This window comes from Vitis vinifera, chromosome 10 (assembly GCF_030704535.1).
Source record: "Vitis vinifera cultivar Pinot Noir 40024 chromosome 10, ASM3070453v1".
In the NCBI taxonomy this organism is placed as follows: domain Eukaryota; kingdom Viridiplantae; phylum Streptophyta; class Magnoliopsida; order Vitales; family Vitaceae; genus Vitis; species Vitis vinifera.
The window spans coordinates 2,424,788-2,566,398 of NC_081814.1; the positions used below are offsets into that span (position 1 = coordinate 2,424,788).

The 141,611-nt window shown below is 34.7% G+C and overlaps 18 protein-coding genes and 2 long non-coding RNA genes across 34 annotated transcripts in view; 10 read left to right on the plus strand and 10 right to left on the minus strand.

Annotated features, from left to right (window-relative positions):
- The window catches only part of LOC100243036 (phosphoglycolate phosphatase 2), a 4,479-nt gene extending 3,350 nt beyond the window's left edge, over window positions 1-1,129 (plus strand). Inside the window, exons 9-11 of the mRNA XM_002270220.5 lie at window positions 73-172; window positions 526-629; window positions 762-1,129. Of these exons, the coding sequence (XP_002270256.3) occupies window positions 73-172; window positions 526-629; window positions 762-856 (299 nt within the window). The 3' untranslated portion in view covers window positions 857-1,129. The remainder of the gene's footprint in view (window positions 1-72; window positions 173-525; window positions 630-761) is intronic.
- Window positions 1,130-1,656: 527 nt separating this feature from the next.
- Window positions 1,657-2,998, minus strand: LOC100260128 (serine acetyltransferase 1, chloroplastic). Its single transcript, XM_002270508.5, has one exon. The coding sequence runs from the start codon at window positions 2,763-2,765 to the stop codon at window positions 1,845-1,847; it is 921 nt and encodes a 306-aa protein (XP_002270544.2). The 5' UTR covers window positions 2,766-2,998; the 3' UTR covers window positions 1,657-1,844.
- Window positions 2,999-7,676: 4,678 nt separating this feature from the next.
- Window positions 7,677-13,014, plus strand: LOC100266159 (transcriptional adapter ADA2b). 4 transcript variants are annotated; one of them, XM_010647951.3, is made up of 14 exons: window positions 7,696-7,854; window positions 7,981-8,135; window positions 8,918-8,973; window positions 9,066-9,244; window positions 9,781-9,846; window positions 9,965-10,090; window positions 10,174-10,249; window positions 10,731-10,794; window positions 10,884-10,942; window positions 11,051-11,164; window positions 11,416-11,635; window positions 11,750-11,960; window positions 12,173-12,439; window positions 12,552-13,014. In XM_010647951.3, the coding sequence occupies exons 2-14, from the start codon at window positions 8,083-8,085 to the stop codon at window positions 12,741-12,743; spliced, it is 1,683 nt and encodes a 560-aa protein (XP_010646253.1). In that variant the 5' UTR covers window positions 7,696-7,854; window positions 7,981-8,082; the 3' UTR covers window positions 12,744-13,014. The 4 variants fall into 4 exon arrangements, with proteins under 4 accessions (XP_059596094.1, XP_059596093.1, XP_010646253.1 ...); XM_010647950.3 differs by having other exon boundaries at window positions 8,037-8,135; XM_059740111.1 differs by having other exon boundaries at window positions 7,677-8,135.
- Window positions 13,015-13,670: 656 nt separating this feature from the next.
- Window positions 13,671-30,076, minus strand: LOC104878146 (uncharacterized). Of its 3 annotated transcripts, none has more exons than XM_059740124.1 (7): window positions 29,783-30,076; window positions 28,911-29,229; window positions 16,403-16,497; window positions 16,197-16,319; window positions 15,262-16,080; window positions 14,790-15,006; window positions 13,671-14,545 (listed from the first exon to the last, which is right to left on the minus strand). In XM_059740124.1, exons 2-7 carry the CDS (start codon window positions 29,194-29,196, stop codon window positions 14,139-14,141), a joined length of 1,947 nt encoding a protein of 648 aa, XP_059596107.1. In that variant the 5' UTR covers window positions 29,197-29,229; window positions 29,783-30,076; the 3' UTR covers window positions 13,671-14,138. The 3 variants fall into 3 exon arrangements, with proteins under 3 accessions (XP_059596107.1, XP_059596106.1, XP_059596108.1); XM_059740123.1 differs by lacking the exons at window positions 28,911-29,229; window positions 29,783-30,076 and adding exons at window positions 18,627-18,698; window positions 18,815-22,877; XM_059740125.1 differs by lacking the exons at window positions 28,911-29,229; window positions 29,783-30,076 and adding an exon at window positions 18,815-22,876.
- Window positions 30,077-31,257: 1,181 nt separating this feature from the next.
- On the plus strand, window positions 31,258-32,051 carry LOC100854249 (uncharacterized). Its single transcript, XM_003635541.4, has one exon. The coding sequence runs from the start codon at window positions 31,273-31,275 to the stop codon at window positions 32,026-32,028; it is 756 nt and encodes a 251-aa protein (XP_003635589.3). The 5' UTR covers window positions 31,258-31,272; the 3' UTR covers window positions 32,029-32,051.
- Window positions 32,052-35,093: 3,042 nt separating this feature from the next.
- On the minus strand, window positions 35,094-38,191 carry LOC100852626 (TPD1 protein homolog 1). The gene is made up of 3 exons (XM_059740168.1): window positions 38,071-38,191; window positions 35,637-35,747; window positions 35,094-35,431 (listed from the first exon to the last, which is right to left on the minus strand). Exons 1-3 carry the CDS (start codon window positions 38,189-38,191, stop codon window positions 35,094-35,096), a joined length of 570 nt encoding a protein of 189 aa, XP_059596151.1.
- A 2,337-nt stretch (window positions 38,192-40,528) lies between these two features.
- On the plus strand, window positions 40,529-41,189 carry LOC132254446 (uncharacterized). Its single transcript, XM_059740103.1, has one exon. It carries the CDS (start codon window positions 40,529-40,531, stop codon window positions 40,856-40,858), a length of 330 nt encoding a protein of 109 aa, XP_059596086.1. The 3' UTR covers window positions 40,859-41,189.
- On the plus strand, window positions 41,131-42,542 carry LOC104878147 (uncharacterized). Its single transcript, XM_010647959.3, has one exon. The coding sequence runs from the start codon at window positions 41,661-41,663 to the stop codon at window positions 42,360-42,362; it is 702 nt and encodes a 233-aa protein (XP_010646261.2). The 5' UTR covers window positions 41,131-41,660; the 3' UTR covers window positions 42,363-42,542.
- A 4,405-nt stretch (window positions 42,543-46,947) lies between these two features.
- Window positions 46,948-50,243, minus strand: LOC100242494 (putative protein FAR1-RELATED SEQUENCE 10). The gene is made up of 4 exons (XM_010647960.3): window positions 50,149-50,243; window positions 48,687-49,735; window positions 48,144-48,587; window positions 46,948-48,058 (listed from the first exon to the last, which is right to left on the minus strand). Exons 2-4 carry the CDS (start codon window positions 49,704-49,706, stop codon window positions 47,450-47,452), a joined length of 2,073 nt encoding a protein of 690 aa, XP_010646262.1. The 5' UTR covers window positions 49,707-49,735; window positions 50,149-50,243; the 3' UTR covers window positions 46,948-47,449.
- A 7,701-nt stretch (window positions 50,244-57,944) lies between these two features.
- Window positions 57,945-59,326, minus strand: LOC104878510 (uncharacterized). The gene is made up of 3 exons (XR_009466749.1): window positions 59,214-59,326; window positions 58,632-58,694; window positions 57,945-58,034 (listed from the first exon to the last, which is right to left on the minus strand). It is a non-coding gene; the product is annotated as an uncharacterized LOC104878510 (long non-coding RNA).
- Window positions 59,327-70,003: 10,677 nt separating this feature from the next.
- Window positions 70,004-75,216, plus strand: LOC109123896 (protein FAR1-RELATED SEQUENCE 5-like). Its single transcript, XM_059740170.1, has 3 exons — window positions 70,004-70,075; window positions 72,631-74,850; window positions 75,133-75,216. Exons 1-3 carry the CDS (start codon window positions 70,004-70,006, stop codon window positions 75,214-75,216), a joined length of 2,376 nt encoding a protein of 791 aa, XP_059596153.1.
- A 1,863-nt stretch (window positions 75,217-77,079) lies between these two features.
- LOC104878148 (uncharacterized) lies at window positions 77,080-80,649 on the minus strand. The gene is made up of 12 exons (XM_059740380.1): window positions 80,452-80,649; window positions 79,748-80,353; window positions 79,514-79,660; window positions 79,295-79,420; window positions 78,783-79,202; window positions 78,551-78,688; window positions 78,176-78,260; window positions 78,005-78,097; window positions 77,834-77,926; window positions 77,571-77,711; window positions 77,391-77,491; window positions 77,080-77,292 (listed from the first exon to the last, which is right to left on the minus strand). Exons 1-7 carry the CDS (start codon window positions 80,509-80,511, stop codon window positions 78,258-78,260), a joined length of 1,500 nt encoding a protein of 499 aa, XP_059596363.1. The 5' UTR covers window positions 80,512-80,649; the 3' UTR covers window positions 77,080-77,292; window positions 77,391-77,491; window positions 77,571-77,711; window positions 77,834-77,926; window positions 78,005-78,097; window positions 78,176-78,257.
- Window positions 80,650-80,659: 10 nt separating this feature from the next.
- On the minus strand, window positions 80,660-82,287 carry LOC104878149 (uncharacterized). 2 transcript variants are annotated; one of them, XR_785040.2, is made up of 4 exons: window positions 81,591-82,287; window positions 81,216-81,383; window positions 80,784-80,852; window positions 80,660-80,692 (listed from the first exon to the last, which is right to left on the minus strand). It is a non-coding gene; the product is annotated as an uncharacterized LOC104878149 (long non-coding RNA). The 2 variants fall into 2 exon arrangements; XR_785039.3 differs by having other exon boundaries at window positions 81,216-82,287.
- Window positions 82,288-83,151: 864 nt separating this feature from the next.
- Window positions 83,152-87,456, plus strand: LOC100852702 (two-pore potassium channel 1). 9 transcript variants are annotated; one of them, XR_002029417.2, is made up of 6 exons: window positions 83,200-83,341; window positions 84,082-85,003; window positions 85,151-85,341; window positions 85,914-86,114; window positions 86,244-86,324; window positions 86,557-87,456. XR_002029417.2 is itself a non-coding variant. In XM_010647962.3 (4 exons), exons 1-3 carry the CDS (start codon window positions 83,317-83,319, stop codon window positions 85,293-85,295), a joined length of 1,092 nt encoding a protein of 363 aa, XP_010646264.2. In that variant the 5' UTR covers window positions 83,200-83,316; the 3' UTR covers window positions 85,296-85,341; window positions 86,557-87,456. The 9 variants fall into 9 exon arrangements, 4 of the variants coding, with proteins under 4 accessions (XP_003635043.3, XP_010646264.2, XP_010646265.2 ...); XR_009466742.1 differs by having other exon boundaries at window positions 85,902-86,324; XR_785037.3 differs by having other exon boundaries at window positions 85,914-86,324.
- Window positions 87,457-92,449: 4,993 nt separating this feature from the next.
- Window positions 92,450-97,570, plus strand: LOC100252735 (microtubule-associated protein 70-5). The gene is made up of 11 exons (XM_002267902.5): window positions 92,450-92,963; window positions 94,543-94,628; window positions 94,854-94,919; window positions 95,021-95,191; window positions 95,280-95,450; window positions 95,535-95,690; window positions 95,833-95,979; window positions 96,131-96,202; window positions 96,300-96,905; window positions 97,001-97,149; window positions 97,306-97,570. The coding sequence occupies exons 1-11, from the start codon at window positions 92,858-92,860 to the stop codon at window positions 97,328-97,330; spliced, it is 1,755 nt and encodes a 584-aa protein (XP_002267938.1). The 5' UTR covers window positions 92,450-92,857; the 3' UTR covers window positions 97,331-97,570.
- A 2,334-nt stretch (window positions 97,571-99,904) lies between these two features.
- On the minus strand, window positions 99,905-102,276 carry LOC100259703 (pentatricopeptide repeat-containing protein At4g16390, chloroplastic). The gene has a single exon (XM_002269564.5). It carries the CDS (start codon window positions 102,241-102,243, stop codon window positions 100,138-100,140), a length of 2,106 nt encoding a protein of 701 aa, XP_002269600.3. The 5' UTR covers window positions 102,244-102,276; the 3' UTR covers window positions 99,905-100,137.
- Window positions 102,277-104,033: 1,757 nt separating this feature from the next.
- On the plus strand, window positions 104,034-111,331 carry LOC132252624 (uncharacterized). The gene is made up of 3 exons (XM_059739877.1): window positions 104,034-104,365; window positions 110,477-110,558; window positions 110,684-111,331. Exons 2-3 carry the CDS (start codon window positions 110,486-110,488, stop codon window positions 111,166-111,168), a joined length of 558 nt encoding a protein of 185 aa, XP_059595860.1. The 5' UTR covers window positions 104,034-104,365; window positions 110,477-110,485; the 3' UTR covers window positions 111,169-111,331.
- On the plus strand, window positions 105,000-106,059 carry LOC104878152 (uncharacterized). Its single transcript, XM_019218080.1, has 2 exons — window positions 105,000-105,296; window positions 105,544-106,059. Exons 1-2 carry the CDS (start codon window positions 105,000-105,002, stop codon window positions 106,057-106,059), a joined length of 813 nt encoding a protein of 270 aa, XP_019073625.1.
- A 24,140-nt stretch (window positions 111,332-135,471) lies between the features above and the next one.
- Window positions 135,472-136,161, minus strand: LOC132254408 (pentatricopeptide repeat-containing protein At4g16390, chloroplastic-like). Its single transcript, XM_059739879.1, has one exon. It carries the CDS (start codon window positions 136,159-136,161, stop codon window positions 135,490-135,492), a length of 672 nt encoding a protein of 223 aa, XP_059595862.1. The 3' UTR covers window positions 135,472-135,489.
- Window positions 135,832-137,289, minus strand: LOC132254407 (pentatricopeptide repeat-containing protein At4g16390, chloroplastic-like). The gene has a single exon (XM_059739878.1). The coding sequence runs from the start codon at window positions 137,287-137,289 to the stop codon at window positions 136,246-136,248; it is 1,044 nt and encodes a 347-aa protein (XP_059595861.1). The 3' UTR covers window positions 135,832-136,245.
- Window positions 137,290-141,611: the final 4,322 nt, after the last annotated feature.

Here is a 141,611-nt window from a genome sequence, read left to right on the forward strand (position 1 = left end):
TTCCCTTTACTCACTGAGCTCAATTTCAATGATTACTTGACATTTTCATGTGATAATATTTTTGGCTTTCAGGCGCAGGATGTATGGTTGGTGCCATATCCAGTTCAACTGAGAAGAAGCCTATGGTGGTCGGAAAACCATCAACCTTTATGATGGACTTTTTACTACAGAAGTAAGTAACACCAGTTGAATATTCTACATAATTTCATTCTATTCCATGATCTTTCTATGGAGCCTACCTTCGTATTGAACCCTAATGTGTTTGTTTGGTCATCATAATTCTTATAAACTAGTATAAACCTAGTTCAAAAATCAAAGTGAAGCCACAGGATTTCAACTATTAGAAGTGGTAGAAAATGTGTTTCAGTATGTTAGAGAGCATGAAATAAACAGAATCATAGATAGACCTTTGGGTAGTATCATTGCATGCTCTGTTTTATACACAAATGTTGAGAGACTATGTCTAAACCATGTATGGTGGTATCCTACAAAAACTTTATACTTGTTTCTTAATTTATTTTGCAGATACCATATCAATACCTCCAAAATGTGTATGGTGGGTGATAGATTAGACACTGATATTTTATTCGGACAGAATGCTGGCTGCAAAACTCTCCTTGTTCTTTCTGGTACAAGAATTTCTCTACTTTTTCCACTTGGCTATTCCAGCTTCTCTTGCATGGACAATGTCCAGATGTTCCCCTAATTAGCAGTTCTAATTCATTCATTAGCTAGTGTTCATAAAAATGCTGCTGTTGCAGGTGTAACGACACAAGCTATTCTCCAAGATCCATCAAACAAGATCCAACCAGATTACTACACAAGCAAGTTGTCTGACTTCCTCCGAATCTTATGACCCAAGATCCAATTATTACCCAGCTATACATTTTTTTTTTCAACCCATTGTGTGCGCAAGGTTGCAATTGGAATCTGTGTGACTAAAACTTGCATTAGTTCACCCAATTGTCATTTAAAATATTATTACCTTATTTGCCTTATGGGCATATGTTAATCACTGGATAATAACCCGAGAGAAACTCTGTTTTATTGTAGTTAACTTCTACGCCATTGCTGGAATCATATCCTAACTTAATGAATAAATTACAATGACATGATTTTTGCCTTCTTCTATCATATGCAAGAATAGAGTACCGTGAACATTGTGTCTCATGGTTAATACAGCTATGAACTCTTAATCCATCTATAGCAGGGCTGGTGTTTTTCTTTCACTTGCAGATTAGGAAAGTCATCAGGAATTTTCATTAATGAACCAGGCTGGTTCCCCAGATCACCCAATCTTTTAGTTCCCTCAACTAATGAGTCATGTATTTCTGGATCTTCCAAAATGTTTGTTGCTGCCATTTCCAGACACTTGAGAGCACAATTTACATGCACATGTTTTGCTGCTTTGCTTGCAAAACCAGCTTCTTTAAACATGGATTAGATTGCATGGTTTCTGAAAGCTCTTCAAAATTTGGTTACTCAGCAGAAGGAATTGTGATATCCTCCTTAAACCAGATAAGCCTGATTTGTGTTCTCTTCAGTCTGTGGATGTGACTCACTTGGTTTTCTCCTCATAAGTGACCTCTAAAATCCTCTGTTCCTTAGAGGTGAAAGAAAAGAAAAACCAACCCCAAGAAGTTGCCATAACTGCCATTTTTCTCTCCTCTGGGGTGTAAAATTTATAGAATTTTAATCAATAAACATAGAAACGATCCAATATGAAAAAGGGCTTTATAAGTACTAACAACAGCCGAGGATTCAATACAATACAGTGATATAATCAATGCTGAAACTCAAGGACTTTATCCCTCCAACTTGCCTTTAACATTAAGGTTTAGTGTTTAGGATTTAAGGCCAACCAATCTAGCTGGGTTCCCAACACTAGTAGTCTCTGGAGGCACTTCTTTTAAAACCACTGACCCTGCTCCAATCTTAGCCCTATCACCAACCCTAATGCTGCCCAAGACTTTAGTCCCTGCACCTATCAAAACCCCATCACCAACCTTAGGGTGCCTGTCCCCATTCACCTTCCCTGTGCCACCCAGTGTCACATTATGCAAGATTGTGACATTGTCTCCTATCACCGCCGTCTCTCCGATGACAATTCCGGTGGCATGATCCAGTACTACCCCATGTCCCAGCTTGGCCCCAGGATGGATATCCACCGCGAAGACCTCGGATACCCGGCTTTGGATCAGCAGAGCCATCACAATCCTGCCTTGTGACCACAGCTTATGCGCCACCCTATGAGCTTGGCATGCCAGAAAGCCTTTGAAGTTCAAGAAGCAATGCGCATAGCTTATGCAGGCAGGGTCTCGCTCTTTCACAGCTTTGAGGTCAGCTCTAATGGCTCTCCTGACCTCCTCATCCTCTGCCAACACTCCTGCGAAAACCTCCATGAGGGTGCTTCTGGGAAGATCTGTATTGCTGAGTTTAGCCGCTAGCTGATTCGACAAGGCGCTTTCTAGTGAATCATGCTGTAGTATTGAAGAACAATAGTACTTGGACAAGATGGGCTCTTGCTCCATATCACATAGAGCTTGCTCTCTGATCTTCAGCCACAGAACATCATCTTCTTTATCGGCTTGCAGGCGAACCCGCTTAATGGGGTCGCATGAAAAAAGATTTTGGAAACTGGGTTTGCATTTTTTGGCGAACCATGGAGAATTTCTTATCTGGCATTGATGATCTGCAGAGTCTTGAGAAAATGGAGAAGCTGCAGCTTCAGTGCTAGTCCTTGAGTTGTGGATACAAGCTGCCATTGTTTTCAATGGCTGTTGTTGATGATACAGATCTTGTAGGAAGGTTGATGAAGAACAAACGGATTGAGTTCGAGTTACGGAAGATGGGTTACATATGTATTTATATTGAGATCAATCAGTTCAACTTTTGGAAGGGATGGGATGGGATTCAGCACGAATTGAAAAAGAAAGTATGTGAGGGGTGACGTAACTGACGTTAGCCATGACGATTGCTCTGCGGTCTTGTTTGTAGCGTGGAAATTTCAAAGAAGAGAATTCATTGACTAGAGAGAGAGACCATTGAATTTGGAGACTTGGAGAATACTCAAGAGCGTTTGCTTTTAGTTTTATGTGAGTAGGAGATTAAGGCTTTTTTATTTAATATGGAGCATGGAATTATTAAATTATTTGAGGTTTTTATTTTATTTTATTTTCTTTCAAAATTGAGGGCTCGAAGGAATGGGTTTTAAGAACTGGATATTTGAAATTTGATATTTATTTAATTTAAGTGAAAAAAAGTAATAGGTGATGGGTGTTCCATCAAATTTAATACTTATCATTTAATGAATTAAATTGATTTTAAATTAAATTATATTTAAATTATTGACTTAAAATTAATTACTTAATTCGTATTTTAAATATTAATGTTGTTTGATAAAATTAACTTAAAATTTATTTTAAATCATTAAATTGACATATTTATTTTTACAAATTATAAGAAAAATAAAGAAAGTCAAATATCAATAAAGGTCATAAAGTAGTAAAAGAGATTATAGATGTAATTATGATAAATAAAAATAAAAGGTTAAATTGAAAATGTGAATTTAAGAATAAATTAATTAATTTTACTTATTATTTAAAGTTATTTTTTTATTTCAAGTCATACCTTATTTTACCAAACAAATGTAATTTATTTAACTTAAATTAAGTTATTAACTTAGTTTACCGATACTCACTACATATTTAAGTTAAATTTATTTTTATAAATTTAAATTAAAATATGCATGAAACTTTTCAACGAAGAAAAAGATAAATGAGATAATAAGTGAGAAAATGTGAGAATAGGAGACTAATCTATTCAAGTGAAATTGATTAGGGTTTTAGAATTTGTTAAAGAAAAAGTTTTGAACTTACAAATGTTAAAGAATTTATATTCAACTGTATTCCAAATTTTTGAACAAAAGAAGCATATGCTAAAAAAAGCAATTTAACATTTAAATTCAAAATTTCCACTAACTAGCTCTTTACAATTTTCCTCAAGAGATTTCTCACTTTTGAAATTCTCAAGTAATACCTTCCTTGGCAAACACTAATTATACTTTACAATTGGTTAACATTAAGTGAAATCTCACATTTAGAGTGAGTTTGATAGCGATCTCAAGAAACGTTTTTAATTTTTTTAACACTTGAATGATTTTTTTTTTAAATATTAAAAATATTAAAAGCACTTTATAAAATTATTACCAAACGGGCTTTTAGATTTTTCTCTCAAGGGATACTTCATATTAGAGCTCACCTTACAAGGTTTATAACAAATAAATTTCTCTACATAAATTCCTAATTTACAAATTTTTTCTCAAAAAATATAAAAATACAAGGATTAAGAGGTGAATTAAAAATAAAATGAAAGTTTAAACTTAATGCACTCAAAATATTTTCCTAAGGCTTAAAAGATGATTGAAAAATTTTCTAGAACTTTCCTTTTTATGATAAATAAAGTATAGAATCTTCATATAAAAATAAAAAAGTAAAACTAGTCATAAAAAATAAGTCTCCCAAAACCCAACGTTTGCATGATCATGTAGATACAACGTTAGCATTTTAATGGAGGCTAAAAGACAAATGTGAACTTTCACCTAGTTGTCCACGTTGTCAAAAACAGACGACCACATGGTTATCCACATAAATTCCAATAGTTAAAACTATAGAAAAGAAGGAAGTTGACAATTGTCTTAATGTCCTCATGACAACTAGATGACCACCTAATCATCCGTTTGACAATTGGATAATTGTTGGGTTGTTCCCATAAGCTCTAACCCAATATTTGGGACTAAGTCATTTTTTAAGTGACTTATAAATGTAAATTGTATTTTAACAAAATCTCAATGGATATTTATATTTTTTTCAAGGTTTGAGATCACCTTGGTTAAGTCAAAAATATCTTTAGCAATCTTTGAGGTGATGTTTGGTTTTTGGAAAATATCAAGGAAAGAAAAAAAATATTATAAAAAAATTATTTTCTTGTATTTTGTTATCCTATGAAAAATATAAAAAAAAACCATATAATTAAAATTAATTAGAAATTTATATATTTTTAAATTATTTAATATTTATAACAAAAAGTTAAAATAAGTTTAATAAATTTTGAAGTGCCATACAAAATAATTTATTAATTTTAAATTTATTTTTTCTTTTCACCTACTTTTTTTCTTTTCCTTTCATTTTCCTTCAAATTTTCAAAAAGCCAAAACATAGTCTAAAAAGATATTTATGAAAAGCTTAAAGTCCAAGGTTATCTCTTAGGCTAGGAAGCCTACTTCCCATCCTTAAAATGATTTTCATTCAAATTCTAAAAGTATAAAGCCAATTAAAAACTTATGGATAATTGTTTTGATGCATTAACAAAAAAAATGTGCAATCCTAACTTGTGCATTTGCAATTTATAGTGGTTCAACACCCATTTTATAGTGGTTTGACACTCATTGCTTACATCCACTATTCTCAAGCTCCTAGCTAAATGAGAGTTTCACTATACTTGAAACTTCAACCAAGCTTCCAATACCTTTACACTTGGATTCTAGCTCCAATGTGCTCTTATATAATCCTTTCAAGTCTTTAAAGGCTCAAATACAACTTAAATACTAGGAAGAATCACAATAGTGCACTAAGGAATATGCAAATGGAAATTTAATGCACCAAAAAAAGAATGAGAGTTTTTGAGGCAATAAAGAGTAGGTAAACAAATAAATGCAAATGTTCTTATACTCATAAATGAAGTAGAGCTATCAATTTATAGGTTTCTAGCCTTAGGAGACAAAATGCCAAAAAGCATCATCGATTGGTTAAGCTGAGGGTTGACTAACTGTTGGACAATAAATACATGATAGGTGATCATTAGGTCTCGATCGGTCCTTGATCGAAACTCGATCGGACTTCGACTAGTCTTTGATTGGAACTCGATTGAACTTACCGATCTTTGATCGAAACTCGATCGGACCTGGACTAGGAATGCAAGACTATCGGAAGAGAGATAATATTTTTTTCATATCTCAAGCGGACCTCGACCAGGAAGGTATAATCGATCGACTAGCTCCTTAATCGATTGAGCCGGTTGGTCAGTACCTCGATCGGTTCACCATTTTTGGCCCAAAAACCTATATTTTCTGTTTTTTTTTACTTCTAACACTTAGACAAGGTCTTTAGGTAAATTAATATGTCAATTTTGAAATAATTTGTCTAAGGTTGATTTGATAAAACTCGGGTTTTGATGGAAAAGTAACTTTAATGCATAAACTGAGTTTTCAAAGATACATGAAAAGATATGAAAATTCTAAATGCACTCATGCATTCATCTTACATATGTTTCTTATGATTAAAGGTCTTTCAATTGTCTTGATCTTGCATCTATTGGGTCATTTAATGAATTTCCAAACAAACACATGAAATTCTTTTTAAATTCAAAATGATTACCAACTTAACCATGATTTGTTATCATCAAAACATGATTAGGAGAAGCCTTGGGGTAACAATGATTATTCTTAATTGATATTATTAAGTATTAAATTATTTGTTTTTGTTAATGTCTTAATACTCTTTTTAAGGACGAAGGATTAAATCTATTTATTTTTTACACATTGAAAACATCTATAAAATGAATTATTGCATTATTTGTTATTTTTATATAATTAAAATAAGAATATTTGAAAAAAAATAATTTTAAATATTTCCAAATATACTAAACTATAAGAACTTATTACAACAATAATTTTTTTAATGATTGCTTATGTAATTAGTAATTAGAGTTTCTAATTATACTTTATTATTAAAAAAATGTTAAAAGTTTTCTAAGTTGATAAAAATAAAATCTATTTTAGTCAAATTCAATTTATAACAACTTTGCTCATTTATAATTAATTAATTTATTTTTATCCAAATTGCACAAAATTAAGATAATTTAATTTGTTTATCACACAAGAGTTATGTAAATTTTTTAAAAATGAATTTAATTTAATTTTATATGATAAATTGGATTTGATATTGTTATAAAGCTAAAAGTTTGAAAAGAGATAAAAGAAAAGTGAAAGGTTCACCTTTTCTATTCAACAAGATAAAAAAAAAAAATTAAAATAATTTTTTTGTGTAAAAAAGAAAAAAGAAAAAAAATGTAAATCTCCCCCTCCTTTTTTTCTTTTTTTCAAATTTATGGACCACAATTAAATTTATAGGATAATAATTATTATATTTTTTTAGATAATCAAAGAAAATTTTATAACTAATTCCTTAGAATTCTACATGGAGACCCAAACCTTAGGGTGCCAAATGTCCCACAACATAAGAACCATGAAGACCCAAATATTAAGGTGTTGAATGTCCCACAACATGAGAACAATTCTAATAATTAGGATATGTTTCCATATAAATTCAAACCACAAATTTACTCAAATTCATTACAAATTCAAATTTATGGAACAATTAATTTTTTTTTCCATTTTAAATCTAGGGCCATCGTGGCAGCAATAATTAACATGTCAATTCCTATATTTCCATAAAAAGATTCAGCCTATTAAATTTAGATAGCCTATTTTTTTCTAAGTAATATTTTTCATTTTTAAATTTCAAAATTTATGATTTTTCTCTTTATTAAATTAAAAATAAATTAAAAGTTTACATCTTTCAGGTATTCAAATTGGATCAATCCAAAACAATCATTATTTTGATATTTGTTTTTATGTTTTTTGGAAATATTTTTATCGTTTTTGGCAACATGTAATTTTAACATAAGAACTCCAAAACTATCCGTAGGAAACGTAGACCACAGTTTTCCCCCAAAACAACTCAACCAAAACACTTCCAAACAACATGTCAAGGAATTGAATTTGTGGATTTTGAGGTTTCCCCGTTTCGTTTACTTGCCAATTTTCGCTATTTTTTATCACAAGTTCTCAGAATTCTCTGTTCCTACCAGTACTGAAATCTAGGGTTTTTTTTATTTAATTTTTTTCTGCTATTTAATCAGAACCCGTCAGCCCTTTTCTCATCACTTACTGGCTGAGTCTCTGCCTTTGAAAGCAGAGACCCAAAATCAGGTGTTCGCCAGTCTGCACGGGAACTAAGCTCAATGGGTCGATCTCGTGGAGTTTTTCAGTCCCCTGATGAGGACCCCACCCAAAGGTTTTGCATTTTCTTTCTCATCATTTGATCTTATGTAATTCGCTTTTGTTTTTCAGAAAGATTATATTAACGTGGATTGATTTGGTAGTGTCTCGATTTTAGAAATGCGGGTTTGAGGGAATTGGATGTGGGTTTGTGTTTTCCAGCTGATGCAGAGCGGTCAGTGAAATGGTTGTATAGAAGCAGAAGTTTATGTTTTTTTTTTTTTTTTTGTTGATATAATCTTTGTGGCTTATTTCATGACTGGATTTTGCAGGATTGTCATTTGGGTGTGGTTTCTGTTGTTTGATCAAATTGTGATCTTCGATGCTTTTGTAATGGAAGTTGTCAAAAAAGGAAAAAGCCTTTTGAAAATTTAGGGAATCCATTTTTGGAAGTGGTATTTCTATTTCAAAGAAGTGAAATTTTGTTGTTCATTTTATGATTTTTCTCAGACTTTCTTATCATTTTGTGGACTCATTGAGACTTCTATACATCTTATCACTGGGTTTTAGATTGAATTCAATATTTATCTTTGTTGGTACTAATTGTTCCGCATTCATACATGGTTGCTGAGTTTCTTATTAATCTTTCCCATATAAAGATTTTAATTTAATTATCTTTCTTTTTGAATCTATATTGTGTTTGCCTCTTGCATAGCTGAGTTTTGTTTCTCTAAATGCATTAATTATGTTTTATGATTGTAAAAATGTTTTGTTGAGCAGAGTTCTATCTTTCAATTCAATAATCTCTGGCACATTGGTGCAGTTTCATCTTATAATTCTGGTTTTAATGCTATGCAGATCAAGGAGGAAAAAGAATGCTTCAAGTGGAGAAAATTTAGACTCTGCAGCTGCAGGTACTTTCTGGGCACCATAGAAATATTTGATTTTTGTTTTTATCCCTGATGGCTATTTTATTGATGAGATGATTTTTTTATTAATGAGCTAGGTCAAGGATCAAGCGAAGGGAAAAAGGCTTTATACCATTGTAACTATTGCAATAAGGACATTACTGGGAAGATTCGTATCAAGTGTGCTGTCTGTCCTGATTTTGACCTATGCATAGAGTGCTTCTCTGTAGGAGCCGAGGTGACATCTCACAAAAGTAATCACCCTTACAGGGTCATGGTATGTGTCATAATTCAGGCAACTTGCTAGTAGCTATTATTCATTCTGTGATAACACTAGTTAAATTTGTGCCTCTTTTTCCCAATGATTCTTGGAAAACTAGATTTTTTGCCCTATAGGTTGCAAGGAGTTTTGCTATCAAGAGCCATTACTTTTGGGTTACCTGCTAATCTGTGTTTGATAAATGTGCCTTGACAAATAATATCAAGTGTATTACTTCTCATAGGGGATTTTAGCTTGAACTATTTGGAAACTGTTATGGTTTGGTTATTCAGGAACAATTTGCTCTTTTTTGTGTTTTTAATTATTATTAGATTATTGTATATTGTACATAAATGTACACCTTAATATGAATATCACCTCCATTACTCTCTATATGCCTTCTTCCTTGATATAACGTTGTAACAAGCTACTAATTTTTTTATACCTTATCTTTACACCTATTGCAAAATACCTTTGATTTTGTTTTATAATATAATATAAAGAATGTTTATTACCTTCTTTCACTTATGCTTTATATTTTGTCATTTCCACAGGACAATCTATCTTTTCCACTTATTTGTCCCGATTGGAATGCAGATGATGAGATATTGCTCTTAGAGGTATTGTAATGTTTTAATCCCTTGGTGGCTGTCATTGTTAGTATTTCTTGATTTGCAAATGGTTGGAGAATTATATCTGAGCTGTACACTATTGTTCTTCAAAATTTCCTACTTCTAGGGAATTGAAATGTATGGCTTGGGGAACTGGACAGAAGTTGCTGAGCATGTTGGGACAAAGACTAAAGAGCCCTGCATTGAACACTATGCGAATGTCTACATGAACTCCCCATACTTTCCCCTTCCGGTATGAAATATGTTTTGAACAAAATTTTTTGTTTGTTACAATTTTCTATATCAGCAACTAATTTTTAAGCATGGTTTTCCTAGGACCTGTCTCATGTTGTTGGAAAAAATAGAAAGGAGCTTCTTGCGATGGCTAAAGGTCATAGTGATGACAAGAAAGGTTCGTGATTATAAAAGCTATTCTTCCCTTTTTCCTTTTAGTTCGAATTTTGACTTTTCTTATTAGTGAAATTTAGTCTGTGCATTTGATATGTGCTATAGAAGTTTTAATATTTATTCTAGAGAGGCTGCTGAGATGCCAATGCTTTGGCTGATTTAGATTTTAACCTCAGTCAGGTCTGATTTTGTTATAAATGATTTTCAATGTAACATTAGGAAAATGTAAGTGAGGGATATAGCTTGGCCAAGCTGTAATTTTTTTATTTTATTTTTATTTTTTTCAATTTGAATGATATTCTATTCCCTTCCAGAAAGGAAAAATATGGGGAAAATTGGGTTCAAACATATTTGGAGGCTAAACACTCTGCAATAAATTGGGAACTTGTGGTCTTTTGTGGTCACTGAGTGGGGTTAGTTTCTTCATGGTACTTTTGTTTCCTGGTGATAATATTTGATATTCCAATTGTTTGCAATTATCACAGGGTTTTCTTTGCTAGGGGAGCTTACTTTGAAGGAAGAATCTCCATTTTCCCCTTCAAGAGTCAAGTATGGCCATCATTCTCTTCTAGACATATACAATCATAGTTTATCTATTATATATTCTGACAACAGTTGTTGTGGATATCCTGATTCAGAGTTGAAGATACACACAAGGGCGGTCCCTCAGGCCGTTTACTATCTGTCTTAAATGCTGGTAAATAACATATATTCTTGACTAGATATTTATGGTTTAGCAAGTAATTTACCCAGGTAATTTCACGGGCATGGTATTCACATGTATGCCTTATTTCTTATACATCAGATGTAGATTCTACGGTCCGTTCTAGTGGAACAAATGTGGCTGCAACGGCTACTGTTAAGAAGGCATCCAACATGGCTCAAGTCAAGGATGGTCCTAATGTTGTTAAAGTGGAAGGTGAGATATATACATCATTCTACTGTAGATTGCAAATAATTGCAGATGACAGTTTTTTTTTTCTCCTTCTCTCCCTCTCTCTTGTTTGCCCTGGGTTTTAAACTAATCAAAGGGCATGTAATTCTGAGGATTGGCATTTTTTCTTGTTTGTTTACATCAATGGCTTGTTGAAGCTGCCAAAATCTTGTGAAGTATCATAGAAATGATAGGAATCTATTTGTTTATTTATTGTTGTTTTATATTGTTGGCAGATCCTCAAATAGACAGGAATTTTGGAGGGAAGAAACCCAATTCTGGAGCGGAGGGTTCTTCATTGGTTGAGTTGAGTGGTTATAACTCCAAAAGACATGAGTTTGATCCTGAATATGATAATGATGCTGAGCAGTTGCTAGCTGAGATGGAATTCAAGGAACCTGACACTGAAGATGAGCGTGAACTGAAGTTGCGAGTGCTACGTATTTATGCAAAGAGGTATTTTTGCTCATTAAAAATAACTGATTTTTTGAGAGTCATGGTTATATTTACACTTCTCTTCTCCTTTTCTCTTTTAAAGCACATATTTGTTTAAATAAATTTCATTGACAGGCTCGATGAGAGGAAGCGGAGGAAGGATTTTATTCTAGAAAGAAATCTGCTTCATCCCAATCAGTTTGAGAAGGATTTGTCACCTGAGGAGAAGGAGTTATGTCAGCGGTATGACGTCTTCATGCGTTTTCATTCCAAGGAAGAGCATGAAGACTTGCTCAAGACTATTATTTCTGAGCATCGAACTCTCAAGAGAATTCAAGAGCTTAAGGTGCCAATACATGGTTCACATTTCTGGAAACAAAAAAATCTTTGCAACTCGATGTTTTAACTCATTAATCATAAAACATTCTGCATAAACAGCCTTCAATCATATCAAACATGCATAACCTGGACTGCTTCATTTTAATTCTAATATTCAAAGATTGATAATCCATGATCCAACCATTTTTTCTCATACATTTCTTTAAAACAATTGTGCAGGAAGCTCGGGCTGCTGGCTGTCGCACTTCAGCTGAGGCAGACAGATACCTTGAACAGAAAAGAAGGAGGGAAGCAGAAGAACATGCTCGTCGAGTAAAGGAAAGTGCTCAAGGTGGTACAAGCGGTCAGGGAGCTCAAAACGTGTTCATGGCTTCAGAGTCTGTAGGCAAGGATGCAAACTCAAGAACTGCAGGGCAGGCTACTTCGAGCTCTGTTAATGATTTTGATGTAATGGGGTGCCCTGAGGCAGAGCTACTGTCTGAAACTGTAAGTACACCATTCCTGGTTCTAGTTTTTTCTTCAATAAGATGTCTAGCCCCTGCTCATTCTTAGCTTTACTGGGTACTTTGGCCATTCTAATTTACTTTGATATTGGCAGGAGAAACGCCTGTGCAGCGAGATTAGGCTAGCTCCAGCTCACTATCTTAAGATGCAGGAGACTTTATCAGTAGAAATCTTCCAAGGCAATGTCAGTAAGAAGTCTGATGCTCATCGGCTCTTCAAGATTGAACCCAGCAAAGTTGATCGGGTCTATGATATGCTTGCCAAGAAGGGGATTGCTCAACTCTAAGAAGGGGATTACACAACTTTTAAGGACTCTTTGACTTGTATAATTTAGTTCTTCATGTTGTTATTGGCCGAAAGATATTAATTTATTTCCTTCATTTTCATTTTGTATTTGAAAAATGAAGGAACACTAGAACTTTTGTTGCTTGTAAATGATTATAGGTGAGATCAGTATCCAATAGAACATCCAGAATGGTGAATTGACTTAATTTTATGAAGAGATGACATCCACCATTGGCACTATTCTTTGCAATAATATTTAGTTGCTTTCAGTATTTGTTCTTTTCTTTTTCCTTTGATAAGCCATCTTTTGGGAGATGTTTCTTAAAATTTTGTTTGATGGTTGAATTAACAAAGGCCTGCAGAACCCACCATCACATTCCATTTCCTTGCTGATCTACGACAAATTACATGCTCATTAAGGGGGTGTTTGGTAAACTGAGCTGATGACTTAAAGTTCGGTTTGGGGTAGTGTTTAATTTCTACATTTAATAATCAAAGCTGTACGGCTGCCACCAAGCTAGACTTTCCTATTTATAATTTGATCCCTATTTTCACTGATATGTTTTTTCAAATCTCAATTCAATGTTACCTAATCCATGATTAAGAAACTAATTTAGCACAATTAAATTAAAACTAACCTTAACCTATAATTAATCATAATTAATTTTAAGCTAGATTTAACATAATTAAATACTATTAACTTTTAACCAATCATCCTGTGCTTAGATACAAATAAGCTCCATGAAATATTTACTTTCTCAATTATAGGGTGTCCCATATTCTTTGGGATTAAGGAGATCACAAGCTCAAAATGGGGCTAACGCTAAAACTGTAATCGGGTTTAGGATTTAGGGTTTAAGCATTTCAGAAGATAGGTCAAGCTCCCATATGATAGAAAATGGTAATTTGACCTTCACTGCACTATACATTACCATAAAACACATCCTGAAATTCTTCTCTGAACAAAAACCAACTATAAGATTTACATTCAAAGCTCCAGAGGATGTAGTTCCAAAACAGAAACCTATGCAATGAGAAGGGAATAAAACAGAGTTCGTTAGACAAAAAGAAACATGCTGGCAACTGGCTGTTGTGGGGTCAAGAAAACCACACATTGCAGAGTGACTCTTCAAAGGGCAAACAGACTACTGTTAAAATCTACTATGGATCAGAGTTATATTTACTAAATGGGATCTTCATCCCAGTAACTTTTAGAGCTTACCTCAACTGCTTAACTTCTGTACACCTCTGAGAGATTATAGTCTTCCTCTGCAGCTACTCCTGATGTTGAGACTTCTCTATATCATATTTACAGAGTAACAAATGGAACCAACTTCAGGATTTTGTATCATGGCCAAAAATTCTCTACCACAGCTATGCCATCTACTCATACAACTTATAAGACCACTTCCATGTCTTCTGATGCTACATATTTCTGGTCAGCAGATTCAAAATCTTCTACCAAACTGTCACTGACACCTTTTTTAGCTTTCTCTTCATTGTTGTGACAGAGCCGCTTCCTTAAGTTAAGCCCCTGCACATTTTCCAGGATACCACTATGTGGGCCTGAGCCAGGTAACGCTTTTTTACATTCTCCAACAGCTTCAACTTTGTGAGTTGTGAGAATGTTGTGATCCAGCAATGCAGAGGCACCAGAGTCAAATGCCTCAGCCATAGTAGAGGCAGTTACAGGTACACAGTGGAGAATATCAGGTTTTGACTTTAGTTCAACCCATTTGTTGCCAACCCAGTCTCTTGAAGTCCTCAGATTCTTTTTCTCGAAAGTCAATAACTTGCCTTCACCTAAGATCACAGAAAAAAACCATATCAGCATTCACTGTGCCAACTCATTTTCATCATCAGACCCATATTTTCAACCAACTTAATAATAGTAGGTCAATGGGCCAGTGCACACTATGCAAAGTATAAGATTATGGTTCACTTACTATATGACCTCAGGTCCATCATATTATTTCTGTCAGTGTACAATAAAGTTCAGAAACTACCAGAAAAGAAATGAATCAGATAATATCAAATTATAGCACACCTGGTAAGTAAACTTGCAGGCTATCATTTCCAGAGATGCCAACTCTAGTTACAACACCTTCCCACCAGCCATCTCCCCACCATGCATCAACAGCTGCACCAACCTCAAAAGTATATTCTGTACAATCCTCAGGAGGAAATGGTCGGATAGTTAGGCGGCCTGCACATCTTATTCCCAGTTTATCAGGAGCTGCCACTCTAAATGCAGGGACCCATTCCTACGCATTAAAATAAATGTCAAGAATAATTTTTTTTCCCTGCATAATCTCTGACTCCATTAGAGCACAAGTTCTTCACTGATTCTTAGATGTCATCTAGACTCTTGTTTAACTATCACACTAGCATTACTACTCCAAACAATATTTAGACTACATTCAACATAATCAAAACATTTTTGTTCCCATTGTTTGCCATTTAAAATTTAAACCAAGTGGAAAAATTTTGAGGATTAGTTTTTTGGTGTTTTTTCATACCTCCAAATTGCCAGGTCCTTCTACATCCTCCACATCAGCATACTGAACTTTGAGACGTTTCTGTGATGCCTGCAAGATCTTACACCTGAACCAGCAGCCTCGAACCCCACTGTCCTGGCAGAGCAACTCTATCTTTTCATGAAGCTTGAAAGACACAGGATACTGAGTCTGGGGCTCACCAAACTTAATGCCTGTTGAGTTCCTTGGTAATTTGAGTTTCAACTTCGAGTGTGCAGGTTTACATTTTGTGCTCTCATTTCCGGGGGTTGAGTCCTTGACAGTAAAACCAGTCTCAAGTCTTTGCTGCCCTCTGCGACTTCTATTCTTCTTAGCACCCCGCCCTACAGGGTCTCTATGAGCAAGTTCTTCCTCTTCTTCGTCATCCAATTTAAGGGACTTGCCTTTTTCCTCAGGCTGAAGAGAGCAAGATAAACAGGAGAGGATTGCTTGATCAGAGTACCCACGTAATTTAGTTAGAGTGAAGGGCTTGACCTTATTGTTCTTAAACTGCCTACAGCACAAATGAATTCCAGATGACAGTGTTTGTGGAACAACAGCCAAGCATTTCTCATAATGCTTAGGAGTTAAGACTGTTGCAGGACCATCAATACACTCCGCACTAATCACCTGAACATGGGACGTGATGAACACTTCTCTTGGCTGTGGATCCAGCCCTGGAATTACACGCATGACTTCCTGCTTGTGATGAAACCAACGAACTTTTACCTTTTTCTGTCCCTTCCTATCTTCATACAAGTCTTCCAAGTAACCAAGATAGTTGCTCTCATCTTCAGCCATAATAAATACAAACGAATGAACCTAGACAACATGGCTAAAAAATTAAAAACAAGGAACTTCAAGGAGCAGAATGACACTGAAATCAGAAAATTGATGGCACTGTAAGAGGCAAATATAAGCAAAATCTTGATGCTCACAGAAATGGTAGTTTCATCCCGGCAAAAAGCTGGGTAGTGCTTGAGCTGTTTGGTACAAATCCACGCATCTCCTGACCACACAATATCTGAATTTTGCGCTTTCAACTTCCTTGGAATATGGACCTGAAGCAGGATATTCACTTATGATCATGAAAAACATTTAAAGATATTTGGACAATATCTAACAAACTGAAGTAAACGGATACCATCTGATCTGGAAGAAGGGTCTGACGAGCACTGGAGCCAGCCACTGAGAATTCAAGAGATCCAAAAGCTTGTTTTGAATTGTTTGTCTCTGAATCTGCCATCCAATATTAAGATTGCTTAGAGTGACACCATTCTCATAGCCAAAGGTAAGGATCTTTTGAGGATGATAATAAATAGTATTGAGCTTTTCATCAATGTGTTAGCTTGTCTATAAAAGTTGGAAATATGTCTACCAGACAAATGTGGCAATAGCACATCTACCCTTCCATGTTTTTATCATAACTAGTGGTTGTTAAGGCTTTTGGAACATCAATAGTTACCAAAAACCAAAGCATACATCAAGTAATTAAGAACCGAACCAGTGTGCTTTTCCATTAGTCAAGATTTTTTTTTCTTTTTTTTTTTGATAGGTTTTTTCCATTAATCAGAATTTAGTGTAGGAAACACTACTCATCCTCATCTATTTTTCACAAATATATATTCTGTAAGTTTTATTATAGATTTAAGGATTAAAATAAGTAGCATAAACACATAGAAGCAAAACAATAAGGTGGGTAATCCTCGTTTTCACTGAATATCTAATACACTCCAAATCATTATGACCAAGAAAATGGCACCATCATTAACAAGACCAAGCATGGACACATTAGCATGTTTCTTCCCAAATTCAAAATTCTGGTGGTAATAACTGATTGAACAGATACTCTGAATATCCAAATCTCTCCAAAATATTCTATCACATTGAACAGGACTAACAGAGTCATCCTGTATCTAAAGACTCCTAGTATCTATTCATTCATCCATGGATACTCGATTGCTGTTCCTGTCAAATATGTGGCCCAGTTGGAATTTAGTGTTTACCAATCAATATTCATGGGCTATGGCTTTGCTAACGGTTAACAGTACCATGGTGCTAATTCGTGCTTTAAATAATCATCAAAGTCATAAATAACCACCCAAGACTAGAGATTTCATATTCATAGTCTGAACTAGGCCCCAATCTTTTTGCATTGCTTATAGATGTTAACTAGGCATTCGTATTATGTAGTCAAGAAACAACATCCACATGTACAACAAGTGTAGTAGACATGAAGATGTTTGACCAATGGGCAGAAGGTAAGAAAAGATGGAAATAGAAAATGAATAATTGAATTCATAAGAATTTGAAGCTAGCACTACCAAAGGATAAGATGAAGGAAAGCAGATTTAATTTTGTCATCTAGAATGGAAACCAATGACTGCACTTTGTAAGGAAAAAAAATAATTAAGTTAAAGGTGCTAGGACGGCAAGGCGAAAGCTAAAATGGCTTGGGATGTAGGAGTGCAGAAGGACCAAGGAACCTATTGTTTCACCCCTAACATTGTGAATCTACCACAATCACCATGGACCCCAAAATGGGTTATCAATCCCCATTTTGAATCAAAATTTAATACAAAGATCTTTTAAGAAAAATAGTAATTATTTAATCCTATCTAGATAACCTACATTAATGATTGAATTGAGCTTCCAAGAACCTCTTGGTGATATGTTCATATATGGTTCCCTAAGAAGTATGTTTCCCAAACTAAGTAACAACTAGTGCATTCAAAGGCTGTTTTAATATGATCCCAACGAAAGGTGCAACATCTCACAATGATAGCATGACTAGCACATTAAATCAATTTATTGTTTCTCTCCTAAGTGGTTAGTTCATATATAATTAGAAAACTAATCAACCACCAAACCCTAAAACTCAAGACAGAATTAGCAAAACCCCTTCTGTTTCTGTGGCTGTGTGTGAGTGAAGAAAGAGGACTCACCATGCCCTTGAATTATTATACCAAGTTCCTACTACGAATCTTAATGTAACGAACCCCACTCCACCCTGTTCTTGCATTTTACCATCCATAGCAATTCATTTGGGCAATTGATTAGACAAAAATGGTTTTGTATGTTTTATCATAGTTGCACTACTAACACAAACAAAGTTCTTACAACTTCTATGGGCACAACTGTCTAAAGATATAAATAAATGATATGAAATTGGGAATGATACACACACACACATCAACTTACAACCCTAAAGCTTCAAAAGGCAAAATATTCTTGAAATCATGGACTTCTTTTGGTCTGACTTCTTATTGAAGTTGGATCTATGACAAATACTAAGAATCACAATCCAATAATGAAAAGTTAAAGAAAGACAAAATTGAAAAATGACTGTTTGATGCCTGATACAGAACCTAATCTATCAAGAGTCTCATCTTGAGCATATGAAGATCTTGAAGGAATGGATTTAGAAATCGAAGATGGATCTGTGATGAATAATAGGAATCAAATCAAAATAATTAAAAGTGGAAGAAAAAGAAGCAAAAATTGATAAATGACAGAATTTGATGCCTGACAGAATTGAATCTGTCAAGAGTCTCACCCAGAGCACACAAAGATCTTGCTGCAGACCTTGTAAGTATGGGAGCATGGGAAGATCTTGCTGCAGACCTTGTAAGTATGGGAGCACGGGAAGATCTTGCTGCAGACCTTGTAAGTATGGGAGCATGGAAAGATCTTGCTGCAGACCTCGTGACTCCAGGAGCACAGGAAGATCTTGCCGAAGACCTCAACGCAGCTGCTCTAGATCTTGCTGCAGACCTCATGCTCATGATAGCTCCCCTCTACTTCTCTCTCTCTCACTTCTGCAATCCTCTCTCTCTATCTCTCTCCCACTTATGTCTCTCTCTCTTTCTCTTCTCTCTCTCTTTTATGCAATGACCTCGGAAACATCGAAGAAAATTAAACATTTCCACTTGGATATGATTTAAAAAAAGGCCAAAATTTATGAAAGCATAATCATGTACTGATACTAATCCCCTCCTACATTTCTTGGAAATCTGAGGGAGTATAATTGAGATTTGGGATTAAAGCATTTCTTAAAGAAAAAATACATAAAATTACGATTCTTGCTCTTCTCATAAAAAGAAACTTTAGAGATATAAAACTTGACAGGTGCTGTAACTCACATGACTTTTTGAACACGAAGGTATATTGTATTAATATTTGTACCCTTCTGATGGAGAGAACGTATGACAGCGTGAAAGCTAGCTTGTATGTTTTCTTTGGTAGAGTTTTCAGGGTTATGGAGCATCTGTTATTTAAAGCTTAAAAATTTTCTACTTAAGTCTTTTTGCTTGATCTTGAGGCCCTATAGAGTTTGATAATGCCCCTCTTTTAGATTTCATTGATAGTTTAGGGCTATGTTAGACCAATATGTGGCCTTTTGTTTTCTTGTTTTCCTTTTCCATTGGTACTATTTGTATTCTAATCGTGTACTTAGGTTATGATCCTTTTTGCTAAGCACATTATTATTATTTTCTCTAATTTGCTTTTTAGGAAAAAAAATTATCTCTTTAAATAAGAACGATAAAGATAAGTAATTAATTTTTTATTGGAAGATGCTCTTACTCTCAAACAAAAGGTTCTAAGTTCAAGTCTTGGGTTTATCAGAATTCTAGAGGAACAAGTCATGTGGCCATGGGATTTCTCAAACAATTTGTTTCAAATCATGATACTCATAAAGCCCTTAGCTTCAATAGACATGTTTTATGCAAAGAAGCGACAAGTCAATTAATTATCTCTTTCTTTTGCATCCTTCCATATATGAATTATGACAAAACTTGTTATCATGGTAAGTATTAGGTGGCCTAAATAGAAATCTCATGAATGCTAATAATTTCCTTTTAGGAGCCGTAGACAAACTAGAGTTAGAGCTTATGGATTTGTGATTTGTTAGCTAACTTGTGGGTGATTTGGCTAGATAGGAATAGAGGAGTATTTGAGGATGAAGGTAACCCAATTTATAAGGTACAAACCATGGACCATATTCAATTTTTTATTTCTTTATGGGCTCTAATGACAAAAGAGTTTGTTGGTATGCCATTTAGTTTTATATCCATGGATTAGAAGGTGTAGTGCACTTATTTTATAAGGAGGAGAACTACCATTTGTCAACGGTCTCCACCATTTTGTTATATCAAACTTAACTTCCATGGGATTTACTTGACAACCCATGCTTGAGCAAAGTGAGGTGCAATCTAGGTTGCATGTCAATTTTGTAAAATATGACCCAAAATTTGATCTAGGTAAACCAAAAAAAAAAAAAATCAAGCTTTCATGCATTAAAAAAAAATAAAAATCCAACAAAAAACTTATATAATTATATAAAAATTCAATATACAATAAGATATTTCAAGAATAAAGTGTCTCTTCGGCAAGGCATGCACTTTGGTGGGCAAACATAGCAACTCCCAAAAAGCGCCGTTAACAACTATGGATATCACAAGAGAGTTGTTGTTCAAGATTTTTCTAAAACAATTGACTACAGTTGAGCTAATGAGACTGAAATATTAGTTGTACTCTTGAAAAGAACCTCCAAATTGAGTTTTAGGAAGATCTTTGTAGATAGGGACTTTGATTATTATTGCTTAGGCCTTGCAATGAGAGGAGCAAACATTGGAGATATGCTTATTAAATTAAAAGAATCTAAGAATTTCTAAGGGATGCCATGAACCTAGATCAGCAAATAACAAAACAAAAATGTTATTAGTAGGGAGACACTTCTTGGATGGCACTTGTTTGAAAAAAAATTCCCCCATTGACTAATCATGGTTAAATGATTGTAGTTTTTCCTTAATGTCTTATTATGTACATTCTTGGCAAGGCTTATCTTTTTCTTTTTCTCTTTCTCTCTTCTTTTTTAAGAATCTCATTGTTCTTTACACTCTTCCCATCTATGGCTATCAATACATTCTTGTTCCCTATCAAAATACTAAAGAGGGGTTAAAGAAAAGAACACAAATGCACATGCACCTAACACTGAGGAGGAGTTTAAGAAGAAGATTTTTTTTTTTAAGAATCTCATCATCCTTTACACTCTTCCCAGATATGGCTATCAATACATTCTTGTTCCCTATCAAAATACTAAAGAGGGGTTAAAGAAAAGAACGCAACTGCGCATGCACCTAACACTGATACCGAGTCCATGTTTATGGGTGATAGAGATAGGTTGTAGGCTAGTCCAAATATGGGTGGTATTGGACAATATAAGAGGGGTTTGGTATGACCCCTGGTGTGTTGAAGACTTTAATATTGTTACTTATTAGAGAATGGAGATGCTCATCACTAATAAGGCGCTTCATGGAGATTATTGAGGAGCTTCATTAGCAAAACCTCCTAATGGCCGATGGGCCTTTTATTTAGTGTGATGGGTTGGATCGGTTCATCATATCTAAAGAATTGGAGAATCATTTTAGTGGGTTGATACAAAGTGTTTTGCCAAAACTCAGCTCCAACCATTTTCCTATTTTCTTAGATGGATGTGGGATGAGGAGGGGAAAAATGCTTTTTAGGTTTGAAAATACGTCGCTTAAGGTAAAAGGATTCAAACACCAAGTTAGAAATTAGTGGGTGGGCTACAAAGTTAGGGGCTCCTTTCAGCACATCCTAGAAGCTAAGCTAGAATGCTAGGACAAAACCGAAAATTATGAAATAACGAGGTGTTTGGGAATGTCATAACAAAAAAGGTTGCAGCTTCAAATCGGATTGGTTTGTGGATGAGTTTAACAAGTGGGTAGTGATGGAAGAAATTTCTTGGAGGTGAAAATCAAAAGAATTATGGCTAAATGAGGGAAATAAAAACAACAAATTCTTTCATAAAATGGCTATCACTCATAGAAGAAGAAACTATTTGGCTAAAATAATGGTGAAACTTGAATGATGAAATGTTATTCGAGGATACAAATATAAAGGAAGGAGTGTAATACTTTTTATAACCTTCTTATTGAGGCAAGGGAGCAAAAACCAAGTATTGATGGAATAACCTTTGAGTCCTTGGGTAGAGATGATTTAAGGAATTTAAAGATTCCATTTTCTGAAGAGGAAGTTTTCGTCTCCCTTTCAAGTCTCTATGGGGATAAAGCTATTGAGCTGAACGACTTCACTATGGTGTTTTGGCAACATTATTAGGACTTTGTAAACTATCAAGTGATACGACTTTCTAGAGAGTTCCTTGAGCAACGTTCCTTTAGAGAAAGCTTAAATGTCACGTTTCTTGTACTGGTCCATAAGAAAAGGGGAGCATAGGACTTGAAAGATTTCAAACCAAATGGTTTGGTGGGTAGGCAATACAAGCTTCTTGCATAAGCTTTGGCTAACAAACTTAAAAAAGATTATGGGAAAAGTGGTTTATACTTATCAGCATGCATTTGTGAAGGGCATAAAAATTTTAGATGTAGCCTCTTTATAGAAAATGACATCATAGATTCAAGGCTAAAGAGAACACTAGTGGGGAAATTCGTAAGTTAGATATTAAGAAGACGTATGATCATGTCAATTGGGGTCATGGTTCAAAGTCGCGGTCGCGGTCATTGACTTAGAGGGTCTCAAGGCATAGACACATTGGTCTTGGTGTCTCAACTCGGTATCAGACAATACAAAAAATAAGATAAATAAAAAATTTTAAAATATTATACTAATGATTAAAAATAAAATTAAATAAGCTTAAAAATTAGTAAAATAAAATACTATGAAAATTGGAATTATTCATTAATTTTTAATATTGAAATTGAAAACAAATCAACCCTTCAATTACAAAACTTAAATTAAAAAAAAAAAAAAATGTTACAATTTTTACCACATATTAACATTTAAAACAATAACATAATACATCATTATCATGCAATTTATATAATTGATATTGACATTTAAAACAATAAATATATTACTAATATTGGCATTTAAAACGATAAAATATTACATTAGCCCTTGTATTCAAATCCTCAATTCTTAAACACCACCAACCCACCCCACGAATAGAGAGAGAGGAGAACCCTACTTTGGCAAAAGCAAAGACCTTTCTCTACAATCCAGACCTACACTAGTGACACCATGGAGACAAAGTAAAGAGATGAGAGACCAGCACCCAAGATCGTCGCTAATCAAGGACGAGGGATCCGTGAAGGTGTTGCAGTCCACCTTGTGGTGAGGTCAACAATGAAATGCCCTCAACTTCCTCTTCTCATACACTTCAAAGACAATCACCCCTTGGACTAAAAAACTTTTCAAAGACTTCTTCGAAGTCATCTTCTTCATCGCGAATCTTCAATCATAGGTTGTGATTTTGGTGAAAAATTTTTCTTTTTGAAGAGAATCACTGATTTTCAAATGGTTTTGATTGTTGTTTTCCTCAGTTTTAGGTGTTCTTTTGTTGTGATTTTGGAAGGGAATTTTTTAGTTTTGACTTTAATTCGAAAATTTCTAATAACTCGAATGATTCACCCGAGTCAACCTGGCATCTTGACCGAGTTAATTGAGTTTAACCAATTCCTGGCCAAGTCTTTACCTAACATGGTATCGGATATCGGACTCGGCGCGGAAAGAGCCAAGGAGAATACAACTCGGCCAAGGTAGATTGGACTCAGTCGATACTTTGAACCATGATTGGGGCTTTTTAGTAATGGTTTACGAAAAAATGGGTTTTAGTCACAAACAGATTATATAGATCAAGTGATACATTCCAACGGCTCGTTTCTTTATTTGGGTTAATGGGAGCCCTTGCCTTTTGATTTTTTCCAAAGTTCTAGAGAGTTAAGGAAAGATGACAGCTCTCTCCATACCTCTTCATCATGGCCATGGAGGCACTCACCTATACCATAAAAAATGATAGTGCATGGGGTTTCATTTCAAGCTTCATTTTAAGCGAAAGAGGCAATGAGGGTTGGCTAATGACACTCTTATTTTCTAACATGCTAACCAAAAGCATGTGGAACATTTAAGTTCGACTTTCATGAGATTTGAGGTAATTTTTAGTTTAAATATGAATTTGAAAAAAAACAAAAAAATAAGTTGATCCCAACTAGGGGGACTACTAGTGTGAAGGATCTAATTGATGTTCTATGTTGCAGGGTGGGAACAACTTACTTGGGTCTACCATTGGGAGCCCCTTTCAAATCATCACAAATGTAGAATGTGATGGAGGAAAGATTTTGGAAATGATTTGCCATGTGAAAGATACAATACCTATCAAAAGAAGGAAGACTAACACTAATAAAAAATACTTTATCTAGTTTGTTAATATACTTTATGTCATTATTTGTCATCCTTAGCAAGGATGAAAATATCGGTAATCATGGATATATCGGTACTTCGATTTTACGGATATATCGGAGATATATCGGCGGATATTTTGGAAAAAAATATCGATAAACCTAAAATTGATCAAAATTTATAAAAATATAAGAAAAACTTCATAAAAATGTAATTAGAAGTATATTGATATTTTTAAGTTGTTTTATTAAATAATTTGATATATGTATAATATGATTTATCATATTTGATAATAATATCGTATGCATCGATAAAAATATGAATTTTATAAGTATACATTTATTATTAAATTACATCTAATATTATGATATTTGATTGTAATATGTCTAATTTTAAAATATATATTAATATTAAAATTATGATCTATTTAATTCAATTGTATTAAACAATATAAAATAAATTATGATATATGTATAATTTTGTAATATTTAATTAATTATTAATGATATTAAAAACATTATGAAGAAAATTATATAATTTTTATATTTTTGGTAATCAATTAAAAGAAAATTTTGCATTTAATCATAAAATAATTATAATTAATTTGCTCTTTAAAATATTCTTTTAATATTTTCTTTATCTAATTAGTTTAACTATATATATGTTTAATGCATATTATATAACAAGGGTGAGTTTGTCCGGATGGTTAGTGGTTTGAACCCCAAACCTTTTGGTTTGGGGTTCAAATCCCCTCAGCAACAAAAGGTTTTTCAAGGGCACTGTATTACATTGACTTTACTGTAACGCGTTTAACCGCGCATTGACCCGTGTCAACTATGTTATATATCGGGAAAAATCGGCTATTTATCGCCAAAATCACCTATATATCGCGAGATATCGCCGATATTGGGGGATTTATCCCGAAATATCGTGTCGATCTCTCCCGATACACAATATATCGACGATATATCGCCGACATATCGTGATATTTTCCTCCTTGATCCTTAGAAAGGTGAACCTAATGTTAGAGAAAATCTAAAGGGATTTTCCATGGGAGGGGGTGCACTTAAGAATAAGTTGCATTTGATGAACTACTCAATTGTTTACAAGAACAAAAAGAATGGCAGCCTTGGTATTAGAAGACTTTCCATTCTCAGAAAATGACTATTCACTGATGAGAGGGAATTCCTTTGGAAGAGGGTAATTGCAAGGACATTTGGGGAAAAAGAGGGAGAGAATTGAAGTCAAGAGGCATAAGGGAAGGGTGTGGGGTGGGTTTGTGGAAGGCAATTAGAAGTTGGTGGGAGGTCTTTAATAGTAGAATAGGTTTTATGGTAGGCAATGGATGGAGGTGAGTTTTCTTTTTGTGCAGTTTTCTTTTTGGTTACAGTTGTAAGGGGGTGAGTTTCTTGTTCTTGTACATTTTGGGCCGTTATTTTTTTTTTATATAGGTAAATTTTTGTCCCCATTAGGACTTGAACCTAGAACCTCCCACAAACCCTCCCCATCTCTTTACCACTTGCGTCAGGCCTCAAGGGCATTTTAGGCCGCTATTTTAGCGCATCTTATTAATACAATACCTTTGCTTACTCAAAAAAAAAAAAAAAATGGTAGGCAATGGATGGAGGATGAGTTTTGAAAGGATAGGTGGTGTAGTGACTCATTGTTGAGGGAGTCCTTCCTTGCGTTGTTTTCTATGGCTACTACCAAAAATCCATGGGTGGTTGAGGTGTGGGAGGAAGCTAAAAAGAAGGGCTTTTCAAACCCCTATTTCTCAAGACAAATTGGGAGTTTGATGGGGTGAAATCTTTTTGCAGGAGATTGCAAATGTAGGTAAAAGCAATGAGGAAGACAAAAATGGCTTGGTTGGAAGCAAAGTATGGTAAATTTTCAGTCAAATATTTTTTACTCTTCTTTGTCTACTACAAGAATAAAGTCTTTTCCAACAAACACTACCAGGACCCTTAGGTTTCAATAAGGTTTGACCTTGTTGCATGGGAAGCAGTTTAAGGAGGGATTTTGATGTTAGACTAGCTCAAAGAGGGTGGATGTAGCCGAACAAATACTATGTGGGTGACGGAGAAGAAGCAGATGATGACATTTTCTTTCATTGCTCTAAAGGAGTAATCCTATGACAATTGATTTATTCCTTGTTTGGTATATTTGGATGTTGCATTCTTCAATAAGAGGTCTCTTTTGCGTTGACACGACTCCTTTGATAGAAAGAAGAGGAAGAAAGCTTAGCGAACTACTAACTGCTTTTTCATACTTATTTTGGACTATATGAAAGAAAAGAAACAAGCGATTGTTTGAAAATACTAAACATATGAATTAAACAATTAAATTGTCTTTTATGTATGATTTTTTTGTGTGCATTAGAATGTATATAGGAAATTCTCCAAAATTTTTTATAGAGAAAAAGTGAGAATACATTAAAAGCCCAAAGGGCACAATAGCGTATAGACGTAGTATACAAAATGCACCATTGTAGAAAACAAAAAGAACAACAAGGATAACCATCCAAACCCAACACCTAACACCCTAGAAAAAACAATTCTACCTGGTCATTCTCGAGCCCCCTGCAAGCCACCCCAATTACTGACTCAACTTGAACCCCTCACTTAACAATAGCTTAGCCCCCAATGCTCCTCCCTCTGCCCCTAGCTAACATGGAAGCCCTATTGTAATTAACCAAGCACTCCAACTTTCGAATCTCCTTGTCAAAACGGGATGATGCTTTATATAGAAAATTCTCCAATGTCTATAGTAGACTTCATTGACTTGTTGAACTTTAAATAAAGAGAGGGTATTGCTTTTTGTTTCTCTCTCCTTTTTATTTGTCTTTTGATGCCTTTGTATATGTCATGAATACTTTTATGCACCCATATGTCAGACATTATTAATATAATTATTGTTTGCCAATAAAAAAAGTGGGTCATTGAGGAGAAATTCAGTATTTTGGAGGAATCTAGCATTCAAAGGAGGGTAATATGCCTCTAGGTCTTGGGCAAGGGGACTTTTTTTTTAATAGTAATGAGCTTTGAACCAAATAAGCTATGCATATTAATATTCAGCATTTGAAAGTGATTTAGGGTTGATATGCACCTTGGATAAATACCCATCCAAGTTCTTTATCCCCCCACACAAGGGATTAAATTACTTTCCATTCATAGGATTAATCTATTCTCCTGGTCATGTGCATATGAATGTCAAATGGGAGGGAGGGAGGCAAGAATATTATATGTTGGAAAATAGAATTACACCAAATTTCTAACAGAAATTCACAGATGCTACATTTTGCTCTCTCATCATCAATGGACATTCCTCACCACTGCTGCTTGTTGCAGGCTTGTAGCCTGCCCTGTCACCATTCAATCATCATTGTCAATCTTAATTCCATATTCTATCTGGTACAAGGCACAATACTTTTTGAGAAGAAAAAAAAAACAGTAGATATGATCTGTTATGTGGTCCAGGGCACAAATCCTTCCATGAAACAAAACAATCGAATTGGATATCCAATTCCATAATATCCTGATACATATTTGATATTACTTTTTGATAAGTCAAACATGTATTACATAAAGATACCAAATTAGAAACAAGTTTGACCATGCAATTGTTAAATTCCAAAACAAGACATCATTAAAACAAGAATAACCAAAGCAAAACTACAAAACAAGACATCATTAAAACAAGAATGACCAAAACAAATCCTGCCACTAATGATACCCTGATTTTCCTGATGTTGGTTGTTGCGGGCACAGTCAGCACCCTGAGGTTTGGGTCCCCATGGAGGGTCCTAAGGGCTTAGCCATGGAAGGTTCCTCAGTTATTAGGTAAAAAAAAAAGAAAAAAGGAGAACCACAACAAAACATTCTTTTTCAGTCCATTTCAAAATTGACAACTTTGCTCTGATAGCATTGGAAATCTTTAAACAATAATATAAAATGAAGGAAAAATCACCTTCTTTAAAAAGAAAACCAAAACTCTATAAACTCAGCAATTACTAAGGTTCAGCATCTATAACAAATTTGGGAACAACATATCAATTCTAAAGTCTATGAAGGAAAAAATTCAGTTGCTTCATAATGACAAAGAAATCTAATGTCACAACACTTGACCTAGTCCCACAATTAACAAAAAGTTTCGCATTGCTCTTGTGCACAAATTGAACCCCATTGGTAATGCAACACCACCTTCCATGCAATTCTTATTCCTAAGCTTGGTGGCTCAAGTGCTAGTCTTCTTCCATGGTTCATAATATGGTATGAATAAACCAGTGGGGTGTTGACTTTGGTTTACTTTCAAGGGAAGTTCAAGAATTTGAATATAACAAACCGAATGTAGTCCAGGTTCCACATAAACATTAAATCATTCAAAATTCTAGTAATGAAATCTAATATATTGTAAATTTAGGCAATACATACTTGTAATATCTAGCGGATGGGAGATCACTGATGTGAGCCAGTCTACAACCTCTCTTCTTGCTCGCCATTTGGTGCACACATTGACCGATGTGTCACCTCCATAGGCATGCAAAAACTCATCTGAAACAACATAGAACATGTGCCTTATACTCCTCTCAGTCCCTACTACTGCAAGAATTGAAGTCCCCGAGGTATTCTTCAAGTAATAATGAACCACACGGCTGCCCCGCTCCGGACAAATTACTTGTTCTTCCCATGCCTCAAAATGAGGAATATTTGCAGGCATTCTGATTACTGAAAGCCCCACAGGAGTTGGCAACTGCAAATTTAAAAACAACCCTATAATCACAATAGTTGAAAATGCCTGGTCCATGTGATATAGCTAGACCACCTATCAGTACAACAATTCCATTGCGCCCAATTCGAGAAACCCTAGTAAAATGCTACTGAGGTTCTAAAAAATTCAAGAATGGAAAAAACATTCCAAGGAAAAGAAAAATAAATAGATAAAACATATAACTGAACATCCACTTCACAGTAAAAAAAAACATGAGAAACACATTTCCCCTTTCCGCAATTATCTCCCTTTGCCCAGAAACAAACAGCCCCAAGAACTGGGCACCAAAGACTTGAAAAAAAAAAAGTGTTCCCCAAAATAGAACTAGGGCTTCCAAACATAACCCCTACTCCAAAAACCGAACTAGTTCCACCTTAGTTCCAAAGCCTCGACACACAAAGGGCCACAAACCCAGCACTGAAACAGCATTCACACCAAAGCAATGGGCACTAGGGCACTCAGTTTCAGAAAAATAAACACAACCCATATGCCAAAACCAACAGAATTTTCCAAAAGTCGTAAGAAAAACACAAACCTGAGAACAGCACCCAGTGTCCTGATTGATAGCTTCAAAAACATAGAACCCAGAGCCTTTCAGCCATTGAAGCTTTCACACTCTGCATGAGCCGAGACTAAAAATGGAGATACAGGGTAAGAGAGCAAGAGATTGAGGCGACTGCCAATCTACATTGATACGAGGCATGGTTTCAGAGCTTGGCTACATGGCAGACCATGACATCTGGAGGAGGAGAGACAAACGGGGTTAGAATTGGAATTTAGAGAAATTTAGGGGGGAGCATCTCCTGTGTGGTTGCTCATATGATACTCATCAATGCTCAGTATAAATTCATAATTCAAATCCAAATATCCTCAAAAATGTATATTTTTTAAGAAAAATTTAAGGTGTTTTTTAATTTTTCATTTAATATTTTGAAAAATAATTAATAATTTAAGTAATATTTTAAAAACTTTCCCTTATTCACATGTACACAACATTTTAATAGGCTATGTTTGATTTTAGACAAGTGCCAAAAAAGAAAAAAAAAATTGTTAAGGAAAATATTTTCCCCATATTTGATTTTATCATAAAAATTGTAAAAGAAAGTTAATATAATTAAAATTAGTGAAATTTTATATATTTTTTAATTATTTAATTTTTATATAGAATAATTAAACAAGTTAAACGAATTTGAAATGTGATATAAAAATAATTTGTTGATTTTAATTTTTTTTTTACTTTCCTTTTTTCTATGTTTTGAATTAGTCATTTCATTCATATTTTTTTGTATTGTTGATGTATGTAATAATGTTGTAATTAATTTAGAATTTATATATTTTGATATTTTAACGTTTTAATTGGGTTGTGAATTAATCAAACATATTTAAAGGTGTACAAGTTAAGGGAATTAATTAATTGTTCCATAATTCATATATTTTGATTTATTAATTTTTTAATTATAATGTCAATTTATATAAAACATTATTATGATTTGGTTGACTCCTATTCAATACTAACCACTCTTTCATGTGTTGGTTCTCTTGCATTGGTTTTTAGTGATTATAAATCGACTATTTTATGAGATTCGACGTTATTATTTTTTGAGTGACTAATCATCAAATTTTAAATTGATATTATTATGATTCATTTTCTAATTTATTTTCAATTATTTTAAAAATAACTTATAATCAATTTTTTTTTTTTTTACTATTTCTCATGCTAATTCTTTTAATATATTTTCAAAGTTTATGTGTAACTTTTAATGTGGTATTTTTTATGAGAGGGGTGATAAAGTTTTTTATATTATATAAATATAAATTTTTTTTATAAGTTCGTAAGAATTTTTTAGATTATAATAAATAATATTTATATGATTGAGTGTGCGTATGATTGTTATAACAGTGTGAAAGCTGGTTGAAAACTTGTTTTAGTTTACATTGGGGATGAATGCAAGGTTGGGTGCGGGTGTAGAAGAAGCTATGGATCCAATTCAGTTTTTTTCCCGTGCTAGAGTTGAATGGATATACATGGGTCTGGCGGAAGATTACACATGGTCCTTTGGACTGACTCTGGGGCCCCTTTCCACGGTAGAAGATAAGGCTTGGACCAACCAAACACACAGGAGCCACCCACCCACCCACCCACACTCAGAGGCTCAGCAGCAGAACCACTTGAGACTTGAGAGTGGAGCACAAGAACACATCAAAGAGATGAAGGCATCTGCCCTGAAATTCCAATCCCACATCCCCAGCCCCACCAACCTCCCCACCCCAACTGCAAATCCTCTCTTTCTCATACCTTTCAAGCCCAGATCATCCCTAAACCACCCTGCAAAGCCATCATCTGTGTCTCTTCCTTCAAGAGGTCATATCAACAAGCCTCTGGTCTCATCAGGCCTCACACCCAGATCCCAGAAACCGTCAAAAGAGGAGTTTTGTCAAGTTTCTGCAAATGGGTGCTCAAGATTTGTGATGATTGGAGCAGTTTCAGTGGGGGTTGTGCTGTTGCTGATGGGAGTGGACGAGCACAAGGCACTGGCTTTGGGGCCTGAGGGGCCATTGATGGAGGAGTTTTGGGACAATGTGAGAAGATATGCTCTGTATTTTCTGACAGTGAGTACTGGTGCTGTTTACACTGTCTTCGTGCCTATATTGGAGTTGCTGAAGAACCCCATTTCAGCAATTCTTGTTCTAGTGATTTTTGGGGGCAGTCTGTTTATTGTATCCCAAGTGATTTCAGCCATGGTTGGTGTCACTGAATTTTCTTATGATTACAGTTATTAGATATAAAGAGGCTCCTTTGTTTATCTTTCTTTTTATTGTTATTATCAATTTTTCATTAAGCAAACTCCAATCTTCCAACAATGGATTCTCCAACAGTCAACACTAATTCAAGGAATATGTTGGGTTTTCCAAATTGATTCCTCACTAAATGTAGAACAGTTCATGGAAAAGAGGGTTTTTTTCTTCTTGGTTTTCACAAATAATTTTCAAAATTTTAACTATTTGAGAATTAAATTCTATTTAAAAAATTAAAAATAAAAAGCAACTAATTTTTTCGTTAAATATTATATACTTATATAAAATAAAAAATTATTAAAATATTTTTCATATTTTAAATTATTTATAGAATATTGTACAAAAATATTTCAAAATATCATAAGGTTATTCTAAAAATAATTTATTTTCAGCATTAATTCTCAAACAAATTACTTTTGCCTATTGTGGGTTTTTCCAATTGGAAAACTATTGAAAACAATTTTGTAAAATGCCCTAAAGTTTTATAATAAAAATTATTAATAATTAAGGCCAATCCATATAGATAATATTTTGTTTATATAGTAGTGATTTAATTTATTAAAACTTAATATTTTGTAAAAAAAAGTTTAAATAATTGATTACTTATTTGGACAGGGATTAACTTAATTCATATTCTTAAAAAAAAAAAAGTTAAGCACCTATTTAGTATTTTTTTTATAAATAATTCTGAAAAATAATTTTTAAAAACAATTTTTGAAACTTGTTCTCTAATTTTTGTTTTGAAAATTTAAAATGTTATTAACTTATTTTTAAATATATTTTAAAAATAATTTTTATATTTAATATTTTATTTTTAATCGTTTTACATGTTTATATAATTATTTCTTAAAATAACCATAAAAAACAAGTAAATAAAAGAAAATAATTAAAAGATATTATTTAAAAGCACCATATTTTCTATTCTTAATAGAAAACAATTTTTAGTTACCAAATGTATTTCCCGTATGTTTTGTTTTAGAGAACAGAAAACCGTTTTAAAAAGCAATTCCAAATATACTCTAAATTACACCTTGTTAATCATCGTTGGATTTAGATGTGGGGGTTATACTAAGAATGGGCCTGCAACTTGGCCCCGGCCAGACCGCTTATTCCAATGTCCAAATTTGGCTTGGCCCACTAACATCGGCCCAACATCATTGAAAATACCGTTCCTGAGGTCAACTGCTCCAAGAAAATGGCGGGAATATCCGCAGTGTTAGAAAATCTCGAACTCGATCTACATTAAAATGACTCGTTCTCAGCCACCGTTACTGTTGCTGCAGAAAGCCCTTTTCCTTCTCCTTCTAGGGTTTTATCTGGGTGCATTTATTTGTCATGATCTGTTTCTCCAAATTCAGAAATAATATATTTGTGTATGGTTTTACAGGTTTTATGAATGAAGCTGTGATGCAATAGAAATTTGCTCGAATATGAATGAGATTAATCTTGGTAAATTGGGTTTGATTTTTGGTTTTAGGAAAGTGATTCTGACACGGGGTCTGGTTAATTACTAGCAGGGCTGAATTGAATTGTGCCGAGAATTTTAGTCTTAGTTGGTTTTGGGTTGAGAATTGTGTATTTGGTTTCGTACAATGATTTTCTGATTTTCTCCTTTCTATGAGATGCTTCTTCTTCAATTCAGGCGAAAACTGGGTTGGTGATGAAAATTCATATGAATGCGTTTCGATGGTTCTAAAGTCTGTGCGACTCTAGTTCTCATGCATCTGAAAGTATTTTTTAGCATGATTCTCTGAAATACACTACCATGAATAGAATGTAGAGCCATGTTCCCAGCCTTTAAATCGCAGAAGAGGATGATGATGATGATGATGATTTTGTTAAGAGGACATTCTGCCATCAGTGAAACAAATTAATCATATGTGAGATGATCATTTTATTAATTCATCCGCTTTTTTGTTCCATGAAGACCTTATGATGACATCCATAATCTTCAAGCCAAAGGTTGGAGTGATTTCTATTATATAAACCATCATTGATCTTCCAAGTTGCTAATGGTTTCCAAGATCTCTGATGTTGGTACCTAAATTACTTGAGCTTCTATAAATTCCATATGGTTCCAAGATCTCTGATGGTGGCTATTACAATCTGATGGAGGGAAAGAGCAAAATTACAAGCTCATGCAAAACCATATATGCATCAGAGGTTAATGTTAATGTTACCATAGAAGCGTATGGTCTTATGTGGTTCTCCTTCCATCCCTATCAGTTAGCACTTCAATTTTTTCCCTAGCCTTCTATGTTGTAGCAGGACTTCTTTTCTAGGTTGCCCCATCATGGCTTATCAAGTTGGCACTCAGACATGCCCATGCTTCTCTCTAATATGACTAGGAGGTCAAAGACATAGAAAAATCTGAACAAATTCAACTTGTTCTAAAGGGTTAGACATTCCAATTTTCTTCTATTGGGGCAAGGATTATAGGGATAGAGATTTTTCCTTTGTCTTCAAAATCACCTCTTCACATTTGGAGATCATTTGTATTAATTAGAACAGTTCTACATCCTGCTTTAGGATTCTATCCAGAAAATGGCTAGCAGAAAAAGGCTCTTGCAGGAGAGTCTTCGCTAACATCATTAAGAGTGAGGTTATGAATGATTCTAGAAAGTATTTTTAATATTTTTAGTACTTGAATGATAAATTTTTTTAAGTATTATAAATATTAAAATATTTCCTAAAATCACTGTCGCTCTAAGTGTGATGTTAAAATTAAGTTGTTTCAGGTTTGAATACTTTGTGGGCACATTCTATTGCTGTTACAGCCATGGCAATTCAAGAAGATACATTGTATCAGCAACATTGTAGTGTGAGTTAGCCAAAAGACCAACCATGACACCAAAAGTAACAACTGTAAAGGCCATATTATATATTTGAGTCGATTGTTAGCAAAAAGAGAGATTCTACATGGAGCCCCTTGACCACATCAAAAGATCATTTCGCTGTTATTATATGTAGACCATTGTTATTATAGTCACTGTTTTTATTATATACTTATCATAGACAAGATAACAAGTACCATGACCTGCAGTAGGTCGTCAGAAGCAGGAAACAGATAGAACTGAGAGAGGGTACCGGAAACTGTTGGCATACTGAAAAGAGAGGCTTTCTCCAGGACCAAGAGCATCCCCATTGTTGACAAGGCAGTCATCAAAAAAGATTCGCCTGAACAGTCTGGGGTTTATCAGCCGGGCAGAGCTGAACCATCCGCAGCGAACATGGATGTTGGAGATGCTACAACCTGCTACACAAACATTCAGTATCTGAACCGTGTAGGTTGGAATTCCACTGGGAAGTGGTGTAGTAGGGCCTTGGAAGATGACTATGTTGTCCTTTGAACATGTTCCTCCGATTCTATTCATTGCACCGCCCTCATCTACATCAAGTTTCAATAATAGAACAATTCACTGAAAAACTCAAGACAAAGTGGAAAGGATGTAAAGGAAAGACCCTAATAGAAAACAAACATTTTGAGGGTTTGATATTTGATGACAGTACATGGTGTCCAGCATATCAGTTTGGTACAAGAGAGAAGAAAAAGAAGGAAGCAGCCTAGCAAAGACTAACGAGACTTCCCTTACCAGGAGATGCCAGTAGCTTCCTTACAAAGCCAGTGCTGTTTTCCTTGGACAAAAACAGCTTTTTAATGCCAATGTCACCAATCTTTTCTGATGAACTAGAAAGCTCCAGCACTGCATTGTTATAACAGAAAAAGGATTCTCAGTTTCCATATCCAAACCCTGCAAAAAGATTAATCTAGAAACCCAATCTCTATCAATACATCCTAAGCACAATTGCATATCAACAATCTGTGGACATGATATATAACAGAGTTGGGTCGAGGCTCCATAGAAGAGAGGAGAAGAAAGCAAACCCAGTGTGCTTGCATGCATGGTCGTGATCTGTGGGAACCAAGCAATAGGTAGAAAAAAGGTTTGGAGTTCATTTTGTGTAGAAAAAGTAAGATATTGAGGGTGGAGCTCTTGAGAGAATATGGTTTTCCACTTTCTTGGGGACAAAGCAATTGCTACTGCTCTGCATGGCATGGCTAGAAAATCAAAGATAAGATAGCAGAGAAAGAGAAGATGATACCAGACCACAGAGCAAGGATGAAACATAATGCGAAGGTCACACTCATGACCCCTTTCTTTGGCGACCACATTCTTATATGCTTCATCAAAAGAACCTGCAAAATTCATCAAACGAACCTGCAAATTGATCAAAGTATCAAACCCATTTGGGGCTTCACCGTATCATAAACACCCACACCCCAAAAGCTCAAAAACAACAGTATCCATGTACATAAAAGTCCAACCTTACGAGAAAATCTGCAGTCTGGTTGCAGGACAGAATGGGCCTTTTGGTACAGAGCACAGCAAAGCAAATCTAATATGGAATGGACGTGTATCTAAGGGGCTGCAGTAGAAATTTATAACACAAGTGTACTGACTTGAGAAATGGAACAGTGGCTTTCAAGATTTTACTCAACTGCCATCATTGATGCTTTGGAGGGAACAAGCATTGAAAAAAGGCTTTAATGATCTTGCTCTTTCTTTTGACTGTCTGTCCATGTGTGAGACCATATAGGATCTGAATTGCCGGTTGCAAAACAATAGATTAATTGTCACCTATTCAAAACCCACATTTCCCACACAGCTACCTAGCTTTTGCAGTGGCCAGTTCCAAAAAGATGGAGCAAACCCCAAAAACCCCATGACTTTGTGTATATAAAAATATATGAAACCAAAAGAAAAGATGCATTAAAGCATTATTATTGAAGTTGAATTGGGAATAGTTTATGATTCATGAAGCTGAACCCCATGAAAAAGGTGCCATGAATCAAACCATCTTTAAGAAAAAAATGATAAAACAAGGTGGGTGTGGCCTGTAAGACAACGCTGACACGCCCTCCAATGAACTTTTCATTTGATAAACCACATGGGGCAACTTCTGAGTGAAAAGGAAAACATTCCTGGTCTCATATGCAATGGCAGTAAATGGTGTGGGTGAGAGCAGTTGGCATGCATTGTAGAGAAATTAATCACTGCTTTAATAAGATGCTAACTGCTTTTAGAGAAGAGGGTATGTTGAAAACCCCCCAAAGAAGTAAATGCTATATTGAAAGGCTTTGAAACATGGAAAGATGGAGAGAGAGAGAGGTGGGTCAGAAGGGTTTTATATAGAAGAGCCGCCAAAAGCAGGCGATGCCGGCTTTTTGATGAGCGGCCGAATTTACTAACTTGTCTGTACTTTGATCAAGTCCGCTCCTCCTGTGTCATCGGCCCCTCACCACCCCCACCACCATCACCACCACCACCTTCTTCTTGTTAATCCTCTTCATTTATGGATCCCTGGTTAACCTCAAACTATGCCCACACGTGCTACACAATCATTGGTCTTCTCCATCACCTGCAAGCCTCGAACTGTGTTATGGAAAGTTGGGTTATGAAAAAGCTATTAGGCCCAAGGGCGGGCCAAAACACAGTTTTCCCCTAAATTATTACATTGTAGCCTGTGTACATCTTGGATTAATCACCTATAACATCATAATCTCTTTGAATTAAATGACATTTTGAACTAGGTGGTGGTGTTTGTTTTTTAACTTAATTCTAAATAGAACCTTAATGTTTAATAGTGTTAAATATTAGATTGTTTGTTTTATAATATTTTATTTCTATTAAATATTAAAAAGTAAAAAAAAATCAACATGTTATTTTTTTTATTTAGAAAAAGTTATATATTTTAACCTTTTTTATTTAGTAAAAAATTTATAATAAGTTATGAAAAAGCAAAAAAACAAACAATCTAAATTTTAAAACTAAATTACTTTCAGTAAAAAACTAAAAAAACAAACACCATCTAAATCTTATTCTCTTCTCTGTTTATTCTGATCTTCTAAACTCAAACAAGTGAGAAAAATTCAATATGGGTTCCTTTTCCGGTAATCATAGATTAGATTCCAAAGCAATAAAAACTCAAACTACCCAAAATCTTTAATGGGGTCGTTTTGAGTACCGTTTGAAGAGTCAATTTTCAAGGGTAGGAGGATAGCTAGGAGAGCAAGGGGAGTGGCAGCATTTTTGGGCATTGCACAAGCCTCGACCAACGTGTCGGCTGGTTTGAGGTCATGACTCATGACTCATGAGCATCGAGGAAAGTTGAATATTGAAGTGCGTGTTTGAGATGAGCGTGTGTGGTGGGGGGCCCTAGTGGGTACCATTTCAGACACAATGTGTCTAAAATCCACCAGTTTAGAGTTTGTGAGGTTAGCTATCCGCAGGTACCGCACCCATCCATAGGATCCTTCACTTTCGTCACCAAAATTACTGAATTTGCTCAAGGTGAAACCCTGGGATGAAAAGTTACATAATTTGGATGTGGCCCATGTGGGGTTATAGTCTCCTACTACAATTCATAAATGCATTTTTGGACATTCATAAAAATGTAACATCTTTGTACTTATTGAAAATGTATCGTTATTCGTAAAAATGTATCTTCAATAAAGTGATGTGACCTACATATTTTTATGTCATTTGTAACTTTATTCGATGTTATAGATCTTATCGTACATACTCAATAGTTTGAATTTTTTGTTACATAAATATTATTAATCTAAAAATGATGTAATCAATATTATAGGGTCATTAAACCATTCAATTAAATCTATTTATTCTTGAAAATGATAAGGAGTTTTCCAGTGATTGGACTCAAATACAAGCATTCTATGGAAAAAAAAATTTTGATGGACGCTATATATATATATATATGTTTAATATTTTGCATAAAAATAATTTACTCCTTATTTATACCAAAATCTTGTTAAAATATAAAACTATGAATAAAATTAAATAAAAAAATTATTTTACTTTTTTATATATATTATATCATTTTAACAATTAAATATTAGTACATTAGAGTTTATCTTTATAATTATTTATTATATTAATTCAAGATAAAAAGTTGATTTATTTTAAGTTTTTTTCAATCATTTATATAAAATTTTAACTTCTTAATTTTTATGTCATATAGTTTTAATTTCAATTTTAATAATATATAAAATTATATATTTACGATATTATGCCAATGTTACGATTTAACCATCTTATAATTTTTTGGATTCAATAATCGATTAATTTTTTATACAAATGAAACATAAATTTACTATAAAATAATATCCATAATAAAGAAAATATCCATCATATCATCTTTTTTACCACCATTTTTATCATAAACATTTCATAATAATAACATTTTGTATGTAATTAATAAGATCATTTTTTATTATATTCAATCACGATTAAAAAAAATAGTTAGGAAGAAGATGGATTAAACTAAATGGCATCGGTTTCAACATTTTTTTTTTTTCAATAATTGAAGATTAAGAGTCATCCATGTACAAATTGTTATTAAACCTTAAGACCTATTTTAAAACCAAAGAGTTGAATTTAAATTACATCCAAATCCCATTAATTTTTAATATCCTTAATTTATTTAGCTTCAAGCTCTCTTATGAATTGTTTTAATTTTTATTATCATTGGCCTCGTTACCAACTTTTATCTTCTACTTTCTAACTATAAGTTTAAAATTTTTCTATTTAGGTTATTAAGCCAACTTTCAAAGGGAGTATATGTTTTTTTTCCGACCCAAGCGGTAAGCGAAGTAACCTTAAAAAAGGGATAAATTTAACGACTAAGAAAAGTTTGTAAGTTGATCCAAGTCTTCTCAATGAGGAGAGCTAATCTCTTATCCAAGTAATTATTCAATTAATTTCAAGATTGGATAAATGATATCGTGGGACGTAACTTTTTATTTAAATGAGAAAAAGACTGTTCATAATATATCTTTCTTGAACGGAAGATATAATTTATATACATTGTTTGTCTAATTGATAATTCTAGCTTGTAATCATCATTTTCGCTACCTTTCTCCACGAATAGCCTCTATTTGACCAAAATTGCTAGACGAGGATTTTGTAAATATAGATAAACCTTGAGGAGATTAATGTTTGAAAGTTTTATTCAAACAAGTTTTAAAATTACGTATCATATTTAAATATATCGAGACATTAAGAATTTGAGTTCATCATTAATTACAGCTATTGTAAGTCTTAATCAGAAAGCCACTTAGCATAACTGAGTGTCATGTCATGGCCTATTGCATGTGGACACGCATCTATATACAGTCCCTTTGATTTCATAAATGCGAAGCGACTGATAACCACTAGAGATTAGAGTGGGCAACGGCTACACTCCAAATGACCATTCCCAATTGAATAAGCAGCAATCAAAAGGCATCATGACCCTACCAATGGTCTTAATATAATCAATACTCATACTTTCAGTACACAGTTTGATTTGTTTCTTAACTATTGTCGTGCCACATTTGCCTACCAAGACCATATGTGTGTGTGTATATATATGTGTGTGTGCAGCCCCATCAACCTTAAAGTTAATCATCATCTGGGTTCCCCCTATGGCTTCATGGCTTCTTCAGTCTGCATTTACACATATCTTGTGGTACCCAAAGGGCACTAAGATGCAGAGTGGTAAGATGATGGGGCACCCAGATGGGGTTGGGAAGAGCCCGAAGTGCCTAAAGGATGGTGATGATGTGGTGGAGAAGTGTATTTCAGGGTTCCAGATGCCTCTTCATTACCCTAGGTACACTAAGGCAGACTATGGGAAGATGGAGGAGTGGAAGGTGGACATGCTCCTAAGGGAGTATGGGCTGACTTTTAAGGGTACCCTCGAGGAGAAAAGGGCATATGCAATGGGGGCATTCTTATGGCCTGATCAAGTTTGATCATCAAACCATTCCTCTTCTTCGAAATATATCATGGCCATGCATATATTTTCGGGTTCAAAATGGGGAGGCTTGTGTAAATTAGATGTTAAATGTATTGTATGATGTTCCATGTCCATGTTTGTTGTATTTGGTCGATTGGCATCCAAGAAGAAGCAGGATTACACATAAATGGTAATGTTCCATGTATTTTATGTGGGTTCTTTTAGATCATTCTATGGTATGAAAAATTACCTTCTCCAAGCCATGCGGTGAAGTGATTATCAATCAAAACTAGCCTGCTTGTAACTTACTAAGATTTTATTTACGTTGATTTCATTTACTTGTTCTTGAATCTCCTTTATTTATGAGAGAGAGGAGGGGGGGGCACTGTCATTTACTGTTGGATCCAACCTTTACAGTGAATATAGCAAGAAGCCAAGCAATTTTCTATTTTAACCAATATTGCAGATGCAGCACCATGGTCATAGCTAGAACCTTCAAACAACCTCTTTTCTCCCTGGACCTACCATTCTCTGTGTTGGATATATGCTTTCAGATACCCTTCTTTTTGAGGGCAATTGCCGACTGGAGTCTTCCACCGTCTATTAGTTGGGAAGTTCCATTCTAGACCCTCCTTTTAAATGCAGTCCCAAGGGCATTTCAGTAAATTCATTAAAACAATAAAAAGGAAGAGAACCCTTTCAACCCCACCATGTTTATTCCTTACACCAACCTAGCAACACGGGTCACCAGTCCCATACACATACACACCTTTCAAGCTCATTTTCTCCTTTAATACACAAAAGAGATTCCAACACTGATGGGTCAGAGTGAAGATCACAAGCTCCATACTGTTGCCAAGTTCAACAAGCAGCATTTCCTTAGGAGGTCTGTGCTGCTTGCCTTCTCAGTCTCTCTATTTTCTCTCCTCCTATCCTACTCCTCAGGTTTCTCTTGCTTTCTCCATTCCTTCAACCTGTATTACTCCACATTTCTTTTTTCCCTTATCACCCACACCTTTGAAAGGAAGTACATGTTCCTCATTTGTAATGGGATTGTTGCTTTTCTTGCGGGTTACTCGGGTTTTGGCAGTTCTGCTCCACCTGGGTATGGTATCAATGCTGAGTTCTTGAAGAGGACTGAGGATGATGGCAGCTCAGCATCTCAATTATCTGATATGAAACCTTTGGTTGTAGATAAGGGAGCAACTGTGGAAGGTACTGTTGGGTCTCTAGGGCATGATGCTCTTGTAGTTGAAGAAGACCAAGATCAACAGCAAGAAAATGAGCCTTTCTATATGGAAGAACAAGAAAGAGAGAGTCAAGCTTTAATTGTAGAAGATGGAGAAGGAGAAGAAGAAACTGAGTGTTTGATTCCCGAAGCAGCAGAAGAGGAGGAAGAAATGAAAGAGAACGAAGAGCTCACCAGCACAGAGGAACTGAACAAGAAAATTGAAGACTTTATAAGGAGAATGAAGGAAGAACTCAGGGTTGAAGCCCAAAGTCAGCTCATCACTGTGTAATTTACATTAGAAAGTAAAATACAACATGCTCTAGTCATCTAAGACCTCTCATGTTTGAACTTTTCAGTTGTTCCTGTGCTCTAGTTTTCATGTGTACATGGATCCTTCTTCCCTTCTCAATTGAAAGTTTTCATATCTTGTAAGAGCCAAGTTCAGCTAATTTTAATACCATGAAACCAAGCAGAGATCATGTTTGATTCAAGCAGAGATTAGGTTCCAGGTCCAAGCTAATTGCTAAAACAGTAAGAACAAACTAAAGTGCAGTTCTCTGGTAGGTTGTAGAGAATACTAGAAGGGAAAAAGCGACATGGACAACTCATTTATAATATGTGATCTTGCTAGTATCAAACTATAATACATAAAAGTTATAATAACTATAGATGCCAAACAAAGTCAACAACACTTTCTTAGAATCATTATCAGCCTCCATGATGACAGGGAAGACATTTTCCTTCTACATGGATTTGCATTAACCTGTCATTTTCCCATCTCTCTCTCTCTTTTTTTTTTTTTTTTTGTGGGGGGTGAAAAAAGTCAATATTTATATGGTCGCTTTGCAGTAATTTAACCAAAATTCATCTTGCATTTATAATTCAAATAAAGTAAGAAAGTGACTCTCGTAAGAGGCCCTCAGGCCTGGCTCAAGCAGCAGAGGGTTGGATTGGGATGTGGGAGGTTCCAGAAATCGAATCCCAGTAGATGGGGTAAAAAAAAGAACCATGAAAAGAAGAGGAGAGAGTGACTCTCATAACTGTTTTTTGTCGTGATTTGGATGAACTTCCTTTTGCATTATAACTTGTTACTAAGTTGAGAAACTTTATAAGCCATAAAAAGAATATGATGGTGTCACACTGCACTACTGCACTACTGCACTAATGCCTCTCAGATCTTCTGAACAAAGATTTCCTGGGGAAAACATTAAAAAGAAAAACCTGTAAAGGAAGAATTTCATGGGAAACAAGAACTACTTTTAGTTTTGATGGGACTTTGATTACTCGAATGATTCTGAAGAACCACAAAGATAAGAACCCATTAGATTGTAGAAAAGAAACCCAAGTTCACATTCCCAAGGGAAAAAAGAAGACTCTTAATCACTGTTTCAAGACTTATCTCAATTTGATGTACCCCCATTATTTTGGACAAATAAAGAACATCAATGCCCTGAGATATCTGTCCAAGTCCTTGAATTTCGTTACAGCCAAAGATCCCCACCACACATTCCTGCCCATGGTTGGACTCAGATGTGACCTCAGGCCCATCCCCAGTGATTGAGCTGATAAAATATAATAACATACAGTTTTTAGTAAAAAGTTTTGTGACTACATTCCCCAAAACTATAAATTGAGTGCATGATTGAGTTTAGGTCATGAGGTTGATATTTTTGGGGACAATAACTCATCTTTTTAGGGCAGAACAAGCTTGCCCTTTTGTCATTACTACATTGTACAGTATGAAAACCAACCATTCTATGGGGTTCTTAAACCTTATGTGGTGAGAAGAGAGCAGCTTTCTTTTTCATTCCACTTTCTTTGTATTGAAGTATATCTCACTGATGGGGTCTCTCTTCGAGGGGGACCCTCTTCTTAATGAAGATACAAAATAATTGAATCATGTCAAATTCTTACCTGCTACCGCACATCAGTTATGGAGAAGTCTAGAAGGACCCCAGATTGGGAGGAATTAATAGAGCACCACAACTTGAAGAAATCAGTTCCATCGGTCTACATGTGGAGACAAAACAGTCACTAGCAAAAGTTAATAATTATTGCAGGGAGCATTCACTCACAAAAAGCAGTCTTCCATGGAAGGAAAACAGATTGTGATAGTAAAAAGAATTACAAATCAGAACAACTATGCTACCTTTCTGATGTCCAAATGAGGAATGCAAAAATGGCCCAGAACAGCCAACTTGAGGGCTCTTGAATACAGCAGAGCTTCATTAATATTGAGTGAAAACCGACCAAATGGAAAACTGAGTTAAACATGGCAGAATTATCCGATTTCTGATTCTTGCATACCCAAACTACTGAACAGTTAAACACTAGACCTCTGTGCAAGGCTGCAAATGCATAGAATTTAATTGGGTGCCCAAGATAGTGGAGATTTCTCCATGGAGAACATTTGGACACAATAAAGAGATCAACTCAACTTGTCAAGATCCTGTACCAACAGTGAGGAATAGATAAAAATGTAATGGCAACAATTAGAAAAGGATAAAGTTCTTGCCACCGAGAAAGCTCAACATTTGGCCACACCAAAGGATGTACAGCTATACTGGTTGTTCACCTCCATGGGCCACAGCATATAAATAGGAAACCTATATGACAAAGAATTCAGGCACACCATCCTGGGATCAAGGACTATCAGTACATGGTTGGTAAGTCAATACATCAGATGTAAAAGTTCAACTTAAACTGTCTTTTTTTATGACAATTCTTTTTTCTTTGATTAACAAGAAAATTCACTCTCTCTCAGATCAAGTTAATTACATAGAGAGAACTGGTTTTTTTTCCAAGAATGGGATGATTTCATTACTATAACAAGAGTTGCCAAAAAGGAAAAAGTAAAGAGAAAAAAGAACTTGTTGCACAAAAAGTCAAAAGCAAATGTAAAGTCTGCATCTGAGAAATTCAACCCCAGAATTTATTTTTATTATTTTGACAAAGGATGAACAATTTCACCTCTCAGTGGCAATTCACCTCCCTGTAGCAACCTGGAGGATCTCACAGAATAGCATTATGATTAACTATGTTCAAAGTCCAGACATAACTGTAACATTACTTCCCTACTAGCATGGATTCTGCATATTGTAACTAATGAAATCATCATAAACTATAAGGGTTTGTTACATGACATCCAAATCAAGACCAGGGGCAAAAAATCAGAACTAGCATATCCAACAAAATATAACATATAACAGAAACAGATAAATTATTTGTAAATAAAGCTAGATGCTTAGAGACTGATATTACAAGGTTGTGCTAATACTCAAAATAAGTCAAAATTTCTACTTTATTACCATTTCAGTAATTTCCCTTATGAATTTATTTTAAATGAACATGCAGGCTCAAATAATGCTATATTTAAGGAAATATACCATTTCCATGTGGTTTTCTACTAATTCATAGTTGAACCACTAAATTGTTTTCTTAGGAAACAAAAAGTCATGATACAGACATTGTATGGATAAAAAAGTTGACCTTTGATGTCCATGATTGTTCCTGTTGCAGTGGAAACAGGGAAAAAAATAAAGAAAATTTCTACATGAGATCCTCCTAGAGCAGAAAAGGAAAATGGTCTAGATTTTTTAATACAGATATAAATAACATATGCTGATCACATTCCAAATAGTTTACAACATCATCAAGTAATCAACCACCTCATATAAAAGTCCAACCAGTGAAGTTTGAGGTTTACCATCTAGGTTTTTGTTAATGAAGATCTAAAATGAACATGTTTCACATTCATTAAGACACCATCCCTCCACAACCATTTCAACAGCATCATCAACTTATTGTGCCAAAAAAAAAACAGCAGCGCACAGGCCAAAAACCTTTGTTGTTAGGCAAATATTATACAATAAGTGCCAAAAGGGGCAACCTGTGTGCACAGATGTATGCAAAGACCAAGAGCAGTACATGGGCAAAAAATGACAATGAGAAGATCCAAAATGAACAAGACCAGTGAAGTTTGAGGTTTACCATCTAGGGCTTAGTTAAAGAAAATCTAAAATGAATGTGCACAGGAAAAAAGCCTTTTTTGATAAGCAAATATTATACAATAAGTGCCAAAAGGGGCAACCCATGCACACAGATGTATGCAAAGACCAAGAGCAGTACATGGGCAAAAAATGACAATGAGAAGATCCAAAATGAACAAGACCAGTGAAGTTTGAGGTTTACCATCTAGGGCTTAGTTAAAGAAAATCTAAAATGAATGTGCACAGGAAAAAAGCCTTTTTTGATAAGCAAATATTATACAATAAGTGCCAAAAGGGGCAACCCATGCACACAGATGTATGCAAAGACCAAGAGCAGTACATGGGCAAAAAATGAGAATGAGACCCATACTAATACCGGAAAGTAGCAGATTATCTGGCAATAAGAAAACAAAAATTATAGAAGATCAACATAAAAGATTTTGACATGTAAGACATGGAAATCAAGTCTGAACTACATTTAAATATTTTTCTAAAGGAACAAATTTGTGATGCGTGTTTATATAAGGCCAAGCATCAGCTATGTAAAAATAAAGAGCCGCAAACTTTAACACTTCACAAATTGAATTCACAGAAAGGCTATTCACAAGATTTACTTCATAAGCATCAAGCAGTTTCATAAGAAAGCTGATGCAATCCCAACAGTTCATTTTTAAAGGCCCAAAACTTCAAACGTGAACCTTGCACTCAAATTCTTCAAGTGATTAATGAATTGCGCTTTATAAAAAGCACCACTATATTAACATTCTTTTTTCACTTCCATTTTTTCCTTTTTAGCCCACGAAAAAGAACATAAAGTTGTTAACTATCCCAAATCCCTACTTTAATTTATTTTGCATGAATCAAAATTAGTAAACTCCATAAAAAGGTAGAAATGAAGTATCTAAGAAACATTAAGTCTAAAGCCAGACACCTTTACATCTTACATGTTCTGAAATAAAGCAAGCTCTTATGGAAAGCAACTCTTTCAAGTTAAGGGGAAAAATAGCCAAAAGCATATAAAAGCAAAAATTTCTCCTCTTTCTTATTAAAAAAAAAAGGTCCTTTTATGAAAATTTGCACAGGACACCACCTTAAATAAGTTCACATTGCCTTCTGTATATTTTGCAGCCTTCCAAATCATTGATCCAGGAAACTCCAGCTACTTGTTGGTGAGTGTACAGAAATCAGTAATCCAATACCTACTTTTCAGTAGCCCAATTTCTCAAAGAAACATCTGTTCTGCTTGCAAGAAGACAAGAGAATGTGTAACCCATCTGGCCTTTCAACACCCTTTTTTTCATGTCTTTTTCAGCTGTCCTCGTTTCTGATAGACACAAGGTCCCTGTGATTACATATGCTAGAATAGGCAGCACTCACAATTCCAGTATCAACTAGTGGGTGAAAGCGTTGAATCCATAACTTCTTCACTAGGTGGCATACCTCTAACCTCATTAAGGAGCCTTGTAATTTCTTTTGTAAGTTCTCTACGAACATGATCAGAACGCTCCTTTGTCATTGATGATTCATTAAATAGAGTTGCAGTCAAGGAATGGAATTCTTGAAACCATTCATCATCACCATTTTGAGTATTTCGATCATCATAAGGAATTAGTGTGCTTTCTCGTCGCCATCTGCTAGGAAAATATTTTTCAGGAAGTTGAAAATAGTTCTTCATGACAAGTATACGAAGGGCATGCCTGCATAAAATTCCTGAAAATTCAAACTCCTTACAGGAACAGTGAATTTGTTCCTCTTCAGGGATCCATATTACAAGGCGCTCTCCTTCCATCTTACTGAAGTGGCGGACAATATAGGATCCAGTAGACATTTCAGATGCAGCATATTGCATAGCCAGCACCAACTCATGTTGTAATGCTCTGAAAGCAAAAGGAGTAAGAGTACTTCGTGCATTCTCTTCAATGGGAATGCATGTTTTACTATGCACATATTGCATCTCTTCAAATTCGTGATTTTGGAAATTGGAAGAAATACCTACCTGCAGGAGTTCCAAGAAAAAATAAGCAATAAAAAAAAAATCAAATATCAATGGAAGAGCTAAAAGGATTAATTTTCTCATAAACCTGCTCGAAAAAGCTGCGCAGACATGTTTGAGCATTGAAGATTCCTTTCAAGAATGAATCTACTGACTTTGCATACAGTTCTGTTGTCATTCGAGCCAGAAAATATCCTCTTATGAAGGCTAATGCCCAAGATGCCCGCAAAGAAAAGAGTAAAGCAATGTGTTTGTCTGAACTAAGCCCAAACCTAGACACCATCTGATTCCAACGCAAGTCAAACTCATCTGGAACCTCCAGACAATATAATGCCTCAAACTCAGATTTAAATTCTGCATATTGTAATCCAAGAGGAAGAGAGAACCAACTGGATAATTTGGCCAGGATATTCCATACAGAAATAACATGTTTAGTAGTTGGTAATTCACTTCTTATAGCATCTCTAAGCCCTGGATCAAGATCAGTTATAATTGCCTGTGGGGGTCTTCCTTTCATAAATTGGACAAAAGTCTGCACCAAAAAAATTAAACATCATAATATGGGGTAGGAACGAGTAAATCAAACAAAAGGGCACATATAAAATGACTATAGAGGATTTCCATAACAAACCTGCAATGCCCATGCAAAGGAACGGTGTGTTTCGTCCTGCAACAGAACACAACCAAAGAAAACGGTTTTGCCATGGTTGTCGATACCAAACCATGCTCCAAAAAGCATACCATATGTGATCGAACGGTAAGTAGTGTCAAAATAAACTACGTCACTGAATACATTGTATGCATGAACAGACTCCCCATATGACCATGCAATGTTCTCCACCTTATCGCTCTCATCCACAGTAAAATCATAAACAAAGTTTTCATCTGCCTCTTTAGTAGCCTTGCATGCTTCAAGAAGTTCTGTGGTATCATTTTCTCTTTTTTCAGAGAGTAAAGCATCATTTTCTTGCACAACTCTCTTACGGTTTTGAATAAAATTCCTTACATCCCTCTCCAAAAAGGGCAACTGTCCACCTTGAATTCCTTTTTCCATCTCCAGCACCTTTACTATACGATGTGTAGGAAACCCAGCTTTAGAAAGCAACAGAATCCGCTCTTGATCCACCTCATGAATTTTTCGGTATGCAGGAAGGAGACGCACTTGGTCATCTTCCAACAGTTCATGGTTATGCACATTACTGAATTGCACGACAAACCATTGGGAAACCCCATCAACAACCTCCTTTGACAAATACATTTTTGCATCACACCCACACCTAACTGACTTCCTATCCCTATGGTGCTCCCCAGTGGGCTTTTTTCTTGCAGGCGCAAAACCTGAACGATAGCAAACAAAGTCGCGCTTATAAACACCCAACTGTGGGCTCAGCCTAGACCGCTCTTTCCTTATTGAGAACCCATTCTTTCGGGCAAAATTTCCGTAATATTCAAAAGCATCCTCATCACTCTTAAACACCATCCCTACATAAGGGGCAACCATAGCTTCAGTTGACATGGTATTATACTTCGCCAATTGAGAAGTCATGGACGGCTCCTCCACATCTCCCTCATGTGTAATATAACATTTCCAATCCCCACATGGGCATTGCTGCCTCCTATACCATATGCTTTTCGACGCTGCAGAATTCATAATGCTCACTTGATTGAACTACTGTAGAACTGTAAACCCAATCAAGGTCGATCAAAATCATTGAGATAAAAACACAAAGAAGCACAGAAATGGGCAATTCATGCTAAGATGACCCACAAAATATATTGAGAAAAAAACACTCAATCTTCCTTTTGATTTGTCTCCTAAAACTGCAAACCACCAAACACACACACATACATACAAACACAAAGAAACACTAAAATGGTTCACTCATGCCAATATGATACACAGAATGGATTGAAAAAAGGCTCAATTTTGCTTGATTCGTTTCCCAAAAGTGTACCAGTGTGGTTGGTAAATGAACAAAAATGAACCAAAAACAGTGAATTAAACGAAATAAATAAGCAAAAAATGTGGAAATGAACTTGAGGGTGCTTGAGAAAACTGGGTTTTGATTTGAAAAAGGAGAGAATTCCCATACCAGTTGAACAGTGAGCTGCTAAAACCCTTCTTTCTCCTTTCTTCTCCTTTTCTTTCTTTATTTTTTCTCTTTCTTCCACCTTTTTCCCTCTCTTTGAGAAAATTTCCCCACTGTTGGATCTTTTAAGAGGGTCCGAGGTCAAATGGTGGGCTAGGCCTGCGTTGTTCTGCTGGCTATCCCAGCCCAGAACAATGTTGGTTTCCGTCCAACCAACTATTGGGCTGGCCTGGTGATGCACCATCCGTGACGTTTTCCACTTAAAAGACTTCAAATGTTTTAGCAACGTTTATTTTTTTCTCTTTAAAATTTTAACTCTTATATGGAATTTGAAATTTGAATGACACAAATTAATTTTAATGAATTATTTTTTACTTTAAGTATTAAAATTGTTTGATAACATTAACTTAAAATTTATATTAAATCATTAAATTCACACTCAATTTTAATTAATATTATCTCATTAAATTTAACCCATATTTATTTTTATTAATTTTAAATAATTAAATTATTTATATAACATCTATATTTAAAGTATTATAGATACATGAGATTATTATAAAAAAATATTTATTATGAAAAATGAGTCATAAATGTGGAATCACAATTTTAAAATATATTCTCACTAATATGAATAAATAAAGTAAAAGAGAATTGAAATTAAAAATAAGTTAATTATTTTTATTTATTACGTAAAATTAAAAATAATTTTAAGTCGTAATACTAAATTGTTTTACCACACATGTTTAATCTATTTAATAACTTAAATTAAGTTATTAAATCATATTAAGTGAATAAATTGATTTGCCAAATGCCTTCTTAGTATAAATTAATAGAATTACGAATGAAAAATGTAAGTTATTGGAAGAAAAATTATAGGCTACTCAAGAAATATCATATCTATATTTTAATTTTAAATATTAATTTTTAATATATAATTTAAACCTTGAAAAGGTTTCTTATCTTAATTGTATTTTTTATGGTAATTATTATTATTTTTAAATTTTAGACATATTTTTCATATTCTTAGTCACATTTTTTTACATGTTATCACTTTTTTGTCCCATAATTTTAATCACATTTTTATATCTTTTTCATAGTGTTACAAAATAGTGATATTTAATAGGGAATATGCATTTAGTATTAAAAGATGTGATCTCTCAACGGTCGAATGAAAACCTTGTCAATATTTTATCAAAGGGTTATGCTAAGGTACGAAAAGTGGTTTTTCGGTACCATACCCACTTTTTTGGGCTCACAAGATGAAGACACATGGCATGGAAAAATAATAAAAAAGTAAACAAAACCAATTCTTCAGGTTGGTAACCGGTTGCCATGGGAATTAATCCCATGCAACACACATTTTTACATCCATTACAATAACCAATTATAAATTCCTGTTTAATGTAATTATTTTGTTTGGGGAATTTTTTTTGTGCAACAGAAAAATAAAGAGAAATTTGAAAAAATAAATAGCAGTTTTTTTTTTTGTAATATAAAGTGATTAAACCCAAGATAATAATTAAATTTTAAATAAAAAAAAATTCAAACTAATTTGGTGATAAAATTTATAAATTAAGGAAAAGTAAATATAATTTATTTTAACATCAAATAATTTGTTGACAAAATTTGAAAAATATTTGAAGTGTGAAAAGCAATATAATTTGTTTATGAAGTGAAAAAAAAATATATATATATAAATAAATGAGATAAAATATAAATATTAAATTTATATTAAATTAATTGTGTACTAATTATTAATTGATAATATATGACCAAATTATTTCTTAGCGTTTAAATTGAATTACAGAAAAAAAATTAGTTGAAATATTGAAAATACGCAAAAATGTATAATTACTAACCATATGGAAATCAAAACGCCTGACAATATTTTTTCGTACATTTCCATTTTGAATTTTGAAGAATCCATTTCACACCCTCATACAAGCGGAAAATGGTGAGGATTTCTCATAGTCTTCGTACCCCGTCCAATTTTATAATATTTTTGGATTTGGATTTTTCCGGGACTCATTCAAACACCGCCTAAGTGGAATCAACCTATTTAAACAATATCCAAGGCAAATGAAGTCCAAAAAAAAATTTAAAACTTCAAAGAAGTGGAGATTTGGGAGAGTATGAAGAATGTGAGGATTCCTCACATTCTGCGTACCTTGTCTAATTTTTTAATATTTTTGGCTTTTAATTTTACCGGGACTCATTCGAACACCACCTAAGTGGAATCAACCTATTTAGACAATATCCAAGGCATATGAAGTCCAACAAAATTTTTAAAACTTCAAATAAGTGAAAATTTGGGAGGGTACGAAGAATGTGAGGATTCCTCACATTGTTCGGACATTTTCTAATTTTTTAGTATTTTTAGGTTTTAATTTTGTCGGGACTTATTCGAACAGCGCCTAAGTGGAATCAACCTATTCAAGCAATATCCAAGCCATATGATGCCCAAAAAATTTTTAAAAAGTCAAAAGAAGTGGAGATTTGGGAGGGTACGAAGAATGTGAGGAATTGTGAATTTTTTAGTATTTTTATATTTCGATTTTTTCGGATATCATTTGACCACCTTCTAAGTGTAACGAACCTACTTAAACAAGATCCAAGTCATATGATGCCCCAAAAAATTTTAAAAAGTCTAAAGAAGTGGAGATTTGGGAGGGTACGAAGAATGTGAGGATTCCTCACATTCTTCGTACCCTTGTGAATTTTTTAGTATTTTTGGATTCCGATTTTTCCGCATATCATTTGACCACCTTCTAAGTGTAACGGACCTATTCAAGCAACATCCAAGCCATATGATGACCCACGAAATTTTAAAAAGTCCAAAGAAGTGGAGATTTGGGAGGGTACGAAGAATGTGAGGATTCCTCACATTCTTCGTACCCTTGTGAATTTTTTAGTATTTTTGGATTTTGATTTTTCCGGATATCATTTGACCACCTTCTAAGTGTAACGGACCTATTGAAACAACATCCAAGCCATATCATGCCCCAAAAATTTTTAAAAAGTCCAAATAAGTGGAGATTTGGGAGGGTATGAAGAATGTGAGGAATCCTCACATTCTTCGTACCCTTGTGAATTTTTTAGTATTTTTCCATATCGATTTTTCCGGATGTCATTTGACCACCTTATAAGTGTAACGAACCTACTTAAACAACATCCAAGCGATATGATGGCCCAAAAAATTTTAAAAAAGCCTAAACAAGTGGAGAATTGGGAGGGTACGAAGAATGTGAGGATTCCTCACATTCTTCGTACCCTTGTGAATTTTTGAGTATTTTTCGATTTCGATTTTTTCGGATATCATTTGACCACCTTCTAAGTGTAACGAACCTACTTAAACAAGATCCAAGCCATATGATGCCCCAAAAAATTTTAAAAAGTCTAAAGAAGTGGAGATTTGGGAGGGTACGAAGAATGTGAGGATTCCTCACATTCTTCGTACCCTTGTGAATTTTTTAGTATTTTTGGATTTCGATTTTTCCGGATATCATTTGACCACCTTCTAAGTGTAACGAACCTACTTAAACAACATCCAAGCCATATCATGCCCCAAAAAATTTTAAAAAGTCCAAATAAGTGGAGATTTGGGAGGGTACGAAGAATGTGAGGATTCCTCACATTCTTCGTACCCTTGTGAATTTTTTAGTATTTTTCCATATCGATTTTTTCGGATGTCATTTGACCACCTTATAAGTGTAACGAACCTACTTAAACAACATCCAAGCGATATGATGCCCCAAAAATTTTAAAAAAGCCTAAACAAGTGGAGAATTGGGAGGGTACGAAGAATGTGAGGATTCCTCACATTCTTCGTACCCTTGTGAATTTTTGAGTATTTTTCGATTTCGATTTTTCCGGATATCATTTGACCACTTTCTAAGTGTAACGGACCTATTCAAGCAACATCCAAGGCATATGATGCCCCAAAAAATTTTAAAAAGTCTAAAGAAGTGGAGATTTGGGAGGGTACGAAGAATGTGAGGATTCCTCACATTCTTCGTACCCTTGTGAATTTTTTAGTATTTTTGGATTTCGATTTTTCCGGATATCATTTGACCACCTTCTAAGTGTAACGGACCTATTGAAACAACATCCAAGCCATATCATGCCCCAAAAAATTTTAAAAAGTCCAAATAAGTGGAGATTTGGGAGGGTACGAAGAATGTGAGGATTCCTCACATTCTTCGTACCCTTGTGAATTTTTTAGTATTTTTGGATTTCGATTTTTACGGATATCATTTGACCACCTTCTAAGTGTAACGGACCTATTTAAACAACATCCAAGCCATATCATGCCCCAAAAAGTTTTAAAAAGTCCAAATAAGTGGAGATTTGGGAGGGTACGAAGAATGTGAGGATTCCTCACATTCTTCGTACCCTTGTGAATTTTTTAGTATTTTTCGATTTCGATTTTTCCGGATATCATTTGACGACCTTCTAAGTGTAATTGACCTATTCAAGCAACATCCAAGCCATATGATGCCCCAAAAAATTTTAAAAAGTCCAAAGAAGTGGAGATTTGGGAGGGTACGAAGAATGTGAGGATTGTGAATTTTTTAGTATTTTTGGATTTCGATTTTTCCCGATATCATTTGACCACCTTCTAAGTGTAACGGACCTATTCAAGCAACATCCAAGCCATATGATGGCCCACGAAATTTTAAAAAGTCCAACGAAGTGGAGATTTGGGAGGGTACGAAGAATGTGACGATTCCTCACATTCTTCGTACCCTTCCTAATTTTTTAGTATTTTCGGATTTTGATTTTTTCCGGCATCATTTGAACACCTCCTAAGTGTAATGAACCTATTTAAACAATATCCAAGTCATATGAGGTCCCAAAAAATTTTAAAAGTATCAAACATGTGGAGAAATGAGAGGGTACGAAGAATGTGAGGATTCCTCACATTCTTCGTACCCTTCCTAATTTTTTAGTATTTTCGGATTTTGATTTTTTCCGGCATCATTTGAACACCTCCTAAGTGTAATGAACCTATTTAAACAATATCCAAGTCATATGAGGTCCCAAAAAATTTTAAAAGTATCAAAGAAGTGGAGAAATTAGAGGGTACGAAGAATGTGAGGATTCCTCACATTCTTCGTACCCTTGTGAATTTTTTAGTATTTTTCGATTTCGATTTTTCCGGATGTCATTTGACCACCTTCTAAGTGTAACGGACCTATTCAAGCAATATCCAAGCCATATGATGCCCCAAAAAATTTTTAAAAGTCCAAAGAAGTGGAGATTTGGGAGGGTACGAAGAATGTGAGGATTCCTCACATTCTTCGTACCCTTCCTAATTTTTTAGTATTTTTCGATATCGATTTTTCCGGATGTCATTTGACCACCTTCTAAGTGTAATGGACCTATTCAAGCAACATCCAAGCCATATGATGCCCCAAAAAATTTTTAAAAGTCCAAAGAAGTCGAGATTTGGGAGGGTACGAAGAATGTGAGGATTGTGAATTTTTTAGTATTTTTGGATTTCGATTTTTCCGGATATCATTTGACCACCTTCTAAGTGTAACGGACCTATTCAAGCAACATCCAAGGCATATGATGACCCACGAAATTTTAAAAAGTCCAAAGAAGTGGAGATTTGTGTGGGTACGAAGAATGTGAGGATTCCTCACATTCTTCGTACCCTTCCTAATTTTTTAGTATTTTCGGATTTTGATTTTTTCCGGCATCATTTGAACACCTCCTAAGTGTAATGAGCCTATTTAGACAATATCCAAGTCATATGAGGTCCAAAAAAATTTTAAAAGTATCAAAGAAGTGGAGAAATTAGAGGGTACGAAGAATATGATGCCCCAAAAATTTTTAATAAAGCCAAAGAAGTGAATGATAATAACCGGTCGACCGGTTATCTTCTACCGGTTGCGTACTTTTCTCAACCGGTAGCCACTGACCCTTTTGGTTGCTTGATTCTCAAATGGGCAGTGGCTACCGGTTGAGAAAAGTAGGCAACCGGTAGAAGATAAGCGGTCGACTGGTGAACATTGCTTGATTCCTCACGTTCTTCGTTTCCTTGTTAATTTTTTAGTATTTTTGGATTTGGATTTTTCCGGAAATCATTTCACCACCTTCTAAGTGTAATGAACCTATAAAAATAATATCCAAGCCATATGAAGTCGTAGAAAATTTTAAAAACTTCAAACAAGTGGAGAATTGGGAGGGTGCAAAGAATGTGAGGATTCCTCATATTCTTCGTACCCTTCCTAATTTTTTAGTATTTTTGAAGTATGATTTTTTCGGGCATCATTTGAACACCCCTTTAGTGTAATGAACCTATTTAAACAATATCCAAGTCATATGAGGTCCCAAAAAATTTTAAAAGTATCAAAGAAGTGGAGAAATGAGAGGGTACGAAGAATGTGAGGATTCCTCACATTCTTCGTACCCTTCCTAAGTTTTTAGTATTTTCGGATTTTGATTTTTTCCGGCATCATTTGAACACCTCCTAAGTGTAATGAACCTATTTAAACAATATCCAAGTCATATGAGGTCCCAAAAAATTTTAAAAGTATCAAAGAAGTGGAGAAATTAGAGGGTACGAAGAATGTGAGTACTCTTCCTAATTTTTTTAGTATTTTTGGCTTTTAATTTTTTTCGGGCATCATTTGAACGGCTCCTAAGTGTAATAAACCTATTTAAACAACATCCAAGTTATATGAAGTCTCAAAGTTTTTTAAAAGTATCAAAGAAGTGGGGAAATGAAGGGGTACGAAGAATGTGAGTATTCCTCACATTCTTCGTACCCTTCCTAATTTTTTAGTATTTTTGAAGTATGATTTTTCCGGGCATCATTTGAAGACTCCTTGAGTGTAATGGACTCATTGAAACAATATCCAAGCCAAAAGAGGTGTTATCTAATCACATGCCCAAAAAAACTACTTTCTAATAAGTGAAGAACAATCTATGCATGAATCCAACACTTTTACATCTTATTTCATTATATATTAAGCGGTCGACCGGTTAAATGCTACCGGTTGACCTATTTTCCCAACCGGTAAACACTGCTATTTCTTATGATGAAGCACCAAAATGGCCAGTGTCTACCGGTTCGAAAAAGATTGCAACCACTTCGTATGGTGGTCGACCGGTACACGAATATCCTTTAGATGTCATTTAGGTTTTTGATCCGGTGATGCGTACACTCAAATGGTATTACCCAGTTATGACATAGATTGTTGCCAGCTTGGAATTGTACGTTGTAACTTGGAATTTTAATGTGTAAATTTGAGAAATGCTAGCGACATCAATGAAAAGTTCTCAAACCATTTAATGGCAAGCAATGAAATTTACACCAAAAACACAAAGGAAAAGTGAGGACTATTTTTCATTCAAGAATTTGCACTCTATGGTTGTGTGTGAATAACATCAGGCATATCTAAACAATTTGTAAATGAGGAAAAAGGTTAATGAAATTCTAAGAGTGGTTTGAGCATTTAATGGCAAGCGTTTTTTATTTTCTGTCTCTTTTTGCATCAAGAACTATAATTTTGTTTATTTATTCTTAAAATAAAGCACCTGAAAAAAAATAAAAACAAAGCATTATTCTTAATTTCAGCAGAATGTAACTAAAAGAGTTTTGTTGCAGAGCAAAGGCCACAGAGAGAGATAGAGAGAGAGAGTTAATATAATCATCTGATTTAAAACTAGAAAAGAAAATTTGCAGATCCGAGGATTTGAGCCAAAAGAAAACTTTCAAATCATTTTGGACTTAACCTAGGTCAATGTTCTGGGTCTCATAGGCATAAGCCAACCAGCAAGCTTAATGAGAAAATGAAAACAAAACTTGCCTGAATTTTCTGTCAGTGCCTATAATACCAATCTCAATGTTTTTGCTAGAGATTTGCCCTTCAAATCTGCACAAATTTATGAAACTCAGCATATAACTAAAGAGAACGAAATGCAACATCATAAGTAAACCTGCAAGGCCTGATGTGGCACAGGCCATAAACAAGAAATATATTATCTTATAATCCACAAGAAAGAAACATATCATTTCACCATGGTGTATGCATGAATCATGAGCCCAAATTGTGCTAATTAAAGGGAAAAGCTCATAGCACGGCAATGAGACTATCCAGTGATAGCCTCAGTTGTGATGAGTTTAATGATTCTATTCAGAGAACATTTTGTGCATTTTAATATCTCATACAAATTTTGAACACAATTTGAAGTTCTCAAAAACTCCGATTTAGTCAGCCATACTAGGCATCCTTTTTGGCCAGGGAAGTCCCTCTAGCAATCCAGGATGCAGAACCCTCTTACTCAAAGAATGAGTAAAATTATACGTTAGTAAATCACTCAACTGAATTTCTTTCAAGAAGAAAATTCACTAAGCAACTAAATGAAGAATGAACAACAGATAAGTTCAAAGCTTCTTGATGTGCCTTTTGATAGTTTTCAAACATTCGTTAGCTGAAATTTAAAAGAATAGAAGTTTAAGATGCATATACCCCTCCTTGAGTGTCAAAATAGCAGTGTGGACAGCATCATCAAGTTCCATATCATCAGTGTACCTACATGGAAAAGGAACATATTCAATTCTCCTCCTAAGTTAAGATCAAAGAGAGGGAAAGGAAATTGAATGTTAAAAAAGAAGGGAAAGGGAAAGGGAAAGGAAAAGGAAAAGAAAGAAGGGAATCAAATTTACAATAGTGAACAGACGTTATTACCAAAATGCATAAATAAATTAAAAAAAATAAAATCACATGGATTAAGTTCAAGCCCTGGCAAAGTTGAAAGTGCATCCTACACATAAATTACCAATCCAATTTATTATAATTTTTTATAGGAAACTAAAAAATCAGAAAACTCAAGGTGAACACGAGCCTTGCCCTTCATTTCCCATAGAGAGTTGAGTATGAAACATAAGGCTTATAATAGAACTTCAAGATGCAGCCACATAATCCTAGCAATGTGGCAATTCGAAGAGCCTCAAAAAAATTGTTGTTGCAAAAGTATCAAACACAATAAAGATAGGCTGCTGCTTGATATCATTTTAAAAAGACACAGCAACCAAATTCTGATTTAAATACCTCTTCTCGAGAAATGTCTTTGCATTTGAGACATTCTTCCCCATTGCAGAGGCTTTCCATGAGAAATATGAACCTGATGGATCCACCTAGAGGCATATAAATAAGTAAATGAATATTAGCAGAAATTTGTAGCATTATACTAATGCAGGATAGGGTAAAAAAACATACTCAAAACTTATAATAATGACTACAAGAGCTTGCTGGGCAATTGAACCTTATCCACTATGTCTTTTCACCAAGAAATCTGAATCAGGTAGTTTTTTAAAGATAACTGTTGGGTCTTTTCTGCATTTATATCAGTACCAAAGTGACTCATTGATTCCAAACAGATTTCAAAATTATTCTACAAATTGCAACAAAGGATCCTACAGTTGTAGATGGGCTGATGACCATATCAAACCCAAAACAATTTGCCCAAAAAATGTAAAGAAACCTTAATGCACAATTCGCAATACAGATATCCATATGATGAGAGATGGCAAGGTAGAAGGAAAAGAAAGAAAAGCATGCCAACATCCAAAGAAAGAGAAATTTAGATAAGTTCATCAATCTAACTGTTGAACTACCAATCTTCCTAATGTAGTATTTAGGCCCACAATGTATATCATGCACTCTAACACCCTCCCTCATGTGCAACCCCATATTTGCACATGGAGAGACACAGAAGCCCGTAGGCCAACAACCACAACCAGACTCTTTAGGGGTTAATAAGTTGGAGATATAAATATATGGTAGTGACATTTTAACACATGATCTCCTATCAAATGAGGCTCTAATACCATGTTGAACTACCAATTTTCCTAAAAGTTTAAGCTTGTAAGATTTGGGCCCACAATGTATGTCATGCAATCCAACAGTAACCATAATATAGGAAACAAAGAATGTAAATGCTCATATAGAAAATGAAAAGAAAGAAAAAGGTAAAACTGTTACTTTTTTCCTAGGATTAAGAATCAAACAAGTCACATCTTTTCTCCATTGCCACTCAAATAATAGAATCTACCAAATCCCTGAAAGTAAGTATTGTTCATATGGAAATTGAAAGCACAACAATCTAGGGTTGATAATAAAGGTGGTGGATCAAACTAAAGAACTACTCATTTCAGCTAAACAAAGCCTTAAGGCCAACTATTTCGGAGGGGCAAGAACCCATGTTCTGCTTCCGGGTATCAGAGGAAAAAACCTATTCTGGAGTTATATAGAATAACATGCATTATAAATATTATAAAAATATCAAATCGGTCTAGAGTTAGGCTTTGGTTATTGGATCATTGGCCCATGTCTAACCCAAAATGAGTTAGGTTGAAAAATTTTGACTAAAGTCTGTCCAAACATCGAGTTGGGTCGGAGCATCCTAAGCTAACCAAGGTTGCTTGCTTCTTACCTGTAAGGACAATCACTGATTCCTCTTTAGACAGGTTCATACACAATTCTACATCATCATCAATGTCTTCCAATACAGACAGGTTCAGCTTGACCTGCAAAGAAACCATAATTGACAATAATCATCTCAATATTCTGAAGTGCAAAATATATCATGTTTTCTTTCTCCCTTTACCATTACAAACATGGATCTTTCCCCCGATTGTAGTAAACTTGAACCGGTCGACCGGTACTTGGCAACCGGTTGCCCTGTGCACTCGACCGGTAGACACTGGTCATTTCTTCATGCACCACCCAAACTGATCAGTGGCTACCGGTAGCAAAAAAACTTGGTACCGGTTGATGCATTTTGTCGACCCGTTGGTAAATATCAGAGAATCAAAAAATGCGGTAATTTATATTTATTTAATATACTAACACTGTTTATCAATGATATTTAACTTAAAAGTGGTCTATTTCTTAACTTAAAAGTAATAGTGCACTACATTTGAATGATCCTTACAATCCAAACTCTTCCTTTCTTTCACAGTTTGCATTGCTGGAGAGTTCTTCAGTTGATGATGATCTTGCAAGCTTGAAGAAGGAACTATCTGGGAGCTCAATGGATATTCTCAGATGGATTAAACCCAAATTTGATCATAGGGATGAAATAACTTTGTTAATTTAACATGTATTTGTTTTTTTTTTTAAAAAAAAAGAAAAGAAAACTTAGTACCATTTTTTTTTATTCTTCGATATCTGAACTTTATTACACCTTAAATTTGATAAAGTAAAATAAGTACTGAAATGTCTTAAGTTTTACGAAACACCCGTTAGTATTAATATATTAGTTTTACGAAATAGGGGCACCCTTCGGCTAACAATCTCCCCCTTTTTGATGATGACAAACCTTCCTTATCTAGGAGAGAAGCAATCTCCCCCGCAATCCAAACATGAGTAAATTTAAAGCGAAAATTTTAAATGACATGCAAAATTTCAATAGGAGACAATGTGAATTCTGAAAATATCATATCATATATAATAATATCGCATATACACAACACAAGACTAATGATATGGAAATGTCATGCATGTGTGTGCCCCCTAGACCCTTTGGCAACATAAAAAAGAAACGAAGGGGAGGGGGGTCTCGAACATATCAAGGCGGAGGTGGAGGAAACACTGAGCGAAGGTAGGCCATCATCTCCTCATGCTGGTGATCCATACGCTCCTCAAGACGCCCAAGTCTCTGATCGAGATGCTCAAACTGAGAGGTCATCTCCTGATGCTGGTGATCCATACGCTCCTCAAGACGGCCAAGTCTCTGATCAAGATGCTCAAACTGAGAGGTGAAGTCGGTCTGAGACTCATCTATGCGATCCTCCATAGACTGGAAAAGAGTATCATTGACGACTGCAAGCTCCTCCATACGAGTCCCGAGAGAACTGATCTGAGCGGATAAATCCATCCAAGGCGCATGATCGGGTGCATGAGGTGGCTGAAATGGTATCTCTGCGTGAGAAGGCTCAGATGGTCCAGATGTGTATGCCGGCTCAGATATCATCGGCTGAGAAGGAGGAATGTCGCACTCAGGCATGCTCTGCTCAAAGTCCCTCTGAGGGTCTAGCCCACCCTCCATCTCTCGAATCTCGGCCTCCTCCTCATCTACATGATGCATCTGTCCCTGCCCCTGGTCCTGTGGCGGTGGTCGCTCAACTCTCCTGATCCAAGAGCCATCAGGGGCCTTCTCAAATTTCATCCGCCCCAGAGACTGCTCGTCATATGTGTCATACGTGCTTGGGGTCTCCAAATCTGTCTCGCGTCTCAAATCAACCCCGGCATCCTTGAATACTCTCGTGAGGAAGCGACCATAGGGGAGGACGCGGGTCTTGCTCTCACAGCAAGATATCATATGCATCATCATCAGGTACCCGACATGAATCCGTCTCCCTGTCAAAATGGAATCCACTATGAAAGCCTCGAGGTAGGATACCTCGTCTAGATGTCCGCCCCGTGGCAACAGAATGGAGCAGACCATGTGATGAAGGATACGGCTAATCACTGTCAGACTATGTGCAGAGGGTTTGCCCATCCCCTGGGCATCGGCAAGTCCACACAGCCTCTGAATAGCCTCTCTGGGGTCAAATCCCGGCACCGTGGGCCACACCTTGGACTCATACACCCTGAGTCCAACTGATGGTATATCGAAAATCCGGCAAATGCTCTCCGGACTCAAGGTGATCTGAACTCCTCTGACAGTGGACGTGATCGGTCCTCCAACCCCGTAGGTCAACCGTGAGTAGAAAGTGCGAATCAGAGTCGGGAAGATAGGCTCCGAAATAGTCACCACTGGCAGCCATCTCATCCGTCCAAATATCGCCTCAAATCCAAAGTACTTAAGCTGGGAGAAATTGATGCTTCTCCCTGGAACAACTTTCCGCTGGGCATATTTTTGTTTATACCTCTGGTAGTCTTCGACAGAGCCGAAAAGAGCGGTGTCGTACCTCGCTTTTTGGCGAGCCTCGGACTGATCTGCCTGAGATGGCTCAGCAGGGCGCTTGCCCTTAGCCCTGGAAGCGCCTGACTCTCTCCTAGGTGCCATCCGAAAGGCTGAGATGAAGGAGACGAGGCTGAGGAGAGGGATGCACACACACCTGAAAGGCCTCAAGCGCGGGAATACACTGACGCAGGCTCTGACGCGCCAACTGAGGAGGAAATCGCTCAAATGCGCAGGCCTGAGTCCCAAAATCCAAAAACCCTAGCCTCCACAAGCTAAACGTACGTCTCAGAAGGCTGTAATGGCGTAAAAAATCCCTTCAGGGCAGCTGGAACGGCAAAAGCCCTGAAGCACCAGAAGAAATGGGTGAGAAACTGATGCGCGGGAAGCGCTTTAAATTCTCACCCCGACAAACCGGTCGACCGGTAAGTGACACGGTCGACTGGTTTCCCGCGGTCAACGCGGTCAACGCAGCGATTTTTGTCCTTTTGCCTTGTCTCGTGATCCTCCCCCTCCCCTATTCAGTTGAAATCCCCAATTTTTGTGGGGTCAATCAGAAAAATCTCATCAGAGGGTCTAAGAATCGAGGTTTGCATGCTTTGAGTTAGAAGAAGGAGATCCCGTGGATGATGTTCGATGTTAAAAGATTGAACTTTTTATAAATGTTTGACATTATACTTCTTCTAAACTTTACATGGAGACATTTTTGGAATCAATCAAAATTATTCTTCTAAACGCTTTTATCTGTCAGATAATTAAACATGTCTTGTTCATCCAAAATTTTTATTGTGTCTGACCTTTTAGTTTCAAACATTTTCTCATTGTTCACATTTTCATGTCTGAACTTCTCCAAAGTATTTAACTTTCCCACACCATGAAATGAGTTTTTTGGTTTTTTTCATTTTTATTACACTATGTCACGATTTCTCATTATAAATAGTTTACAAATGTTTCTCTATCATTTGTACAATAGGTGTTTGATAAAAAAATTTACATAAAGAATAACTCCTAAAAGATATTCATGTGGCATGTCATATGCCTCAAATACTCTTTTGTTATTAAATGAGCAAAGAAGATAATTTTCTCTTTGTGGTTGAGAAAAATAAGTTGAGGGAAAAGAAGAAGAAGAAGAAGAAGAGTGTGGAGAGAATAATGGGAACAATATTTTAAGTATTTTTAAAATTTTAGGTAAATATATTAATGACATATGGTTTTTAGTGGATATGTAAATAAAGTGTGTGCAAAGATGGATTGAAATATAATTTCCCTTATTTTTAACACCTTATTAAACTACCAATCAGCAAGCGGTGATTAGGTAAAAAGGAATTTTTTTTTTATTTTCTTATTTATTACTCATTTATTTAAAATGATGCTATTTCCTTTCAATTTGGTCACATTTTCTTTATTATACATAATTTTTAAAATGATGTTTTTTAAATTAAATATTAAGGGTTTGTTTGAAAACATTTCAAAAACAATCGTCAAATTTTTGTTGAATAATTGTATTTAATAAATTTTTTTTATCAAACATGTTTTTTAAATAAAAAATAAAAATTACTTCAAAAAATGGTTCACAAACAGCCCTTTAAGCTTCCTAAATCCTTCCTAATTCCATGACTTGAACCACCCATTGTTATTATTCATCCATTAAAAAAAAGGGGGGCTTTTCTAAAGAGTACATATAAAAACCCAACAAATACTTTTGAAAATAAAAGGTGAGAAATTTGAAACATGAAACTGTTAGGAATTTTATTAAACTCCATTAATACCCCAACAAACAAAAATAATAATAATAATAATAATAATAAAATTAAAAATCTACATTTTAAATGGATGGAATTTTGTCATCATTTCTGACTTTTGGCACTTCAATCTGACTCTTTTCATATTTGGTTTCATTTCCTTATTCCTTATTATGCATATTTATATAATAATTTAATGGCCTAAATTTCATCACACACTTTCAATAATTAAAATTACAAGTTCAATAGATACTAAACCGATACTCTAAAATTTTCTAAATCTACATACTTTATTTATATTTTCCGTACTCCGAAGATCTTTTCAATATTGTACCAAAAATAGTGAGATTAATAAGAAAACCTTCACACCATAAAGAGCTATTTGATAGCATTTATGGACTCTTTCTATCATTGATCCAACCTTGCAAACTATTCCGCCATGATATGAGTTTGGGTTCAAAGTAGTCCTTTTATCTGAACAAAGTTGAGTTTTGGTTGTTCAAAATGATCTCCTTCTCTTTCCTACTTTTACCTTTTATTTTTTATATTTTAAAATTGTACTAAATTTACATACTAATTTAAAAAAATACAAATAAAAATAACAAAATGGCTCGTTCAAATAATTGTTTCAAAACATGCCTAAAGTGAATATGTGTGGGTCGTGGGCTGCCATCACAAATTTTCTTTTCATAGCTTTCACATAATGAATTGAAGGTTGTCATACTAGAGCAAGCCATTCTTAGTGGACAAGTACCATCCATTTTTCTATACAAGAAATGTGATTGTAATTGCAGAGCCAAAACAAAAAATCTTTTACACTACAATCTGCATATACATTAGATTTTCTCTTCTACAACATTAATTTTTTAAAAGGGGAAAAAAAAAAAAAAAACATCCATGTTATCTGCTTGTACGAAAGAATAATCCTTTTATGTGGAAGAGTTCCCAAGCAAGCATCATCTAAGAAGAAAATGAAGCTGGACTTAATCCAAAATGGCCATGCAAAACTCACTGTAATAAACACCCTTACCAGTTTGCTAAGCAGTGGGGTCAATTTTTTGTTTTCCATGGCATTCAAACACACAAGTCACAGTAATAATGGTGGCATCATAAAGCAAAAAAATGTGGTTAATGGGGCATTGTGCTAATAATCCAATTTTTTGTTCGCCGAGGGAAGCCAGACCAAAACCTCACCCTGATACCAAATGATGCCGGACCACATATACTACTAAGAGCTTAAGCTAATTGTGGGTAGAGGTAGCCCCACATATAAGGCCCAAGCAACGTTAGTAATCAGCCGATGTAGGACATTGGATTTCCGTCCATACTACATCACATTAAAAATAGGTATTATCTATAAAAATAGATTTTTCCCTAAAATAAAAAAGATCAGACATTCAAAGAAATGAAAAAATATCAAATTCTGTTAGAAAGAAAAATCAATATGATTTCAAATGCTATGCAAAGCATAGATGGAACATTTCATGGCACATCTAAAACAATGCCCCAAACATAGAATCATATAAAATGACTGAATCTGTATTTTGTATTCATTAAAACCAACTGAACTTAATATACCATCCACAACAGAACACAAAAGACCAAAAAAAGGGAAAACAAAAGAAAAGAAACGAGAAAATCTCTAGAATTGGATTATGTGCCTTGGTAAGTGAACCTCAAATATGCTTCACAAAACCGAGTCAAATGGAAAAACTTAAGTAATTGAACAAAAGAGATGTTAATAGCTATGATAGAAAAATGACTGATCAAACAAGGAATCTGTTATCCATTTTTGTGGGGTTTGTATAAAGAAATCCCTTAAGGCTCCTTTTGGTTGCTGAGAAATATAAGGAGAATAAACGAAAACATAGAAGCTAACAACAGTCAATTCAACATGCAGACCACTAAATAAGATTAAATTATTTAGCTATGATTTCTGAGGTGGTTAATTACTTACATTCTTTTTATGCATGGGAGATTAAATTAACCAAATAAGGGATACAAGAATTTTTACAATAAAACCCCTGTACTAATTATGGAGATAAAAAACCACTCTAAAACTTTTAATATAAAATCCAGTATTTAAGATAAAGTTACACAAAATGAGTTCATAACTTACCCCTAAGATTTACTTTCCAAAACTTACAACTTCATCCATGTCCATGACACAACAATTTCCTATTGTTCTAGTGAATTCTTCTTAGCAACACTGAAGGGATGTTAAGTTTTATAACTTAAGATTTGAGCTTTGAATCTTCATTGAGAGATTAAGAATGACAAGGCAAGTTAGGTTGAGTCTTTCTCAATGTGTCCAACCTTAAATGGGTTAAAGGAGGATTTATATAGGTCTATAAGCTAAGGAGTTCGGTATCTCAAATTCCCAACAAGAATACTCATGAATTTTCAAAAAATTATCTATTATATTCTAGCAGATTCGAGATAACTGCTTGAGTGCACTTACACACCACTCAAGAGCCTTGGGCATTTGAGCATTGGATACGTGCTTGAGCGGTTCTAGTACTTAAGTGCTACTTCCACCACTCGAGTGTCCCCTGTTTTTCCAAAGCATTAATTTAAACATTTTTTTTTAAAAAAAATACATCAATCCATTTGAACCCTTTAACCACCTACCTTACAACTAAACAGACTTTAGTAAACTTAATTATGACTTTTTGATTACTCCAGTGTTATGATGATATTATCAGCAACGCTGTTCCCAAACATTCAGTATCCAATAAGAGAAACAGGAATGTAGACCAAGGCAACAACAATATAAGCAATAATCACCTCTTTCTGTCCACATGGATCCCTTGGAAGGATTCTAAGGGGTGGAAGGAATTGTTGCTTGGATCTCCAACACCACGTTGTGCCCAACATAGACAAATGCTACATCACCCAAAGTGCTAAAGAAGGTGAAGACTCTTCCAGCTGTGGTCGAAGTTGTGAATCAATTTGAATAGAGCTCAGTGTCCCTAATTAGGCGTAACCGGTCGACCGATTATCCTCAACCGGTTGACATTAATGCTCGACCGGTTACCACAGGCCATTTCTTCATGCATTGGGCAAAGTGGCCAGTGGCTACCGGTTGCAAAACATTTTGCGACCGGTTGAGGGTGTTCCTCGACCGGTTGACACTGCCAAATTTTTCCCCCATAACCCAAATGGGCACATGCAACCGGTAGCAAAACAAACTAGTACCGGGTGATGCAATGCCGCAAACGCTTGCAACTGCCCAAGTTTTATGGGAAAAAAATATAGTAGCCTGACCATATTCGTAGAGATTATAGTAGATTAGACCAAGGGAGGAGAATACATACGTTTTACGAGGAACCAATACTCAATATAACCTTCCTAACGCATGATTCTTCTATGCTTTTGATGGAAATAGTCATAACCTTCCTTCTGCCATCTTTAAACCAGGGATTTCCGACTCAATATTTAAAAGACAAAAATATTCATGGCACCCAAATGGGAACCTAAATTATGTGATGTCTACCAACAATTTAAAATATACAGAAGAAGCTTTAAAGAGATGAAAATAACCTATATATCAAGAGCTATAAACAAACTAAGATAGGTATAATATATACATGTAGAGGAAAATACATCATCCATATACCATCATTTGCATTGAGCGAATACATTTACGCCATTTATGTGAATGACCGATGACAACATCCATAAGTAATACGAGAAGTCATAATAACAAAAGGGCATTTATATTAGCCAAATGTCAAAAAACAGAAAGAAAGTTTAATAACTATAAAACTAGTACAAAATGTAGAAGAGGTCATTAATGGTCTGGTCCATGAAGCGGGAAGTGGGATCGGAAGAAGACCATCATCTCATCATGCTGGCGTCGTATAACTTGCATACCCTCTTTAACTTCCTCTTGTAAACCATCAATGCGATTCTCCAGAGATGTCAACCGTCGGTCATTGGCTAATACAATCTCCTCCAAGCGGGTACCAAGGGACTTAATCTGGGCATTGAGGTTATCTAATGCCTCAGAGTCATCCGGTCCAATTAGTGAAGGATGATTTGTTAACGCCCTAGCTCTTACACCACCTGTTGACGGTATTTGTGTGACATTTGCTTTTGCATGAGTTCTTCCCTGTACATCCTGATCTTCGTATTCTTCATCGTCGGAGGGCCCATTGTCTGAAGAGACATCAACCTCTGAGGGGGGAACGGAAGACTTCCTTGCCCATGAACCATCTTTCTTCCGTACAAAATGCATGCGCCGAAGTGAAGCCCGATCATATGTATCAAATGATTTGAGTTTTTTCCCGTCTTTCTCATTGCGCAAATTGACATCGAAGTACTTGACAATCTTTGTGATAAACATGCCATAGGGGAGAACTGAATCTTCGCTGATTGAACATGCTTTCATATGTTGGAAAATTATGTAACCAATATTAACCTTTCTTTCTGTGAGAATGCTGTCAACCAAAAAAGCCTCCAAGAAAGATACATCATCGCGGTGGCCTCCTTTAGGGATGAAAATGTACGATATCATGTGATGTAGGATACGACTCAACACAGTCAACAAATGGGAAGTTGGTCTATTAGCTCTCGGGTAACCACATAGCCTTTGTAAAGCTTCTGCAGGTTTGAAACCTTCTACCCTTGGCCACTTCTTAGCTTCATACAAACAAACCCCTTCGTTTGGAATCTCTAAAATCCGACAAAGTGCAGCAACATCAAAAACGATCTGCACACCGTTAATCGTGGTAGTAATGGGTCCTTCGTCTTCGAATGTCATATTGGAGTAGAAACATTTCACAACCTTGGGATAAACGAACTCATTGACGGAAACAATCGGAAGCCAACCCATTCTCGCGAAAAGCACATCGAAATGGAAATAACTGAGCTTTGCAAAAGCAATGTTCCTACCCGGGATTACGGTCCGATTCGCAAAGTGAAGATGAAATCGTTGGGCTAGGTTAGGGGTTGCGAACATAGATCGATCAAAGGTGGCCTTCTTACGAACCTCCGGACTTGCTTCCACGGCCGGACGTTTACCATTGTTGGGGGTGCGTTTTGCTCCATCGGAGGTGTTGTGGGTGCTTTCGCTTGGTTGTTGTCGGTGGGAGGTCTTTTTGTTGGTCCCGCGCAGCCTTGATACCGCCGGCCTCTTCTCTTTCCGACCGAGTGAGGATGCTTCGACCGGTGCTCGTTTTGGGGCCATGAGTATTCAGATGGGCTTCAGCTATTGCGTGAGGATGAAGAAGACTGAAGTGGAAGACGGACGGGTTCAGGTCTCGCGCGAGGATGAAGAAGAATGGAGTAGAAGACAAAGGGGTTGGGGGTAGAACTGGTTTGAGCATCGGTCGACCTTCGTGGAGAGGCATCCAGTTTATGAACTACTTAAATTTTAATTAACTTAATGTCTTACATTATATTTGCTACACTTTTAATGTAAAAGTTTCCATATGAACTGATTAAACCTATAATGGATTAAATGAATAAATATTTTGATGTACCTTAAAGAAATTAATTGAAGTTAATTTCACAAAATTTATATTAAGGAAAATAAAATATGAGAACTTAAGTTAATTAAATCAGATAAATTAACTAATCTGTTTGATAGGTACGGTATAGTCTAATGAACTCACTAAGATATAGTCACACCTAATAGATTAAAATTGTAATTAACTAACATATACTACCATAGGGGCATCAAAATTAATTATGGTTGTATGACAAAATGTTCGAATAAGTACGATATACCATGGTGAGTGAAATAAATTAATGAATCTGAATTTATTTAAAATTTCCATAAGTAGAATATCATAACTTATCTCATTTTACGTAATTAAGTGTAATTAACCTACCTATCTCATGTCAAGGATATATTATGAAGCATTAATTAACAATAAATTACGTTAATTCATGGAAAAATATAGTGTAATGAACTCACTAAGATATACTCAGACCTATTAGATTAAAATTGTAATTAACTAACATATACTATTATAGGGGGCATTAAAATTAATTATGGTTGTATGACAAAATGTTCGAATAAGAACGATATACCATGGTGAGTGACATAAATTAATGAATCTGAATTTATATAAAACATTTATAAGTAGAATATCATAACATATCTCATTTTACGTAATTAAGTCTACTTAACTAACCTTTCTCATATATAGGATATATTAGGAAGCATGATTTTTTTTAAAAAATATCGTTAATTGATGAAAAAATATAGTATGTAGGAAACGATATCAAAACATAGTTACAATAAATTGGCTAAACAACAGTAACAAATGTCAATATTATCAATTAAGTCCATATCTCCCCTTTATATTTTCTTTAGTTATACAATTATCCATTTGCAATGGCTGTAAAAAATAACCACATTAGGCTGACTTTCCCAACTGATATAAATGTTATATTTAATGGCACCTAAAAAACTGATGCAAATATCCAAACTATCAACCACTAAGTGTACCATTGTGGTGGTAGGTTTTCAACATGTGGCAGCCTATTAAAAAAGGTAATAACTCCAGCAACCAACCACATACATATCTTAGTATATATTTGGGGGAGTTTTAGTATTGTAAGAACCTTAGCATCTGAACGAGGGCTGCTAGTTGTTGGAGAACAGGTCACAAAAAACATCCAGAAGACGAATCTTCAGCTCAAGCTGCATCACACTTGGACCTTCCATTTTAACGGTATGATCTTTAACTCAATAAATAATAGGTAAACAAAGGCATAATACATTTTTTTAGCTTAATGCATTCATCTTTGAAATGGATGGGGGAATATTTCGAAAACCTAATAGTGATTTTTAAATAGTATGTATTGATGTTAAAGAGTTTGGATTTTGATTGTCTAAAGCACATTGTTAGTAATATGCATCAGTGATCTGTTGAACAGTTGAGATTAATTTAGTTAATATAAGTGAGTAATGTTGGCTGTAAAAATCACAACATCATCAAAATTATAGGGTAGTACATATTCAAATGACTTAAAAAGAGAGAATCAACCTTAAGAAATGTGTATTATTGACTCCCAATATGGGGTAAGTTTGGAATAAGTATGGCGGTGTACCCAAAAGCAATTAGCCTAAATAGGGCAACCTCCTTAGGCTAATTGTTTATGTGTTTTTTTAGCCTAAACCGATCCATGTTTCCGTGTTATTTTAAAGAAAGTGGATGAGAGGTATTAATTATTGTGACTGACAAACTCCTTGAAGATGGCAACTAAGATTAAGGTTGGAAATTTTGTTAACATAGTATGCCTAAATAGGGCAACATTATAACGTTTTGATAAGGAATGAAGGCCTTAATGAAATCAACAACGAAAAGAAACAATTAGCTAATCGGTTTAAATATTAAAACAGTGAATACCGGATGAGGAATTTCTCAACCGGTTGAGAAAATACCTCAACCGGTAGCAACTGGTTTAAAAAATACACACCCGTTTGAGCCATTCCCTCAACCGGTTGAGGAAATTCCTCAACCGGTTGAGAAATTCCCTCAACCGGTAGAGCAAATTCCTCAACCGGTTGATCAACTGGTTTCAACCGGTTGATCAACTGGTTTCAACCGGTTGATCAACTGTTTCAACCGGTTGATGTTTTTTGTACCAGTGCCTACCGGTTGAGGAATTTCCTCAACCGGGTGACGAAATTCATGATCCGGTAGCTACTGGTTTATAAATGCCACAGCCGGTCGACCGGATTATTTCGACCGGTCGATGAATATTCTGAACCGGTAGCGACTTAAAAATGTTGTGAACACCACCAAAATGCATCCGGTGAATTTGTTGGGAATTTTTTAACCTTATTTATGTAATGTAGATGATGCAATCGGTGAAGGAGAAAACAATCAAGTGGGAGTTTGAAGTGAAGGAGGAGGACGTCGTCAATGACGATGCATTTATCGGTGGCACTTACGACATGGGTGGAAACGGTTTGAAACAGAAGGTGTTGAAGGGTATTTCAGATGAAGAAGTCTACAAATTGCAATTCGATCGCATAGATGAGGCTGAAACATTTTACAACATGTTAGCTAGAGTAGCCGGATTTAGTATTCGAAAAGATGATTTGAAGCGAGACAAGAATGGAGATATAATATCTCGAAAGTGGGTGTGTTCTAGAGAAGGGCAGCAAGCGACAAAGTTTATTGAAAATGACAAGCGACAGCGTGAGCCACGATCATTGACTAGGGTTGGATGTGAAACTGCATTTCGTGTAGGCTTGAATAGGAAAGATGGAAAGTGGATTGTAAAGGAATTTATAGGAGATCATAATCATAATTTGGTCGATGCTATCAACAAACAATTCCTTCGGTCTCATCGAACAATAAGTAATCCCGATAAGGCACAAGTTGATGGTTTGCGTAAAGTAGGTGTTAAAACCACACAAATTATGGACTATATGGTAAAACAATCAGGGGGACATGAGCACGTCGGTTTCACACAAAAAGATATATACAATCACGTTGATGCAATGCGTAGAAGTGAAATTAAAGACGGTGATGCAGAAGCGGCATTGGCTTATTTGTGTGGAAAGACAGAAATGGATTCTTCATTTTTTTATAAATTCAACATTGATGAAGAAAGTCGACTAGCAAATTTGTTTTGGGCTGATTCAACTGCTCGAATGGATTATGCGTGTTTTGGAGATGTCCTAGCATTTGACACAACCTATAGGACAAATGCCTATAAAAAGCCTCTAGTAGTGTTGGTCGGTGTTAATCATCACCATCAAACTGTTGTATTTGGTTGTGCGTTATTGATAGATGAAAGTGTTGGGACATATGAATGGGTGTTGGAGACATTTCTTGAAGCAATGATGAATAAGAGACCCATATCTGTTGTAACCGATGGGGATAAAGCTATGCGTAAGGCAATTAAAAAAGTATTACCTGATACGTGTCATCGATTGTGTTCATGGCATTTGCAACGAAATGCATTCACGAATGTGCATATTAAGGACTTCTCAAGCATATTTGCAAGGTGCATGTTCATGCGTGGGAATGAAGAAGAATTCGAAAAGGTTTGGCATGAAATGGTTGCAAATTTGGGACTTAATGAGAATCGTTGGGTGACCGAGATATATGGGAAACGTAAAAGATGGGCAGAGGCGTATTTACGTGGAAATTTCTTTGGAGGGATGAGAACCACACAAAGGTGTGAGAGTATGAATGCATATCTAAATAGATTCTTAAAAATTCGCTTGCGACTGTATGAGTTTGTACAACAATTTGATAGAGTCATACTGAGAATACGGCAAAACGAGGCAAAGGCAGAGTTCGAGTCGAACAATTCTTCACCCGTGCTTTCAACCAAACTAGCCATACTTGAAAATCATGCTGCGACGGTATACACAAAAGAATCTTTCCTTAAATTTCGTGAGGAGATGAAAAATGTTGAGTTATTCTTTGTGGTTGGTGTTGTAAGTGATCATTCAATGCGGGCATACACATTATCTAAGTTTAGACACCCGAACTTAAATTGGGAAGTACAATTTTGCCCGGATATTGTAACATTAAAATGCTCATGCATGATGTTTGAGTCAATTGGGATCCCATGTTGCCACATGGTGGTGGTTATGAAGGTGGAGCATTTGGAAGAGATTCCTCAGTCATGTATTATGAAGAGGTGGACAAAGTTAGCAAAGGTGTATACAAGATCAGTACCAGTGAATGAGACGGATAACAACATGGAGCGGTTTGTACGATATGGTTCATTGAGTTCGATGTGCAACAAGCTCTCCTACTTTGCGTCAGATACGTCATCTTCATTTATAGAGGCCAAAAATGAAATACAAAATTTGACGGCGAGAATGGAGGAACTCTATAACTATAATTTGAAAGGGAAGAAAATAGCATCAGATGGAGCGACAGGTACTAACCAAGTTCGTGATCCAAATATTGTGAAGACTAAAGGGAATCCAGGCAAAGTGGCAATGAATGTTCAAAAGGGAAGACGATGCAGTCGTTGTAAAAGAGTGGGTCAAACAATTCGAAAGTGTCCACAAGCTACAATCCCTCAAAATGCTCAGCCGGGTTATATGGTATGTCATATTCAATACAAATTGCCCCTAAGATTAATTTTTGTAGGTGTGCTAACATAAATGACTAACATAATTGTTTTGATGGCATTATGAATACGTAGGAGGAAACTAATTTGTCTTCCCAAGGTGACATTCAAAGGGAAATGATGCCTTCAACAAATTCATCAGTTGACATTTTTTCAACCTTACATGTATGTACAATAGGCTTGTTATATAATTTCCAAACATTGATAACATATAATTCAATAATAATTGACAACACTTAATTATTGAAACATGCAGGGAATGTTAGGGGAGCGGTTGCCGAATGACCCATCTGACATGTACATAGATTGGGGTGAACTTAATAATGTAAGATCAGAATGAAGAAACACTTTTGACATAAATTTCAGATATGCATTATTTAATGATTAAGTTTAATTAATTGGAATGGAATTGGGTAGCTGAAAAAAACAATGAAATGTGCATGTGCAGATAGCAGGAGTGCAGCAACATGAACAAAGTATGTCAACACCATGTGAAGGTGGGGATCCAAACAAATATCCAAATGAAAAGGATATGCAACCTTTTTTTTATTCCTTAGCGGAGTAAGGGATGGTAGGTATTAAATCAGTATTTATATTAGTTGACGTTATCACTTCCACTAATGTGTACTTTTAACTTAACTATTTAATGAAAAGTTTGAATTTTGATCAAGAGTCAAGTTGATTGATAGAATGCAATATCCTCTACATTTATAATTTAATTGATAACAAGGGATAAAATGATTGGTAAATGGAGAAACCGATTCATTTATATCATGTCGAAAAAAACGGTTAATTATGCGGAATTAATTAAATTCAATTGTGGTTAAAGTTTGACAATTAGGTGGTTATGAGTTAACTATAGGAAAGTAATCAATATGATGTAATTCACATGAAATAGGTAAATGTAGTGATTTTATTGAAAATGGGTAAATCGTAGTTAGGTAAATTGTAATGCCAGTTTCCATCAATTTCAAACCTTATAATTGAACTTAATGGTACATTGTCGAATGTTTCCATAGTGAAAAGTTATTGGTACAACTCATAGCATACCCTTTTTGTGCACAATTGCATTGCAGGAGGCAACCGGTTGAGGAAATTCCTCAACCAGTTGAGGCATTTTTAACCAGTGGCTACCGGATGAGGATTTTCCTCAACCGGTTGAGAAAAGTCCTCAACCGGTTGAGACAAATCCTCAACCGGTAGGTACTGGTTAAAAAATCCTAAACCGGTTGAGCAAATGGCCATCAACCGGTTGAGGATTTTTGTCACCAGTTGCTACTGGGAAAAATGCCTCAACCGGTTGATCGCCATATATTCAACCGGTTTAGGCTTTTTTAACCAGTACCTACCGGATGAGGATTTTACTCAACCGGTTGAGAAAATTCCTCAACCGGTAGGTACTGGTTAAACAATTCCTCAACCGGTTGAGCAAATTATCTTCTACCGGTTGAGGAATTTTGTGACCAGTGGCTACCGGATGAGGATTTTACTCAACCGGTCGAGGAAAATCCTCATCCGGTAGCCACTGGTAAATAATGCCTCGACCGGGTGCTCAACCGGTTGTGCCAAACCGGTCGACCGGTACTAGCCGTCCTCGCCCGGTTTAAGTTGGCTAACAATATACGCAACCGGTTGAGCAAATTCCTCAACCGGTTGATGCCCATCTTCACCCGGTTGCCACTGGTTAAAAAAACATGTACCGATTGAGCAAATTCCTCAACCAATTTCCTATATTTGTCAAACAGTTCCCACTGGTCAAATCATTCGTCAACCGGTTGAGACAATTTCTTCATTGATCAACCACTATCCACAACTGAAAATATGACGAATGTTCTCAACCGGTACGAATAATGCGTATGCCTATGAAAAATGGACATAGATAAATCGTTGGACTGGTTCTTACCGGTTGAACGGCATTCGTCAGCCAGTGTAGTAATGTACTAACTATATATTGTTAGTATAGATAAATGAATATTTACAGATCTGATTAGGTTAAAGATCGTACAAAATCACACATGTCGAACATGAATGATACCAATATATTACAATTTCATTTTGACGACCATATTGAAAGAAGAGTATTTGGATATTGAAATAAAATGGACTTAATCAGTAATAATGTATGGTCATCGAAGCTCACAACTTCCCAATAAACATGACGATATGTGGATATGGAAATGATAAATATTTGAAAAATAAAAAATATCATAATAATAATTTTTTCATTGCTCGTGTCGACGTCTTTGTACAAACAATAGCCACAATGGTTTGTTTTTCTCTATTTCCCTCGTGTAAAACTAAATCACATGCTATTTCTCGACGTATTTTCATAGAATTACAAAAGTCGGAGCTCGTCATCGGATCACCATTTTTGAATCTCTGCATATGTCTAATGACATGCACTCCACAGTCCCACCTAAGAAAGAGAAAAGAAAAGCAAAACAACTTATTCAATGGTTGTCTAATTATACCTTAGGAAAAGAATAGTAATGTGAGTTATGTATTCATACTAACCCATTCTCTTGGGTCGGAATCGAAGGAGCCCAATCAATGGAGAATTGGAAGACATCTTTCCCTATGTCAGATAGTTTGAAGAACGTTTGACAAAATTCAACCTAATTTATTATGAAAGTGTTAATAAATATGGAAGAGGAAAAAATAGAATAGAAGAAAAATATAAACATGAAAGCATACCACTGTTTTGACACTCTGAAACCGGAACTTGTCTCGATTCTTCGATCGTAATGAGTCCAAAATTTGGGTATGAGAGTTTTTGAAGTCAATGACGCACAGATACCAATGACCAGGGCATTCGTCATGCATTGGAATAAATAGCTGTAAAGTTAGAAAAACAATATATATGAGTTGGGGCAAAAAAAATCTACTATATTATAGGTGAAAACAATATCTATTCTAGATTTCATATATGCAATTAAACATTAGAAATAATTACTAACCTTCTCGCAATCATCGAATTCACTAATGTACTTACTAACGATGGATGTTTTTCTATCGAAAAAAGGATGAGGATTCCCGCACAAAATCATTTGCTAATAAGAAAACATAATACGAACATTACTATATTGTACTTAATATGTAAGTAAACAACAAGAGAAATATGAGCTTACTGAAAATGTCGTGGGAAGATAGCATCTTATACTTCGTATGCCTATGAATTGTCTTTCAAAATAATTTAGCTTTGAGGCTTCTAAATTTATTACCTGTTGTTGAACAATAACTTCAATAAATTTATTTAACTAATATAGGATGCATTTGATATAAATGAAGTAGGTACTTACAACATCCATCAAATTTTGTCTAGGACGTAAGCATGCAAAATCTCCACGAACTCCATGTTCATGACCAAAGTCAACAAGAAGCTCACTAAAATAATAATATGTTCAAACAAACTTCAGTAAATTGGAAGCATATGAAGGCAAAAATTGTAACAACACATCTATGAATGTTCTAGACGCGACAAACCTTTTTGACAACGCTTTATTGAAAACATAATCAGCGACAAGAGATTGAAGTACATTGAATGATTGAGTATCCACCACGTCTTCACGAATGGACATGGGGATTGACTAATTCGAAAACAAGACATAATTATTAACTACATATGTGAAGTATCAAAAAATAAGAACAATGATATTAAACTATTTGTATTATACCTCTGATGCTTCACGTTTTACCATCTTCCTTGATTTCTGTACAAACGGGGAGACCTTGAATTTACTTGGTTTCCTCTCCCTTGATGAACGTGTTTTCATGACATGATTAGGATAACAGCATAGTGCTCGTAATGGTTCCTAATATGGAAAATGTCAGTAATATACATCTATTTACTATGTAATGGTTAAGTAGTTGTAAAGAAAATAATTTTTTCTTTTATATGATACATACCTTTCCATAATCTCTTCTACTCCTTTTGATTGGAAGTGGTAAGATATTTTCATTTTCGTCTGGAATGATATGCACTTCAATTGATGTAGCACATGCATCTTCATTCTTTTCATTAAAGTCCTCGGTGCATAACTTCTCATTTGACAAAGTGTGAAGATAATGTTCATTCACATTCATATTGTTCGTATCTTCCAAACTTCTCTCGCATGAGAGCATGTCATTCTTCGTTCCTTCCTCGTGCATTCTCAAAGGTTTTCCGCTTGACCTAAGGAAGAGACCTTTCACTTGAGTATAATTCTCCTCAAATTTAGCCAAAATTTTATCACAACTACTACTACTTGCACCATAAGCCATATCAAGTAGATGTGTCTTTAATTGTTGAAAGGTTTTATCCATCTCCATTAACTTCCCACCATCAACCTAGTGATATATACGAACGTGATTAATAACATCATAATACAAAGGTTCAATGCTAATATAGATAGTCACGATGAATATTGTAAAACACTTACTCGTTTAATAACATCTTTGTTTAGATTGGATACAAATTTCTCATCGTCCTCATTCTCACTCGCCATTGTCGTTGCATTTCCATCAACGCAATCCCTTATCTCATTTTCTATCACCCATATTTTGAGCTACAATATATTCATCAAAATATAATACATATCAGATTTTAAATCACTAAAAACTTAAATCAATAGTAAAAGACTTTCAAAACTATAACTTACATCCTCATTTGCATATCCACCAAGTTTTTTCAATCTTCGTTTCCTGTCCAAGACTTCATCATCTCCCCAAGCAGTAATCCGAGGAGAAGGTCGAGTATATAGCGGTAGGAATTTCTCTTCAAAGGATATATGCTCGTGGTAGAATAACTACGAGTATATTTGACATAGATATATAGTTAGTTCATAAATTATATTAAAACAAAATCGTATTTCACTATGATGTAAATTAATTACCATTAAAAACAATAAGCAACCGCAAACCCCACTTTGTTGTTTCTTCTTAAACTCTTCAATCCCGTGCACAAGATAGGACAACACAAATTCTGCCCAATTCATCTTCTTTATTGAATCGATGTCTTCCACAATATGTAAGAAAGAGCGATTCACAAAAAGCTTCATTGTTGGGCACAATAATGCACCCAACACAAATAATACAAAACGAACTTTAAAATCGTTTCCACCCTCTTTATCCTCCCTAATTTGATTTTCTAACATCACTAATGGCAATCGCCCTTTTTTATCACAATATTTTTTACATAAATCATTCTTATGACCAACATCTTTGTTCATGCCAATCTTTAACCCTCTTGCCCTCAATCCCATAATAAATTCAACATCAATGGGGGATAATTTGATACAAGTATTATACAACTGTAACATATAAGTGTTCGGATTAAAACTATTTATCAACCAAAGACATAACCCATGATCTATTTTCCTACATCGAAGTTGCAAGAGGCTACCAAATCCTATTTCTTCTATGGCTGCCTTTTGCTTTGGTTCTAAATTTTCAATCACTCTAATAACTCGCTCGGGGGAGCATCGAGTCTGAAGATATAACTGAAAAGATACACAAACATCAAACATGTTTACATTAATATAATTTCCAACAAATACATAAGTAAAGAAATTAAATATTCATTACAAATAAAAATTACCTTTGGAACCACACCCTTTTGAAGTGAATATTGTTTTGAACTTTCTTTGGACTTTGCCATGAAATTTTCTTTTTCTACTTTTGAAAGTGCATTCCACTTCTTGCCCAATTGTTTCCTCAACTACAGTAATTGGTCACATAATTTAAATTCTAATGTTAAAATGTAATTATATTAGACGTAGCAAAATTACTCCTTACATCATCATTTATCCTTCTCTTTCATCATGGCTAATTGATCGTTACTACAAAACAATTTCAAACAAATTTAACAATAACAACCACAAAAAATAAATTAAAAAACATATTATTTTACATATTTCTATTTTCCCTTACTAGTAATGTATCCAAGCGCCGATAGGCCTCTTTGGATTTCTAATAACTTCAAGACCATCGCATTCGCTCCTAAAAATTAAATCAAAGCATTTAAGTCAATTTTTATAATATGATTTCAAATATAATAAATCAAACATGCTTTCACCACCACATTATCTCAACATAAGTTTTTTTTCACATTTCAATAAATTTTATTTTTATATCTTACTACAACCAACCAAATGCCAATTAAAATACAAATACCATTACAACTACAACATCCTCCCTAAATATCTTTACATTTAAAATGATGACAAAATTAACATACAAATTTTTTTCAATGTTCAATAATCTAACCACACTCTTTTTCTATAATGTAATCAATCCATAAATCTAACAAAAAACATGAAATATAATGGACACAATATTGTAAAACACATAATTACTACTCACATTTTTTTCCCTTTATATAGAACTCGCCAAATAATTAGGATACAAGCGCCTTTTGAGTAACAAACAATTGTGTCCTTCTCAGCTTTCTTTTCCTTAGTACTACACGTCCTCTTCTTCTTCTTCCAGCTACGTCTTCAATTCGGGTTTTTAAACCATTAAATTTAGAACCTGAAAACACCCCCTTACACCTCTTAAACAAAATATAAAATATGAAGAAAACACATGGGTTATGAAGATTCCACTAAAATTCTCCGTGTGAAAGAACAGAAATTCTCCTTGTGAAAAAATGCAGGGGTAGGGGGGAGAGAAAGCAAAAATTCAGAAAATTTACATAAAATCTTCGAGAAGAAGAATCTAGCAGAAAAAATAGCTGACCTGGACATCAGGAGAAATGAAGTCTAAGACTCGGATCTTGGCACCGACCTCGCCCACAATCCTGAGCTCGCGCTCCTTGAGGGAGACTTCTTTGATGAGGTCAAGACGTCGACTTGGAGGAGGTTGGCCCGGTTCACGGCAATGGTGGTCTCCACCCACCTGTGAAGACGTCTTTGATCCCGGCTGACGGCGAAGGTGGTCTCCACCTAGCTGTGGAGACGTCTTTGATAAGGTCTGCGACGTCGGCCTCGAAGAGGTTGGCCCGGTTGAAGCCGACCGTGGTCTTCACCCAGCTGTGGACAATCACTGGAGAGAAAAACGGGAAAAGGGAGAGAAAACAAAGATGACAGCGGGAAATGGGTGAGCTATGGAGGAAGTCGGCAAACAAAGATGAGGAAGTCGGCAAATGGGTGAGCTGAGGAAGTCGGCTATGGAGGATGCGCGAGACACCCAGCTATGGAGGGGCGGGAAACGGGTGAGCTGAGGAAGTTGGCTTGGGAAGAGAGCAAGACAGCAAATTAGGGAGGAAAAAGGGGAAAAGGAGGAGAGATGGGGGGAACCGGAGGGGAAGGTACCCGAGAAAATTTTTTTTTGAATTTTTTTTTTTTTTTTCATTTTGGATGGCTGAGATTTAATCATTTTCATCCAATGGATGAAAAAAAATGGAGGCATGGTACCGAAGGAGGTATTGTAGATTTTCCCTTTATCAAAAAGTATAGTTCAACTACAAGTTATCACCTAATTATATTATTTTATATCTTAAAAATGATCTCGTTTTTTATATGTAGATTTTATACCTTATAAATGGTTTCATTATTTTATATATGGATTTTATTTTATTTTATTTATTTACATTTGAATTATTATTTTTTTTTAAAATTAATGACCCATATTTTATAGCAATTAGCATGAAAGGGTAGGAATGACAATTCACCCCATTGCAACCTATCCCATTTATTTATATTTATTCTCATCCTGTCCCCTTTATTTATATCTATTTGGCCTTTTGTTTTTTCAATAAAGTGGGATGGGATGTTGTAAGTATATGAAATTTCTATACCCTCTCAGCCCTTATATATATATATATATATATATTTAATGTGTTTTTAATTTTTAAATTTATTTTTATTTTTAGAATTTAAATTTTATTTAAAGTAAATATGATTTATAAATAAAGAAAAATTAGACTTGTAATTTGTTTTGATGGAAAATAATATTTTATTTATGTTAAAAAGAGTTGAAAAATGAAGAAAAAAAAACTAAACTGTTTTTTTATTTAATGTATAATTGAGATCTTGGACAAAGTCATATCCCAACCTATAACAGGTTTTTAAAAACTTTCCAAATCTCTTTAAAATTTGTTATTTTTATCCTAGACTTTTTCTATTAAGGGGTGAGGTGGATATATGGAAAAAATTGTCATGGTTATTTTTTGAAAAAGGAAAAAATGGAAAAATAAAATAAAATCAATGTCAGGTAAGATTTTAGAATAGCAATTGACTTTTAGGCGGTGAGATTGAGGCTGCAATTAAACTTTTTGTTGAATCTGGCTAAGCAAGTTTGTGAATTATGAATTATGGATTCCGATGTGGGTCACACACTGTCAGTTATTGGATATTTTTGGCCTTTTCAGGAACATGTGCCATGGCTCTGATCCTATCTTTCAGGGTTTTCTGTAGGACCTGAAAAATCAATTTTTTTGTTTCTCTTTTTTTCCATACGGTTCATGGACAGAACCCGGCTTTTCTCAGGTAATCCAAATCTTCCACATCACCTCCTTTTCTTCATTCTGTCGTCTGTTTTTATCTGCCATAAGACACCAATTTTATATTCTCCTATGAACTTGTTAGTATTCTTTATATAGTAGTAATCTTCATGTGGGTTTCTCAAAATGATAGACTGGACCTGAAGGCCATGTGGGTTTTGCAGATATGGATATTTGGTTCTTCTGAATAGAAGAATCCAATAGTGGTTTGTTTTTAGAGGATCATTACTTGAATGCAGATCCAACTGTAGAACGTTATTGATGTGTTAGAAACTTAAAATTGTAGTTCATGGTGGGGTTAGTGGGCATGTTGCTTGCTCCATCTGTCATTTTCCAATCTTCAATTGCACATGGAGCATTGTCTCTGCAAATTATTTAGGTCTATACCTTCAATCTGCTGAAAAAATCAGTCATTATTGATTTGTGTCGGTGGAATTATTGATTTCCATTGCATTTAACTGTAAATTTGTCAGGAAAATGACCAAAATCTCTAAAATCACAGTAGTATTCATTGGCTAAAAATGCTATTTTTGATGCTATAACTCTGAAGGTGATTCTGAGTCAGTTCTTTTGTTTTGGGTTTTCTTTCTTTCTCCATTGTAATTGTTGTTATTCATTATGTATGTATGCTGGATATGGCTATAGGAGCTTCAATTATGGTGGTCACCATGAATGAATCCCCAATAACTAATACAGGTTGATGTTGGGCATGTTGTATTGTAACAGAATCAGATTTGTTTAGTAGGCTGATGGCAGATGATAATGCTAAGCAGTCCTTGCTTTCTGAGACGGTCGATCCTTCTCATTTGAATGAAAGCAATGCCCTCAAGAGAAGGAAAATCCGCCGTTGTGGGAGTGCTCCTTTATCAGTTATGAATTGCTCGGGACACAATGGCATTGGGTCTCTTCCACATCTTAAATCCATGTTTGTGAAACTAGAACCTAGTTTCAAACAAGTATTCATCTTATTGGCTGCCTATCTCGCTGTTGGGACTCTCTGCTTCTACCTAATTAGGGATCAGATCAAGGGTAGGAAAACAAATGGGGTTCTTGATGCTGTTTACTTCTGTGTTGTGACAATGACCACTGTTGGGTATGGGGATCTCGTGCCTGATACCATTTTGGCGAAGCTACTGGCCTGTGTTTTTGTCTTCAGTGGCATGGCTCTTGGTGGGCTAATTCTTAGTAGAGCAGCAGACTATATTGTAGAAAAGCAGGAAGTCCTTTTAGTTAAGGCCATGCACAGGCATGAAAAAGCTGGTCCTGCTGAGATTCTGAAGGATGTTGAGACCAACAAAGTCAAATACAAATTTTTTCTGGCCCTGATCCTTCTTTTGGTGCTTATAATTGTGGGAACCCTCTTGTTGTCCTTAGTGGAGAAACTGAGTTTCATTGATGCCTTCTACTGTGTCTGTGTCACCGTCACTACTCTGGGGTACGGCGATGAGAGTTTCTCTACTGGAGTTGGTCGTGCATTTGCTGTTTTTTGGATACTTAGCAGTACCATTTGTTTAGCTCAGTTCTTTCTCTACCTTGCTGAACTATACACCGAAGGCAGGCAAAGATCACTAGTCAAATGGGTTCTTACTCGAAAAATGACATTCTCAGATCTTGAGGGAGCAGATCTTGATCACGATCAAGCTGTCTGGTAAGAGTTGCATTCACCATATTGAGCTTAATGATTCCAAACAAATATCTCTCTCTCTCTGATACAGTAACTACATGAGCACAGCTCCATATGATTGGCTCAATTTTCCTCCTATGCTCATACTTTTGTCGGTTTCCTTTATTGCAGTGCTGCTGAGTTCATCTTATACAAGCTCAAAGAAATGGGAAAGATCAGCCAGGAAGATATATTGCTTTGGATGGAGAGGTTTAAAGATCTTGATGTTGATGGCTCAGGAACTTTGACAAGAGCTAACCTAATGCTTTCCCAGTGACGTTGAACTAACCTTATCGAGCTGGTACTCTAATTTTGTAAAACATGTATAGCTTTTTTTCCCTTCTTTTCATAAAAGGATTATGCTTTCCATAATTTACAGAATTAGCAGCCATTATTTCATTGTATCTCACCTGTATGCTCATCTATTGATGCCTGAAGACACAAATGAAACTATGATCTTTACTTTGCTAGATGCTGAGCTCTTTGCTACCATTATGGTCAGTAATAGCATGACTTGTAGCAATTTATTCCCAATTCATGCTTCAGTTCTAAACAACTTTTATCTATTTAAGGGGAGTAATAAAATGGTAACTGTACAATTACTTTTATGGAGCATGATATAATCCTTATCTTGCTTGTGTTATCTGCCTTTTTGCTTACTTGTACTAGAATTGTATACATTGCTGCTGTGAATAGTTTCTATTGTGATAATTGCACACATGTTTTGTACTATCTGGGCAGCAAAAACTATTATATGATCAAATGGGAAATCAGAAATGTAGTCTCCATTAATACTCCTTCCTAAGAATTGAGATGGTTATTTAACTTCTACTGGTATTTGTTATGGCTTCCTGAATATTTACCATCTATTATTTATAACTAGTCATAGTAGCAGGGAAAAGCTGGAAAAGGCATGGCTACGTGAGGATTTTCACCTTGAAACGTATCCTAGATATTGGGAGGATGTGTTCTCATCTGATGGAAAAATTGAAGAAAATGGTAGTATTTCAATGTTGAACTCTGCCTTGACACACAATGTGAAGGGAGTTAAATTTCAGGTTTCTTGCCATGGTATCTGGTTAAGGGTGGAAATCTGGTCAGTACTTGGAATTCAAGGAGCTTGAACCAAGCCTAGTTTGGACTCTGGATGAATCCCTTTCTTTGTGGTTTGATTCAGAGCATGCCTAGTTTTGACCTTCTCCATCGTATTTGTCTCCTTGAACAGGTTGACATTTTTTTAGCAATCAATTGGTCTGTGCCATATTCAAGGAGAAAACAGTGAAAAAGAATATATAACCAACACAAGGTGAATCTGACTGTCTTGATGATGATTATATCCGAATATTTACAATTCCTTTGTCATTCTTCAGTTCCTTTCACAATTCAAAAGCAAAGTGGTAGAGATACAATTTTCGTTTATATAAATACAGTCATGTAGTTACTTGGTTAGCTGGACTTGTGATGCTCCTCAACTTATTCAGGCCGACCTGCAACATAGTCCAACAGTCCCTCACCTGTTTTCTCCCCATGGATTTCAGTGCTAGGCGGTGAAAGCTGGCCAAACACGATCATTACCATCAACAACACAGCTGTGGAGACAAAGAGAGGCCAGAAGTATGCAAGAATGGTTAGGAAGCGAGGCGCCACTTGAAACAGCAAGGCGAGGATTATTGAAACAACGACTGTTATGATGAAGTGATATTGATACTGCATTAGCTTTGTTTGGATCTCCATGGTTCCCTTCATTCTTGAGGTATGAAGATTGTTTCCCCCTTTGCAGGGATCCTATGCTGCAAATGCCGCTTTCAAGAATTTCCCCCGTCTTGCTTCATCCATCTGCTATTTATTTTCTCAGGTGAACCATTCTTCTGAAGCTCTAATGACCAAAATACCTTCCTTCCTCAGCATAACCTTAGACCCAACTGTAAGGAACTTCACCAGTTATAATTACCAAATAATGAATTCCCAAATACCTTTATGATTCTGTTGTTGCTCTGGTTGGGTCTGGTATCTACTGCAGCTGGGGTTAGGTGCTTGATTTCATGTATCACCAACCTTGAGGGTAATTGCAGATGGCTGGAGGGGTCCTTTGGTAATTACAGGAGAACCAAGAGAACATTTTGGTATATATTCTTCATCCACTCCTTTGATTCGATGGTTGCTTTGTCCCTTTTCAAGTGCCTACTTTTCAATTGGAATGAAGATTAAGATACAGGAAAGGCATAGCTTCTTTTTTTCTCCTTTATGGTAATGAATTGAGGAAAGGATTAGCTGATCAAACAAGAAATGAGAGTCATCTTGGCCAAGTTTATTCTTCTTTTGGACTTTCACTATTAAAAATGATTACTTTGTGGGAGGGTTTTGTAGATATCATCCATTGTCTCTTTCTTTTGTGATTCTATACTTTCATATTGATGAAATCATTATTTCTATGCTCATTATCATTTGACACTGATGGGATCACATTTACTTCTCAATTAACACAGCCTCAAACTTACCCCACTGATACTCTTATCATGACTTGAGGAACTCTCTGTGTTCTACATAAAGAAATCAGATTATTCATATGGGCTAGGGTTAAAGCAAGGCCAGCAAAAGGGTATATTTGGTTAAATCAAGAAAACTATTTTTCATATTTGAGTTTCCAAACAGAAATTGTTTTTTTCTCAAAAACCGTTTTCGAAAACATTGTAAAACAGGCACTAAGCTTTATTTCATGTGAGTTTGTACAATGGACTGTAAGCAAAATCAACATCAGTTAAAAACACTTCATGTTAGCTAAAGATTGCAGTGTTTCTTTCAGAACCAAAAGCCAAACTGAAGTGGGGTTTAGGAGGATAGAAAAAAATGGGGCATATGATGGTGGATAGGGAAAGGTAGATTCATGGTGATCAATGACCGTACAGTTGGTGGGTCACAGCTAGTGTGGAACATATCTGAATTGATGATTGACCAGGGAATTCTAGTGAAGCTTTTCCGGATATGGCAACCAACATTTCTAGTGGGTGGGCCACAAGGCCTCACAAGTCACAGCCTTCTAGTGGGATAACAAAGTAGTGTCATCATCAGCCTTATTTCACCCAATTGAAGCAGACACACTCAGTCCGAGCCACAGCTTCACACTTAAAAAGGCTTCCCAAGGTGTGGAGATGGTTCTCAGAATATGCTACACATGGATGCTCCAATGAGCCCTTGAAGTGAAAATTCTCAAAGAAAGCAGTTGTTTCAGCATGTAGAGGACTTGAATCATTGTTCCTTGCAGTGGCTGGGTTCTTTTTCTTCTAATCTTTCAAGGATTGACCATGAAGTTTCTGGTATGTTTTGCTATGCCTCATCACAAATTTGCATATATTCCAAGCATGGTAGAAGGCTTAGGTCTAAAAGCCCTTACATGCCCAAAGTTCAGTTGGTTCAAGGGGCCAGGTTAGGTAGGGGTAACATTCCTTGAAGTTTAGGCTCCGTTTGAGAGGTGTTTTCGAAAACAATGATAAAAAATGGTTTTTGAAAACTATTATTTGATGTTTTGACAAATAAAAGTCTCGTGGAAAATTTAAAATATTTTAAACCTATTTTCTATATTTTTAAATATATTCAAAAAATAATTTTTATATATAATGTTTTATTTTTAATTATTTTCTATATTTATATAATTATTTTTTAAAATAAATATCAGAAAATAAATGAAAATAACTAAAAAGAACTAAAATATATTATTTAAAAATATTATATTCTTTATTTTTAAGAATAAAAAATCGTTTTATATTTATTAAACATACATATATATATATATATATATATATATATATATATATATATATATATATATATATATATATCTCCTGAAAATGTTAAAAAATAAAATTTATACTTCTTTCAAGCAGGGACTTGGAAACAGGAGTGCATCTGCAACCCCCCCCCCCCTAACAATGACGAGGTTGGATTATTGAGCTAAAGCCAATAATTATTTTTAATTATATCTATTAAAGGTTGCCCCCTTGAAATAAAGTACTGGCTCTGCAGAGGGCCTTAGCCTTTTGGGGGAGTTCATTACAACAATTTGAACCTAGAAATGAACTAGTTCAGACAAAATTGTAGTTGAAGTTAAAACAAATACACTTTATCATATGACCATCTTTGAACATGAGACAGCATAGAGAACTTATTCAATAACCCTCAAGGGTTTAATAAGATATAGACCTAGTTCAGCTGGGGATTTGATGGAATGGGTTCTGTTTTGTTGTGATCATTGGCTCTGTGAAATAATATTTTGTGGGTTCCTAAATATGTTAGTGGGTTCAGCTTATGGACCTAGTGTTGATTTATACGCCTTGTATTCCATGAGGAAAATTTAAACTCATCTTGGCCAGAACAGTTGTTCAAAAACCATCCTCTTTTGATGGCCAAAAGATGATGCTTTAAAGGAGGTTGGATCATTTGATGAATTTTTGTGGAAAACTTTTTAAAGATTTGATTTTAGTCATCAAATTTACCAATACAAGTGACATCCCACATATACACGTGCATTTTAAACCCTACTAAAGTTATGAATTTAGGATAGACAATATCCATATGGATGACGACATATAGTTTTATGGGCTATATGATATCCTATATTAATTAGAGGAAGAAGTTTTTACTTCATAATACTATATATATAGTAAGTTTCTTTTAATAATATAAATATAATTTAAAATTGTTATAATTCATTAATTTAAGAGTGGAGGATATTCATATGGGAACAAATGGATTATTACAAATGGTAATAAGGTTGATTATTGATTTGGTTTAGGAGCCTGATTCCTTATTGCTAATATTAGGATCAATTCTTGACCCAGTGTGGAAATAAGATTTCTCATGGGAGGATAATTTGTAATGTCCAAGTTCCTTTTGAAGTCACGAGGAAAATATCTACACAATAAGGATGTTATTTGCATAGAAATATCCTAAGCTATAAATAGTCATGATTTTTGATAATCAATAATTCGGCCACACATGTGTGGAGCCAATTCATAACCCAAAATCATCCTATCAATATTTACATGATAAGGATGTCATATATATTAAGATATTAAGGATCATGGGGTCTATCGAATCTAGGGTAGAACAAATGATATCTACATAGGAAGCAGATTGTTATTGTAAGTTATGAATGTCATCTATGTATGAATGTATCCTAAGTTGCCAATGACCACATGATTTTTTATGATCAATTAAGACATGTTTAGCTTAAGAAGCAACCATCAAGATGGTGTAAGGATCATGGATTCAATCACCGACATCCAATATTCAGATACAGTTAGCCTCTCTGAATCCTGATATACATCTCCCCCAAGTGCTTTTACCTACTCAACAGCCCACACACTGGTTCATTGGATGAGGCCAGGCTTACGTTCTCTTTTCCAAACTAGGGAGACTACCAACTGCAGGAGATAAAACTTAACCTGCTTACGTTCACACTTCACTTTTGCAGACTACCCAACTACACTGGAAAAGGGCACTTGTATTATGTGTCTAGAGATAAGAGAGCGTGGCTCTACTTGAGGGCTAATCATATCATTTTCACCGTTAGGTGGCTAGCAAGAGAACATGGTTCTAGTGGGAGCAATAAAGGTCGGTTTCCTAACAAAAAATAACATGGGGGCTGGTTTGGATAAGAGGATTTTTCTAGATTTTTTATGCCTACATTTCAAAGACCCACCAACTTTAGAAGGTCCCATGTGAAATTCCATGCGGATGGTATGCAATATGTGTCATATAGTTAAAAATCTCAACTGTTTGATTGAACTTATTACATGGTATGATGTAGGTTTTGTTGATCAATGATCTTCCGTCTCAATGGTTGGATTAAGCTTCTTCCTAGGGGAACCCAAGGGCCCAACCAACATGTATGGTATGCCATCATTAATAATACTTCCAAAACTCAATTTTACCTATAAAAAGGGAGGATTCCTCAATGGACCATTTCATTTATATGCATTGTATTTTTCTTAACTTTTTTAAATACGTTTTTTAAAGTCATATATACTTCAACTCCAAAGAGAATAAATATGTATATATGAAAGATTAGCCATTGTAATAGATATTATAAAGTCATCTAGATGTAATAAAGAACGAGTAATATAAGAATCATATTGGGGTAGGAAAGGAATAGGTTTTAGGATAAATAGTATGAGAATTGATTAAATGAGTCCTATTTAAGTATCCTTTTAACCTATAATCCAAGTGGACCTTCAACCCCGAAAACAATCAATATCCATATACATAATAATGAGAGGTTGATTACATTGAATCCAATTAATAAAATTCCACATTAGTGATTGGATTTAACTTCTTCATACAAACCCTATCTACAAGTACTGTATTTCATATGTATGGCATCAGTAACACCTCCCAAGATCAAATCCAAGCATATTTATATATAAGAGTGAAGTTTGTTATGATTAATTCAATTGAAAATTTTACATGGTATGAACAATGAGCTTTCACATTTGGTGGTTGGATTTAGCTTCTTCACAGGGATTCTATCTACATGTATTGTATGCCATATGTATGACATCATTAACAACACCCCCAAAGCTCGATTTACCTACTCAAAAGTCTCAAATCAATTAGAGACAAAATAAGGGGAACTCCTCAATTCTGAGCTTGACCCATTCATTTCACATCACTTTCAAAACATGCTTAGTGGGAATTCAATTAAGGTATAATTAACATAAAAAAAACACCCCACATCTTAATTATCGAAAACCAATTAGAATGATTTAGTGCCATTAAGCTTTTCTGACGCTCTACTGTATTTTAAGGGGTGTTGGTGGGGGGTGGTGGAGGCTTCCCTTTGTCGCCTAGCTCAAATACCCTGTACAGCTCAGAATTAATGCCAATTGGCAAGTGTCAAAACATAGCTGGAGATTAGTATACTTTTTCCATAAATCCAATCATACTTTCAAGCAAAGATGGGGGACGGGTATCTGAGTTAGTTTGTTCTTTCAAGCCACTTCTGTTGTTTCGTTTCCTTTCACTTCACCGTCAGCAATACCCCATTTTTCTTGGTTCCAATTCAAAAACTGCTTGAATTGAATGACTTCCACTAAATAACAAAGCATGGATTAAGGAATGTTTAGCTCTTAAGCAATTGAATAATTCCTAAGCGATAGCTTTCCATCAATGTAGGCAGTAGCTCCATGATCATGACAAGACCCAAAAGCACTAATAAGGCTCTTGAATGTCTATATTTGCGAAGGATAACCAGATTTCTTCCCTGTCAATCTTCTCAGTTTTAGCACTCTTCCTATACAAGGGTTGTGTAAAAAACCAGAATTTCCGGAGTTCTTAGCCGCAATACCAAGCTGGCAAGCTGCAATGGCACCTACCATTGATCAGTCATCCATTTATATTAAAATGTAGAGCGGATACATGTTAGAGGGTCACCATCGATGGGAAACTTTGGAAAGAAAGATCAATTTTTTTTTTTTTTTTTTCACATTTTTGAAAGTTGAAAGGGATAAACTTGATGGGTTTTGTGGGGATTTTCGGAATAAATGGAATAAATATCGTAAGATTAATAACGGTTACTATCAAGGAGAGGAATGAGGAGCTGGACCAGCCGGCTTGGTCGGCTTCATTTTTGGTTTTGTGTTTTCGGGTTTGCTTAACAGCAAGGGAAGTCCATGCCCATCCTCTCTTTGCGGTCAATTTCTTAGAATAATGGGCTTTCCTCTCTCATAAAACCCTCCCTCTTCCCTTGTTTTAGCCAGTATAAATCCTAGTTTTGGTTGTTGTTATAGTTTGTGTCTTTTGCTTTTATCCAAGCGGGAAAAACAGAAGGCAAAGCAAAACAAAATGGTGGATTATAAGGAACTTGTGGGAGGAGGAGGAGACGAGCTTTCTCTTGCTCATTCAGACCCTATTGTGTTGGAGTTCAACCGTTTGCAGAACCAACTCAAAGGTCTCTCTCTCTCTCTATCTCTCTTTCTCTCTCCCTCTCTCTCTCGGGTTTTTTTCCTGGCTTTCTGCATAGAAAGCACAAGGGTTTGTTTCGAATTGGTTTTTTGAAATTGGGTCTGCAAGAATGTCACTTCTACCCTAAGTTGAGTAGGATTCTTGTGTCAAAAATACCTTGAAGAACCTATTGCATATTCTTTTTCTGTTTTTTGCTGTTCCGTTTACTAGGATTTGATGCCCTTTTCCTCATAGCTCTAGTACATATGTCGAGTTAAATTAGTCCCAATATGCTGTGTCTGAATTTGATTCTCAGGTTGAAACAGTATTGCGTTTCTCATCATTTTGCAACAGATTTTTACAAGTTCTGGCCTTCTGTTCAAAAACTGGGTTATTGCTCTTGGGTATATAGTCCATAAATGGTGTTCCAAAATCACAGTGAAACATCTGAATGGCCATTAATAAGGCGCTAGACTTTTACTTCAGGGATTAAACAATTTGCCTCCATCTCTACAGTGATGGGCACATGGTGTTTCATGGCTAGGAAAAGGAAACAAACCCAGGAAGAAGAGCTGATCAGCGTGGAAAACAATAAATGCATGGGGTCATATGTGGTGGCTAATATTTTTTATTTTTCATTATCTATCCAGTTGGTTTCATAATGGCCCAGTGGTTACCCTAATTATAGAGCCCAACAGTATGGGCAAAAGAACCTCAAAAAATTCAATAGTAATCAGTATAAACCCTATAAACCCCAAGTTATTTTGGCAATGATTCAGGTGGTCCATGAACTTCTATCATATACAATGAAGATGACATAGTCCTTTGGTGGCCCTGTTTTATTAACAAGGTTGTTTTCCACATCATTAATCATGATGGTTTTGCTGATCTACTTGGCACAACTAGGGAGACGTGGCATACCTTAATTCAATGGTTCTAGGTAGATGAAATCCAGCTCATAGTTTTCTAAAAAAAACTGGATTCCTTCTGCTGAGAAACAAAGTAAAAAAAAGATATCTGACTCCTTTCTGGTAGGATGTCTAAATCATTGAATTCACTGTATGCATCTCTCAGTTCCAGGTTTCTTGTGTATGTTTTAAGATTCTCTTCTTTCGTCCCTTTTGGTATCATGTTTCTTGTATATGCCTCAGGATCCTCTTTTCATATTCTTGTTGATCATATATTCATATATGATTATCAGGGATGGAAAACCTATAGAGGCTCAAAAGGGGTGAGACTTCTAGTGAATTTCTCAAATAAAACAAGGTGTGAGCTTGAATGGCAGATAGACGTGAAGAGATGAGAAAGTTTAGAAAATTTTCTGTACAATGATATTGGGATTCGGCTATTTTTTTGTGTGTATTTTTTTGAGTATGTTGTACTTATATACCTACTAACTGAGCTGAACTCAAAAAATGGATGTATTTATGAATTTCTACTAGTGTTTGTGATCCTCCGATTTTGAATGTCTTTGAATAATTACTCTTAAAAAAATATATACTTGGTTCTTCCTTCTACGTTATAGTTGTAGATGGATACTAACTACTTCAAGATTTCATGATTATCATTTTTAACATCTACTGCAGAAAAGGATAGGGAGTTGGGAGTTGCTTCCAGTGAAATCAAGGCTCTGAGAGCGACAATAGTCCTGAAGGATAAGGCTTTAGAACAGGTACTGAATCATATTTGTACGCATTTAATGCATATATAGCTTCTATTGAGATGCTTGACACATATGCAGTGTCATTGACCAGAGGAAATTAATTTTTTCACACTAATTCTACTATGAGCTTTGGTGTTTATAGGTGGCCAATCATGTAGAAATGGCTATTCATATGCCTGTGTAATACTCTTATGTTTCTGCTAAATTTGTGTTGGCAACTTTGTTCTTTTCCAGTTCAGAAATGAAGTGAATAAATTGGATGAGAGGCTTGGAGTCATCGAGAATCTTCTCAAACAGAAGGTCTGTTACCAACCTACTGTCTTTTTAAAGCATAATAGAAAAACTGAGGCTTAATCTGTGAGACTAAGATTCTAGGTTTGTTCAAATCTGGCCAAAACCAGGATCTTGAAATCAAGAAACTAACGAGTGAAAAGAAAGATGCGTTGGCTGCACAATTTGCTGCTGAAGCAGCTCTTAGAAGGGTTCATGCAAATCAGAAGGACGATGATACTGTTCCTATTGAGGATGTCATTGCCCCTCTTGAAGCTGATATTAAGATGTATAAAATTGAGGTATGGGGATGAAAATTAGAAAAGTGCTTCTCTCAAATATCAATGTAGTATGACATCCTTTCTCTTATTTTTTCTTCGGTTTTATCAGATTGGAAGACTACAGGAAGATAACAAGGCTCTGGAGCGCCACATAAAGTCAAAGGAGTCGGCTTTGCTTGAAGCAGAGAGGATTTTGAGAAGTGCTTTGGAAAGGGCTTTAATAGTAGAAGAAGTTCAAAACCAGAACTTTGAGTTGAAGAGACAGATTGAGATCTGCCAGGCACGATTTCCTGCCAGACCCTTTTATGTTCAATGTGTTATATTGACATTTAAATTCACCCAAGTGAAAATTTTCCATTCACAGGAGGAGAACAAAATCCTTGATAAGACCAACCGTCAAAAGGTTTTAGAGGTTGAAAAGCTTAGCCAAACCATTCAGGAACTTGAGGAGGCCATTCTAGCTGGTGGGGTGGCAGCCAATGCCATTCGTGACTATAGGCGACAGATATCTGAACTAAATGTAATGCTCAGGCCTATACCTCATGTTTTGTAGTGTACTAGCTGGATAGAACTAACTGAAACTTTCAGAGGCAGTCGCTGAATGTTTTGATTGGGTCAATACATTGATCTAGTTAGTAACCTTATTTTGCATGATTTTCAAGGAGGAGAAGAGGACTCTGGAAAGGGAGTTGGCAAGAGTTAAAGTTTCAGCCAACCGAGTTGCAACTGTGGTTGCTAATGAGTGGAAGGATGAGAATGACAAAGTTATGCCTATTAAGCAATGGCTTGAAGAGAGAAGGCTACTTCAGGTTCTTCCTTTCCCAGAAAATTTCCTGGAAACCATTTTTCTATAGCTTCCTTGATTAAAAAATATTGTATCTGTGAATGAGTGAAGGTCATTTTTACATGTTACTTCATGCTAGTGATCTTCTCATGAATTATATGTTGTCTCATTGGTAGGCTGAGACGCAGCGGTTAAGAGACAAACTAGCTATATCAGAGAGAACAGCCAAGGCAGAAGCACAATTGAAAGTAAGTATTCAGTTTTTTCATCTTCCAATGAGATAATTTAACATTTTCTCTGTTTCCTATTGTATCCAGAGACACTCTCTGATGTGAATTTATTCAGGATAAATTGAAGTTGAGACTAAAGACATTAGAGGAAGGCTTAAAGCAAGTGTCAAGTTTCTCAGAGAATCCTTACCTGTCCTGTCGATCCCCAAAACCCGAAAAGTCCAATCACATTTTGGGGTTCCTATCAGGTAATGGTGGACTAAAAAGGAGATCTACATCACAGCCAAGGGGTTCCTGCATAGGTAAAACCTCTCCTTTGATGCCGCCAAATGTAGAAAATGGAGCAGCCGATGCTGCTGGAGAACTGAAAGGAGTGAATAGCTTGAAAAAGAAATATGCCTCAGGGGAAAATATGCTGAGAAAAAGTTTATGGGCATCAAGAAGTAAAGTTGCTGATATTGGTGGAAAGGAAAACACAGAAATGAAGTCAAATACTGACATGCATATTGATAAGTTCAACAATGATACAGCAGTTTCAGCAGATGCCAAAATTAAAGGTGGTGCTAAAGAAGAGACACAAAATGTTGGAAGTGCTGGTTTTGATAGTGAAGATATGGTTTCAGCTTTTCTATACGATCGGCTTCAGAGAGAAGTCATCAACTTAAGGAAGTCCTGTGAGGTGAAGAACAATACTTTGACTGCTAAAGATGATGAAATCAAGGTGAAATATCATCAACGCTCTCTCTCCCTTCTCTCTCCCTCTTTCCCTCTCTCCCTCTCAATATTTTGAGTGGATGAATTGAAATTCTTTTCCAGATGCTCATGAGGAAAGTTGATGCACTGAGTAAAGCCATCGAAGTAGAGTCTAAGAAGATAAAGAGAGAAGCAGCAGCCAGGGAAAAGGAAGCAATATCAACCAAGGCAGATGAGAACAAAAAGATTAGAAACACAGACTCTTCCAAAAGGTAATGCTTTTAGAGTGATTTAACCCTTCTTCTTCCATTTCAATTCCCCCATCTTTTTCATCAAATGTGGGTGAAATCATTTTTTATCCCCAATTCTTGATGATCAAACTTCACTTTCATCCGACACTTCACATTTTCAATGGTTCCCAATTGCAGGAGGGTTGCTAAAGCATCATCTTGAAGCTTCCTTGAATCACATAAAAGCTTGAAGTGATCAGGAAAAGCATTTGTTCACAGCCATTTCGTGATTTTTCAATGTAAATATGAAAATGTTTGAATGATGATAACTAGCTGAAATAAGTTCTGATTTGACTTAAAGGGGTGATCTGACTCTGTAACATCCTAGAGGATGATGTTGGTTAGAGTTGTTATCTGCTTGAGATTTACATAAATGATATCCCAGACGTTCTTATGGTTTGAATTCATCAATAGCCGTGGTCACCTGTTTGGTACTCAGGAAAAGTCTTTCTAAAAGGGAAGCAAACTCTGCCAACCCATAAAGAATTTGGGAAACAGGAAAAAGTAAAGAGGCAATTGAGCTACATGGGAGGAGTTAGCTGAAACTAATGAAATACACCCGGGAACTCTGGTAAAATCTGGTCTATCCAGTAATAATTTCAGATTTCCCAAATCATAACATTGTGGAAAAACAGAGACATGCAATACATTGAACTACAAGTAGAAACTAAAGATTTTTAATCCTGATCACCACAAACAGAGTGATTTATATGGAAAAATCTTAGAATAGACACCACTTTTTGCTTGGCAGACATAGTTACTCTCTATAATCTTTCATAAAATGTACAACTCCCATTAAAAATCGGGTTGTCTCCAGTAAAGGGAAAGGGTTTATCCTATCATCCTAATTATTTTGTTACTCAGGAATTGTAGCTAAGGACGGCTGCCATTTCTGAGCCCCATCTTTCCCCCAACACTTCCCCACATGTCTAACAACTTTAGGCTGAAACTTCTTTCTACTTCTCAACAGAAACTCTAACTGCTGCTTAGTCACTACAATCTTTATACTCCGGCTTCTGCAACTATCATTGCCACCCATTTTGAGAGGCCTGCAGGGCTGCAACATGTCAGGCACAAGATAGTAAACCTCCCCGGATTCTAGCTTGGCTTTGGGTGGCAATGGCAAGAAAGGTTGGGCATAGTGGACAAGATTATAGCCATGGTATATACCAGAAATGATCTCTTTAACTGGTGTTGAGGCTTTGAACTCCTCTTCTCCTCCATTAAAGACAAGAACTCTAGCATTCTCCTGAGGTGCAGAGAACAGTTGTTGACCTATGCAGTTCCCCATTGTGTATGAATCAGATGAACAAAGGACCCTGTAAATTTATAGTCTTGCTTTAATTGATTTCATGTTTAAGACAATTCAACGTGCAGGCCACCTAAATGATGGGGGAAAGGTACTACCTTTGTTTGACAATTAACGATAGTTTATGCTTACTTCGCTCACTATTTTAGTAAGATATATTATATAGCTGTGGAGGTCTGCTACCGTTGGTTAGGTCCTCCGCTGTAGGATACCGATCGATGGGCCATTCCTTAAGGGGGGCATAATCCTGAGGAAGAGCCCAACAACATCTTGATTATACTAATCTTCACAAAGTCAAAAGAACACTTAAGCCTCAACCCCTTCTTCCCTTAATAACAAAGTAGAAAAACATAAGCTTCTTCTCATGGTTCATTGAACAGGGGCCTTAAAGAAGCATTTGAAATTGTTATGAAGGAACAAGGTCAACTCCCAACTGGGATGAGAGGGCAAAAACTATAAAGAAGTCAAGAGTATTTTAGGTTAATTCTGCACTTTCGAAGGTCGTGTGCTGGCCTAATGCTGTTTTTGACTCCACTAATTTCGAAGATTAAACAAATCCAGCTTATTAGTTTGTTCTGTGCTGGTATGGAGTGTCACCTTCTCCAAATAATGGTCTCTCATCATGCACAATATGAGAGCCATTGACCTTGAAGGAGAAGACATGCAGGCATGAAGCCTAAAATCATAGGAAGGAGGGAGCCCAAGCACCGGTTTTGAACAAGGATGGTATCGACTTTTCAATGCCCTTAAGGGGTGTTCCTTTGTCAGGGGATACCAGTATTTTAAATTTCTACTATATTGCACAATGTCAGAACTGGTATAAAACAACTTTTAAACATCCGGATGCTTACGGTAGGCCTAAATAACAAGCAGATACATTCCTGGGCAGAGTCTTTCCACTCATTATAATGATAACAAACACAAATGGGCTTATTAGGCCAATGAAATTCCTAAATCTTAAGAGTTATTAAGCAAAAGATCTACATTAGCTACAAATCCACTGCTTGATTTTCTTCCTTGCAACAATAGGCCTCTAATTTTTGTCTCGTATTATAGAATCACAAGCATCTGTGAGGCCTCTTTGAGTCTGAGTTCCCTATTATCCTACAGCTGTGTCATTTGAATTGAAATCTTTTGGCAACTTTATAGGAGAATGCTATTTTGCAGACCCACCTTTCTCTGATGTGTCCACAAATGTTTGAATGTTCCCACTCCTAACACCGAGTGGTATATTACACTATTTTCCCAGCCTACTTCAGAGTATAAATGTTGTTTTCTGCTCTTTTTTCTATATCAACCGTAGGGAAAATTCTAGGGCCAGTGGATGGTCTTAAGTGATTTACAAGAAAAAAAATGAACAGATACAACATTAGGAAACCTAAAAAGATAGCCACAACCTGTAGAAGAAAATGAAACACATGCCCAAGGTTCAACAACTCTTAGCACTTGATTTACTATATTATATATTTAAGTAAATCTAAGTTAACAACACTTCAGCAAATCATGAATGCATTTTGTATCTAGTAGTACAAAATTTTTCTCTTAGATATGGCCAAAATCTTAGGGAGGAGGAAATATGAGATAGCTTGTCTACTGTTCCCATAGAATGCTGGTTCAGATGAGTACTAATTCAATATAAAACCCTAGTCAGCATTACACACCTAAACAGCAACTAGTTCAGGTGCACTTCTAGACTCCAACCATGATGTGGCTGCAACCTTTGTTGTTAGAAACCAGCCAACCTTATCTGGGGCCTCATGAAATGGTGCATTTAGTTCCTTCAAATGGGACTCAAAGACACTCGCTAAACCTTTGTCTGAGTATTTGTGTTTTCCATGTCCAGTGTTGATTCCAAGCACTGCCGGAAGCTCCTCCCCAACCTCCACTGCTTTGGACAAGTCATTCATCCAAATGTGCAACGCAGTCAAAGCTGCCCCAAGGGAGAGGCTCTTCAAATGTAAAGACCATTGGGTTGGTGATTTAGACTGTATATCTATGTATATCTCAAGTGTAAGCCCCAGGTCAAACAGCTCACAAGCTTTCTCCAACAGATTGAGGTTGACACACAGATCAATTAAGCAATTGCAGTAAGCCTTCTTTACATCAGCGCTAATGGAATCAAAGAGTTCAGATGCTTCTTTTCTAAAAGTCCCTTCCCCATTTTGCTCCTCCAGCAAAAGTTTCACCACATTACCAAGCTTTGGGTTAGCCTTGTCAATGCAGTCAATGAGCTTACCAAGTTCTTCCTTAGGACTTTGGGTCATCACATTCAACATACAACCACAGAAACGATCATCTGGAGTTATGTCTAATTCCAAAAGCCGGTCAAATGTCCTAACAACCTCATCTGTACGATTGGCTTTCCCATAGCATTGAATAAGTGATGTCAAAACAAAGATATTAGGCTCAAAACCTGCTTCCAACATTGCATTCAACATGGCTTCTGCCTCTGAGACCTTCCCACTACAGGAATATATGGTAATCAATGATGAAAATGTCCAACTGTCTGGCATGCAATTCCCAGAACTCTTCATATCTTCAAAAATTGCAGCAGCTTCTTCAGTGTAGCCAACATCAGCACACATAGCTAAGAGAGTATTATAAAGAACCACACTCAACTCCAACCCCTTCTCCTTCATCTCTTTGTACACAATAAGAGCGTCTTCAGCATAGCGTGCTCTGCCATAGGCCCGTAACAAGGCAGCATAAGTTCCCCAACTCGGTTGGAGGCCATTGTTGGTCATCTCTTTGTAAATATTCTTCGCCTGCCAAGGTCTCTTGGCTCTTCCCATAGCATCCAACAAAGTATTATATATAACCAAGTTGGGCTTAACTCCAAGAGCCTTCATCTCTTCATACACATTCAAGCACCCATCAAAATTTCCTGACATCCCATAAATTCTAATCAATGTCGAGAATGTCACCGGATCAATCCTCCATTTTTCTGTTCGTGCACGATCATACAATTTCAATGCCATATCAACATTGCCAGCTCGTCCATACGCATCGATCATGGCCGAGTAGGTAACATCATCAGGATGACACCCGAATTCAGGCATCTTCTCAAACCACTCCACAGCCTTATTGGGCAGAGAACTAACCCTAGCACAGCTAATTATTGTCGAAAACGTAATATTATCAGGCTTAACTCCTCTCTCAAGCATTTCATCAAACAGCTTCTCTGCTCTATCCAAGTTCCTACACTTCCTAAAAACCTTCAAGGTCACATTATACAGAATCACCTCTCTGCTCGGTTTCAATCTCTTCCGAAAGAAACCAAAAGCAAGAAGTGCCGTTTCCGGGTTCGTCATGTTGTTGAGGACAATCACAGCGTCCTGCTCTAATATCTTATCACCTAAACACCTCAAAACCTGAGAAACATCTTCCTCAGTGGCCTCACACGAGTCCAAAGAATCGGCTATTTTCACTAGAGAAGCATACCTGGCATCATACGAGTGTTGACGAAGCTTCGAAGCTCTGGGGCTTCTGGGGTTGACCCAGATGTAACTTTTGGTTTTCCTATCTGGGTCTTGAGAATTTGGTGGATTTGAGGCATCTGCCTTCTGGGTTTCTTGTGGAATTGGGTCCTCTAAAGAGACATGGGTGATTTGGAGAAAGGTTCTTGAGTGAAGTGAGAGAGAATTGGGTTTGAAAGAGAAGCTATTGAAGCTTCTCAGCCTTGATTTCCGTGAGAAAGAAAGAGAGTTGTGGAGATAATGGTGGTCATGGCAGAGAGAGGAGGGCGAAGAGCAGAGATGGTAAGCCATTTTTCTCCTTCGCTCTCAGCTCTCTGTCCGTCCCTTGGGCCTTATCAAGAGTGTTATTACAAAAAAATATAATTTTTTAGAAATATATATTTACCATAATGACCTTTCACAAATGAACATGATTCCGCTCGGTCAGGGGGACAAAGTTGTCCATTGGGAGCAGATATTTGCTTTACCCTAATTTTTGGAACATCTTATTATTAGGTCAATATAATATGTAAACATATAAGAATTAATCAATTAAAAGGAATAGCATAATTCCCGAATTCGTAAATTTAACATTTTTCATATTTTTATTTGAAGAATAATTCATTTTTGACATAAATATTATTTATTGATTTCAATATTTATATGTATGTTTTAAAACAATGATACCAAAATAAAATAAAATAAATTGAGAATTAAAATTTTAAAATTAAGTTTTTAATAACCCTTTTAATTAAATCACCTAATACATAATTTATATATTATTAAAAAGTTAAATCTATATATAAATGATAATATTATCAAGATTTCGGTATCATCTTCTATATTTATAGAACTTTCCCTCATTTGTAAAAATTCTTAAGGTTATGTTTGGTTCTCAAAATATTTAAGAAAAAAATGTGAGACAAAGAAAATAAAGAAGAAAAGTTAAAAACAAAAAAAAAAACATTCAAAGTCAGTAAATTATTTTTATACATTTATTTAATTTCTCAATTATATAAAAATTAAATAATTCTAAAAGATATAAATTCTTAACTAAGTTTAATTATGTTTGGTTTTCTTTCATGTCCGTGAACTCAAACATGAAAGAATAATATTTTTTTTTAATATTTTATTTATTTATTTAACATTTTTCGGGACCAAACATGGCCTAAATGTTAGCTTACATGAGATGGTGGTTCAATTATGAGGCTAAAATAATCCCGGAAAAGCCTTTTTACAAGTTACAACATGCCCTTTACAATCATGAAATTAGCATATTGTTGGTCATACAACAGTTTTACCATCGGAAGCAAAGCAAGCACCATTTTGCATCCAATCATAAAACAGTTTTCCCTGGTCAGGCATTAACACAAACACTTGGTGTTCAGTGGTAGTTTGGGGTGTTTGAGAGAGAACGAAGTGATGAGTGGGCATGGGCAAATGGGCAAATGGGTAAAAACATTCTATAATAGTTTTTATTTTTCAAGAACAATTTCTAGATTCCTTATTTGACAAGGGAGAAAGCCCCATCCATCCATGAGTAAGAAGGCAAATCTAGTAGACTAATGCCCAAATATAACTTTGCATTTGATTAGAATCAAATCAGAGTAAAAGGAAGACCATAAAAAGGGTTTTTAGGACATAAAAATATGTTTTACATTTATAAATTATAATATCGAAGATATATTGACGGATATTTTGACATAAAATATCGATAAACCTAAAATTGATCAAAACTTATAAAAATATAGAATAAAACTCTTAAAAATGAAATTAAAATTTTAATAAATATTTTAAAATTGTTTTATTAAAAAAATTAATATATATAATATTATACATGTCAATAAAAAATATAAATTTGATAAGTGTACATGATAAAATTGTGACATTTGATTATAATATATTTAATTTTAAAATATATTTAATATTAAAATTATGATATAATTGTAGACCCCATTTTGGGGAGACATAGCCGATTATGACAAGTGTCATCGTCTGGGATGACCACGTGTCACTCCAGGACCGGTTGATAAGGTATCACGCTAATGGCTTTGTTAGCCAATGAAAGCTAGACACATGGAGATTTCTTTCAGCAGAAAAAGCTGAAAACCGTTGAGGATGGCAGCTGGAGGGTAGTGGAGAGAGGCAGCTGTGTGAGGTGTCTTGAGGGCTGCGGTTAGAGGATTTGCAGGGGGGCAGGGTGCTGGTTACTGGCAGGGAGAGCTGCAGGAGGACAGGTGCTTTTTGGGGACATGTTTGTTGAGAGAGATGAGAGCGTTTCTGTGACAGAGCGAAGGAGAAAAAGAAAAGGCTACCGGAGGAGTGAACAGGAGCTCGCTCGCTAGAGAGAGGTTTTAGCCGGATGGAGCTTGAGCTGAGCAGAGGAAGTTGGCTTGAAGCCAATCAAACTTTTGCTTGAGGGGAGCACGGCTAGGTAAGATTGCTTGGGTTCATAGGTTATTAATGACCATCATACTTCTCTATTCTCTGGTTTATGTGATTATTTTGCATTGTTTGTGAGATTGCTTTGTTTGGTTATTGTGGCTTCATTCTCTATTTCTCTGGTTTCATTAAGGATAACCCGACTGTGTTTTGGATTGGTGGTTTCATATTTGAAAGCTTTCTTGTATCTTGGACTTTTTCTCTTAAGACGTTTTCCTTGTTTAATCCATCAACCTTCAAACCCACAGATAAAGAAAAATGAAATGGGTTTCTTCATATTTGTTGGGGTGTTTGGTCTTTATTTATCCTCTTTTAAAGCTTCATTCCATGGTATTCTCTGCTTCTTTCTCCTCATTGTGTGCATGGGTGTTTCCCTCCGAGTCTCTGTTTTGGCTCACACTTGAGGTTCCTTCTACGAGTAAAGATACCAGAAATGGAGCCTAGCTTCTTGTAATTGATAAAACAGCTGGAGTCGCCCATTGGTTTAAATGAAGCAGGAGTTGTTAACCGGACTGTGTCTATGAATGCTCTGTTTTGGACCCGATTTGCTCTGGAAAGATGAGGAGTTTCTGTCTCTCTTCTTCCAAGAAGAGCAGTAAGCGAGTCTCGGTGCCGACAATGGTGAGATGGGTGGTGCTCTCGTTATTGCTCGGCTTCAAGCCGTGGAGTGGATGATGAAGGTCAATGCCCGTTACGGATTCTCAGCAGTAACTGCGTTTCTCGCCATTAACTACTTGGATAAGCTCATTTCAAGTCTCCATTCTCAAAGAGATAAGCCATGGATGATCCAGCTAGCAGCTGTGACTTGTCTCTCCTTGGCTGCCAAGGTGGAGGAGACCCAAGTGTCTCTCCTCTTAGGCCTGCAAGTGGAGGACAACGAGTATGCGTTTGAAGCGAAAACAATTCAGAGAATGGATTTTCTGGTGCTCTCAACGTTTCAATGGAAGATGAACCCAGTCACCCCACTCTCCTTCATTGATCTCATCATAAGAAGGCTTGGATTGAAGACCCATCGCCATTGGGAGTTGCTTCACCTATGCAAGTGTTGGTAGTGATGACAGGCGCTATCTTTTGGACCTCATGAGAGTAACTCCTCGTGATGCAAACTATACTAGACCTGGGCCCTGATTTTGTATTCTAAGACCAGAATTGATCACTGCCTTTTGCCAGGCTGAAGTGGCAGAAAGATTAAAAAGAAAGACTAAATCTGGGGGTGAGGTTCATGTAGCCTCTGATTCACCAAAAGCTTCTAGTGTTGATGAACAAGTGAGAACTGAGGCAAATGATGCTGTAGCTTCTGATTCTCAAGATTTGACAATTGAAGGAAAGATTGAAACTGCCCCTGCTGATGATTTGGTTAAGTCAGATTTTACTTTGTCTGAAAGGATATCTTGTGATACCAAGAGTGCACCAGTGGATGAGGTTTATAATTCAGTTTTGGAAACTACCCCTGTTGGTGATTCAGTTAAGCCATATGTTTCTTTGTCTGAAGAGGTGATTTTTGATGCCAAAGGTGTGCCAGGTGAGGAGGCTTATAAGTCTACTGTGGAGACTGCTTTCGTTGTTGATTTAGTTAAGCCAGAAATGTCTGTGTCTGGAGAGGTGATTTGTGTTACTGATAGTGCTCCACTTGGGAATTCAGTGGCTGATTTTGTTAGCGACACTAATACAGCCATGAAACGTTGACCAAGTCAAGAGATGGCACAAATGGTATGGCTATATTCAGGTTCGTACAGCTCTTTGTTTTTTACTAATCTGGAAAAGTTGGAGTGGGGTCCATGTGTTTTGCCGCTTTGATCATTGGGAACGATGCCATTGAGGATGGGATTTGTCCTTGTAGCTTTGATGTTACCTCGTCTTCATCCTCGTATACAGTCTGGTTCATAATGGATGCGTACTTTCGTGCATTGAAGGATTCGTTGAATGATTCCAACACCAGAAGTCCCGTTCGCTGCTGACACCCTTGCAGCCAGAATTCACTGTCTGGACTACTGCATAAAGGTTAAACCCCAGATCGCATCACATGCTCTTCGCTATTATCTTCTCTGAGTCTTCTTCTTCCTCGTCTATGGCTGTTGATTCCGATTTTGATGCGAAGGTGTTTCGGCACAACTTGATGAGGAGTAAGAATTATAATCAGAAAGGATTTGGACACAAAGATGAGACTCTAGAGCTCATGAATCGCGAGTATACTAGTGACATCATAAAGACGATTCCACTGCTGATCATTCTGATTGTGAGAACAAGGCTGGAAGTTGTGATAACCAGAAGGGGTTTGGTAAGTTCTAATGAGAATGATGTGACGCGAGGGACCTTTCTTATGAAGCCTCATGATGATTCATTCCGGTTTGGAAGACCTGAGTGGCTTCTCCACCACAAACCAAATCACGTACCCAACTGTATAGTGTTGTCATTGTCTCTCCAAGACGTCCAAGGGGATTAATTTCAGCGCCATTAGAGAAAGCGGAGGTGGATGATGGAAAGTCTGAACGAATCACCGGTGTTGACAATGTACCAAACGAGAGGAAATTATTGAAGTGATTGAGGGAAGCCAAGGAGCGGAGCCTCTCAAATTTTTGGATACTTGCCACGTCTTCAAGATGCAGTAACTGTAGTGGGATGCTTGCATCTAATCAAAGCTCTAAGGCAGATACGCCTAGCCACCTTTTGCATGATCAACTTTGGACCGCATATCACCTTTTATTTATTTATTCTCCCATTTCCTTATCCCTTGATTTTGAAAAAATGATTTCTCAAACCTCATTTTATAAATAATTCTCCAAAATTTTTGTTTTCAAATAGTTTTAAATCTAAAAGAAATCTTTCGTCCTTGTAGAGTTTTAGGTATGAAAATCCCATTTTTAATAAAATTTGGTCGTCATTTTCTTTCTGACAAGCCACTTTCAAATCTTCTTTGATTTTCTAAAATGTTTTAAAATAAGCAAGAATCAAATTCCGTAATTCCAAATAATGGAATTTATTGAAATTGATTCATGTAATATAAATCGGGCTTTGGTGGGGGCCCCACATACATGTTCTTATGATCGATTGATTGACTGATTGATTGACTTGATTATCATACATAATTGATTTATCTTGCTCTCTGACATGCATACTATTATTCTGTGTTTATTCACTAACCCCATTCCATGATAGCGCGTTGTTGTTTGCTGCCTAGGTACGCATTCATTCATTCTGATCATTTACTATACATATTCTGATCCTCATATTGTGCATGATTGATTTGAGTGTTCATTGACTTTCTTATTGACTGCCACGTTAGCTTCATCCTATCAGTAGAGACCCGACTTTAGGGACTTAGAGGGGTGCTACGGCCGGTACCGTACCTTCCCGATAAGTAACCTGACCCCCGAACCCGATCCGGTTTTTCGTAGATCGCCTTTTCTAAAATAAGGAGTTACACTAAGGGTTTTTCTTTCTTATTTTGTTTACCCTTTTAAAAATAAAACAAAAATAAGTGGCGACTCCAAGTCAAATTTTTTTAATCAATAAAAATCAATTTTTCAAATAAAAATCGAGCTCGTCATCGAGTGGAAAACGCATGAACCGAAATGCGGGGTCCACAATAATATAAAATAAATGATGATAAATATATAATTTTTTAATATTTAATTAATATATTAAAAAACTATGAAGAATGTTATCATGATCATTTTTATATATTTTTTAATTAATTAAATAAATTTTTTATTTTATTATAAAATAATCATAATTTATTTATTTTTTAAAATATTTTTTAATATTTTATATATATATATATATATATATATATATTATATGTATGTTATTTAATAAAAAGCTAATTTATCTTGATGATCGTAACATTTTAAATAATAATATCAATAATCACGAATATATAGATTTTTTTATTTTATAAAAATTATATATATACGTAGTCATAGCAAGTCATACTAGTGATGGTGAATGATCATAATTGTACCTGACAGACTGAGAAAAAAGGTGATGGTGAATGATCATAATTGTACCTGACAGCCTGAGAAAAAAAGGTCGGGTGGACAAAGCCAGCTCATGCAGATAAAACTTTTGTGGGCCATCCCACATAACGACAAACTGGATGATGAAACGAACCTGAGCTCACTCATGCCACGTTTTCACATTTCATTGGGTTGACTTGTAAAGACTCAAAAAGTTTGGTCTACTTAAAGGGGGTCTCCTCAGCCTAGCCACTTAATACTCAATTCTGAGCTCGGATCCCATCACTCGCAGCGATGGCAGAGGTCTCCGCGCCCCTAATCTCGAGCTTTGACCCAAAATAATGCTTTTTTAAAAAAAATTCCAAAAAATAAAGTGGTTTTGAAAATAATGCCCGATCTAATGCGTCTGTGCCACATAAGCCGCCACGTCATAAAACCGTAGTTGGTGACTACGGTTTTATTTTTCTAAAGTGTTTAGAAACCGTAGTTACCAACCACGGTTTTAACTTTTAAGTTTAAAGCCGTAGTTGGTGACTACGGCTTTGACTTTTTTTTAAAATGGTCAAAGCCGCAGTTGGTGACTACGGCTTTGACCAGTCAAAGCCGTAGTCACCAACTGCGGTTTTAACTTTATATATATTTATATATAACTTTAATTTTTTTAATAAAAATATTATATTATTTTGATTTTAAATATACTTATTTCATTATTTTAAAAATTATAATATACGAAATTAAATAATTGATATTTTTAATTTGATATAAAAATATATTTTTGAATTTTATTAAAATAATAGGCACTATATTTAATATAAATATAATTAATTAATTAAAATAAAATATAATAAATTATATTTATTTAAAATAAATAAATTATAAATGCCTATTTAGAAAAATAAAAAAGTAATATAAATTATTATAAAATAAATAAATAAATTTTTTTATATAATATCGCCGGAAGATGGGCAACTAAGTCTCCCATGTAAGGCTCCCATAAAATCTGTGCATCTAACTGGTCTCGATAAAATATATAAAAAAATTATTAATTAATATAATAATTTATATTATTTTTTTCTCCAAATAGGCATTTATAATTTATTTATTTTAAATAAACATAATTTATTATATTTTATTTATATTTAATTTTAATTAAATAATTATATTTATATTAAATATAGTGTCAAATGTTTTAATAAAATTTATTTATATATTTAAATAAAAATGTGATAAATTTTAAACTTAAATTAGACTTTTATATGTGTGTGTGAGATTATATACCACTTATATATAATATATAAAAAATTATTAATTAATATAATAATTTATATTACTTTTTTATTTTTCTAAATAGGCATTTATAATTTATTTATTTTAAATAAATATAATTTATTATATTTTATTTTAATTAATTAATTATATTTATATTAAATATAGTGCCTATTATTTTAATAAAATTCAAAAATATATTTTTATATCAAATTAAAAATATCAATTATTTAATTTCGTATATTATAATTTTTAAAATAATGAAATAAGTATATTTAAAATCAAAATAATATAATATTTTTATTAAAAAAATTAAAGTTATATATAAATATATATAAAGTTAAAACCGCAATTGGTGACTACGGCTTTGACTGGTCAAAGTCGTAGTCACCAACTGCGGTTTTGACCATTTTAAAAAAAAGTCAAAGCCGTAGTCACCAACTACGGCTTTAAACTTAAAAGTTAAAACCGTGGTTGGTAACTACGGTTTCTAAACACTTTAGAAAAATAAAACCGTAGTCACCAACTACGGTTTTATGACGTGGCGGCTTATGTGGCACAGACGCATTAGATCGGGCATTATTTTCAAAACCACTTTATTTTTTGGAATTTTTTTTTAAAAAGCATTATTTTGGGTCAAAGCTCCCTAATCTCTTCACTCCCTTCACGGCTGAAAAAGTTCAAACATGTTTTGAAAACAAATTCTGGAAAAACTGTTTGTTTTCAAAATAGCATATTATAATATCAAACATATTTTGGAACCTGGAACGAGGTTTTTGTTTTCTTGTTCTTTTCATCTGCTGTTTTCTCCGCACCACTTACTGACATTATTGGATAATTCTTGTAATGATTTCTAATTTTTTTGATTGGTAATATCGCAGGGTACGACTATGGTGCTGAAGGTTGATCTAGGGTGTAAACGCTGCTACAGGAAGATCAAGAAACTGCTCTGTAAATTTCCTGGTGAGAGTCTTACATATATATGCGTGTGTTTGGTATAGTTGAATTTTGAGATTGTGGGCAATGTTGAAAGGATGAAGAAGTGAGTTGTTTGTTTTGATTTTGGTGTTGAATTTTATGAACAAGAGAAATACAAGATCAGACTTTCATTGAGAAGGAAGACACCGTGAGAATCAAAGTAGTATGCTGCTGCCCTGAGAAAATCAGAACGAAGCTTATCTGCAAAGGTGGCCATTCCATCAAGAGTATCGAGGTTATAACACCCGTGAATCCAAAACTTCCAGCTGACAAGCCAAAAAAGACTGGCGAGAATCAAAAACCTGCAGAAGGCAACCCAAATAAGACTGATGATCAGAAGCCACAGCAAAAGAAAAAGCCACAGCAATCACCAGAATATCCGACTGGAGTGTGCTGTAAGTCATGCTATGAGGGACGTCGTGGTGGCCCCTGCTACCATGAATATGGAATTCCGCACCAACCACCATCTTATGATGGATATATAAGGCTAGTGCCATCCTATGATGGCTGGGCTTCTGGGTGTCGCTGTGACAGAAGCTATGGTTGCCGCTGTGAAATCGTTATTGAAGAAAATCCCACATGCACCATCCTGTGAATCATACTCCATCGTGATTGTCGTTGTCTGGTGTTTTTAATTCCTTTTCTCAGTTGGGTGTTGAGTCGGTGATCAGTTCTTTTGGGTTCTTTTCTCGTCCACAACATCAAGGCTGTATAGGCCAATAATGTTTGTGGACTAATAGATGTTGATTTCATCCTTAGATGCGTATAATTCACTTAAAAAAGAGCATAAAAAGATTATCAAAAGTACCTTTTGTAAGGGCCCTTTTGAAGACACCCTGAATGGTTCAATCCTCAAAATACCCCAAAAGGTACTGGTATGGAACATCCAGAACAGATGAAACAGGCACATTGTTAAGAAATCTGTGTATTGAAAACCAAGAAAATGGAGATTATCTTATTGATTGAATAAATAACTTACTAGCTTATAAATAGCCTTACAAAGATAACTCAAACAGAATCGAAAGTAACCCGGCCACGTTCAACAATTCTAGAAACGTGGTCCATGACTAAAGAATAGATCAAACTAAACAGCACTCCCTTATCAATAGGGAATACAAAGAAATCACTTTTACTATCAAAAGCAAAGCACCATTTTGCATCCAATCATAAAACAGTTTTCCCCGGTCAAGCATTAACACAAACACTTGGTGTTCAGTGGTAGTTCGGGGTGGTTGAGAGAGAACGAAGTGATGAGTGGGCATGGGCAAATGGGTAAAAACATTCTATAATAGTTTTTATTTTTCAAGAACAATTTCTAGATTCCTTATTTGACAAGGGAGAAAGCGAGCTTTGACCCAGTACGTTTTAAAAAAGAATTTCAAAAAATAAAGTTGTTTTCAAAATAATACCCGATCTAATGCGCCTGTGCCACATAAGCTGTCATGTCATAAAACCGTAGTTGGTGACTACGGTTTTATTTTTCTAAAGTGGTTAGAAACCGTAGTTACCAACCACGGTTTTAACTTTAAGTTTAAAGCCGTAGTTGGTGACTACGACTTTGACTTTTTTTTAAAATGGTCAAAGTCGTAGTCACCAACTACGGTTTTAACTTTATATATATTTATATATAACTTTAATTTTTTTAATAAAAATATTATATTATTTTGATTTTAAATATACTTATTTCATTATTTTAAAAATAATAATATATGAAATTAAATAATTGATATTTTTAATTTGATATAAATATATTTTTAAATTTTATTAAAATAATATACTCTATATTTAATATAAATATATTTAGTTAATTATATTTAAATATAAATAAAATATAATAAATTATGAAAGCCTATTAAAAAACAAATAATATAAATTATTATATTAATTAATAATTTTTTATATACTATATGTAAGTGGTATATAATGTCACACGTATATAAGTTCAATTAAATTTAAAATTTATCATATTTTAATTTAAGTTCATAATATTATATCGATATGATAATAATTTATTTATATATTTAAATAAATATGCTAAATTTTAAACTTAAATTAAACTTTTATATATATATATATATGTGTGTGTGTGTGTGTGATATTATATACTACTTACATATAATATATAAAAAAATTATTAATTAATATAATAATTTATGAAGAACTTTCAAAATTATATGCAGAATTATCTAATGCAGATGCAGAACTATCATGGGACCTAAGAGATCTGGAAGAACTATTTCTACTTAATTCCCTAATAATATTACTCATTGTCACAGAAAATAATCACAATTTTATCCTTAATCAATTCAGATAATTTCCTGAACATGGACCACCACAAGCGGATCAACACGGGACTTACGCTCCTTCTGCCCTTAAACACCGCTTATCACAGGCTGACCAATTCGTTCACAGGAAATTCAACCCGAACTAAGTCAGGACTAAATTAGTGATTAGTTACTGTTCCAACTCGTAACACCACTCGGTTCTCAAGCAGAAAATGACTCTGATACCATTTGCACCTAGGACATACAACAGTTCATGCACTCAATAATTAAATCATGCACACAATAATTAAATATGTCTAATTATCTCCAAGCATAAAAACAGAAATATTTAATGTCTAATACTGTCTATTTTATTGCAGAAATTTAAGCATAATAACACAAATATTTGAATCTGAAAATATTGTTTATTGAAAATATACCTTGATTACAGAGAGTTGATGACTATAGGTTGTTGACAGCAGAGGGATGACTCTAATTACAAGAGAAATATTTTTGAACTCTCAAAATTTTTACACTCTAATATTTTTTCTGCTCTTGAAGCTAACTCTTTCAGAGTTTTTGAACTCTTTCCGAACTCTCTACCAAGCTCTCGAAACTCCTTTCCAAACTCTGCCTCAGGAAGAAGCCTTGGAGTTCTATTTATAGCAGAGGCTCTGGGCTTCAAGAAGGCTTTGTTCCTTTGATTTCTTCCACGTGTATGGAGATTGCAGGAGGTAAGGTTCTTTTCTTCCTCTTCATTTTTATCACATGGCCAATGAGTCACCTTCTTGCTTTTTACTTTTGAGTCATAGTAAAAAACGAAAGTTACTATTCACAAAACACTATTCACTTTTTTTTTTTTTTTTTTTTTTTTACTTTGCACGCCTTCAGACTTTACATAATTTTTTTTTTTTATACTGGATAATCACAAGGGAGCAACTTTACAGATGTATAAAAGAATCTTGATATCTCTTAACTGAGTATTTCTAAGAGATATTTTTCAAACTTTTGTCGAGCTTCTTTTTCCCAGACATACTTTTTTGTACTTATCAACAAGATAAGTAAATTGAGTTTGAAACAAAAGAGGGACTTCAGGAAAGTTATTTGCAGAGATGATTTTTTGAATATTGTCTTCAGCAATGAGATTATAGTTAGAAGAACTATAAATCTCAGAATCAAGGTCTCTTGCAATCATTTTTGATCTCCAATTTCTGATTTGTTTTTTAAGACTGAATTTAGTACAGGGCCAAGGGTCCTTTGTACCAAACAACTGATATTTTCTCTGATTGGCTTTGAGTAAAATGAGATGTTGAGCAGGGTAGACTCCTCCATCATTCGACCATTCAGGAGGTTTACTTTCTATGATGAGTTCAATAGATTTGAAATCATTAATGAAGGCATTTAAAACACAGACAACTAATTTTCTTCCAAATTTATCAGTTTGACCAGGATGAGAGAAAATCAATTGATAAAGAACTCCATAATCCATGAGGAGGGTTGGAGTTAGCTCTATTGACTCATTGTTGAATTTAATGACTATTGGTTTATAACTGTCTAGGTCAATGTTGGCTTTGCATATACTGTAGGTAAGAGCACACTTACAGTCATGCCTTTCTAATGGAATTTCTCTATACAAGGGATCGGTCTTTGGACAATTATTATAAGTGTTGTTATAACAAGAAATCCAAGTGAAGCTCATCCATTGAATAGTAATTCCAAAAGTACTACAGTCAGCAAGAAATTGCATAATATGCTCTTGTTTTGCTTCCCCTGTAGCTTTAGCTTTTTCACAGATCATCTGTCTAATGCTTTCAAGAAGGTCCAAATTTTTCAACTTGAAAAATGAAAATCTGGAAATTTGACATTCTTGGCTTTCCTCAGAAAGTTTTGAAAGCCTTTTTTGAAATTCATTTTGAAAATCTTTTGAAAATGCATCTTTGGATTCTTTTGCTTTTTCCCTGCAAATGAAATTTTCAAGATCTGTATCCATTGGGGTGCAATGTATATCAGAACTTGAAGGGTTAGAAAAACTTTCTAATTTATCGTTTAACTGTTTAAAATGGAAAGATAAGGCATTTAAAGCTTCCAACTTTTGAATATCACTTTTTGCATTCTAGAGGTTGTCTAGAATGCATTTTTGTGATCTGTCTAAACCTTCAATATTTTTATGAATCCGAAATGACAGATTACATTTAGGAAATACTAGAAGAGTAAATTTCCCAAATGTAATTCTTTCTTGCTCCATTTGTAAACAAAATTCAGATTTTAGTATCTCTATTGAAGAATAAAACAAATATCTAATGATTTTGTCTTTATCATACCAAATTTGAAAATATATTGAATTTATGAGAGGAACATAATTTCGAATAATGATGTTAAAATGAGTTTTTGAATTTTTTGAAATCACATTTATTGATTTATATGAGCATGCACAAATACCATCACAATCCTTTTGATTATCTGATTCTTCTTCTAGACTTGACTCTTCACTTGATATTTCTTGTGTTATTAGTATTTGATTGTCTTCTTCTGAGTCATAATTTTCACTTGATTCTTCATTTTCTTTATCAATCATTAATCCTATCATTAGATTTTTGAGTTTACCACTTATTTCTAATGAATTGATTTTATTTTCTAATTGACAATCTCTTGAATAATGACCTACTTTTCCACATTTATAACAAGTAGGTGTTTTCTTTTTTAAATTTGATTTGTTTGGAGGTTTTGATTTATTAGGAGTAGATTTTACAAACTTCTTTTGAAATTTTGATTCTGTTAAAGGTTTTTTACTTTTTATTTTATTTTGTTTATTTTTTCTTTTTGAAGGGGCAACTAATGTATCATAACCATAATATGAACAAAATTTTCCTAATTCTCTTCTGTTATCTTGTTTTTCTTTTTTCATTTGACTTTTTAATTTGAGATCAGTACAAAGGGCTAAACCTTCATTATTAACAAAAGTAATTAATTCTCCATATGTTAATGACTCATAAGGAATCCTACCATTATGAATATTTCTTATTCTTTGTCTAACTTTTTCTGCAAATAAGGTGGGTGATCCTGATATAAATTTTTCTTTCCAATAATGATTTCCACAATCAGGTCTTGACATAACTTTGACTAAAAACATATCTTTATACCACTTAAAATCTTGAAGTGTTAGACATCTAAGATTGTTAAGGATTTCAGAAGTTCTTTCTTGAAAATAGACTGGATCTCCTATAAAATGTTTTGTTATTGCAAATATTAGAGTATTGACAACATCTTCTTCATAACTTTGGACTGATGTTCCTTCTTCTTTGATTATTGTCTTTTTTGCATTTAATATATATTCTCTATCATTTTGACTCAAATAATGATCCCACCATCCTTTAAGCAACCCAGTGAATCCTATGACCAAGGCACCGACAGCATGAAAGTCAGAATTACTAGTCTTGATTCTATATGCATTAGCAGCCATCATCATTTCATGAAGCAGATTTATTATTTGATGTTCACTCATTCCATCTATATTCCATTCATAAAAACTACTACCATCATAACTAGCAGCTAATTGATAATTTCTTTCTTCTAATTAGACATCAGGAAAAGAGGGTTTTGAATAATAATTTTTTCTACTTACAAAATTATTAGAAATTGCATTGACTATTGCAGGAGGCTTTACTATTGAATCAGGAGACATTTTGAATTGTTCTTCTATTTTATTGATTTCTGATTTTCCTTTTGTTATGGTTTGGATTTGATTCTTAGTTTGATTAATAGCATTAATGTTGAGTTTATCTAATCTGATTTGTATTTCTTTTAACATTATTTCTGTTGGTGTTGCTAATTGAATATTTGATTTTGCAGCATTTATAGGAATAATAAAAGGTTGGTCTAAACACTTAGAGGATGATGATGATGATGATGATAAAGTTGAAGAAACTTTTGAAGACAAATTTAATTTTGATGTTGTTTCTTCTATCCTCTCTCCCGGGGCAGAAGAAAACAAAAATTGAGAAATTTTTGTTGTCTGTTGATTCACATATTGAAGAGAATGATTTGTATAATTTAATTGTTGTTGAATTTGTCTAATATCCTTATAAATTATGGGATTTTGTTCATCTTTGGTTCTTGGAATTTTGAAGGGTGATGCAGAAATTGAATTATTATCAAAATTGAATTGATGATTATTTAAGGGTGGTTGTGAACCTAATTCTGAGGTTATTGTTAAAATTCTTTTTTGAATATTTTCTGAGTGTTTTAAGGCTAATTGGTGTCCTTCTTTATCTCTTAAAGTTATAATTTGTTTTCTTTGTTTTTTAAGTTTGAAAAACCAATAGAAAAAGGGAATAGTAATTTTCTTTTGATTCATATATTTTTCATATTGTTTTCTTAATGCATTTCTAGTTTGAGGGGGAAATGATTGAAAATAAGCTCTTTTTGTATCATTTTGAGGAGAAAAATAATATGATTTTATCCATTCTACATTAGGAGTAAAAGGAGTCTTTTTGTAGTTTTTCTTATGAATTATGTTGACTTGATTAGGGAACATATCTGAATGAGTAGGAGATGCAGGAGGAGATTCATTTTGTTGATAAACAGGAATAGGAATTTTTGGAGCAAAATTGACACTATTTAAGCTAGCATTTGAAGTAGAAGGTCTTGAAGACATGAAATCTTGATTGAAAGAATATCTAGAAGCTGGAGAAAATTCTATTTGAATAGTACCATCAGTATGTTGAATAATTTTTGAAGGAGTTGTTAAAGGTTTAATGGGTTTTGGATGGGTTAAATCTTTTAATTCCCATTGACTTCCTTGAGTAATTTCATTCCATTTTAATTTTTTAGGAACAAAAGCTTGAGTATTATTAGGATTATATTGTAATAATAATGTTTCATCTTTAACAGATTGACATATGGCTCTAGGATTTAATTGAGTAGTCATGACTTTATAATATATCCTATAAATTATTGCTATAGTTTGGGCTTCTTCTACAAAATTCATGTTTTTAGTTTTAATATTTAAAGTTAGACTAGAAAGTATACTAGGATCATTTATGTTCATAGAAAAGTTTGGAAAACAATTAAAATAAATAGGACCATTAGCAAGGTTTGAATCTATCATGCTAAGTATTGAATTAGTAAAATTTATAGATCTAGCATCTCTAAGATATGTAAACACAGGAATATCTAATCCTAGCCTAAATAAAGGTTTTATAGCAACTTGAACTAATCCTATATGAATATAATTAAATTTCTTCCTATGATGATTAATAGTATTTTGACTTAATAATTGAAGACTTTCTAAATTTTGATTAAGAGATATAGTTTTTTCTTCAGTTTTTATTGAATAATTTTGATTAAATTCAAAATTTCCTTGTTGATATATTGCATTAATTTTCATGTGCGGAATTGACCAATTATGAAGTTGACTTTCTATTTGAGCAATATTTATTTCTTGACTATTAACTATATTTTGAGTAAGTGATGATGCAGTTAATGATGCAGATGATGATGCAGAACTATCATTAGACCTAAGTGATTTGGATGAACTACCTCTACTTAATCTCCTAATAATATTACTCATTGTCACATAAAATAATCACAATTTTATCCTTAATCAATTCAAATAATTTCCTGAACAAGGACCACCACAAGCGGATCAACACGGGACTTACGCTCCTTCTGCCCTTAAACACCGCTTATCACAGGCTGACCAATCCGTTCACAGGAAATTCAACCCGAACTAAGTCAGGACTAAATCTGCGATTAGTTACTGTTCCAACTCGTAACACCACTCGGTTCTCAAGCAGAAAATGGCTTTGATACCATTTGCACCCAGGACATACAATAGTTCATGCACGCAATAATTAATTCATGCACACAATAATTAAATCTGTCTAATTATCTCCGAGCATAAAAACATAAATATTTATTGTCTAATACTGTCTAATTTATTGCAGAAATTTAAGCATAATAACATAAATATTTGAATCTGAAAATATAGTTTATTGAAAATATACCTTGATTACAGAGAGTTGATGACTACAGGTTGTTGACAGCAGAGGGATGACTCTAACTCAAAGAAGAAAATTACAAGAGAAAATTTTTGAACTCTCAGAATTTTTGCACTCTCTTGAGACTAACTATTTTCAGGCTCTCGAACCCTTCCAAGCTCTCTACCAAGCTCTGCTTGATGAAGCCATTTGCAGTTCTATTTATAGGAGAGGATTCGGACTTCAGATGAATCTTCAATCTTGAAAATTTTGAATTCCATCACATGTAGGCCATGTGGAGGATTCTGCAGAAGAAAGAGTAAGGGAAGAAAGAGAAGAGATATTCTCTTCTTTCCCAAGGCTTCCACGTTGCTTTCTCATGTTAAAGTGGGAGACAAATCCCACTATTCACGTCCTTGCATAATTCATGACTTTTGATTATTATTATTATTATTATTATTATTATTATTATTATTATTATTATTTTTTAAATCTCTTTTTACACCTTCAGACTTTACATACTTTTTCTTTTTTTTTTTTTACTGGATAATCACAAGGGAGCAAATTTACAAAGATACAGATGTACAAAAATTTCTTGAAATCTTTTATCTGGATTGACCCATAGGTCCTCCGTAAAGGATAAACTCAGGGTCTACGTATGAGTCATCTGATAAAACTGCATATTCAGTTTCTTCATTTTCTTGATCTCCAAACTGTTTGAGCGTTTGAATGAGTCCTTGACGATATTGCTCTAAATCAGTGGCGGCTGCTAATGAAGCTTGACATTTGCTTTTCAAAGTTAGGAATTCTTCTTGAGTCGGTCCTTGAGAAGATCTTGATGAATCCTTTGAATTTGACGATCCGGGTCTTGTTGAAATTAATTGCAAAACCTTCTGTTGACATACAAAATCATGATTGAATTTGTCCCACCATTTGATGTTGAATTCTCTAGAAAGAGATAATGGAAAAGGAAGAGGTTGTTCTTGCTTCTTGATGATGTTCCATGTGAGAATCCATGGAATTCTTAATCTCGAACAGAATGTCAGGAGTCTAGGCTGAGTGATATTCTGTGATGAAGTCTTGCTCTTGTAGAAGTTGAATTTCTCTTGAATATCAGGAGGAAATATTGAATCTAGTAAACCAAAGAAAGTCCACCATTTTTGAAACCAAGCAGGAAATTTGGTATTGCAATTTCTTGAAAATTGGATGAACCAGGAATGCTGGTAGCTTTGTAAGTAAAACATATTGTACCAAGCATCCATGTAGTCTATGTAATTGTAGCTCATAGGATGGAAATGTTGACTAAAAGCTTTACAAGTGAAGGGTTTTTTATTCCAATCTGCAATGGTCATGACTCTGAGAATTTGACATTTGGAAAAAGCAATCCTCTGAGGATTGTTTTTGTCAGTGTTATGAGTAATTTCAACTGAATCGGTGTCCACCAAGATGAACTCATAGAATTGACGAGTTTTCAAAAGATCATTCGAATTGAAGTTGACTTCTTGAGGAAAGATGTAAGGAAGAATTTTAGGAATCTCTTCAAAATTGAACTTTGGCTCAATGAAAGCAATTTCTAAGGTTTTGGGTTTTTTGACATATTGACTATAAGAAAATGAAGGAGAAGGAGACTGAGAAGGAGAAGGTAATATTGAACTAGTGTTGGGGCTGGATTGTCTCTGAACAACAATATTTTTAGGGGATGATTTAGAAGCTTGAATAAAACTTTTTGAAGGTTGAAGAGGAGGAAAATCTGGACTCAAAACTTGAAAGGAATTTGATGTTTGCAAAGGAAAAGTAGGATGAACATTTGAAAAGTTTGAAATCATAGCATATGAAGCTTTGGTTTTCTTGGATGATGAAGGAAGTTGAGGCCTAACGGGAGTACCCATTAGGATGGAGAAGGATCCTTACCCTGCAAAAACTCCCGAGTAAGGAAGTTAGGACATCTAAGATTTAGTCCTGACTTAGTTTGGGTTGAATTTCCTGTGAACGGATTGGTCAGCCTGTGATAAGCGGTGTTTAAGGGCAGAAAGAGCGTAAGTCCCGTGTTGATCCGCTTGTGGTGGTCCCTGTTCAGGAAATTATCTGAATTGTTTAAGGATAAAATTGTGATTATTTTCTGTGACAATGAGTAATATTATTAGGGAATTAAGTAGAAATAGTTCTTCCAGATCTCTTAGGCCCCATGATAGTTCTGCATCTGCATTAAATAATTCTGCATATAATTTAGAAAGTTCTTCATATAAGATAATGAGATTTTCAAATGCATGTACTGCATCATCATCTACATCATTACCTGCTGCATCATTAGCTGCATCATCATGGAATCATCATATAAAATTTAATAATTCAAAATTTAATGAAGAATTAAATCAAATAGAAAATCAACTAAAAAATAGTTCAAACTTTGTTCCTGAAATTTCTTTTTTTGAAGACGAGTCTGAGTCAAAAATTTTATCTCATGATAAATCTCTTTTAAACATAAATATCATTAGAAAAAGATACATTAAAAGAAATCATTTTGTTCCTGAAGTAGAATTAATTAAAGCAAATTATTTTTCTCCTGAAAATACTGCAAAAAGAAATTATTTTCAACAACTTCCTCCTCAAGTTAGAAATGCATTAAGAAAACAATACGAAAAATATATGCAACAAGTTAGGATTACTATTCCTTTTTTCCTTTGGTTTTTCAAATATAGGAAACCCCTTAAAAGAATTGTAACATTAACTTCAAAACAAGCAATAGAAAATTCTCCACATAATAAAAAATTATTAGATCAACAAATCAAAAATCAAGAAGAGTCAAGTAAAAAATCAAAAGAAGAATCAAATAAAATAAAAATTAATCAAGAGTTAAATGAAAATTCAAAACAAAAGTCAAGTGAAACAAAATTTAATCAAATTTTGTTTTCTTCTGCCCCGGGAGAGGTGGAGGAAACAAAAACAAAAACAAAAACATCAACAGAAACATTAACAACAACAAAGATAGAAAACTCAAGAGAAATTAATGAAACATCAAAAGTAGAAAATAAAATTAAAAAGATAAATGTAATATCTTCAAAAGTAGATAAGCAAATATTTTTTGATGTTGTAGACAAAATTCAAGATGAAGAAATACAAAGAAATTATTTACAAAATTTAAAAAATTTAATTCTCACTGAAAATCCAAATTAAACTCAAGACATCAAACCTAATCAATATTCAATGGATGAAATTTATAATAGATTCAAAAAGACTCAAAGGCCAATAACCATTAAAGACTTGGAGGAAGAAATAAAAGAAATAAAAAGACAAATAAATCAATTAAAATTAAATAATGAACAAATAAAATTAGAAAACGAAATAATAAAACAAGAAAATGACCAAATAAAACAAGAAAATGAACAAATTAGAAATATAATACAATATAAACAAGATTTTGCTGAAAATTTTGATAATCAAGATCCAGGAATAATAATACCTAATAAAATAACTCCTATAGAATCATTTATAAATACAATATCAAAAATAGATTTTCAAAGATGGTATACAAATGTAAAACTTATAGTTGAAGATTTTGAAATAGAAATAGTAGCATTAATAGACTCAGGAGTTGATATGAATTGTATTCAAGAAGGAATAATTCCTACTAAATATTATGAAAAAACAGAACAAGAACTTTTTGCTGCAAATAAAGGATAATTAGAAATAGAATATAAACTCCAAAATGTTCATATATGTCAAAATAATTAATGTTTTAGAACTCAATTTATATTAGTACAAAATATGAGTGAACCTTTAATATTAGGAACTCCTTTTATTACCTTACTCTATCCTTTTCAAGTAAATGATGAAGGTGTCAAAACTACAATATTAGGAAATACCATATTTTTTCCCTTTATATATCCATTAACTAAAAAAGAAATACATCAAGTTCAAAGTGATTCAATAAATAAGAATATAAATTTAATTCAAAGAAAGAAAGCTCATATAAATTATTTATCAAAAGAAATTCAATATAAAAAAGTAGATGAACAACTTTTAGAAGACAAAGTTAAAAAGAAAATAAAAGAGATTCAAGATATTTTTCAAAATGAAATTTGTTCTGATCTTCCTAATGCTTTTTGGTCAAGAAAGAAACATGAAATAAGTTTGCCTTACACTCAAAATTTTGATGAGTCCAAAATTCCCACTAAGGCTAGGCCTATTCAAATGAATGAAAAGCTTTTAGAATATTGTAAACAAGAAATTGATTCATTATTAAAGAAGAAATTAATCAGACCCTCAAAATCTCCTTGGAGTTGTGCCGTTTTTTATGTTCAAAATGCTGCTGAAATAGAAAGAGGGGCACCTAGATTAGTCATTAATTATAAACCTTTAAATAAAGTATTACAATGGATAAGATACTGATTACTACTCAAAAAGAGCATATTTTAGATAATAATTCTCATGAGTTTCATGTCTTTTGAGTAGTAATTATGCCTAAAACACTCAATTAGCATGTTGTTGTCCTTGCAAGAGTTACTAACAAGTTTTATGAAGTTTTGGAGTCATTTCAAGGTATAATTTTGATAAATTGGTGACAAAAGAGATTAATCAAATTGAAGAAAACAAATAAAGTTGATGATGATCCAAATGCATAATGAAAGAAGTAATGCAATCAGTTTGGATTGGGATTTGGAGCTTAATTGAAGGTGGTGGAGATGGATTAAACATGAAGAAATGAGAGAAATTGCAAAGAGGAGCCGGAATAGCATGATTTTCGATTTCGCATGACCATGCGAAATTTTCGCACAGTCATGCGAAATAAAACAGAAAGGTTGTGGCGGCAGCACATAGGGAAATTGTGAAAAAGTGATTTCGCATGACCATGTGAAATTTTCGCACAATCATGCGAAACGCTCCAGAAGAACGAAATTGAAGCTGATGGATCCTCCACTTCGCACCATCATGCGAGATTGCTAGAGGCTCGTGCGAAAATGCATTCTCTCCAGATTCCTTGATGAAGAAGCATCCGGAAGACCTCTAAAATGTTGCCAAGTGTCCTTTTTACCTTGGCCTATAAATAGAAACGTGATTGACTCATTTAAGGAACTTTTGATTCATTTTATAATTATAGAACTTTTCATACTTCTTCTCTCTATATAATTCTCCACTTTCCTTCAGTTTCTCTTATTTTCTCGGTAGCCAAACATGTCTTGTGAGATCAAATCTCCAAGCATGAGTGGCTAAATCTCGTTTTTCTCGGAGGAGGGAGGATCTAGAGGCAAGATCTATGGTGAATTAGAGAATTAAGCTTGAATTGCAAAGGTAATTTGATCTCATTGATTGATTAATTGAAATTTAGGGATTTTTCTCTTCAAATTGTCTTGGATGATTATTACAATGCAAGCTAGGTAGATTCATCAAATTCTTAATGCTAGATTTGATGAGATTGAATAGTTGCATTGTGTGAATCATTGGAAGATAATTTAAGATGAATTGAATATATGATTCAAATTGATCTCTTAGATTAAATTACCTAATTTGAAGAGAAATTAGATCTAGATATAAAGCTAAATCAAAAATCGGTTTAGATGAAAATTTAGGTTTTCTATCTAACTTGATGAAAATTAGATCTTAACACCTATTCACCATGGAAATTGCACTCTAGAAAATCCTAACTCCGAGAATCTCACATCTTATTAATTTTCTTCTCTTTTACACTTCATTTTCCTCTCAATTTGAATACATTGTAATTTTGGAATTTTATCATGCATTTTCAAATCAATTTCATTTTATCACAATCATTTCTTATCATCTCATTCAAGCCTTAATTACCGAGAATAATCCATCCTTGTGGACGATACCTAAAAACCACTATACTAGAGTAGTTTGTACTAAAACCACTTTTTGATCGGGTATAAATTGCTATAGAATAGTGAATTAGGTTATAAATTTTGTTTTGATCCAATAAACGACAAAATTCGAGCGATCAGATACCCTATTCCTAATAAGCAAGATTTACTCAAAAGACTTCATAATTCTGTCATTTATTCAAAATTTGATATGAAATCAAGATTCTGGCAAGTTCAAATAAGGGAAGAAGATAGATACAAAACTGCTTTTACTGTCCCTTTTGGTCATTGTGAATGGAACATCATGCCTTTTGGTATCAAAAATGCCCCTTCTGAATTTCAAAATATTATGAATGATATTTTTAATCCTCATTTTCAGTTCATCATTATATATATTGACGATGTTTTAGTATTTTATGATTCATTAGAAAAACATTTTATTTATTTGAAAAAGTTCTTTAATATCATTAAAGCAAATGGAATGGCTTGTTCTGCTCCAAAAATGAAATTGTTTCAAACAAAAATCAGATTTTTAGGACATGAAATTTTTCAAGGAAAAACAAAACCGATTCAAAGGTCAATAGAATTTGCTGACAAATTTCCTAATGAAATAAAAGATAAAAAACAATTGCAAAGATTTTTAGGTTGTTTAAATTATGTTTCTGATTACTTCAAAGATTTGAGAATCATTTGTGAACCCTTATACAAAAGACTTAGAAAAAATGCACCTGCACGGACTGAGCATCATACTAGTTTGGTTAAAGAAATTAAACAAAGAGTCAAAAGATTACCATGCATCAGCATCCCTCATCCAAATGCATTGCTCATTGTAGAATCAGATGCATCTAATTTAGGTTATGGAGGCATATTAAAGTAAGAATATAACAATCAAGTGCATATAGTTAGATATCATTCAGGGATCTGGTTGGGCGCTCAAATAAATTATTCAAGAAAAATTCAACTTCTACAAGAGCAAGACTTCATCACAGAATATCACTCAGCCTAGACTCCTGACATTTTGTTCGAGATTAAGAATTCCATGGATTCTCACATGGAACATCATCAAGAAGTAAGAGCAACCTCTTCCTTTTCCATTATCTCTTTCTAGAGAATTTAGCATCAAATGGTGGGACAAATTCAATCATGATTTTGTATGTCAACAGAAGGTTTTGCAATTAATTTCAACAAGACCCGGATCGTCAAATTCAAAGGATTCATCAAGATCTTCTCAAGGACCGACTCAAGAAGAATTCCTAACTTTGAAAAGCAAATGTTAAGCTTCATTAGCAGCCGCCACTGATTTAGAGCAATATCGTCAAGGACTCATTCAAACGCTCAAACAGTTTGGAGATCAAGAAAATGAAGAAACTGAAGATGCAGTTTTATCGGATGACTCATACGTAGACCCTGAGTTTATCCTTTACGGAGGACCTATGGGTCAATCCAGATAAAAGATTTCAAGAAATTTTTGTACATCTGTAAATTTGCTCCCTTGTGATTATCCAGTAAAAAAAAAAAAAATAGAAAAAGTATGTAAAGTCTGAAGGTGTAAAAAGAGATTGTAAAAAAATAATAATAATAAAATAAAATAAAATAATCAAAAGTCATGAATTATGCAAGGACGTGAATAGTGGGATTTGTCTCCCACTTTAACATGAGAAAGCAACGTGGAAGCCTTGGGAAAGAAGAGAATATCTCTTCCCTCACTCTTTCTTCTGCAGAATGCTCCACCTGGCCTACATGTGATGGAATTCAAAACTTTCAAGATTGAAGATTCATCTGAAGTCCAAATCCTCTCCTATAAATAGAACTGCAAATGGCTTCATCAGGCAGAGCTTGGTAGAGAGCTTGGAAGGGTTCGAGAGCCTGAAAATAGTTAGTCTTAAGAGAGTGCAAAAATTCTGAGAGTTCAAAAATTTTCTCTTGTAATTTTCTTCTTTGAGTTAGAGTCATCCCTTTGTTGTCAACAACCTGTAGTCATCAACTCTCTGTAATCAAGGTATATTTTCAATAAACAATATTTTCAGATTCAAATATTTGTGTTATTATGCTTAAATTTCTGCAATAAATTAGACAGTATTAGACATTAAATATTTATGTTTTTATGCTTGGAGATAATTAGACAGATTTAATTATTGTGTGCATGAATTAATTATTGCGTACATGAACTATTGTGTCAATTGTTTTAATAAAATTTATTTATATATTTAAATAAAAATGTGATAAATTTTAAACTTAAATTAAACTTTTATATATATATATATATATGTGTGTGTGTGTGTGTGTGAGGTATTATATACCACTTATATATAATATATAAAAAATTATTAAGTAATATAATAATTTATATTACTTTTTTATTTTTCTAAATAGGCATTTATAATTTATTTATTTTAAATAAATATAAATTATTATATTTATTTTAATTAATTAATTATATTTAATAATTAAATATACTTATTTCATTATTTTAAAAATAATAATATATGAAATTAAATAATTGATATTTTTAATTTGATATAAATATATTTTTAAATTTTATTAAAATAATATTGTCTATATTTAATATAAATATATTTAGTTAATTATATTTAAATATAAATAAAATATAATAAATTATGAAAGCTTATTAAAAAACAAATAATATAAATTATTATATTAATTAATAATTTTTTATATACTATATGTAAGTAGTATATAATGTCACACGTATATAAGTTCAATTAAATTTAAAATTTATCATATTTTAATTTAAGTTCATAATATTATATCGATATGATAATAATTTATTTATATATTTAAATAAATATGCTAAATTTTAAACTTAAATTAAACTTATATATATATATATATATATATATATATATATATATGTGTGTGTGTGTGTGTGTGTGTGTGTGTGTGTGTGTGTGTTAAATTTTAAACTTAAATTAAACTTTTATATATATATATATATATATATATATATATATATATATATATATATATATATATATATATATGTGTGTGTGTGTGTGTGTGTGTGAGAGATATTATATACTACTTACATATAATATATAAAAAATTAATATAATAATTTATATTATTATTTTCTCCAAATAGGCATTTATAATTTATTTATTTTAAATAAACATAATTTATTATATTTTATTTATGTTTAATTTTAATTAAATAATTATATTTATATTAAATATAGTGTCAATTGTTTTAATAAAATTTATTTATATATTTAAATAAAAATGTGATAAATTTTAAACTTAAATTAAACTTTTATATATATATATATATATATATATATATATGTGTGTGTGTGTGTGTGAGGTATTATATACCACTTATATATAATATATAAAAAATTATTAATTAATATAATAATTTATATTACTTTTTTATTTTTCTAAATAGGCATTTATAATTTATTTATTTTAAATAAATATAATTTATTATATTTTATTTTAATTAATTAATTATATTTATATTAAATATAGTGCCTATTGTTTTAATAAAATTTAAAAATATACTTTTATATCAAATTAAAAATATCAATTATTTAATTTCGTATATTATTATTAAAAAAATTAAAGTTATATATAAATATATATAAAGTTAAAATCGCAGTTGGTGACTACGACTTTGACCATTTTAAAAAAAAGTCAAAGCCGTAGTCACCAACTACGACTTTAAACTTAAAGTTAAAACCGTGGTTGATAACCATGGTTTCTAACCACTTTAGAAAAATAAAATCATAGTCACCAACTACGGTTTTATGACATGGAAGCTTATATGGCACAGACGCACTAGATCGGACATTATTTTGAAAACAACTTTATTTTTTGGAAATTTTTTTTTAAAACGTACTATTTTGGGTCAAAGCTCTTCCCCATCCATCTATCCATGAGTAAGATGGCAAATCTAGTCAACCAATGCCCAAATATAACTTTGCATTTGATTAGACACGAATGAAATCAGTCAAAGGAACACCATAAAAAGGGCTTTTAGGATACAAAAATATGTTTCATAATTATAAATTACAGTACGATTTTTTTTGTTTTTAAAACCCCATTAAATCTTAATCATTCACAAACAAATCTTAAAAAGGAAGAATAGAGATTTAATGAATAAGATAAAGGATGTCATTGTATATGTTGTTTTTTGTCGATGATTTCAAGTAAAAAATTAGAAAAAAAAAAAACATACAAATTTAATGTGGTTCGATAAATTACCTATGTGCATAAAAACAGAAAAGAAAACTTTTACTTTGTATCAAATTAGGGTTATATAAAAAGATATTTATACCAATTTTGAGTAATGAAATTCTAAAAATACCCCTACCGTACCAGGGGGCGCGTTGACACCCTACATCCCCCAACCTATCATTCGCCCTCAATACGATTTCTTTTGTTTTTAAAACCCCATTAAATCTTAATCATGCATAAACAAACCTTAGAAGAGAAGAATAGAGATTAAATAAATAAGATAAAGGATGTCATTGAATCAATTTGAGAGATCACATGGCCCATGAAATGGACTGGAGCGTCAACCTATGCAGCTGACTTCCTTACCAGTTAGCACTCACCCACAAGTAGATTAATCTACAGAGAATATATAGAGCCTCTGCTGACAGTGGCCTCCTTAATTTATTTCTCTGGTTGCTTTATCATATATTTATCTTTAAGCAGCTCAGTTCATTCATCAAATGGACTTCTTCTTGGTTGGGACGTCTATATATTAGTGCTATGGATGCATCCCTCCCTCTCATTTTCCGTACAATCATAATGATAGTGGTCTAGTTAGGTCCCCGCATTGCTTTATGTACCTAAGATTCAAGTGGTGGCGATGAGAGAACATAAATAAGTAAATGGCGCAGTTTGGTCACTGATAGAGTGTAGTCTAGTTAGGTCCCCACATTGCTTTATTTACCTAAGATTTGAGTCGTGACGATGAGAGAATATAAATGAGTAAATGGCGTAGTTTGGTCACTGATAGAGTGCCATTTTGGTTGGATCATCCAAAGCTGTTGGGTGAGCTCGTGACCTCTTAAGTCTTTTTCTAATGGTTTATTTTCTTTCCTATACAACTACTTAATCCATGTTAATTTGGAACCAAAGGTTCCTCAAATATATATAGGAACAACTGTACCAGGATTCCCAGTAGCCGTTTGAATAAGGGACTGTGTGGTAGCTAAAGACTCATTCGATTTGAATATTCAGAGAGTTTTGGATCCACAGCTATAGGAATTATTCTGGATCAACCTGCCTTAATTATACTAGCTGAGGAATGTGGTTAGAAGTTTTGGTTATAATGTTTCTCCATTGTCGATTACTACATGGCTATCATGATCAACCTGCAGACTTTACAGCAAGGAGGAGTTTGGCATAATGCTTAGAGAATTCTGGAGGTAGCCACTTCTGGAAGTCATGATTAGAGAATTTAGTTTTGTGATTTTTGATCCTAATGACGCTATGTGATGCCACTGTTGGAAATTTTTTTATATGGGCTAACATTAATTGAATAATTTGTATTTACAAAAATGGGTTAATGGATAGTCTATTGTATAATGAGCCCAATTAACTAGTGATCATATTTTGGATTGAGTTTTGCATTTTTTGAGTAGAAGCTTAGTTGAGCGGCAAAAGTAGGCTATGAGTCTCATTGAAGCCCATTATGGGAGGGACCAATGAGAACCTAATATTGAGTTATGCTAAGTCTTCTCTCTAATCTAGATAAAAAGGGTCTTTTCTGTTTTCCCATAGAGCCACCATAATTATTATCAAGATCATAAAGAGTGATTGCAACAATCAATCACCTGTTTTTTTGCGATGACTCAAACAAATATGTTCTTTATTGTGATTTTCTATTATTAGTATCCTTTAATCATGTATGATTTATGATAATGTAAATATTCTACATGTGGTATTAGAGCAAGATTTACATGATTTAGGATCTATAATTGGAAATTGAAAATAAAATTTTTGGTTTATTATTTTATTTTATTTTATTTTCGGAGTCGAATCTGTGATCCAAGACTATGTATGGTTTTTTTTAAAAAAATTTTTGGATTCTTATTTTATTTTATTTTCGGAGTCGAATCTGTGATCCATGACTGTGTATGATTTTTATTTTATTTTATTTTATTTTATTTTATTTTATTATTATGAAACCTTAGGCCTTTTGTTCCTCTTGTCACAAGCTTCAAATTGATATATTATATATGCAATTTCGTTGTTTAATTTGGGAGTGAGAAAATAAAAGTTATGTTTAATTAAGAAAAACACCCAAAAAGGGAGGGGGAGAGGGGGGGGGGGGGGTGAATTGGGTTTTTTTCAAACACAACAAGTTCAAGCACAATATAAACAAAAATAAAGAGATAGAGTTAGAGAATTCAAACTCGGGTTTTATAGTAGTTTGACACTTCCTTGCCTACATCCACTCTCCTCAATCTCCTAATTGAGTGAGGGTTCCACTAACTTGAAGCTTCAACCAAGTTTCCAATCTTCTTACATTTGGATTCCAACTCCAATGGACTCTTACACAATCTCTTCAAGATTCAAACCTATTGAAGACTTTAACACTTAGTTTTTAACAAGAATGAATCCCTTAACCTAGCTCAAATGCAAGACAAAGCTAGGATGACTCACAAGGGTGCACTAAAGGATATGCAAGTGATGATTTAATGCACTAAGAAAGAAATGAGAGATTTTTGGTCAAGAACAGGTAGGTAGACAATTAATTGCAAGTGTTCTCTTATTCATAAATGAAGTGGAGTTCTCAATTTAAGGTTTCTAAGCTCGAGAGCCAAAAACAACAAAAGGTAGCCTCGACTGGTTGAGTTAGGGGTCGACCGGTTCACTAGCCATTGGAGCATTTAATGCTTGACAAGTTACTATTGCCTCAACCGGAGGTCAACTGGACCTCGACAGGGAAGGGGTGAGTCTCAACTGGGAAGAGGAAGCTATTGGATGAGAGAGAGTCTTTTTGACACTCCTCGACCGGACCTCGATCGGACAAGGGCAATCGGTCAACCAGTTCCCTAACCGATTGAGTCGGTTGGCCAAAGCCTCGACCGTTTCAGCCTTTTGGCTCCGAAAATCTATTTTTTTCAATTCATTTCTTTTCTAACACTTAGGCAAGGTCTTTAGGTGAATTAATATGCCAATTTTAAAACTTTTTGTCTAAGGTACATTTGATAAAACTCGGGTTTTAATGAAATGAAAGTTTTAAAGGATAAACCGAGTTTTCTAAGATGCATGAAATAGTATGAAAATCCTAAGTGCACCCATGCATTCATCTTGCATTCGTTTCCTATGATCAAATTAAAGTCTTCCCAAAGTCTCGATCTTGTATCTATTTGGTCATTTAATGAATTTCCGAATTTATACATGAGATTCATTACCATTTAAAACAATTAGTCACTTAACCATGATTTGTTATCATCAAAACTCGATTAGGAGAACCATTGGGCTAACAGGGAGTAATTAAGTTTTATTTTAAATTTTTGGAATTTTCTTGTTTAAAGATTCAAGAAAAATTTTATTTGTTCAAATTATTGTGTTTTACTCAAATTAAACTCTTAGATTTTGTTGTTTACATATATTATAGTTGATATGTAGCATCAATTTCGGTTTTTTTTGGCTCAATTTGGTGAAAATTGAAAATTCGAAAATATAGGTATGAACCTTAGAAAATTCGTTTTACATTTTTTTTTAAATTGAGCAAGATTGAGAACTTTTTTGTTTAATTAATTGTTGTAGAGAGATTTCTTATATTGTTAAGGTAAAAATACATGTAAAATGAGGCCGAAATAGGTATTAAAATAGAGTTTTTCGATCTTGGCTATGAAGATATGAAAAACCGAATTTTGTTAATCAATTATGGAGATCTTTAAGTTATTTTTTTGATGATTAAATGTTTTAGAATTGTTAGAAACAACCTAAAGTTTAAAACCCTTCAAGGTCCCGATCGAAAAACTTTTTTTTTTCAATTGTTTGAAATCCGGGTTGCAACCGCGTCATTTGACCCATATTGCAAAATTTTTTACCCACTGCTGGAGGTTGAAGATGACCTCCAACACATGCCACATGTGCCACACGTTCTTCACTCGCGGGTCAAGTGTGTGAGACGCGTGTAACCTCATCCGGTGTCCGTTTTGAGCCCCGTTTTTTCCTATGCTCTCGTTTTTTTGTAATATATTTTTATGGATATATTATTTTATTTTTTGGGGGTAAAAAATATTTATTAAATAATTATTACTTATTTATGTGATTTAATTAGCTTAAAATTATTTTTTGGTATAATTTTTTGTTAAGAATTTACCAGAAATTATGCTAATATATATGGAATAGGAGTGTAGTGCTCACTCTCTCTAGATTGAAACTTTTTCAAGTATACTCTCCTACTTGGTCTAAATCACATAAACTAGTTAAATAATTAGTTTAAAGTGTAATAAAAAAAATTGTTGTTCAAATTCTTGCAACTATAATTGATCATTTTGTGACGTACTTCATATTGTTTGATCATATGCACTATTGTTGTTGGGTAATATTGTTTTTAATTTATCCAATATTTGGTTGTTTTCCAAGCACAAGTTGTGAAGGGGAGTATTCATGGTAAGTTGTAAGTCGAATACGAACTAAAGCTGCAACATGCATAATAACATGTCCCCAGGCGGAAGTAAGTAATTTGGTTTTCATTAGTAATGGTCGAGTTATTGATTGGAGACATTTGATTAAGGATTCTACTAAACCATTTTGGGCATGAGTATGAACAACATGATGCTCAATATGTATCCCTACTGACATGCAATAGTCAATGAATGTTTGAGAAGTAAATTCGCCAACATTATCAAGACGTATTGTCTTAATTGGATAATCTGGAAATTGTGCTCGTAATCTGATTATTTGTGCAAAGAGTCTAGCAAAGGCAACTTACGTGTAGAAAGGAGACAAACATGTGACCACCTAGTAGAAGCATCTATTAAGATCATAAAATAACGGAATGATCCACATGGTGGATGGATAGACCTATATATGTCCCCATGTATTCTTTCTAAAAAGACTGGTGACTCAAATATGACTTTAGTAAAAGATGGTCCGATTATCAATTTACCTTGTGAATAGGCAACACATGAGTATTCATTGGACGAAAGAATCTTCTGGTTCTTTAGTGGATGCCCATGTGAGTGTTCGATTATTTGATGCATCATTGAAGACCCTGGGTGACCTAGCCTGTCATGCCAAATGACAAAAACTTTTGGGTTGTTGAACTTCTGGTTCACGATAACATATGATTCAATAGGCTTTATAGTTGTGTGATACAACCCAGAGGAGAAAGCCGAAAGTTTTTCCATTATAAGCTTATGGCCAGATATAATAGAAGTAATGTAAAGATATTCTACATTATCTTTATTCATAGTTTCAATATAATATCCATTTCTGCAAATGTCTTTAAAACTGAGCAATTTTTTTTTTGGATTTTCTAGAATATAAAACGTCATTTATATGGAATCTAGTTCCATTTGGTAACGTTATATTTGCTCTTACAGAGCTTTCAACTAAGTTTGTAGTACCATATACGGTACTTACATTAGCTTTTATTAATATCAATTCGAGAAAATATCTTTTATCTCGAAGAATTGTGTGCGTGATCACACAGTCTGCGAGACTTACATCATCCTCATTCATCTTGAGACCAAATAACACATGGATTTTAGATATAACAAAAAAAAAAAAAAAAACAAGGCATAATGTAAATAACAAAGAAAATTAGATGTAAATATAAGACATAATAATATATTATTTCATATATAAAGTAACATCAATCAATGTTAATTTTCTCATCATTTATCAAATGGTCTGTTTTTTCATTGGGACCCCCAAAGAAATCAATGTCATAATAGGTTAGGTCTAATCCATCACCATCGGTAAAGTTCATCTCCATCTCTTTTCCTTTTACTTTTATTGATGCTTGGTAAAGATTGACCAAATGTTTGGGTGTACAACAGGTATGCAACCAATGCCCCTTCATACCACATCTATAACAATTATTCTCATAATTCTTAGGAGGTTTATCTTGTAAATGCTTCCCATTTTCTTGTTTTGTCTCAATATTGTTCCACTTCTGGTGGTGCAATGAGGCTTTCATTTTCTAAGAATTATTACTATAAGAACCATGGTATCGGGGATTTCTTCCACGATCACGACCATGTCCTCATTCTCGTCCACGCCCACGAGTTTGGGATGATATTGCATTCACTTCAGGGAATGGTTCAAATCCAGTTAGACAAGACTGGTGATTTTTTCATCAAAAACTCATTATTTTGTTCAGCAACAAGAAGACAGGATATTAATTCAGAATATGTTGTAAATCTACGCTCTCGATATTGCTACTGTAGGAGCACATTTGAGGCATGAAACGTAGTAAAAGTTTTCTCTAACATGTCTTCTTCTGTGATTTTTTCTCCATACAGCTTTAATTGAGAGCTGATTTTGAAAAGTGCGGAGTTGTATTCACTAACAGTTTTAAAATCTTGCAACCTTAGGTGCATCCAATCATATCGAGCTTTTGGGAGAATCACAGTTTTCTGGTAGTCATATATTTCTTTCAAATTACTCCATAGAGTAAAAAAGTCCTTTATCGTGAGATACTCATTTTTTAAACCTTCATGGAGGTGATGGCGAAGGAAAATCAATGCTTTTGCGCGATCCTGCAGGGATGCTTGATTTCCTTCTTTGCTCATAGCTCCAAGGTTCATTGCATCAAGATGTATTTCAACATCAAGGATCCAAGATAGATAGTTTTTTCCCGAACTATCAAGTGCCACAAATTCGAGTTTTGTGATATTCGACATTGTCAAATAACTTCATATATATGATTTAGACTGTATATCTATGTATATCTCAAGTGTAAGCCCCAGGTCAAACAGCTCACAAGCTTTCTCCAACAGATTGAGGTTGACACACAGATCAATTAAGCAATTGCAGTAAGCCTTCTTTACATCAGCGCTAATGGAATCAAAGAGTTCAGATGCTTCTTTTCTAAAAGTCCCTTCCCCATTTTGCTCCTCCAGCAAAAGTTTCACCACATTACCAAGCTTTGGGTTAGCCTTGTCAATGCAGTCAATGAGCTTTCCAAGTTCTTCCTTAGGACTTTGGGTCATCACATTCAACATACAACCACAGAAACGATCATCTGGAGTTATGTCTAATTCCAAAAGCCGGTCAAATGTCCTAACAACCTCATCTGTACGATTGGCTTTCCCATAGCATTGAATAAGTGATGTCAAAACAAAGATATTTGGCTCAAAACCTGCTTCCAACATTGCATTCAACATGGCTTCTGCCTCTGGGACCTTCCCACTACAGGAATATATGGTAATCAATGATGAAAATGTCCAACTGTCTGGCATGCAATTCCCAGAACTCTTCATATCTTCAAAAATTGCAGCAGCTTCTTCAGTGTAGCCAACATCAGCACACATAGCTAAGAGAGTATTATAAAGAACCACACTCAACTCCAACCCCTTCTCCTTCATCTCTTTGTACACAATAAGAGCGTCTTCAGCATAGCGTGCTCTGCCATAGGCCCGTAACAAGGCAGCATAAGTTCCCCAACTCGGTTAGAGGCCATTGTTGGTCATCTCTTTGTAAATATTCTTCGCCTGCCAAGGTCTCTTGGCTCTTCCCATAGCATCCAACAAAGTATTATATATAACCAAGTTGGGCTTAACTCCAAGAGCCTTCATCTCTTCATACACATTCAAGCACCCATCAAAATTTCCTGACATCCCATAAATTCTAATCAATGTCGAGAATGTCACCGGATCAATCCTCCATTTTTCTGTTCGTGCACGATCATACAATTTCAATGCCATATCAACATTGCCAGCTCGTCCATACGCATCGATCATGGCCGAGTAGGTAACATCATCAGGATGACACCCGAATTCAGGCATCTTCTCAAACCACTCCACAGCCTTATTGGGCAGAGAACTAACCCTAGCACAGCTAATTATTGTCGAAAACGTAATATTATCAGGCTTAACTCCTCTCTCAAGCATTTCATCAAACAGCTTCTCTGCTCTATCCAAGTTCCTACACTTCCTAAAAACCTTCAAGGTCACATTATACAGAATCACCTCTCTGCTCGGTTTCAATCTCTTCCGAAAGAAACCAAAAGCAAGAAGTGCCGTTTCCGGGTTCGTCATGTTGTTGAGGACAATCACAGCGTCCTGCTCTAATATCTTATCACCTAAACACCTCAAAACCTGAGAAACATCTTCCTCAGTGGCCTCACACGAGTCCAAAGACTCGGCTATTTTCACTAGAGAAGCATACCTGGCATCATACGAGTGCTGACGAAGCTTCGAAGCTCTGGGGCTTCTGGGGTTGACCCAGATGTAACTTTTGGTTTTCCTATCTGGGTCTTGAGAATTTGGTGGATTTGAGGCATCTGCCTTCTGGGTTTCTTGTGGAATTGGGTCCTCTAAAGAGACATGGGTGATTTGGAGAAAGGTTCTTGAGTGAAGTGAGAGAGAATTGGGTTTGAAAGAGAAGCTATTGAAGCTTCTCAGCCTCGATTTCCGTGAGAAAGAAAGAGAGTTGTGGATATAATGGTGGTCATGGCAGAGAGAGGAGGGCGAAGAGCAGAGATGGTCAGCCATTTTTCTCCTTCGCTCTCAGCTCTGTGTCCGTCCCTTGGGCCTTAGAGTGTTATTACAAAAAAATATAATTTTTTAGAAATATATATTTACCATAATGACTTTCACAAATGAACATGATTCCGCTCGGTCAGGGGGACAAAGTTGTCCATTGGGAGCAGATATTTGCTTTACCCTAATTTTTGGAACATCTTATTATTAGGTCAATATAATATGTAAACATATAAGAATTAATCAATTAAAAGGAATAGCATAATTCCCGAATTCGTAAATTTAACATTTTTCATATTTTTATTTGAAGAATAATTCATTTTTGACATAAATATTATTTATTGATTTCAATATTTATATGTATGTTTTAAAACAATGATACCAAAATAAAATAAAATAAATTGAGAATTAAAATTTTAAAATTAAGTTTTTAATAACCCTTTTAATTAAATCACCTAATACATAATTTATATATTATTAAAAAGTTAAATCTATATATAAATGATAATATTATCAAGATTTCGGTATCATCTTCTATATTTATAGAACTTTCCCTCATTTGTAAAAATTCTTAAGGTTATGTTTGGTTCTCAAAATATTCAAGAAAAAAATGTGAGACAAAGAAAATAAAGAAGAAAAGTAAAAAACAAAAAAAAACATTCAATTATGTTTATTTAATTTCTCAATTATATAAAAATTAAATAATTCTAAAAGATATAAATTCTTAACTAAGTTTAATTATGTTTGGTTTTCTTTCATGTCCGTGAACTCAAACATGAAAGAATAATTTTTTTTTTAATATTTTTTTTATTTATTTAACATTTTTCAGGACCAAACATGACCTAAATGTTAGCTTACATGAGATGGTGGTTCAATTATGAGGCTAAAATAATCCCGAAAAAGCCTTTTTACAAGTTACAACATGCCCTTTACAATCATGAAATTAGCATATTGTTGGTCATACAACAGTTTTACCATCGGAAGCAAAGCAAGCACTGTTGGGACGTCATTTGTTTGTTTGGCCCTGGTAAGCCGCATGGGTCGGATACCAGAGTGGCCTCCCCAGGATTCGAACCCAAGTCCAAGACTTAAGGACGATAAGGTTGCCCTCCTGGTACCATCTGCGCTACTAGCACAGATGGTACCAGGAGGGCAACCTTATCGTCCTTAAGTCTTGGACTTGGGTTCGAATCCTGGGGAGGCCACTCTGGTATCCGGCCCATGCGGCTGACCAGGGCCAAACAAACAAATGACGTCCCAACAAAAACGTCGGCCTTTTTGCTCTGGTGTCCGGGTACGCGACGCCGGACAGCGCAAAGTCTTATGGGGCCATTTGTTAATTTGGCCCTTGGGGGTGACGTCCCCAGGATTCGAACCCAAGCCCAAGACTTAAGGACGATAAGGTTGCCCTCCTGGTACCATCTGCGCTAGACGGCGCCAATGTTGTCACCTCGCGTATCAGGTGGGCCACGTTGCTGCTAGATGGATGGACACGCGATTCTCAACACACAAGGGGTTCTTGATTCAGTGGTTGTACCTGCAAAAAGGCATCCGGACAGGGTGTCCGGATGCACCCTCCGATGATGTTGTTAGCCATAGTAAGAGAGTAAGATATATGAGGCAGTTGGCCTTTTACTAGGTATCAAGAGGTTACTAGGAGATCATCCCTTTCTTCTTCGTGTGAAGTCATATATATATACAGCTTCAGGGGTACTGCTCCTTTCATTAATGGTGAGGAGATATTTTATGTTGTGATGATGATAATAGGTGTCAGTAGGAGCACTATCATCCTACGAATGGCTGTCAGAGACCATGGTAGGTGATGCGGCTGTCAGAGATCGTGGGAAGTGATTATGTAGAATGATCGTGGGAAGTGACTTGCTGTCACTTCCTCTTGTCTTCTCATTCTGCAGGTGATGGGATGTGGGCCATGGCTGCTTGTTGTGATTGCGTGTAAGACTCGCTTTACTTTAATTGACCATCCAGACGATTTATATCCGGATGGATCATGCTGATTATCCGGATGTGTTGTGGAGACTATCCGGGTGTCTACGCTCTGCCAGCGTCGTTTGCTCTTCCTTGGATAGGAGAAGCTGAAACGTCGTTTGCCTTTCCTTGAGGGGTTCCGGATAGGATAGCCGCACCATGCATATCTTTAGGGGAATCCGGATGATGAGGTCCGGCTGATAGCACGTGCCACGCGTCACCATGAGCTGCGTGCCATGTGTTTCCCAAGGGGAGGGGTCCCTACAAGCACCATTTTGCATCCAATCATAAAACAGTTTTCCCTGGTCAGGCATTAACACAAACACTTGGTGTTCAGTGGTAGTTTGGGGTGTTTGAGAGAGAACGAAGTGATGAGTGGGCATGGGCAAATGGGTAAAAACATTCTATAATAGTTTTTATTTTTCAAGAACAATTTCTAGATTCCTTATTTGACAAGGGAGAAAGCCCCATCCATCCATGAGTAAGAAGGCAAATCTAGTCTACTAATGCCCAAATATAACTTTGCATTTGATTAGAATCAAATCAGAGTAAAAGGAAGACCATAAAAGGGTTTTTAGGACATAAAAATATGTTTTACATTTATAACTTATAATATCGAAGATATATTGACGGATATTTTGACATAAAATATCGATAAACCTAAAATTGATCAAAACTTATAAAAATATAGAATAAAACTCTTAAAAATGAAATTAAAATTTTAATAAATATTTTAAAATTGTTTTATTAAAAAAATTAATATATATAATATTATACATGTCAATAAAAAATATAAATTTGATAAGTGTACATGATAAAGTTGTGACATTTGATTATAATATATTTAATTTTAAAATATATTTAATATTAAAATTATGATATAATTGTAGACCCCATTTTGGGGAGACATAGCCCGATTATGACAAGTGTCATCGTTTGGGATGACCACGTGTCACTCCAGGAATGGTTGATAAGGTATCAAGCTAATGGCTTTGTTAGCCAATGAAAGCTGGACACATGGAGATTTCTTTCAGCAGAAAAAGCTGAAAACCGTTGAGGATGGCAGCTGGAGGGTAGTGGAGAGAGGCAGCTGTGTGAGGTGTCTTGAGGGCTGCCATTGGTTTAAAACAACCTAGCTTCTTGTAATTGATAAAACAGCTGGAATCGCCCATTGGTTTAAATGAAGCAGGAGTTGTTAACCGGACTGTGTCCATGAATGCTCTGTTTTGGACCCGATTTGCTCTGGAAAGATGAGGAGTTTCTGTCTCTCTTCTTCCAAGAAGAGCAGTAAGCGAGTCTCGGTGCCGACAATGGTGAGATGGGTGGTGCTCTCGTTATTGCTCGGCTTCAAGCCGTGGAGTGGATGATGAAGGTCAATGCCCGTTACGGATTCTCAGCAGTAACTGCGTTTCTCGCCATTAACTACTTGGATAAGCTCCTTTCAAGTCTCCATTCTCAAAGAGATAAGCCATGGATGATCCAGCTAGCAGCTGTGACTTGTCTCTCCTTGTCTGCCAAGGTGGAGGAGACCCAAGTGTCTCTCCTCTTAGGCCTGCAAGTGGAGGACAACGAGTATGCGTTTGAAGCGAAAACAATTCAGAGAATGGATTTTCTGGTGCTCTCAACGTTTCAATGGAAGATGAACCCAGTCACCCCACTCTCCTTCATTGATCTCATCATAAGAAGGCTTGGATTGAAGACCCATCGCCACTGGGAGTTGCTCCACCTATGCAAGTGTTGGTAGTGATGACAGGCGCTATCTTTTGGACCTCATGAGAGTAACTCCTCGTGATGCAAACTATACTGGACTTGGGTCCCGATTTTGTATTCTGAGACCAGAATTGATCACTGCCTTTTGCCAGGCTGAAGTGGCAGAAAGACTAAATCTGGGGGTGAGGTTCATGTAGCCTCTGATTCACCAAAAGCTTCTAGTGTTGATGAACAAGTGAGAACTGAGGCAAATGATGCTGTAGCTTCTGATTCTCAGGATTTGACAATTGAAGGGAAGATTGAAACTGCCCCTGCTGATGATTTGGTTAAGTCAGATTTTACTTTGTCTGAAAGGATATCTTGTGATACCAAGAGTGCACCAGTGGATGAGGTTTATAATTCAGTTTTGGAAACTACCCCTGTTGGTGATTCAGTTAAGCCATATGTTTCTTTGTCTGAAGAGGTGATTTTTGATGCCAAAGGTGTGCCAGGTGAGGAGGCTTATAAGTCTACTGTGGAGACTGCTTTCGTTGTTGATTTAGTTAAGCCAGAAATGTCTGTGTCTGGAGAGGTGATTTGTGTTACTGATAGTGCTCCACTTGGGAATTCAGTGGCTGATTTTGTTAGCGACACTAATA

Bases quoted from the DNA above. Each gene is read 5' to 3' on its own strand.
- LOC100260128 (XM_002270508.5), bottom strand. From the start codon at position 2,765: ATGGCAGCTTGTATCCACAACTCAAGGACTAGCACTGAAGCTGCAGCT.
- LOC100266159 (XM_059740110.1), top strand. From the start codon at position 8,805: ATGTTTTATGATTGTAAAAATGTTTTGTTGAGCAGAGTTCTATCTTTC. The intron at 10,943-11,050 runs GTAAATAACATA...CTTATACATCAG, and splicing joins ACTATCTGTCTTAAATGCTG to ATGTAGATTCTACGGTCCGT. The intron at 11,961-12,172 runs GTGCCAATACAT...ACAATTGTGCAG, and splicing joins AGAGAATTCAAGAGCTTAAG to GAAGCTCGGGCTGCTGGCTG.
- LOC104878146 (XM_059740123.1), bottom strand. From the start codon at position 19,043: ATGAGCATGAGGTCTGCAGCAAGATCTAGAGCAGCTGCGTTGAGGTCT. The intron at 18,699-18,814 runs GTGAGACTCTTG...TATTCATCACAG, and splicing joins AAGATCTTTGTGTGCTCTGG to ATCCATCTTCGATTTCTAAA. The intron at 16,498-18,626 runs GTTCTGTATCAG...ATTGGATGGCAG, and splicing joins TGAGACTCTTGATAGATTAG to ATTCAGAGACAAACAATTCA.
- LOC100854249 (XM_003635541.4), top strand. From the start codon at position 31,273: ATGGGTCTGGCGGAAGATTACACATGGTCCTTTGGACTGACTCTGGGG.
- LOC100852626 (XM_059740168.1), bottom strand. From the start codon at position 38,191: ATGAGTCATGACCTCAAACCAGCCGACACGTTGGTCGAGGCTTGTGCA. The intron at 35,748-38,070 runs GTACTCAAAACG...ATAACAATGCAG, and splicing joins GAAAATTGACTCTTCAAACG to TGCTGGAGCTTTCTAGTTCA. The intron at 35,432-35,636 runs GTAAGGGAAGTC...AACTTGATGTAG, and splicing joins GAAGCTACTGGCATCTCCTG to ATGAGGGCGGTGCAATGAAT.
- LOC132254446 (XM_059740103.1), top strand. From the start codon at position 40,529: ATGGCTTCATGGCTTCTTCAGTCTGCATTTACACATATCTTGTGGTAC.
- LOC104878147 (XM_010647959.3), top strand. From the start codon at position 41,661: ATGGGTCAGAGTGAAGATCACAAGCTCCATACTGTTGCCAAGTTCAAC.
- LOC100242494 (XM_010647960.3), bottom strand. From the start codon at position 49,706: ATGAATTCTGCAGCGTCGAAAAGCATATGGTATAGGAGGCAGCAATGC. The intron at 48,588-48,686 runs GTTTGTTATGGA...TTTTTGGTGCAG, and splicing joins CCTTTGCATGGGCATTGCAG to ACTTTTGTCCAATTTATGAA. The intron at 48,059-48,143 runs GTTTATGAGAAA...GAACTCCTGCAG, and splicing joins TGCGCAGCTTTTTCGAGCAG to GTAGGTATTTCTTCCAATTT.
- LOC109123896 (XM_059740170.1), top strand. From the start codon at position 70,004: ATGAGTATTCAGATGGGCTTCAGCTATTGCGTGAGGATGAAGAAGACT. The intron at 70,076-72,630 runs GTCTCGCGCGAG...TATGTAATGTAG, and splicing joins TGGAAGACGGACGGGTTCAG to ATGATGCAATCGGTGAAGGA. The intron at 74,851-75,132 runs GTATGTCATATT...TGAAACATGCAG, and splicing joins ATGCTCAGCCGGGTTATATG to GGAATGTTAGGGGAGCGGTT.
- LOC104878148 (XM_059740380.1), bottom strand. From the start codon at position 80,511: ATGGCAAAGTCCAAAGAAAGTTCAAAACAATATTCACTTCAAAAGGGT. The intron at 80,354-80,451 runs GTAATTTTTATT...GTATCTTTTCAG, and splicing joins AAAAGGGTGTGGTTCCAAAG to TTATATCTTCAGACTCGATG. The intron at 79,421-79,513 runs GTAAGTTATAGT...AATATATTGTAG, and splicing joins GTGGATATGCAAATGAGGAT to CTCAAAATATGGGTGATAGA.
- LOC100852702 (XM_003634995.4), top strand. From the start codon at position 83,317: ATGGACAGAACCCGGCTTTTCTCAG. The intron at 83,342-84,081 runs GTAATCCAAATC...GTATTGTAACAG, and splicing joins CAGAACCCGGCTTTTCTCAG to AATCAGATTTGTTTAGTAGG. The intron at 85,004-85,150 runs GTAAGAGTTGCA...CCTTTATTGCAG, and splicing joins GATCACGATCAAGCTGTCTG to TGCTGCTGAGTTCATCTTAT.
- LOC100252735 (XM_002267902.5), top strand. From the start codon at position 92,858: ATGGTGGATTATAAGGAACTTGTGGGAGGAGGAGGAGACGAGCTTTCT. The intron at 94,629-94,853 runs GTACTGAATCAT...GTTCTTTTCCAG, and splicing joins AGGATAAGGCTTTAGAACAG to TTCAGAAATGAAGTGAATAA. The intron at 95,451-95,534 runs GCACGATTTCCT...TTCCATTCACAG, and splicing joins GACAGATTGAGATCTGCCAG to GAGGAGAACAAAATCCTTGA.
- LOC100259703 (XM_002269564.5), bottom strand. From the start codon at position 102,243: ATGGCTTACCATCTCTGCTCTTCGCCCTCCTCTCTCTGCCATGACCAC.
- LOC104878152 (XM_019218080.1), top strand. From the start codon at position 105,000: ATGGGTGGTGCTCTCGTTATTGCTCGGCTTCAAGCCGTGGAGTGGATG. The intron at 105,297-105,543 runs GTGCTCTCAACG...GCCTTTTGCCAG, and splicing joins TTCAGAGAATGGATTTTCTG to GCTGAAGTGGCAGAAAGATT.
- LOC132252624 (XM_059739877.1), top strand. From the start codon at position 110,486: ATGGTGCTGAAGGTTGATCTAGGGTGTAAACGCTGCTACAGGAAGATC. The intron at 110,559-110,683 runs GTGAGAGTCTTA...TATGAACAAGAG, and splicing joins ACTGCTCTGTAAATTTCCTG to AAATACAAGATCAGACTTTC.
- LOC132254408 (XM_059739879.1), bottom strand. From the start codon at position 136,161: ATGAAGGAGAAGGGGTTGGAGTTGAGTGTGGTTCTTTATAATACTCTC.
- LOC132254407 (XM_059739878.1), bottom strand. From the start codon at position 137,289: ATGGCTGACCATCTCTGCTCTTCGCCCTCCTCTCTCTGCCATGACCAC.